Source organism: Pipistrellus hanaki (assembly GCF_964339955.1).
Source record: "Pipistrellus hanaki genome assembly, chromosome: 3".
NCBI lineage: Eukaryota > Metazoa > Chordata > Mammalia > Chiroptera > Vespertilionidae > Pipistrellus > Pipistrellus hanaki.
This window is the reverse complement of record NC_140505.1, coordinates 144,648,567-144,787,787: the sequence shown is the minus strand read 5'-3', so window position 1 is coordinate 144,787,787 and position 139,221 is coordinate 144,648,567. Positions and strand designations below refer to the sequence as shown.

At 49.4% G+C, this 139,221-nt stretch overlaps 7 protein-coding genes across 15 annotated transcripts; 2 read left to right on the top strand and 5 right to left on the bottom strand.

Annotated features, from left to right (window-relative positions):
- Positions 1–12,786: 12,786 nt before the first annotated feature.
- Positions 12,787–25,474, top strand: CACNB3 (calcium voltage-gated channel auxiliary subunit beta 3). Of its 2 annotated transcripts, none has more exons than XM_084877468.1 (13): positions 12,787–12,939; positions 20,006–20,128; positions 20,367–20,489; positions 20,956–21,071; positions 21,344–21,408; positions 21,621–21,640; positions 21,829–21,909; positions 22,090–22,148; positions 22,310–22,419; positions 22,757–22,908; positions 23,113–23,208; positions 23,310–23,459; positions 24,144–25,474. In XM_084877468.1, exons 1-13 carry the CDS (start codon positions 12,898–12,900, stop codon positions 24,456–24,458), a joined length of 1,452 nt encoding a protein of 483 aa, XP_084733594.1. In that variant the 5' UTR covers positions 12,787–12,897; the 3' UTR covers positions 24,459–25,474. The 2 variants fall into 2 exon arrangements, with proteins under 2 accessions (XP_084733594.1, XP_084733593.1); XM_084877467.1 differs by lacking the exon at positions 12,787–12,939 and adding an exon at positions 15,622–16,189.
- Positions 25,475–26,243: 769 nt separating this feature from the next.
- Positions 26,244–43,779, bottom strand: DDX23 (DEAD-box helicase 23). Its single transcript, XM_084877374.1, has 17 exons — positions 43,657–43,779; positions 38,103–38,311; positions 37,641–37,745; positions 36,138–36,231; positions 35,964–36,029; positions 35,068–35,206; positions 34,677–34,810; positions 34,439–34,551; positions 32,866–33,009; positions 32,543–32,768; positions 31,892–32,037; positions 30,757–30,934; positions 29,785–30,027; positions 29,219–29,370; positions 28,916–29,024; positions 27,717–27,891; positions 26,244–27,100 (listed from the first exon to the last, which is right to left on the bottom strand). Exons 2-17 carry the CDS (start codon positions 38,309–38,311, stop codon positions 26,877–26,879), a joined length of 2,457 nt encoding a protein of 818 aa, XP_084733500.1. The 5' UTR covers positions 43,657–43,779; the 3' UTR covers positions 26,244–26,876.
- A 3,913-nt stretch (positions 43,780–47,692) lies between these two features.
- Positions 47,693–55,019, bottom strand: RND1 (Rho family GTPase 1). The gene is made up of 5 exons (XM_084876751.1): positions 54,786–55,019; positions 53,883–53,970; positions 51,123–51,232; positions 50,164–50,298; positions 47,693–48,812 (listed from the first exon to the last, which is right to left on the bottom strand). Exons 1-5 carry the CDS (start codon positions 54,903–54,905, stop codon positions 48,567–48,569), a joined length of 699 nt encoding a protein of 232 aa, XP_084732877.1. The 5' UTR covers positions 54,906–55,019; the 3' UTR covers positions 47,693–48,566.
- A 30,596-nt stretch (positions 55,020–85,615) lies between these two features.
- On the top strand, positions 85,616–96,658 carry DRC2 (dynein regulatory complex subunit 2). 2 transcript variants are annotated; one of them, XM_084877460.1, is made up of 8 exons: positions 85,616–85,969; positions 86,513–86,680; positions 92,451–92,620; positions 93,152–93,290; positions 94,777–94,974; positions 95,181–95,399; positions 95,990–96,142; positions 96,252–96,658. In XM_084877460.1, the coding sequence occupies exons 1-8, from the start codon at positions 85,838–85,840 to the stop codon at positions 96,567–96,569; spliced, it is 1,497 nt and encodes a 498-aa protein (XP_084733586.1). In that variant the 5' UTR covers positions 85,616–85,837; the 3' UTR covers positions 96,570–96,658. The 2 variants fall into 2 exon arrangements, with proteins under 2 accessions (XP_084733586.1, XP_084733587.1); XM_084877461.1 differs by lacking the exon at positions 95,181–95,399 and having other exon boundaries at positions 85,623–85,969.
- Positions 96,659–97,008: 350 nt separating this feature from the next.
- FKBP11 (FKBP prolyl isomerase 11) lies at positions 97,009–107,028 on the bottom strand. 6 transcript variants are annotated; one of them, XM_084877528.1, is made up of 7 exons: positions 106,766–107,028; positions 99,884–100,108; positions 99,646–99,711; positions 99,163–99,250; positions 98,870–98,903; positions 98,459–98,529; positions 97,019–97,263 (listed from the first exon to the last, which is right to left on the bottom strand). In XM_084877528.1, exons 2-7 carry the CDS (start codon positions 100,016–100,018, stop codon positions 97,046–97,048), a joined length of 612 nt encoding a protein of 203 aa, XP_084733654.1. In that variant the 5' UTR covers positions 100,019–100,108; positions 106,766–107,028; the 3' UTR covers positions 97,019–97,045. The 6 variants fall into 6 exon arrangements, with proteins under 6 accessions (XP_084733658.1, XP_084733657.1, XP_084733656.1 ...); XM_084877527.1 differs by lacking the exon at positions 106,766–107,028 and having other exon boundaries at positions 99,884–103,721; XM_084877532.1 differs by lacking the exons at positions 99,163–99,250; positions 106,766–107,028 and having other exon boundaries at positions 97,009–97,263; positions 99,884–99,923.
- Positions 107,029–107,979: 951 nt separating this feature from the next.
- Positions 107,980–127,965, bottom strand: ARF3 (ARF GTPase 3). 2 transcript variants are annotated; one of them, XM_084877522.1, is made up of 5 exons: positions 127,737–127,965; positions 112,677–112,917; positions 111,732–111,842; positions 111,382–111,506; positions 107,980–110,809 (listed from the first exon to the last, which is right to left on the bottom strand). In XM_084877522.1, the coding sequence occupies exons 2-5, from the start codon at positions 112,822–112,824 to the stop codon at positions 110,648–110,650; spliced, it is 546 nt and encodes a 181-aa protein (XP_084733648.1). In that variant the 5' UTR covers positions 112,825–112,917; positions 127,737–127,965; the 3' UTR covers positions 107,980–110,647. The 2 variants fall into 2 exon arrangements, with proteins under 2 accessions (XP_084733648.1, XP_084733647.1); XM_084877521.1 differs by having other exon boundaries at positions 127,892–127,921.
- A 4,850-nt stretch (positions 127,966–132,815) lies between these two features.
- On the bottom strand, positions 132,816–138,470 carry WNT10B (Wnt family member 10B). The gene is made up of 5 exons (XM_084877493.1): positions 138,195–138,470; positions 137,130–137,249; positions 136,750–137,012; positions 134,618–134,991; positions 132,816–134,003 (listed from the first exon to the last, which is right to left on the bottom strand). The coding sequence occupies exons 2-5, from the start codon at positions 137,201–137,203 to the stop codon at positions 133,545–133,547; spliced, it is 1,170 nt and encodes a 389-aa protein (XP_084733619.1). The 5' UTR covers positions 137,204–137,249; positions 138,195–138,470; the 3' UTR covers positions 132,816–133,544.
- Positions 138,471–139,221: the final 751 nt, after the last annotated feature.

Below are 139,221 nucleotides of genomic sequence, written 5' to 3'. Positions count from 1 at the left end.
GTGGCAAAGTACTGTGGTTCTCCTAAATTTCCCACAGAGGTGAGGGTGAGGGTGTACAACAGTAGGCACACTGGGTGCTAGATGCCAGCAAAACAGGAGCACTGAAAAAATTTATTTGGAAATAATTTGGTATTTTCCCCAAAACATCAAATTTGTCATGGAAAATTTCAGAATTTTCCTTTTTTTTTTTTTTTTTTTTTTTTTTAACAGTTGAATTGTTTTTCACTGTGCAGGGATTGTCACAATCTTTTTTATACTTAAGGTGTCTAACGTCTTAAAGTGCCTCCACCCACCCACCAAGGCAAACAGGCTGGGAGCCAGCAGGCAGGGGAACCAGGAAGGCACACAAGGGGACTGCACTGTTATAAAAACCCCTTTGGAATTAGGTAGCCCAAGTCTGGGAACCCAGTGATAAAGCTAGCTGTAATGAGGATAGAAACTTTATACTTCAGTTCGTCCTCGACTGTGTTAGGGGTCATTGTTTATTTTCTTTTTGTTCTTTCTTAATATTAGGTAAAGTGTTTTGTTTGCTTAAAACATGTATGAGCCTATCTCAGATATGCCCAGAGGAACCAAGAAAAGAGGAGTATGCACCCCTCCCCCCAGCCTTGGGCAGAGTTCTAAGGGCAAAGGAAAGCCTTTCAGAGCTGCCCCTTGGCCAAGGGTGTTTCGTAGAAAAGATTTTTGCCCCCTGGCCTCCTTCTCTCTTCCTTTCACTCCTCCTGCCAATTCCTTTCTCTGCCACACCTCCCCAGCACCTTTTTTCCTTTCCAATGATGGATTGATGGGTTGATGGATAGATGTGATGAATAGACTAGAGGCCCGTTGCATGAAATTCATGCACGAGGCTGGGCGGGGGGAGGGGGGTGTTCCTTAGCCTAGTCTACACCCTCTCCAATCTGGGACCCCTCGAGGGATGTCTCACTCCCAACTGCTTGCCTGCCTGCCTTCCTGATAGCCCCTAACTGCTTCTGCCTGCCAACCTGATCACCCCCTAACCACTCCCATGCCAGCCTGATTGATGTCTAACTGCTCCCCTGCCAGCCCATTTGCCCCCAACTTCCCTCCTCTGCCAGCCTGGTCACCCCTAACTGCCCTCCCCTGCAGGGTTGATCACCTCCAATTGCCCTCCCTTGCAGGCCTGGTGCCTCCCAACTGCCCTCCCCTGCTGGCCATCTTGTGTCCACATGGGGGCAAGATCTTTGACCACATGAGGGCAGCCATATTGTGTGTTGGAGTGATGGTCAGTCTGCACATTATTCTTTTATTAGATAGGATAGAGGCCTGGTGCACAGGTGGGGGCCAGCTGATTTGCCTTGAAGGGTGTCCCAGATCAGGGTGGGGGTTCCCTTAGGGCATGGGGCGGCTTGAGCGAGGGGCCTGTGGTGGTTTGCAGGCCAGCCACGCCCCCTGGCGACCCAAGCAGATGCCCTGGTATCTGGAATTTATTTACCTTCTACACTTTGTAAATTTACCTATTTACCTTGAAATTTTGTAGCCTGAAGCAGAGTCAAGCCTTCTGCTCGCTCTGTGGCCACAGCCATTTCTATTTGGATTTGTTTACCTTCTATAATTGAAACTTTGTAGCCTTGAGTGGAGGCGTAGGCCAGCTAGAGCAGGTGGAAAGCTTGGCTTCTTCCATTGCCTGGGAAACCCAAGCCTCCCTCCTGCTCTCTGTGGCCCTAGCCATCTTGGTTGTGTTTATTTGCATACTCACTCTGATTGGCTGGTGGGCATGGCTTGTGGGGGTAGCAGAGTGATGGTTAATTTGCATATTGCTCTTTTATTAGGTAGGATTAATTTGAGCTATGAAATCCAAGAGAACTGAATTCCAATCAATTGTGACATAGACAAACCTCAAAATATGTTCTTCCTTTCAACAAATATCCATGAATGCCAAAGAGGTAAGAGGCACAATTCTAGGCACAGGGAATACAGTGGTAAGTAAAGAAGACAGACAAGGTTTCTGCCCTCATGCTACTTGCATTCTAGGCCAGCGAGGCAGGTAACAAACAAGCAGACAAGTAAGTACCACCCAGCCTGTGTGGCTCAGTTGGTTGAGTCCTCCTATGCTCAAAGAAGTCGCTGGTTTGATTTCCATCAGGACACATGCTGAGGGCTGTGGGCTCATTCCTGGATGGGGGCATGTGGGAGGCAGCCAATCAATGTTTCTCTCCCTCTCCCATCCTCTCTCTCTAAAATCAATATTTAAAAAAAAAAAAAACTATTTTAAAAAAAGTAAAGTAAATACCATGAAGATTATTGCAGAATCTAGCTACACATTGTCTGAATTCAACTATAATCCATTCTGGAAAAGGTAAAACTGGAGACAGTACAAAGATAAGTGGTTGCAAGGGATTTTGGGGAGAGAGGATGAATGAGCAGTAAAACTGTTCTGTATGCTACTACAATGACAGATATATGTCTTTATACATTTGTCAAAACCCATAGAATGGGCAATGCCAAGAGTGAATCCTACTATAAACTATGGACTTTGGATGACTATAATGCGTCAATATAGGTTTGTATTGGATTGTAACAAAAGTACCACTCTGGTAGGGGAAGTTAATAGTGGGCGAGGTTGTGCATGTAAGGGGTAAGCTGGCAAGTGGGAACTCTGTACTTTAGGCTCAACTTTGCTGTGAACTTAAAACTACTCTAAAAAAATAAAGTCTATTTTTTTTAAAGGTGTTTTGTGGGAAACTAACATGCGATAAAAAGTGACTAACAGGTCCTACTTTAGATAGGGTGGGAAAGGAAGCCCTTTCTGCGGCTGTTTTTCTCAGCTATAAAATAGAAGTAGGAGTACTTGCCTTTATATATATGTGTGTGAAAGTGCCCTTTAAATTGTTAGGTATCTTCCCATGTGATGAAGTTTACAACAGCACCTCTAATGTATTGTGAAGCAGTTCTGAAATGGCCCCCAGCCATCCTTGCCTTCAAGTCCTTGTGCCATCCCCACCTTCTGATTGTAGGTTGGACTTAGCGACTTGCTTCTAAGGAATAAAATGCAGCGAGAGTGATGAAAAGTCACTTCCAAATCCCATAATGACTGCAACCCCACCCCGCCCCCGCCAGCTCAGAAGTAAGCTGTTCTGTTGGTGTAACCCTATGTAGAAGAACCGATGTATCCAGCCAGACCAGCGAAGACCTATGGGGAGATCTTACAGAATGCAACTACCAGATGCAACGTGTGGTCCTTGACTGGTACTGATTGGGACTTATCAACTGTAAAAGACATTTTGGGGGCCTACAGGGGAGATTTGAATATTGACAGAGTTTAGAGAAAATGAAAATGAATGAAATAAAAAGGTAAAAATTGTTGACTGAGAAAAAGAAGGTTCAAAGTAGCTTGTTCATTATGTTATCATTTTGCTAAAAAGAGAAAAATCATTTGATCCAGCCAGTGTTGCTCAGTGGATGCACCTCAACCCATGAACCAGGAAGTCATGGGCTCGATTCCCAGTCAGAGCATATGCCTAGGGTTTTGGGCTCGATCCTCAATAGGGGGCATGCAGGGGAAGTTAATCAATGATTATCTTTCACCTTTGATGTCTCTATCTCTCTCTCCCTCTCCTGTATTCTTTAAAATAAGTAAAAACATAAAATATCATTTGTGTGTATGTGCATTAAAAAAAAAAAAAAATACAGCCGAAACCGGTTTGGCTCAGTGGTAGAGCATCGGTCTGCGGACTGAAAGGTCCCAGGTTCGATTCTGGTCAAGGGCATGTACCTTGGTTGTGGGCACATCCCCAGTAAGGGGCGTGCAGGAGGCAACTGGTCGATGTTTCTCTCTCATCAACGTTTCTGGCTCTCTATCTCTCTCCCGTCCTCTCTGTAAAAAATCAATAAAATATATTTTTTTAAAAATACAACCTATCCTATAGCCCAGCAATCTCATATATTTATGAGTTCCTATGTCTACCAAAAGGCACACATTTGCCCTAGCTGGTTTGGCTTACTGGATAGAGGATCAGCCTGTGGACTGAAGGGTCCCGGGTTCAATTCCAGTCAAGGGCACATGCCACATGCAGGAGGCAGCCTATCAATGATTTTCTCTCATTATTGATGTTTCCATCTCTCCCTTCCTCTCTGAAATCAATAAAAAATATACATTTTTAAAAAGGTACATGTTCAAAAATGTTTATGCCAATTCATTATAGACAAAACTGGAATCATCCTAAATGTTCATCAACAGGAGGACGGATAAATAAATTATGATTTATTCTAACAATGGAATATTACATAGCAGTAAAAATAGCAAACTGTTGATAAATGCAGCCAGGAAGATTCTCAAAAATAGACTTCTATGAGAAAGAATCCAGATATAAAGAAGCATACACAGTACAATCCTTCTTATATAAAATTCAAGAGCAAATTATTCTAATCTATGGCTATAAGAGCCTAAAGAGCTATACCATGGGAGGCTGGATACTGACCATGGAAGGGAATAAGGAGTCCTAGCCGGTCTGGCTTAGTGGATAGAGCTTTGGCCTACAAAGTGAAAGGTCCCAGATTTGATTCCCAGTCAGGGTACGTGCCCAGGGTTTCAAGCTTGATCCCTAGTAGGGGGTGTGCAGGAGGCAGCCAATCACTGATTCTCATCATTGATGTTTCTGTCCTTCCTCTTTTCCTCTCTGAAATCAATAAAAATATATATTTTTTAAACAGAAAAAGAAAGGACATGGAGAAAACTTCTCTGGTGAGGATAATGTTGTAGACCAGCAATTTTAAACCTTTTTCATTTCATGACACACGAACAATTAATAATTACTAAAAAACCTCAGCACACCAAAAAAATATATTTTTTGCCAATCTGACAAAAAATTGGCATAATTTTGATTTAAAATACTACTATTAATAATAGTAATAGTAATTACCTACTTTTTTAAAAATTGGTCTCAGAGAGTAAAGGGGAGAGGGAGAATAAGAGAGAGAGAGAGAAATATCAATGATGAATGAGAATCATTAATTGACTGCTTCCCGCACGCCCCACACTGGGGATTGAGCCTGCAACCTAGGCCTGTGCCCTCATCAGGAATCAAACTGTGACCTCCTGGCTCATAAGTTGTTGCTCAACCACTGAGCCACACCAGCCAGGCAATTACCTATCTTTTTTGCTATGAGTTTTTTAAAAAATCTGGTACCTATCTATAGATATAAAAAGCAAATATACTAATTGTCTCTCTGATCCTTGACTGGTCGCTATGATGCACACTGACCACCAGGGAGCAGACATTCAACTCAGGAGCTGCCATGACGTGCACTGGCCATTTACAAAGAAACGGCACCCTTCACCGTGGACCTGGTGCCAAAAAAGCAACACTTGGCTTCCCCCAAGTAGAACACAGGCCCACCACCACCCCAGAGGGACAGCCCACCAAATCGCAGTGAATGCTGCCCAGACCTCCATGGTGCAAAAGCAAAATGCAGCCCACAACCCAGCCCAGCCTGGAAGCCATCACTGTGGGCACCACATAATGACATCATGTAACAGCACCTGGCTTCCTCTTCCTAGCGACTAGCCTCCTTGGATTTTCTTCAGCCCAGGAACATGTCTTGCTTTATAGTCAGGTGCAAATGTTTTACACTTGAACCAAATGTCTGTGAAGCATTTTCCCATGTCTCATCTCATTTGATCCTCACAGAAGTCCTGGAGTAGGTAGATAGAAGACTCGGTGGAATCCTATTTTCTTTTCATTAGCCAGAGAATAGAGATTTAGAAAGCTTAGAAACTTGACCAAAGGGAAAAGAAGAAATGGTGAAACCTGAAAATTACTTCAGATTTTCTCTGTGCAGAATATAGTCAAACACTGCTGCAGTTAAATATTTCACCCTGTCTTCTCCCTCTGTGACCTACAATAATAATCTGCTTTGTGTTGATATTTACTGCTATTTTGCTAACAATTACCTAAAAGAGGAGTCTAGGTGCTTCACTGGGCTGGAAAAAGTTTAGCTACGTCAGAAAGCAGGTCTAATTAAGCAAGTTTATTCTATATATATAAAAGGCTACATTGACAATCATATGCACGATACATATAAAGCTCTTGCTGGAGCCAATCGCACACATGTGTTTCAGTCTGTCATTGTCAATCTTAAATTTGTTTGACACTTCTATTATAAAGGGCAAATATTGATATTAAAATATTTTTAATTAATTTCCTTTCAATGTGCATAAATCCACGCACCAGGCCACTAGTGCTTGTATATAAGGAGTTCTGTTACAAAGAATCAATGAGACACAATCCTATTATGAGACATGACCAATAAGATGCAATTATATAAGATTCTATTATATGACCTATATATTTATGGTTCAACTGAAGGCATTCACACCAGATGTCTATTGTTGCATTGGGTGTTTTCATTTATTTTATTTATTTATTTATTTATTTATTTATTTATTTATTTATTTATTCTTACCCAAGGATATGCTTTTATCAATTTGAGAGAGAAGAAGGGAAAGAGAGAAACATAAATATGAGAAACATTGATTGGTTTCCTCCCATATGCAGCTGACCTGGGAATGAACTGGCAATGTAGGTATATGCCCTGAGCAGGAATTGAAGCCAAAACCTTTTTGTGTATGAGACGACTCCAATCCCCTGAGCCACCCAGACAGGGCTGTTGTCATTTTTTTATGTGACAGTCAAAGAGAAAAGAGGTCAGTGCCCTGACTAAATAGTCAGGTATTGCATATTTTAGAATTTTTTATGGTTTGAAAATCCAGTTGAAAATCCCTGTCATAGATCTTGACTTGGATATTGTTACAGAGGTAGATATATATGCCCCCTCCAATAGAATTGTACTTTTAATATTTGTGCACTTTATGTAATTGAGTTATATCTCAAATTTTTTTTAATCTTAAGAAAAAAATCATATAGATTACACCCAAAAGGTGATAACTTCTGGATGATGGGAATATTATGTTTTGATTTGTTTTATCTTGTTGCTTATCTGTATTTTCTAATTTTCTATTTTTTTAATTGGTTTTTAGAGAGGAAAGGGAGAGATTTGTTGTTCCGCTTACTTATGCACTTATGATTCTCGTACATGCCCTGACCAGGGATCGAAACCACAAACTTGATGTATCAAGATGACACTCTAACCAACTGAGCTATCCAGCCAGGGCCTTGTATTTTTGAATTTTCTATAGTCCATAAATATGGCTTCTGTAATAAAAGGTTATTTTTTTAACTGCATTCCAAATATTGATAGTTGATACTATTATTCCTGCTGCCTCGGGGGAGAGTCAAGAATTGCACTTGCTGCATGATTCCTGAAGGAGACGGGGTGTGGCTACGAATAATAGGAAGGAATGAAGTACTAATCACTTTGGCATCCGGGTGTGGGGACTTAGGGAAGTCCCCAGGGTTGACCGTGTGGAAGGACGGTGTGGACCAGCGTCTCTGGCCTACATAGTCTAATGAAAAGAACCCAGGAGGTAGAATCTAAGGATCCTAATCCAGTTCCACCATGGACTGACTGTGGCCTTTGAAAAGTCATTTAACCTCAGAAGAGGGAGGACTAAAGGCTAGTCACAGGGCCTCTGCAGATTCTCTCCACCACTTGCTGCTTATCTGTTTACAAGGCTCTTACCACCTGTGATAACACCTAATTTTAACATAGCCATTCCTTTTCTTTTGAATGTTTAAGCCACTCCATTTTCTGAAACCCAGATGTCCCTGTGGAATTCCCAGAGATCCTCAGTTAAGCAAGCGCTGTCCTTTTCCTTCGTTAACGGTAAGAACATTCAGTAGCTGAGGTATGTGACTTTCCCACAACTAGGAAGTGACAGGAGCAGGGCTTGCCTTTTGGTTTTCAGACTCCAAATCCTTAGTCCTTTCCACCTGGCCAGATGCGCCTTCTTGGCCTGTACTTGCTCCCAGAAGCTCTCCACCGTCAGCAGGACACTGATTCTGGGGAGGGATGGAGGCCCCTGCACACAGCATCCCTGAATGTCCTCAGGCCTTATGGGGGCTGACTTCAGGTCAAAAAGGCCCTAGACTTCTCCTGGCTCTGTGTAACCCTGAAGGCATTTGGGAGTTCCAATGCTAGGGAATCACGTGGGTCAAGGGTCTTTTTTTAAAAATATATTTTTTTATTGGTTTCAGACAGGAAGGGAGAGGGAGAGATAGAAACATCAATGATGAGAGAGAATCATTGATTGGCTGCCTCCTCCATACACCCAACTGAGGATTGAGCCTAAAATCTAGGCATGTGCCCTGACCGGAAATTGAATCATGACCTCCTGGTTCATGGTCAAAGCTCAACTACTGAGCCACACCAGATGGGCAGGGTCAAGGGTCTTTCAGCCTCACTTTCCAGCCTGGCTCCAGAGTAGTTGCCAGCTCCCTCTGACTTCCTGACCCATGACAAGAATTCACCAGCCTTCTTCCCTCCTCCCTAAGAGCCTTCTTCCCTCCTCCCTAGGAGGCTTCTTGCCAAGCCCTGACCTTCCCTACCTAGGCCCTGCCTCTCCTTAACAACCCCTCCCAGGCCCCTAGGCCTCAGCCCCCTTGCGGCTGAAGGAGCAGTGCGAAGCAGAGCGAAAGGCAATGGTGGGCCCAAGGGGCAGCAGCTTGAGCAGCCAGCACTATGCTCTCTTCAATAATTCATTGCCAGCAAGGTTGAAGGCACCATGTCCTCATTCTGAGCTGGAGAAGGCTGCCACAGCTCAGATCCTTAAACTGAGAGTTTGGAGTCAGGGAAGGGCCAGAAGCTGAGTGGGAGCAAGTAGAAGAGTGCCCAGCCGCCAGCACCCTCCCTGCAAAAGCACCAGCACCTCTCTCTCTCCCCTTTGCTAGAGAGGGGCTCTGACCTGGACTGAGATCAGGGATTTGGTCACAGATAAAGGAACCCAGGAACTACAGTGAGCCAGAGGAGTAGAGAGCCCCACACAGAAACACAGAGCCTCAACCCCACTCACTCCAGCTGTACATCAGGGTCATGGGAGCCTTCTGGGGCCAGCCTCAGTCTCTTGTTGGCAGCCCCCCAGCCCCCACCTATAAAATGACCAAGTCCCTTCTGTCTCAGACTTCTGAAAACCCTGGGATGCTTCAACTGCCCCTGCTAGGGGAACGATTTCCCCAAAGAACTCCACCCCTTACATCTAAGTGAAATATCTCAGAAACTCTCACCCCCCCTGCTCCACCCCCACCTCGCCTCTTTCCAACCCTACTTCACATGTGGAAGTAAAGGAAGGATTGAAACTGACCCCTTGCTGTTATTCAGAGTCCTAAAGTGTTAAGAGTTTGTCAAGAATGAAGGGTAGAAGGCAGTCAAGTCTAGTCCAGACTTCCTTCCCCAGAATCCTACGGATCCTGCTGCTACCAGCCTTTCCTCCACCTGAGGCAGCCCTGGAGTTCTGCTCCTGCACCAGCCTCATTCCAATCCATTCTGTGCCGCTGGAATCACCCACCACACTGACCTGGAGGGGAAACGGACATCTAAGACTGAAATAAACATATATCAACCACCTACGATGTGCCAGCATTGAGACGGACTCTGGGAAGCAAGAGAATGAGAGCCAAGCACCTCAGCCCTCTCACCTTCCCCCCTTCCCAGGCACCAGAGGACCCCCAACCCACAGAGCGGTCACACTGCCTAGCCCAGAGCAGGCAAGAGTCATGTCTGGAAGCCATAGCTGAGACCCAATTCCTCCAGAGAGTCCTGGGGTGCGGGAAGGTGCAATCTTACTGGGCACAGTCAGCAAGAAGCTCTTCAGTATTTATAGCAAATGCTGTGTCAGGGGATGGAGCCTGAAAGTGCCTAGAAGCATCAAATATCGCCATGGGCCTAGAGGCGGAACCCAGAAGAAGAAGACAGAGATTACAGCAGGAGAGATTGGGGTTTGATGCTGGAGGCACTTCCCTAGAGTAATATCTGGAGTTGGCAACGGGGATTCCCTGTGGAAGCTGCTCTGAGCTTTCTCGGACGTGACGTGTGGACCTTTTTGGTCTCAGTGGAATGGATACAAAACAATGAACATGGTGATCTTTGTTCTCTGTCCTTGTGGTTCACAGTTTTCAAATGCTAAGGCCACTAAGTACCGTTGTGCAGGCTATGCCTTCCTGGGGAGGCAAATGGGAATTGATCAGTAGGGCGATCCCCTGGTGGGGAGGCCCTGCCAAAGGGGCTAGCAGAGGCCCTGCCAATTATCCTGAGATCCTGACAGCCTGGGGATCCGGGAGGTCAGAGCACAGGGTGAGCTGGCTCAGAAAGAGGAGATGAAGACTGCCTGAGAAGCCCTGGGGACTGGACGCTGGCACTGAGGACCCGGAGGGGCCAGGCGAAGGCGTGGCTCCCAGGAATCTGTCCAGTCCAGAAGCCCCTCGTAGGGTGCCAGGTACTGGGAAGTCAGAGCCAGAGGTGGGTGCCCAATGGAGCGAGTAAGAGGGCTAGTCCCGCAAGTCATCTCACGTGGAGGGGGCTGGGAGAGGACAGTCCTGGGAACCTGGACTGAGGTTCCTCCCTTCTCTCTGTTTATGGCCCAGCAGCTGGAGCGGAAATAAGAAAAAGTGACGGCTGCTAAGCTGCCCCTATACACCTCAGAGTCCCTCTGATAGGCTGAGAGAAATCATTAATATTTCTATCTTAAAGTAGGGATTGGAGAGAGGAGAGAGAGGTGTTCTAGGCTGTGGGTTCTGGGAGAGAGGAGGGAGGGAGGAGAGAGGGAAGAGCCGGAGACAATTGTTAGCCTTGGCCAGCACACTCCACCCCACCCCACCCCTTCTCCTATGGAAACTAAAGCTGCCCCAAGGCCCAGAGGAGCCAGTCCATTAGCTGTGGTCAGCGGGGGTGCACCGAGTAGGTGGGGGGGGGGAGGGGGGTAGGGGGGAGTGTCTCCCTCCAGGTCTTGTTGCCAAATGGAAGGCCAAGCTTCTGCTCCAGTAGAGCCAAAAGCAAAACAAAACAAAAAACCTCTGCACATGTTTAAAACACACACACACACACACACACACACACACACACACACACACAACCTCTTTATCTCTGCTGAATAGTTGAAGCTAAGTAACTGGTAGGTAGATGGGTGTATGTGTAAGGGAATCCTCAGACCTACTGAACTAGACCACAGAGAGGGGGGCCTGGGAGTGCCCCCCCCCAAAGCACTTTCCAGGTTAAATCCGGCCTGAGGAGGTGCTGGGAGTGGAGAGGAGAATTATCTCCCAATTTAGCTCCCTCCGGAAGGAGGGCAAGTGGAGGGTCAGTTACACAGAGAGGGAGAGAAGTCTTCCAAGATTCCCAGGGGATGGGAGGATTGAGGGGAGGGGTTCTGGGCACCCCCAGGGTAAGGGAGTTAAGAAGAAGAAGAAGAAGAAGAAGAAGAAGAAGAAGAAGAAGAAGAAGAAGAAGAAGAAGCAGCAGCTGCTCAAGGAGGACAGAGGGGCGCCCTCAGTCGGGAAGAGTTCTAGTTGGTGCGGAGGGAGAGTTGGGAGCCCCCGGTCACTCAGCTTCAGGGTGTGTCCGTGTCTCCACAGGGGGTCTGGTGCATCCTGCCAGTCCCCAAGCCGCCGTCTCTGGTGCGGAGAAGAGTCCGGTGGGGGTGATGGGGGTGAGGAGGGACCAATGAGAGGCAGATCCGCTTAGAGGGTGCAGGGAGAGAGCTGGCTGGGGCTACACCCCTGCTCCCCCCTTCCCCCGCCAGAACTTGGGCTTGTCCTCTTTGACGTGCCCGCTGAAGGGGGCGGGAGGGGTACTGACCCGAGGATCGGCCCGAGACTCTGTACTCCCTGCTGCCCAGGCCGTGCAGGTCGCTGCTGGGCTCGATGAAGTCGCCCCAGGAGACCGGGATGGAGGTAGGAGCGGTTTGGGGCTCCAGAGAGGCCAAGTACCGAAAAGGATACTTGGGGTGGGAACAGAGTGCAGCCTGGAATCCCATCCTAGGGATCTGGAGATGGGACCGCGGGTCTTGGAAAGAGAGAAGGGGGTTCGTCCTGGGCTTGGTAGGGGTCCGGCCACTCCGCTCCAGCCGGTGCAGCGCCTCCTGCTGGCAGGGCCCGGCCGCTGCCGGCAGACAGACAGGACCCCGGGGCGGGTACCGCCACCTGGAGGGCGTGCGGCTGCCGGGCGAGCGAGTCCAGGGGGCGCTGCAGCCGGTCCGGGGGCCGCCGCGCCTCCGCCTTTCGCCTTCGCGGGCCGGGTCCCAGCTCGCCGGCACCGGGGGGCGCGGTGACAGAGCCTCCCGGGCGCCGGGCAATCCCAGCCAGGCTCTCTCCAGCCGGATCCCGCAGAAGCCGCAGGGTCTGGATCCGGGACCGGGAGGCGGACGGGCTTCTCCGGGTCCCAGAGGGAGAGCCTCGGCGCAGGGAGATCCATCTTCTCTGGTCCAGCGTCCCCCGGCTGAGGCTGAGGTCGGCCGGAGCGGGCGCTGGCGCCGGGCGCGCTCCTCCCCGGACGCCGGGCGCGGGCGCACGGAGCTGGGCGCGGAGAGCAGAGCCTTCCCCGGAACTCCGGAGCTGGCGGCCCTGGCGCCGCTCCAGCCGCTCTGCCTGCGGCGGTGGGAGCTCCAGCCCCTGCTCTGTGGAGGGGTGCAGGAAGAAATGGGGGGGGGGGAAGACTAGTGGATGGAAGGACAGCGGGAGGCACCCCGATACACAGGGACCGTAGAGAGGAGACTGACATGGAGAGAAGAGGACTGAAAGGCGGCGGGAGAGGGCGAGAGTGACTAGAGAAGGAGAGGCGAGAAGGAGGGAGGGAGGGAAGAAGGAAAGGAGGGAGGAGAAAAGGGGGAGGGGACCCGGAGGGAGGGTAGGAGCTGGCGGCGGAGCCGGGCGGGCGCAGGGCGAGGCCGGGCGGGTGGGCGGGGAGCCCGAGTGCGGAGCCGCAGCCGGGCCCAGCTCCCGCCTCGGAGCCCCTGGCCCGGGGGAGGGGGAGAGGCCGCTGGCCCGGTCTATGTCTTTTTCTGACTCCAGTGCAACCTTCCTGCTGAATGAGGTAAACGCGGGGCCCCTCCCCAGGGGGTGGGAGGGAAGCCCCACTCCAGGCAAAGAAGTGGGCTCGAATTCGGGGGAATTGCAGTGACTGGGAGGGAGAGCAGAGATGAGGCTTCGGGTGGAAGAAGCCGTAAGAAAGAAGGGAGTGGCTGGAGCTGGTAGCTTCCAAGCACTTGAACAGGAATGGGAAGGGATGACTGCCTGGGGAGGCAGAAAAGGGGCTAGAAAAATAGGGGGGAACGGGGGGGCTCAGCCAAACTCCTCCGCGCCCCTCCCTGGGTCCCCTGGGGAAAGCTAGAATGCTGGGGGCTTTGGCTCGGTCCAGCTCCTAAAGACCACTGAGGAGGGAGATTCCCCTGAGGTTCTAGTGCCTGCCTCAGTTTCCCCACTCAGTGCTCAGGGGTTGGCATCTGCCGGGCTTCCTGGTGTACTTACAGAAGCGAGGTATCCTGGAGGCTCCCCAAGAACTCCAACTCCCAAACCTGGTTATTTGGATTTCCCCCTCCCCCCTGTGTCTTGCTTCTATGCCTTGGGTGCCTGCCAGCTGCCAGTCTAGCAGCTCTTTCCTTAGAAAGAGGAGGGCGGGAAGAAGCCTCTCCTGAAATGCCCTTTTTTCCCCCCCTCAACACTCTCCCCTTGTGTGCAACAACAGAAAAGAAAGGATAAGGGCTTGGGGCGACATGGACAGTGACAGGCACATGTCTGATTACAGGACAGGCATGAAGACTGGAATAAGCAGCTGTGGGTGAGGTGAGAAGGGGGGGGCGGGGACGCGACATTGAGTAGCAGCTAAGAGATAAGGGAGAGAGAGAGATGCTCTGAATCTCCTCCTACAAGACCCAGGGACTGGCCCAGGTACAGGAACTTGGATCTATCTCCTGGGGGTGGTTGGCATGGCAACTCGTGCTTCCAGAGCAGACTTAGACACCATTGTCCCAGAAGGGGGTGAAGACAGCAAGGTGCACGGGGAAGGAGTGAGGCTGATGGCAGAACAGCTGTCACCAGGACCCCCTGGTGGTAGGGAGAATCCCAAAAAGAGAGGTCTGGGGATAGACTGGGCACTGGGGGAGAAGCAGATGCTTCTTTATTGGAGTTATCTCCCAGGAGCACCTTGAGGGTCTATTCTTTCACACTTCACGCCTCCTTTCTGCCCTCTGGGAGAACAGAAAGGATTAAAAGGCAGAGAATAAGAGAGGAGGATATAGGAATTCTGAAGAACTGGAAGGCACAAAAGTGAGAAGATAAGAGTGTCTGGGAATGTCCAATACAGAAGAATTCCATATATTAACCTCCAAATCGTACTGGACGAAGGGGGGACTGTGAAAGTATACTGCATTCCCACCCCCAGTAGTGATGGATCCCCTCGGCCATATAGGACCCCACAACATCGTTGTAGCAGGAGGAAGAGGCTGGGCAGGGCTGGACGGCACCACTCGGGGCCAGACGGGCTGAAGGCAGAGGAAAGGTGATCTTAAGAGAAGGCCCCTTCTCTCTTTTTCTTGCCAAGGGAACAGAATGAGCCACAGAAGTGGGAGCCAGTGGGTCTGGGTGTCTTTCTCTTCCATGCACAGTGCTCTCTCCCACAAGTCTCCTCAAACCCTCTCAGAGTCTTGGTTTTCTAATTCCCCTGTAGCTCCGAAGGTAAAGGGACCAGCAGATTCTTGAGTCAGCTTCCTGGGGTGAGAAAAGGGGAACGGAGAAAGACTGAGCTCAGGCCCTCAGGTGTAAACCTCTGTCCCCCTCACACAAAGCTGTGGGTGGGTGCGGGTGGGAGGCAATCAAAACTCAAAGGAATGCTTTTGTCAGGAGACGGAGGAAACTCCAATGGGTGGATCTTTGGGGAAGTTTGCTCCTAATAATAAAGGCTGCTGTTCGGTTCCTAACCTCAAATCCCAGCGCTCCTTTGAAGGAGACAGGCTGGCGCAGAGTGGTACACGTGGCTCCAACCAGGACATACCAGCCACCCCACCCGCATCCTTTTGCTAAGGAGGGAATCTGGCCTTAAGCTAGTAATTCTGGGGAGACTTGCCTTCCCCCACCCCCACCCCCCAAGCCCCAGTGTGGCCAGGATCCCACCTTCTATCCCAGCCACAGTTCCCCGTCTCCACCCTCTGGTTTCTTTCCCATCGATTCAGGGCTCACCTACCACAGCCCCTCCCTGTCCCAGTTCCCACGGATACGCTGGCAAAGCCTGGCACAGTCCTTGGCAAGGAAGTGAGGGAGGGATCCCCCATCTTGGCCAGGCTCGGATGAAATCTGCCTGCGCAACAGGTGTGCGGCTGCCAGACCCGAACCCTCCCCGGAGCGCGGGATTGGCGGCCCTTTGGTGCGGGGTCCCAGAAGCGAGGGGTACGAGCACCTAAAGGGGGGGGGGGGGGACTTTCACGGCATTGACCTGGCGTCGCCAAACCCACCCCCCTCAGCACCGTGGCGGGGTTCGCTTTTGGCGTCTCTGGCACCGCCCGGGCACCTACGGCCGGCTCACCTGGGGGCCCTCCCCCTCCCGCCGCCGCCCCCGCCCCGCCCCTCCGGTCTCCCCATTTTCCCGTCTCCCCCTTCCTCCCTCGGTCCCTATCATTCCTTCCTTCCTTCCTTCCCCTCTCTCTCCGGCCTCCCGTACCCAGATCGGGCTCCCGGGTCTCAGGTCCGGCCTCCCCGCGGCGCCGCGCCCTCCCCTCCCCCGCCGCCGCCTTTGTTCCCGGCGGAGCATTTCCTGGGCCGCCGAGCGGCTCGGTCTCCGCATCCCTCCATCGCCCCGCCTCCTCCCGCCCGGACCCGCCCGCCCGCCGTCTCCACCCCTTCCTCCCCGCGGCCCCTCCGGCCCAGCGCTGCCGGGGACCCTCCTGCCCGGCTCCGGCGGCGCCCGCTCCGGCCGGGATCCGGGCCCCCCGGGAGGCCGCCGCCCGCCAGGCCCGGGAGGGGGCGGGCGCGGGCGCTATTGTTTGGGGCGCCGGTTCCGCGGCGGCGCTCGGGGTGGCACCGGCCGGGCTGGGGGGCGGGGAGGGGGGCGGTGATGTGAGCTCCGAGCAGCTGGTCCCCGCGGCGCGCTCCCTCCTTCGCGCTCCCTCGCTCCGCGCGGCCGGCCGTCCGCCCGCAGGGCTGCGGGGCGCGGAGGCATCTTCCCGGGCGCGGCCCGCGGTCCTCGCCCCGGCCTCGGGGCCGCCCCCGCCCCCGGCGCCGCTCGCTCCCCCCGCCCGGACTCCCCCATGTATGACGACTCCTACGTGCCCGGGTTTGAGGACTCGGAGGCGGTGAGTGCCCGCGGCGGGGGTGGGGGTGGGGACGTTGGGGGGCACCTCCTCTCCCTCGGACCCTTCTCCCCGCTCAGCACTTTGAAAAGGCGTCTCCGTGGCGGGGCAGGGAATGGCGGGGGGGGGGGGGGGGGGAAGGCGCTCCAGAAAAGTGGGAAGATGGGTTTTCATTATCAGGGGCTCCCCAGTCCCAGACCAAGAGACCGCGGTTGTGTGCAGGGAGGGGGTGGGGGCAGCGTGGGGGAAAGACTCGAGCAGGTGTTTCCAAAGCTCAGGAAGGAAGGCGGAGGGGAAAGGGCTGTAGGAACGGCACACACAGTGTCTGGAGTTCCCAGAGGAGGCTGTGTGGGGTCTGAACATAACCGCTACAGCAGAAGCGGGGTCTCTTGGTTCCCAGGGGGACAATCTTAGACCTGAGCCTCAGGTAAAGGACAAATGTAGGGAGCTTGGGAGAACACCAGAGAATCAGGTACCAGCCTCTTCAGACGGAAAGATCACAAAACTTGAGGATCTCCATTATCTCTTCTCCTGGCCGGCCTGAGCTTGCCTTCTCTCCTCACCCTCCCTCCTGCCCAGCTTCTCTGCCAGGCTGGGAAATGGGCACCCCGCACACGGGTGGGCCTGCGGACTGACCCCCTCCAGCCCATGCCTCCTGCTGAGGTGTCCTCAGAGCTGCGGGCATCCTGAGCTCCTGCTCAGCATGGAGGCTGGAGGTGAAGCCAGAAGGAGCTGAGGGCCTGGGGATGGAGAGGAAGCTCTTTGCTCAGAGAACCAGGCAACCGATAAATATTTAATTCTCCTCTTTGCTTTTATCTCCTGACCCACTGAGACAAATCAGCTCATTAGGCAGAGATTCCCGGAGCTCAGAGAGGAGGAAGAGTGCCTGGAAAGAGGGGGCAAGGACGGGGAGCACCCCTTCTCTCAAACAGCACAGGAGAAGGCTCCTTAGGGGAGGGCCACTGAGTGGTGGGAGTGGGTCCCTGACAGGTGTGGAAGGTAGAACACTCCAGGGTTGAAAGTGGAGTGTTGGAGTCTTCTTTCATCTCTGGCTGCCAAACCCAGGAGTTTCGGGCTCACAGTGGGCAGCCCTCAGTCCCTTTCTGAGGCTGGGCTCCTGCTGGGCCAAGCTCCCCATCGGGCCTCTAGGGCTAATTACATGGCAGCAGGAACAGATGATTTTTCAAGGCTCTGGTGGACACCTATTGATGATGGTTGAAGAGACAGTTGGCACTGCCCAGGGTGCCAAGGTGAGCTGAAGAAGAAACCTCCCTGGAGGGCTGGAGGGCCCTAGAGAGAAGGCAAGAGCTGCTGCCAGGTGAAGCCTGGCCGCGGCTGGTGCTGGGAGCACTGTGCTAACCCATCCCTTGCCCCGCCCCTCTCTGGTCCCCGGTTCGCCCTCCTCCACTTTCCTTTCTCTCGCCTGGCTCCTTGCTCTCTCTGGGGCCCCCTCTGAAGCAGTGGGAGGGAGATCAGGCTCTAAATAAATCCACCGGCTCATCTCCCTCCTCTCCTTCCCCCGTGCCAGGCAAGAGTGGAGCTGCAGCCTGCCCACACACTCACCAGGCAAGGGGGGCACCACTAGGGCACTGTGCCAGCTCCCGGCGGCTCCGAAGTGCTGAGCCTCTGGCTGTTTTGGCATAATGGGGGAGGAGAGGGAAGACCCCAGATAAGGCTTGGCAAAGGTATCCTGGCTTCCCTACGTGATACCAGGGCATGAGAGAGGTGAGCTCTGAGGACTTGGGAATAAGGAGAGGGGGTCTCATTCTGAGCCCAGCTCATTCAAAATGTAGGAAGAGATCCTACCATTGCCATCCCAGGGCACGAGGTCAGGTAATCCAGGCGCTCCAGGCAGGGATGTTATGAGGACTATTAGGCTGAGAAACTGGAGAGCAGAGACTAAAGGTTAGACTCATCTCAGCAGAGGTCCGGGCACCTAGGAGGCATCTGAAAGGTGCTCATCAACATGAGTGGTCCTCCTGCCTTGCCTCCTTCCTCCCAGCCTGTTGGGCCCTATTCCGTTCACTCGGCATCTCCCCCAGATTTGTATTCCATATCTAAGACCCCTGGAAGGAGGTACCCCTCTCTACTGACCTTCTAAAGATTCTTCCTGGGGCTCAGCCGCTCTTGAACCACCTGCCAAGCCAGCCTTATTTTATTCTCAAAGGAGATGGGAAGCAGAGGCAGACTCTGCTCCTCTGTAAAATGAAAGACTTTCCACCCTGTGCTATCTTCATGTTGTCTACCGCAACATGGACTTAGCTTAGGCCCTAGGGCCTGGCTGACATCAAGCTGACCAGCCCTCTCGCCCACGGAGGGGCTGGGGCAGAGGGCATGCCGGACAGCAGTCTGTCTTCCCCGCTGGGCGTCCGGCCTCTGCTGCCTTCTGTAGGCAGTCATGCGCTGCGGGCTTGAAGGAATGTTCCTCAGGCCGAGAATATCCTAAACCCCCTTCCGTGCTCACACACATTCCTGCACGGACTCCTTATCTAGGCTCCTACCTTCTCTCTGCCACCTGCACCTCAGAATTGATGGGAGCACCCCTGCAGGCCTCTGATCATAAGGAGGGGCAACTGGGGCAGAAAACAAAAGATCCCCTTTACCCTAAACTGAGGGGGCAAAGGGGACGTCCTGACTTCTGTCCTAAGGCCCAGGCGCTCTTGCTCATTTGTGGGTCTTCCTCACGGCCTTGAAGGTGAGCGCTGCCACCCTCCAAACGCACCCTCATGGCCCAAAGACTCACTGTGAATAATACTCAGACACTCTGCTGGCTCAAGTTACCAAGGACTCCCTCCCTCCATTCGTGGGGTCCTGCTCCTCCACTGGGTTGGCTGGCACCAACATGGCCTCCTCCTGGGCTGATATCCCCCTGGGGGTGGAGCTGGGAGCTATAAGCCAGGTGGTGGGCGTGGCTCAGCCTCAGCCTCATGGAAATAGCTTTGTGTTGCCCTTAGTCTGTGCTTCCCCTCCCTCCCCCCCCATATATTTTTGTTGATTTCAAAGAGGAAGGGAGAGAGAGAGAGAGAGAGAGAGAGAGAGAGAGAGAGAAACATTGATGAGAGAGAATCATTGATTGGCTGCCTCCTGCTTGGGGATCGAGCCCACCACCCAGGCATGTGCCCAGACTGTGACCTTCTGGTTCATAGGTCAACACTAAACCATTGAGCCACACCAGCCGGGCCAGCCTGCGTCTTGTTTACTGCCCAGTTGTCCCAGCACATGTGAGAGGAAAGTGGGGGTAGGGAGAGTGGGGAGGAAGGAACTCCCAGGAGTTGGCAGCTCTGCGTCCTCTTCACCCTGAAAGGATAGGGACTCGGGAGATGGGATCTAAGGGGTGAGTGGCTGTATCCTGACACTCAGGAACAGTGCCTTCCAACCAGCATCTCTTGGCTGTTCATCTGTCAGTCGTTTTAAAGGGGGAGCGTCTAGGTGGCTTTGCAGGCTGATGTGAACAAGAGGGCTGGGTCGCCTGGATTCAGAATTATCTTCAATATATCATCTTCAAGACATCTTCCGTCCCTCTGCCGTGGAGGAGGACGCGGTAGAGGGGAGAGGGAGGAAGGAGGGAAGTGAAAGCTCTATTCAAAGCTGCAGTATTAATAGGCTTGAGGGGAGGAGCCAGATCTCAGCACATATGGATTGGGTGGCATTCCTGCAGCCCCAGACGCACTGGGGACCTTTTCGGGGAAACTGGAGGGACTGTTGGGGCCCAGGCACCTCGCTGGACGTGGAGAGGCTGGGGTTTGTGGAGGGTTCAAGGGTGCCCCTGTCTGCTCTTTCCCCCTGAGCCCGGGGATCACAGCCTCTCCCCCTTGCCAGGGTTCAGCCGACTCCTACACCAGCCGCCCGTCCCTGGACTCGGACGTGTCCCTGGAGGAGGACCGGGAGAGTGCCCGGCGGGAGGTGGAGAGTCAGGCCCAGCAGCAGCTGGAGAGAGCCAAGGTACCTCTGCTTGTGAGCGGGGGGGGGGGGGGGGGGGGGGGGGGGGGCAGAGCAGGCCAGGCTGGGTGGAAGCTTGTACTCCGGCCTACGGCCCTAGCGGTCTGTGGGCAGGATGTACGAACGTGAGTGTGAAAGGCTGTGTGTGTGTGATGGGTGGACAACAGGCCCCCACCCTCTGCTGATGGGGCGGTGGGCCTGGAAGGTCCCCCTCATTGGCACTGATGGCCAAATTCTCTAGCACAAGCCTGTGGCATTTGCTGTGAGGACCAATGTCAGCTACTGTGGTGTACTGGACGAGGAGTGCCCAGTCCAGGGCTCTGGAGTCAACTTTGAGGCCAAAGATTTTCTGCACATTAAAGAGGTGACCACCCACACCCCCCTAATAGAAGCCATTTAATGTCCCTCCTCTTGCCCCAGTTCCAATCCTCTTAGTTTAGTCCTCAGCCCATAAACAAGTCCCCAAACTCCTCAGCTTTATCCTTAGCACACACACACACCCCTTATACCCAAACCCAGCCATCCTCAGGGTCTCCGTCCTTCTGAGATCTGGCTTGGGCTCAGTCTTCACATGTGTGAAGTGAGAAGTTAGATTAGCTGCCTTTTGGTCCCCTGCAGGTGACAGCCGTGATGCGTCACCCTAAAATCTTGGGGTGGCCCAAAACTGTCTGCCTCTCCCTCTGGCACCTTCTCCTGCCCCCTCCCACCCCCTCCCTTGTGCTGCCTTTGTCAGGCCAGCTCTGTGAATACCTCCCTGGCTCTTCAAGCTGGAGAGCCAGAACTGAGGCCCGTGACTCGCCCCCTCCCCCTTTGCTCCACCCCATGCCCAGAAGTACAGCAATGATTGGTGGATCGGCCGGCTAGTGAAAGAGGGCGGGGACATCGCCTTCATCCCCAGCCCCCAGCGCCTGGAGAGCATCCGGCTCAAGCAGGAGCAGAAGGCCAGGTGAGAGCGGGGCTGTGGCTCAGTGAACACTCCCCCCCCCTCCGTGTGGGCCCTTTACCTGAAGTCCACTTTCCTACCCGGGCACGCACATCCCACCCCGCTAAACACACACAATCCCACCTGTGCACATGGACACTGCACAGATATGCACGCAGGCACTCACAAATGCACATGCCACACCTCCCTCACTAGCTAAACCACAAGGAAATGCATGCCACTGTTAACTAATGTGTGGCACACAGGCGCACACTGACCTTCCTTTCTCCTCCCAGGAGATCCGGAAACCCTTCCAGCCTGAGTGACATTGGCAACCGACGCTCCCCTCCTCCATCTCTAGGTAGCCTCCCCACAGCCCACCTGTCTTGGGTAGGTGGGTCACTAGGACCCGGGGCAGGGAGATGTTTCCCCAGGTGAACTGTGTGGGGAGGGGTTGGGGAGGGGTCCGAAGAGCTGGCAGAAGCCCTTGTCTCCCCTGGGGAGGGGAATGCATGCCCCCAGGGCCTTTCCCCCCTTCACCAACATTAATCTTTTATTTCCTTTTCCAAAAAGCCAAGCAGAAGCAAAAACAGGTGAGTCAAGGAAGGGTCCTGGGCTTGGGGGCTCATGGCTGTAGGAGCAGGTTTCTGGGCAGCCATTGTGGAGGGGCCTCAGAATAGGGAGAGAGGGAGCCCAGAGCTTCTGAATTGGCCCCACACCGGTCAGGCAGAGGGCAGGCCACCAGGCCATGGCTTTGCTTGACCTCAGGTCAATTCTGCAGGCGGAACATGTCCCCCCATATGATGTGGTGCCCTCCATGCGGCCTGTGGTGCTGGTGGGACCCTCTCTGAAAGGTTATGAGGTGAGAGAAGGCCTTGACCCCAAAGGTCACCTCTGCCAAGCCTGCCATGGGAAGGCCCCGGGGACAGTGGGAGGGGCCTGTGTGGAGGGGATGGGCTCCAGGGCCATGCCTGCTGCCGCTGCCCTTCTCCAAGAAGGCCCTCAGCCAGTTCCATTCCGTTCCCCTCATCTCTCCCACCAGGTCACAGACATGATGCAGAAGGCTCTCTTTGACTTCCTCAAACACAGGTTTGATGGCAGGTAAGCTGCTCTGGCCTGAGGTGGCCCGAGAACCAGGGAGAACATCATTGCCTCCTAACATATGTCTATAGCAAGGTCTTTTCTAAAGGGAAAGTTAGGAATTAGGAGGGGCCTAGAGCTGGAAATTGAGAAGTGAGCTGTGATCTCCACTGCCTCCCCAGGATCTCCATCACCCGAGTCACCGCTGACCTCTCGCTGGCAAAGCGCTCTGTGCTCAACAATCCTGGCAAGAGGACCATCATTGAGCGTTCCTCAGCCCGCTCCAGCATCGGTGAGAAGCCGCAGCTCCTGCTTCTCTGCTCAAGGCCTCTTCCCGAGAACCTTCCTCCTCCCTTTTTCTTCCCCAACTCTTCCTCTGCCCGTCCCCACGATTGGCCAGACCAGTCTCCTCAGTTCCCTGTTCTTCTGCCTGCCCAGGCCTTGATGAATGCCCTCTCCCTCCATCCCCACGATTGGCAAGACCAGTCTCCTCAGTTCCCTGTTCTTCTGCCTGCCCAGGCCTTGATGAAGGCCCTCTCCCTCCATTACTGGGGAGGCCCCCAAACCCCACTGGAGGAAGTGGGGGGGAGCGGCCGGTGAACACTGTGGCTCACTTGCTCCCTCTATAGCGGAAGTACAGAGTGAGATTGAGCGCATTTTTGAGCTGGCCAAATCCCTGCAGCTGGTAGTGTTGGATGCTGACACCATCAACCACCCAGCACAGCTGGCCAAGACCTCACTGGCCCCCATCATTGTGTTTGTCAAAGTATCCTCACCGAAGGTAAGTCAGCAGCAGAGGTGGGGGAGGCCCCCAGGGCTGCCCTCCTGGAATGCCTCACAGCTTAGCTTGGCACCCGCCCCAGGGCTCCCGAGTTCCCTTTTCCTGGTGCCAGATCACAAGTGGGGGACATGCCCCGCTCCTTCTAGGCCCAGCTCTGCCCAGGGCCCCCGAGGCTCCAGGCCGCACTCTGCCCTTTCCCCTCAGGTCCTCCAGCGTCTCATCCGCTCCCGAGGGAAGTCCCAGATGAAGCACCTGACTGTGCAGATGATGGCGTATGATAAGCTGGTTCAGTGCCCACCAGTGAGTGCCCGGGCAGCTGCCCCTGTGCCCACTCTTGCTTTTCCAGGGCTGGGGCCGTGAAGGAGATGGGGTGGGGAAGCCAACATTCCCCCTTCCCCCAGGAGTCCTTCGACGTGATTTTGGATGAGAACCAGCTGGAGGATGCCTGTGAGCACCTGGCCGAGTACCTGGAAGTTTACTGGCGTGCCACCCACCACCCAGCCCCCAGCCCGGGCCTTCAGGGTCCTCCCAGTGCCATCCCTGGACTTCAGGTAATCATTTCCCTTTGGCACTGATGTGTAGGCTAAGCCAGCCAAAGCAATGCCCCCTCCCTGCCCAGAGGCTTGTCCTTGGCCTCTCCGGTTTGAGCTAGGGCAGATGGACAAAGGAACTTCCTGATGAGAGGGAATAAATCAATACGATGGGTAACAGGTTACTTCTCTAAGGCTCAAAAGAAACATACTCTCAAACTTCTCTATTTTTTATTTTATTTTTTGATCCTCACTGGAGGGTATTTTTCCATTGATCTTTAGAGGGAGTGTAAGAGAGGGAGAGAGACAGAGAAACATCGGTGTGAGAGAGACACATCAATTGGTTGCCTCCCACACCAGGGCCAAGGATTGAGCCTGCAACCAAGGTACATGCCCTTGACTGGAATCAAACCGGGGATCCTTCAGTCCATGGGCCGCCACCCTCTCCATTGAGCCAAACCGGTGAGGGCTCTCTGGTCTGTCTTGAAGGCAGAGACTGAATTTTGCTGGAGTCAGAAGCTCCAGTTTTCCATATCTGAAGAGGAAGAATAAGCCAGTATGCTTCCCTCCCTTGCACTATTTCCCGAACCCAGGCACTGAGGGTTGAGGGGGGAGAACTCCCCGTCCCAGTAGTCCTAGGAGACCTGGGAGGGAGGCCACGGTGAGGTCGTGCCGCCTCCCTCAGAGCTGGTGTGTTATCCCCAGAACCAGCAGCTGCTGGGGGAGCGTGGCGAGGAACACTCACCCCTTGAGCGGGACAGCTTGATGCCCTCGGACGAGGCCAGCGAGAGCTCCCGCCAAGCCTGGACAGGATCCTCGCAGCGTAGCTCCCGCCACCTGGAGGAGGACTATGCAGACGCCTACCAGGACCTGTACCAGCCTCACCGCCAACACACCTCTGGGCTGCCTAGTGCTAATGGGCATGACCCCCAAGACCGACTCCTCGCCCAGGACTCGGAGAGCAATCACAATGAGCGGAACTGGCAGCGCAACCGGCCCTGGCCCAAGGATAGCTACTGACCGCCTCCTGCTGTCCTACCCTGGCAGGCACAGGCACAGCTGGCTGGGGCGCCCACTCCAGGCAGGTTGGCATTAGACTGGCACTAGGCCCAGCCCCTCACAACCCCCTGCCCAGCTCCAGGGCTGCCTGTGATCCTAAGGTTCTTGGAAACGCAGGGCCCCCCTTACCTCCTGGGCAGTGACCCCCCCCTAAGTTCCCATTCCAGGTACTAGCTGTGTGTGCTGCACCCCGGGCACCTTCCTCTCCTCCTGCACAACAAGCTGCCCCACTGGGCAGTGCCCTCAGGCCAGGATCCCCTTAGCAGGGACCTTCCCACCAGACTCAGGGAAGGGATGCCCCCTCAGTGACAAGAGGGGGTGTGGGCAACATGACACAAGGAAGAAACAAGGCTCCTGAGCAGACACAGTCCTGACAGTCCGAGGACTCAAGCTCTGTGCTTTGGGGTCTGAGGACCTCCACTCACCTCACTGCCACTCGAGAAAAGAGACAATCAGAGCCCGACAGGGCGGCACTCCCCTCCGTCAGCTGGGGAGGCATCTACGGACGAGGCTGGAGTAGCAGGCTGGCTGGGCTGGGGCCAAAGGCCTCACAGCTGAGGGTCTGGAATGAAAGGGGCTCCTCACCCTGCAGGAGTCTTCCTAACATCCGACGGGCCCAGGGACAGAGCTGACCCGAGCTGAGGGTTTGGGAAGGGAGCGCATGTGTAGCAGAGACCCTATGGAACAGCTTTGGGGGCCCCCTTGCCCCCCTCATCCTTTCGCTCCTGCATCCTGTCATTTCTGTTCTTGGCCCTCGTGCCTCCTTTGGGGCATATGGGCCCCAAACTTTATTCCCTCATTCATAGCTGCTGCTTGTTACGTTCCGGTTAGGTGGAGAGAGACACAGTGGACAGCCCTCAGAGGCCCTGTCTGCCCGGCTACCCTTGCCTTATGGCTCTAGTGTGTGACCTACAGAGCATGCTCCACAAGACCCTGACCCGCCTCACTGTCATCACTAATAAACACCATGCACAGTCCTCCGGGCTCCTGTTCTGTCTGCTGGCTCAGGTGGCTGGTTCCTCACTGTGGCCCAAGCCTAGAGAAGGCAAAGAAATGTCCTGGCCTCTCCCTCAGAGGACCCACTGAGTGGAAAGGGACAAAGGAGAGCTGGGGAAGAAGTTGTATTCCCAGGCCCCCTCCTCCTCTGCCCTCAGGCCCAGTGCATCTAGGGGTTCAGCAGCACAGAAAGGTTTTGGGCGGTGGGGGAGAGGCTTACTTACAGCCTACACTGTCCCTGCCTCGGGCCCTGTAGCTACAAGTTGAATGTCATGTATTTGCCCAACAATTTTAGAGTAAGGCATAAGATGGCACTGAGGGAGGAGCCGGGCCCTGCAGCCCTCTTTCTACAACCTAACTCCTCCCTCCTTGGGGCTCTGGTACCCATCTCCACGGAGCCACAAGCAACGAGACTAAAAGCTGGGTGTGAGGCACACAGCATCGGGGGGTGAGAGTGGTCCCAAGTGTGCCTCACCTGCCAGTTTCACAACTGCTTTCCTTTCCCACCCTGTGGAAAGCTCCCCAGGTATCCAGGCCAGAGCTACATGTTCAGTGAGGCTAGAGACGGGGAGGAAAGGTGCATTAGGACACTGCTGTCATGGCTTTTCCAACCCCTTCAGTGCCTCCTGTAGACAGACTATCAGCCGAGATCCTAGGATCTGCTACAGATGTGATCTCTCATCTCCCAAGTCTGTCTTCTGTGGAACCAGGGAGCCCCTGGGAGATGGTTAGCTAGAACTAGACGCAGCCTTAATATTCACGTATTTATTCTCAGAACATACAAACTCATCTTTTCAGAGAATAGAAAACAGAAATTTTACTCAGTGACTTCAAGATGGACACAGCCGCTCACCCTGTCCCACGTCTAAAAAAATTCCCGGGTGAGGGACGCCTGGAGTGCACAGCACCCCCGGCACAGGGGCCGCGCACAGCTCTACACAAGGCGCACGCCCTGTTTTATCATCCAAAAGGGCAAATGCTATCAAAACGACAGTACGAGTCCAAGGTTCATAATCCTCAGCGCCGGGTCCCCTGGGTCATCTAGGGCAACAAGGCTGCCGGCGCTTATGCAGTCAAGTCTGTGCCGAAACCCTCCCGGCAGCCTGGGAGGCAATGCCATTGGCTGCCCCCGGAACTGGCAATCCCCGAGCCAGCTGGAGGGGCAGAGCTGGGCCCAAGCCTATGGTAATTTGTCTCCCAGTCTCCTGCGGCAGCTTCCCTCCTCTCGCAGCCCACACTCGGGCCTTCAAACCTGAGGGTCTAGCCACGCAGGCTGTGTTTTTCCTAAGCCCCCATGAGAGTGAGGACCTGGACAGGGAGACGTGAGGGTCCTGAAGAACAGGCTTCGGAGCCTGCCCTCAAACCGGTGGGAGGAGTGCTGTGTCAGGCAAAGATGGTCTCTTCCCGGCGCTTCTTGGTGAGGATGGTGCCTGGTTTGTGCTGGGCGTCTGGGTGGTTGGCCAGCTCGGGGGGGCAGGAAGACACGGGGCTCTCCAGGATGGCTTGCTTCAGCTCATAGAACACAGCAGAGTCCTCTTTGGTGAGGAAGGTGATGGCCACACCACTCTTGCCTGCTCGTCCCGTGCGGCCAATGCGGTGGATGTAGTCTGGGGAGCGGGAGAGGGAAGTTATCAGGGCACCAGGCCAGATGCCCTGGTGAGCAGTGTCCGAAGCCTCTACTTATAAAGGCATCGTCCTCCCCACATCTCCACAGGCAGGAATAGGGCTCATACTCCTGAACCTGCAGCACCCACAGAGTTCTCCCCACAACTACTACTGATGGGGTCGTCCTACCACACTGAGATCGAGAGGGGCCAGGTTCCTTTACCTTCCACACCCCGAACAGTGTGCTACCAACACACCCACATGAGACAGAGCAGGAGCTCGCCCTGACCAGTGTGGCTCAGTTGGTTGGGTGTCATTCCATTCACCCAAAGGTTGCTGGTTCCATTCCTGCTCAGGGCACATGCCCAAGTTGTGGGCTCAATTCCAGGTAGGGGGCATGCAGAAGGCAGCCAATTGATGTTTCATCTTCAATTAATGTTTCTCCCCCCAGCCCTCTTCCTCTCTACAAATCCATTTTAAAATCTTAACAAAAGAGGAGGAGCTCTTCTCCCTGGGACACCCCATTTGAGAGACAGCTGTGACAGCTGTGAGAGACGGCAGGAGCACCCCAACTCGAGGGAAGTGAGACAAGGTTGCAGCCACTGTCCTCACACTTACCTTCAATGTTTTTGGCCATATCATAGTTGACCACCATAGACACATCTTGGATGTCGATACCACGACCTGCCACATCTGTAGCCACCAGAATGTCCTTGGCCCCAGCCTTGAGGTTGGACAGTGCAAATTCTCGCTGCTCCTGGCCTTTTCCACCATGCAATGTACAAGCATTGTACTGTGGGGAGAATGGTGAGGTGAAGGAAGTGCAATGGAATCATGGAAAGATACAGAAGTTAAGGGGGTAAGGACCGAGAGGTAGGGTTTCAGAGAGCAGCAGGGTAGAGGAAAAGGGAAAGGAGGCAGGAGAAAGAACGAGTGCAATTGAAAGAAGGAGAGTACAAGTGAGCTGAAGAATGGGCGGGAGAGAACAGGATGTGGCATGGCAGAGAGTGCCAGGGCAAGGTCAATCAGGGGTGAGATATGGAGACAGATTAGAAGTAGTCAGAGAGGATGAGGGTCGAAAGCAGAGACCAAGAAATGTAAGGAAGTTTAAACATTGAGTATCAAGACATTGATCAACATCTCCCTGCTGACCACACTATCCCCGCTCCCAAACATTCATAAACACAACACACTTTGTTTTGACCCATCCTATTCCACATCCTCAGACCCTGACAGAATACATGTCTCAAAACCTCTTCCTAGCTGGGCCAGTGTGGCTCAGTGATTGAGTGCCGACCTATGAACCAGGAGGTCATAGTTTCTTTCCCAGTCAGAGTACATGCCCAGGTTGTGGGCTCCATCCCCAGTAGGGGGTGAGCAGGAGGCAGCCAATCAATGATTCTCTCACATCATTGATGTTTCTCTCCTCCCTTCCTGTCTGACATCAATAAAAATATATTTAAAAATAAATATATAAAAAAGGAGACATATGTACTATTATTTGTAATACTTAAATAATAGGTATATATATATAAAATAACAAAAAGACACAAAAGTAAATAAACAAATAAATAAACAAGTCTCCCTGGCCCAAGCCCGCCTGGAGGGAGACCAGGGGAGCTCTGGCAGGCACTACTGGAATGGACAGCCATAGTCCTCCTGTCTCCATCACACCTCCCTTTCCCCTCTGGCCCTGACTTGTTCAATACTGAAGTTCAAAAATGAGTGAAAATTGAGCGCAAGAGCCTAGGAAGGGCCCTCTAATTTCAGAAAGCAACACCAAGAGACTGGACTTTGCCCTCCCCTGCCAGACACACCCCCATCTTCTCCAGGGATTTGGCCAAAACATCACAGCCCTTCTTTTGGTTGACGAAAATGATGATGGGTGGGTCAAAGCCTTGCTCCAAGATTGCCAGCAGCTTTTTCCTGGGGAGAAGAGGAGAAAAATGAGATGCACATGACCTCCTACTTCTAGTGAAATGCCCAATCCTGATCTACAAACATCAATTCCAGGCTCTTCAATGCCCATGGCATTGAACAAGAAAACAAGGCAGAACAATTGCCCCTCAGCCACCACTCCCCTTCTCCACCCTGTTTCCCCGGCTCAGCGGTCCCCATACCTCTTCTCTGACTCTGACATGAGGAAGACCTTCTGTTCCACACGTTCATGGGGCTTGCCTGCAGAGCCAATGTACACCACAGCAGGTCGCCGGAGATAGCTCCGAGCCAGACGCTCCACGGCTGGGGGCATGGTGGCCGTGAACATGACCGTCTAGGAAAACAGGATGCTCAGCCTTGGGCCCAGGAAGACACAATCACGTGTCCTACCATCACCACAGGCGTACAGCCCAGGCTGAAGAATCTAAAATATACCACGGTGTAAACTTTCATAGCCACCACCTTAGGAAATAGTGTCCTCTGCCTTCCCACTTCTTTCCTTAGTAGCTGAACTTGGCATCTCATGATGATAAGAAGGGCTGAGAGCATTGGCTAGCATCTATAGTGGACAGTACCATGACTGTTTGGCATCATTTTTCCAGGGTTAAGCTAAATGGCTACAACTGTCAGAGGATTGCATCTAGGCAGGCCTCACCATTTTGGAAACATGTACTCTGAGCCCATGTAAGGCAAGAAGGGCCCTAGGGCAGGTTTGCCCAAATCTCCCCAACCCAGGGAAGCACCTTACTTGGCGGTACTTATGTTTTCCTGACTCAAAGTTGGCCAGCATCTTCTCAGGGTCCTCAGCCTCGTCCGTGTCCGGCTTCTGGTTGGTGACAGGCATGTGCTCCAGGATCTTCTGGACGTCTGGCTCAAAACCCATGTCAATCATCCTATCTGCCTCATCCAGAACCACGTAGGTGCAGCGGCTCAGCACCAGATAGCGGTTTTCCAGCACATCGATCAGACGTCCTGGGGTAGCAATCACAATCTAGGGGGGACAGTGGAATCATATGTAGCCCCAGCAGATACACCCTTCTTCTCTCTTCTCTGTACTATCCACTCACTTGGACAACAGAACTCCAATGCTAAGAAATTTAGACCCCAACCTCTAATTATGTTTGGCAGTGAAGGTTCCTGAGAATTGGCACAAAATTATTTGTTGCTATCTTGCATTTTTTCAAGAATGAATGGGGTCTCTGAATAAAATACAGAGGTTAGATAGAGGAGACAAACAGAAGGAATTTTTGTAGAGAGACTAAGAGATATTGTGAAGAGGATTATATAAAATAATACGCTAAGAAGTCTGCAGAAAACGCAATTCCTATATCAGACTTGTTATAAAAAGCTCTCCTTTGCCAACCTGAAAGGTGGCAACACGCAAAGTCAATGACTTGCTCTGGCAGTGATTAAGAGCACAGGATTTGGATATGAATCTTAGTTCTGCCCAATACCAGCTGTGCGACTTTGGACAAGTTATTAACCAGAGCTTCAGCTGCATCTGTAAAATGGACGTTCCCCTCTGTGCTCTCATATGGTTGTGAGAACTACTGACACGCACAGTACAATCCCTGGAGCATAAGTTCTCAACAACAGTAATACACCTATAGAAACCAGCCCTTTTCTTCATTTGATTGAATGTCTGTGGCAGAAACTAGAAGAAAAAAAACCAAAACAGCAGAGCCCAAATGGTGGGCCGGCTGCTGGCCAGTGAACAAACCTCACAGCCCATGCGCAGCCTGAAGCCCTGGTCTTCTCTGGAGATGCCGCCAATGACAGCCACAGTGCGGATGCCTAGTGGCTTCCCAAACTTGATGGTCTCTTCCTCAATCTGCTGAGCCAACTCACGGGTCGGGGCCAGGATGATAGCATAAGGGCCCTGGTCTGACTCTTCGATCCTGTGGTAAATGGGGCATCCCAGTTTCATGAGCTTTGGTTCCCATGCAGCCACAAACAGGAGCAAGACAAAGTCACACTTAAGAGCAGCTATGGAAATGGAGTGGGTGGTGGGAAGAGGATGCAATGATCTCCCTTAAAAATCAGAGACTCCTCTGCCGAAACCGGTTTGGCTCAGTGGTAGAGCGTCGGTCTGCAGACTGAAAGGTCCCAGGTTCGATTCCGGTCAAGGGCATGTACATTGGCTGCGGGCACATCCCCAGTAGGGGGTGTGCAAGAGGCAGCTGGTCGATGTTTCTCTCTCATAGACGTTTCTAGCTCTCTATCCCTCTCCCTTCCTCTCTGTAAAAGATCAATAAAATGTATTTAAAAAAAAAAAAAATCAGAGACTCCAATATGCATAACCCATGGACATAGACAATAGGGTGGTGAAGGCCTGAGGCGGGGTGAGCTATAAGTAGTCAATGGGAGAAAAAAGGAGACATATGGAATACTTTCAACAATAAAGATTAAAAAACAAAATGTTTGAAGATTAAAAAAAAAGAAAAATCAGAGACTCTAGCTCAGCCAGTGTTGCTAAGTGGTTGAACATCGACCCATGAACCAGGAGATCATGTTTCGATTCCAAGTCTGGCCACATGTCCGGAGTTGCAGGCTCGATCCCCAGTAGGGAGCATGCAGGAGGCAGCCAATCAATGAGTCTCTCTCATCATTGATGTTTCTATCTCTCCCTCTCCTTTCCTCTCTAAAATCAATAAAAACTTTTTTAAAAGAAGAAAAGGAAACCATGGGGGCAGGCTAGAGGGGATAAATGGGGCGAAAAGGGGACATATGTAATACTTTCAACAATAAAGATTCAAAAAAGAAAAAAAGAAAAGAAAAGAAAGCCAAACACTCATTTGCCACTTTCACCATCCCTACCCAGTTAAAGCACTCCAACTGTTAACAGATGACCCCACCTGTCGATTTTGGGAAGAGTGGTGATCCAGACCAGCAACGGAATAAGGAAGGCTGCTGTCTTGCCGCTGCCAGTCTCAGCCACACCAATGATGTCACGGTTCTGAAGCCCAATGGGAATGGCCTGACGCTGGATAGGTGTTGGTTCCTACAGTGACCAGAGAGAGTAATGGTACAGGCAGAATTATGCTGCCTGGGCTACTGCTGATAGAGTGGGCACATATGCTAGCACAATGGGAGGATACTGAGCCTAGTTCACAGGAATGGGGACCTGAGAAGAAACACAATCACTTAAGGCCAGTACTTCCACCAGGAAGTAATAGACAGTATCACCTTGGTGTCCACTGGCAGCGAAGGCACCCAACAGTCAAGGCACAAAGTTTGTATCCCCTACAACAGTGTTTCCCAGAGTGGTACGCATACCCCCAGGGGTACGGGAAGAGTTTGGTGGGGGTACGCGTTGCACCGGAGTTTGGTGGGGATATGCACTGCACCGTGCTTAGCTGCGCCTAATTCTACGTTCTCATGAGTACGAGGGGTACTAAGCGTTACGAAAATTACAGAAGGGGTACACATATGTAGAAAGTTTGGGAAACACTGCCCTACAACACAGGAACATGCCAGGTCTTCTGAACTTATCTGCTCCTCCTTACCTTGTAGCCACACTTATCAATGACCTCCAAGATGTGTGGGGGCAGAGAAGAGTCTTTCCATGATCGGATGGGATTAGGGATCTTGCCACCTTTGGTGGTAATGCTGTAGTCCTCACGGAAGATCCGCCAGTCCCTGTCCGTCATCTCATCTAACTTCTTCTGGGACCAATGGCGGTCATCCCAACGCTGCTTGGCTTCCTTCTTACGAAGTTTGCGGAGTCTTGCCCTGGAGTGGGATCATGAGGGATAAGTGGGATCAGTTTCCCCAACTCCTTTCTGTACACTCTGGACTGTGCCCAACCACCCCAGCCCTGACCACTCACTCCTCCTGCTCCTTTTCTTCCAGTGTCCTCCTCTTCTCCATGAGGTCTCCATAGAAACGTGACTGTTCTCGTTTCTGCTGCTTTAGGTCAATGCCTGCAATGAAGCCTCGCCCCAACAACTGCACCTGGTGCCGTTCTTTGTAGCTGGGATCGGGACAGAGGAGGGAGGAAAGGAGCTGTTACGGGGCAGGAGGGAAGGGCAGACTACCAATACGTGCGTTCGCCTTCCTAGCCGGTCTTTCCTCACCCAGAGGGCTGAGTTAACACTAGTTTACCAATTTCCCCATCCTGGCTTATCTTAATCCTGTCTCTACAGTCACAGTTTCTCTCTAGAACTGCTTGACAACCTACGAGATGGGAGAAGTTATTCATTAATAATACATTTGACAAGAGGTTAATATCTAAAATATATAAAGAACTCAGGCTCTCTGCCATGTGAAGATTCATGTACAAATCAAGAATACCGTTCTCCCTAAACATTAGATACCCTGAATCCCTGATGCTAGATTTCTCAGCTTTCAGATTTGCAAGAAATGTTTGTGGTTGAAAAATAAATAAATAAAATATGTAAAGAACTCATACAACTTAGCACCAAAAAGACAAACCATCTGAGTAAAAATATGGGCTGAGGACCTGAATAGACATTTCTCCAAAGAGAATATGCAGACGACCAATAGACACATGAAAAGATGCTCAACATCATTTATCATCAGGGAATGCAAATCAAAACCAGTATCATCTCACATTTGTCAGAATGCCTCTTATAAAAAAAATAACAAGTATTGGGGAGAGTGTAGACAAAAGGGAACCCTTGTAGACTGTTGGTGGGATTGCAAATTGATGTAGCCACTATGGAGAAAGAGTATGGCAGTCCTCAATTAAAAACAAAATTAACATATGACCCAGCAATCCTACTTCTGAGTATTTATCCAAAGACTTCCAAAACACTAAGTGGAAAAGATATATGCACCCCTATATTCACTGCAGCATTATTTACAACAGCCAATATATGGAATCAACCAACCTAAGTGTCCATCAATAGACAATTAGACAAAGAAAATGTGGTACATAAACAATAGAATATTACTCAGCCATTAAAAAAAAAAAATCTTACCATCTGCAAAACATGGATGGACCTAGAGGGTATTGTGTTAGGTGAAATAAGTCAGATAGAGAAAGACAACTACCATGTGATTTCACTTATATGTGGAATCTAAAAACAAAATAAACACACCAACAAAACAGAAACAGACTCATAATAGAGAGAATTGATGGGACAGATGGAAGGGGGTTTGGGAACATGAGTGAAAAAGGTGAAAGAACTAAGAAGTACAAATTGGCAGTTACAGAATAGTCCTGGGATGTAAAGTAGCACATAAAAAATATAGTCAATACTATTGTAATAACTGTATGGTCTCAGGTGGGTACGAGACTTATGGGGGGGATCACTTTGAAAGTTACATAAATGTCCAACCACTATGCCATATACCTGAAACTAACAGAATACTGAATGTCAATTATAATTAAAAAAAAAAAAAAAAAAGAGATCTAGTTTAGGCCGGAAGCCACTCACAGTGGGTTGTAGTCGATTGATGTGTCCTCGGATGCATCCCACTCAAAGACAAACTTGCGGTCATTGAGATGCCTCGTTCGGCGCCGCTTCTTAATGCCGCCCAGGTAACGCTCCTGCCCAGACAACAAGAGCCCATCAGCTTCAGGCCAAAGCGCGCATGCAGAGATCAGAATGGCTAAATAATTAAAGCTCCTTTGTGTGTGGGGAGGGGGGATGAAAACAGAACCACAGCCTGCACCTTAATGGCATGCAGCTCCTTGCTCTTATCCTTCTCCTCCCGGATCTTCTGCCGCCCTTCCTCGTCCTCGTTCCCATTGGTCTCCCGTTCCATCCTCTCCCTGCGCTCCCGGCGCTCTCGTTCTTGAGGGTCTTCTGCAGACAAAGCAAGCACAGCTGCAGAAGAGCTCAGTGGAAATAAAAAAGAGCATGGCAGGGCCCCGACAATGGACACCACATGCGGAAAAAGGGAGATTTATGAGGCAAGGGAAATGGGAGATACAATAGATACTTTTCTTATAAACTTCCCCCATGCTTTCCTCTTCCAAACTACAGAACAAGTTTTTAGCTCTTCCTACCCCATCCCACCTGTTTCTATCCCATCCAAGGGCTAGAGGGGTGGGAAAACGAACCCAACATCTTCCTGCCCAAGTCTTGAAACTGTTTCCTTTTCTTCCTCTCTTCTTCAAGCATCTTCTGCCGCTCTTCCACCTCCTGCTGCCGTCGCTTCAGGGCTTCAGCCTCTCGTTCTGCTTTGGACAGAAACTTGGGCTACAAAATAGATTGGAACTGTAAACAAAGGATCTAGAACACCACTGGTGTCTGGGAGATGGCAGGAAGCTCACAAATATTTGCTCAGGCATTAAACCCGTTAAAAAAACACACAAACAGGCTTAGGGTCCTGTTATGGGCTGAATTTTGTCCCCTCAAGATGCATGTATGGAAGCCATCACCCCGAGCACCTCAAACTGTGACTGTATTTGGAGACAGGGTCTTTAAAGAAGCATCGAGGTAAAACGAGGCCGTTAGGGTAAGTCCTGATTCAATCTGACTAGTGTCCTTGTAAGAAAAAAAAGTTTGCCCCAGCTGGTGTGGCTCAGTTGGCTGAGCATCACTCCATGCACCAGGAAGTCACTGGTTCGATTCCCAGTAAGAGCACATGCCCAGGATGATGTGTACAGAAGGCAGACGATTGATATTTCTCTCTCATCGATGTTTCTGTCTTTCTCTCCCTCTCCCTTCCTCTCTGAAATCAATAAAAATCTATTTTAAAAATATGTATTTCTAAAAATTTTGGATATATATACACCAGGAATATGCATGCACAGAGGGAAGACCATGTGAAGATGAAGACATTTATCCACAAACCAAGGAGAGAGGCTTCAGAAGAAAACAGGCCTGCTGCCACCTTGATTTCAGACAACTAGCCTCCAGAATGGTCAGCAAATAACTTCTGTTGTTTAAGTCACCCATGTGGTGTTTTCTCATGGCAGCCCTGGCCAACTAATACAGACGCTCAAGTTCTTACCTTGGCCTCAGCTTCTTCCTCAGCCTTTTTCTTGGCCAGAAGTTCCTCTAGGGATAATGGCTGGGCCTGAAGATAAAAGACAGGGCTTCAGTCCATAAAAGCTCTCTCCCTTTGGAGATCACAAAATGGGGCTTGAATTCAAGAGGAAAATGAGAAACCCTTCCTCTTGCTTGCCTTAGGCTTCTTATCACCATGTTCATCGTCGTCATCCTTCTTCGAGTCTCTGTCTCTCCGAGATTTAAAATCTTTTCCTCGTCCAGGAGATAAACTTTAAGAAAAAGGAACAGAAAAGGTCTATTGCTGTCTTACCCCAGCCCCTGAATGAGGTTCAGGCTGACCCCAAAGAGAGGATGGGAGTTTTCCCATGACTCAGCGAGACCGGCCCAGGGTCCCGCACAAGACCGGACACTCCCTTTGCAGGCACGGTCACTCCGCCTGCTCTGAAACATAACGGTGGCCCTGTCTTGTCCCAATCTACCTGAATCTCCTTTTCTGAAACTAATTTCTTCTGGCAAGTGGGTCTTCACTTCAAAGTATTTCCAAGTATTTTGACGTCAAAAATATGTTATCCGCCGAAACCGGTTTGGCTCAGTGGATAGAGCGTCGGTCTGCGGACTGAAGGGTCCCGGGTTCGATTACGGTCAAGGGCATGTACATTGGTTGCGGGCACATCCCCAGTGGGGGATGTGCAGGAGGCAGCTGATCGATGATTCTCTCTCATCGATGTTTCTAGCTATCTATCCCTTTCCTTTCCTCTCTGTGAAAAATCAATAAAATATATTAAAAAATATATATATATGTTATCCAAATAGCAGTTGCACAATGAAAGGAAAAAACTCCTGCTTTATAATACACAGTGAATTTAGTTACACAGACACCCATATACACCCCTCCAAGACACTGCTATATATGTCCCCACCTCATTTTCCTTACTATCAGTCACAGCAATCCTTTCCTCACATCTGCTATAAGTTTAATCTTCAAGAGTTCTCAAACAACTTTGTTATAAGAATTCTGTCCTTTGCCCTGAATTCTAAGCAATATTAGGGGCCAAACAAAAACTCTGCATAAAAAGAAGAAAGCTATCAAGATACTATGGCATTAAGCTATTCCCAAAAACACATGCTGTATATCCTGGGTAGAAAACTGAATGGTTCAGTGGAGCTAAAGGAGTGCTTTGTAGGCTGGTAACCTTTTCAAACTCATTTCTAAATTCTAAGACAAGCTGACCCTCAAGAGCTGTGACTTCACTGTTATATGTTCTAAAGACACATGACTTCTAAAAAAAAGACAGCTCTGCCCAGCAGGTGTGTCTCAATGGTTGAACATCAACCTATGAACTAGGAGATCATGGTTCAATTTCCAGTGAGGACCCATACCGGGCTGTGGGCTTGATCCCCAGTGTGGGGCATGAAGGAGGCAGCCAATCAATGATTCTCTCTCATCATTGGTTTCTCTCTCTCTCTCTCTCTCTCCTCTCTTTCTCTCTCTTATTTCTTCTCTGAAATCAATAAAAATATATTTTCAAATAAAAAATAAAAATAAAAAAGGCAGCTCCTCAGTAACTGACAACAGGACCCACTAAGGGAAATTTACCTTCTTACAAGGCTGACCAAACTCAGATGCAGAGAGGAGATGGGAGCATTCACTAAAGTGCCCTCTCATTCCCTCAGGTACCTGGATCGTTTCCGGTCCTTGTCCCGTCTGTGTCCATCCTTATCCCGATCTCGGTCCTTCTTATTCCGATCCCGCTCCTTATCCCGTTCTCTGTGCCGTCGGTCTCTGAAGACAACAAAGTTAAGAAATCACTGGATATTTCCAGAGTATCAGGCTTCACTGCAGCCCAAAGAAGGTCCATGATCTTTTCTCCCCAGTAACATTTCACAAATTGAGAAATACGTTTCTTGGGGGAGTTATGAGGGGTTCTAAGACATTATACCGCAGGGTTGTTCTGCGAAGCATTAATGGCAATGATAGGACATGGACTATATGAACAGATAACTTACCTCTGGACCTTTTGTGCTAATGAGTCTCTAGGTACAGATACCTCCTAATCTGGAGGTATCAGAGGAAGCAGGGATGAAGAAGTCTGAAATGTACTCTCCCATCCCACATCGCAGACATACAAAGTTACTCTACCTTTCCGTAGACTTGGACCGGGAACGGGAGCGAGACCGGCTGCCCCCTCGACGCCTGTCCCTTGACCGATGCCGCTTTCTGTCTTTAGAAGGGGAAGACTTCCGGTCCCGGTCTCTGTCCCGTTCCCTGTCAGGTGACCGAGATCGCTTCCTTTCCTCCTTGGAAGGTGACACATCGCGGTCCTTCTTGTCAGCCAACTCTCCTGCCATCTGTCAAGAGTAAGAGGAGTACTTGTTATGTTCTGGGTACTGCTCTAAACTGTTCATATATAAGTACTTAATCTCAAAACAACCCTATGAAGTAGATATATCAGTATGTCTATTTTATAGATGAGGAAACTGAAGCTCAAGTATATAAAGTAACTTGCCTAAGGACACACAGGTGGTAAATGACAGAGTTCCAGGCAGTGTGGCTCCAGACAACCACTTTTACTCATTATACTATTAGAGGCCCGGTGCATGAAATTCATGCATGGGGGTGGGGAGTGTCCCTCTGCCCAGCCTGCACCCTCTCCAATTTTGGACCCCTTGGGATTGGGCCTAAACCAGCAGTCAGACATCCCTCTCACAATCTGGGACTTCTGGCTCCTAACCACTCACCTGCCTGCCTGCCTACCTGCCTGATTGCCCCTAACCACTCTGGCTACCAGCCTGATAGCCCCCTAACTGCTCCCCTGACAGCCTGATTGATGCCTAACTGCTCCCCTGCCAACCTGATTGATGCCTAACTGCTCCCCTGCCGGCATGATCGTCCCCAACTGCCCTCCCCTGCTGGCCCGATCACCCCCAACTGCCCTCCCCTGCTGGCCCGATCACCCCCAACTGCCTTGCCCTGCCGGGCTGAGGGGCCTGGGGGACTCCAGTTGAATGAGGTGAGGCTAAAGGAACTGGGGGACTCCAGCTTGGTGAGGCGGGGCTAAGGGGACTGGGGGACTCTGGCTGGATGAGACAGGGCTAAGGGGACTGGGGGACTCTGGCTGGATGAGACAGGGCTAAGGGGACTGGGGGACTCTGGCTGGATGAGGCAGGGCTAAGGGGACTGGGGGACTGAGGCTTGATGAGGCAGGGCTGAGGGGACTGGGGGACTGAGGCTGGGTGAGAAAGGGCTGAGGGAACTGGGCGCCACCATCTTATGGCCATGGGCACCACCATCTTGTGAGGGTGTGGTGGTCAATTAGCATATTCCCTCTTTATTATATAGGATACTAGTGGCCTAGTGCACAAAATTTATGCAGGGGGGCAGGGGGGTTTCCATCAGCCCAGCCTGCACCCTCTCCAATTGGGGACCCCTTGAGGGATGTCCGACCTCAATCTGGGACTGCTGGCTCCTAACCGCTCACTTGCCTGCCTGCCTGATTGCCCCTAACCCCTCTGCTTGCCTGCCTGATTTCCCCTAACCACTCTGCCTGCCTGATCACCCATAACTGCCCTCCCCTGCAGACCTAATTACCCCTAATGGCCTCTGCCTTGGCCCCCACCACCATGGTTTTGTCTAGAAGGAAGTCGGATGTCCGAAAGATGGCTGGTTGACCCAGTCTAATTAGCATATTACTCTTTTAGTAGTATAGATTATATAGGATTGCTTAAATGGGGGGGAAAGCCTTTTTCATCAGGAGGGGATGCTCTTGGTAGACGAAAATACATAATCCCTATATCTGGACTGATATGATAGCCAGCCATATTCACTATACTGCCAAACTGGTCATTAAAAAATTGAACCGCTTTCTTACACCTTACACCAAACAGCTGTTGCCCTTAAAACCCTTTCTCAGTCTCCATCTTAGGTTCTGCCTTTGCAGTTCACCCAGATTTGGTTTTGATTGGTCGGTTTCTATGCCAGTCAGGGTCTCCAGGCCTGATCAGCGAGACAGAGCTTATCAGCAGCCCAGCAGAGGCCCAAGAGAAAGAAAGGTGCTGCTGCTGGCCAGGCCCCGAGAGAAACAGACAGGCAGGTCTGATCAACAGCTGCTAGGAGGCTACTGATCAGACCCTGATTTCCCTCCAGGCCTCTCTTCGGGCCTGATCCACAGCCCCCTCGGCAGTCAATGCTGGGTTGCTGCGCGCAGCCAGCAGTCAGTGCTGGGTTGCCATTCAGGTCGGTCAAGCCTTCAGTCATTTTGGATGTTACAGACCCTGGGTTTTTATATATTAGGATTGCCTTTCTGTGGTTAGTTTTTTTATATATTTGTTTTTAAAAGTATATAATTAAAATACCTTATTTTTAAATTTAGACTGCAAGAGTATTAAAAGAGATGTTAGTGAATGAATAGTGTACTCTACCTCTAGAAACATCCTGTATTGCTTATCCTAGGAGTCTACTATACCTGCTAGCCCACCAGAATCAGTCAATACACAAACATTGAAGGGGATATGTTCTCTTAAGCTCATAAGGGGGGAGGGCCATTTAACTTTGAGATTTGGCATTATAGTCACATTTCAAGGAAAAACTAAATTTAACTGGAGAAACAGAAATGTACTTCTAGTTATTGAATGGGAAAAGCTTGAAGGATACAGAGGCCCTCCATGAACTTTTTTCCTTTTTTTTGCAACTTCCTATAAACTTATAATTATTTCAGAAAAAAAGAAGGTAGATACCAAAACTACAGTTCGTAGACATTCTGACTGGCATTCCCTCTCAGATCTTCAGTCTTGATCATTACCCAGTCCCATGAATGGTCTGTACAGGAATCAAGTCCCGTTTCCTTTTGCCTGGGAAACACTGAGCACTGCCACACTGCCAACTGTCTCTCAGACCACAGAATCTACTTCACTTCACTTGCTAAAATAACAGCAAGTCTGAATCTGCCTCTACCCCATCATCATCATCATCATCATCACCGTATCATCATCATCACCATCACAACCATAACCATCCCTAACTTGGGATAAATTTCTCAGAACTTATTTTAGCCCCAAATGGTTCAGCTAGACTATCAGTCCCCTAAGCTTTAGTTTACAACCCCCATTTCCCACGTCATACCCTGCCATATATCTTTAAAAAGGGAGAACTTATAAAGAAAAATGAACAAGTAGCACTTTCAAAAGGTGGAGAAACATCCCATTTTCTCTCACGACTGCCTGAGAAATGACTGAAAGTTCTGTATTAGCACATCAAATTACAATGATGTCTCTACCACGTACAGCCCTAAAAAAAAACACCCAAAAGAAAGGCTATTTTCTCTAGGAAACATCCTAGACATCATTAATTCTTTCAATAAATATTAATGGAGCACCTGATAGGTGCCAGAAACTGTTCTATGTACCAGAGATATACCTATAAACAAAACGAAGTCTCAGATCTCTAACACTTAAATTCCAGTAAAACAGACAACAGTTAAACAGTCAGAAGAACTAACGAAGAGAATAAAACATATAATGGGGAGAGGTATGAACAAGAGACAAGAAAGTGCAGGAAAGAATTTTTTACATGGCCTGGAAGCTGAGATTTGAATGATGGGAAAGAGAGAGCCTACAAAAAAAACAGGTAAAAGAACTTACTGGATACAAGCAAATGACTTGCTAAAATAACAGCAAGTCTGAATCTGCCTCTACCCCATCATCATCATCATCATCACCATCACAACCATAACCATCCCTAACTTGGGATAAATTTCTCAGAACTTATTTTAGCCCCAAATGGTTCAGCTAGAATATCAGTCCCCTAAGCTTTAGTTTACAACCCCCATTTCCCACGTCATTATTAAGGGACTGGGCAGGAATTAGCTTAGCGTGTTTGCCAATTAAAAACAGACTTGTGTGAGTCTGGCCGGTGTGGCTCAGTGGCTGAGCATTGACTTATGTACTAGGAGGCTAGATTCCTAGTCAGGGCACAGGCCTAGATTTCAGGCTCCATCCCCAGTGGGGGGTGTGCAGGAGGCAGTCCATCAATGATTCTCTTATCATTGTTTCCGTCTCTCTCCCTCCTTCTCCCTTCCTCTCTAGAATCAATAAAAATATATACATATTTTAAAAAGAGTGGAAACAGAACCATTGAGAATGCCATTATAGTAGCCTAGACCAGAGATGACAGTGGCTTGCCCTAGGAAAGTGGCATGAAGGTGAAAAGACGTAGACAGCTTCAGGACATACTTTGGAGGCAGAGCTGACAGGACTTACTAATAATGAAGGGAGAAAGGGGAAAGGGACACAATGACGGCTCCTAAACTTATGGTTTGAGCAGCCTAGTGGTCCGTGGTGCCATTCGTGCCTGGGAAAGACTGGGGAAGAGGGAGTGAGGAGACTTAGGAGGAAATAACGTTTCATTTTGGTCATGTCAGTAAGAAAGCCAAATGGAGATTGCAGGAAGGCAGTTGAAAATGCAATTCTGGAATTCAGAACAGAGACCGTGGAGACAAAGATTTAAGTCACTGATACATAGATAGTTTTTAAAGCTATGGGACACTAAGTTATACTACTTCAGTAGGCAGCATGGTTAAAGAAGAAAACAAACAAGAGAATGCTGGGCTGAGTTCTGGAACACTATAACATTTGGAGGAAAAGCTGGAAAAAAGCTAACGTCACTAAGAAAGGAGTGGGGGAAGGTAAAGTGAAAGGAGGAGACGAGGGCCTTCCATGATCTGGAAATCACAGGAGCCAAAGCACATTTCAAGGAGGGAGCAGTTAGCTTTGTCAAGTGGAGAAAGACTAGGAGATAAAGGAGTGGTGACTCTTGAATTTCGAAAAATGGAGGTGGTTGGTAACCTTGACAAGAGCTATTCTGATGGCACCGGGGTAGAAGCCTGAGTGGAGTGAGTTTAGAAGGGAATGAGAAGTGAGAAGACAGTAAACATAGGCAACTTCTATTATGAGTTCTCCTTATTTATCGCGGGCACAGCCTAGCCATTGCTTTCAGCAGCCTTCCTTACAAATCTCCAGATCTTTGAGTTCCTCGGTTCTTGTAGGGCAGGGGCACATTCTTTTTGTTGTTTGTGTTGTTGAAGTTTTTGTCACACATCCACTATATGCAAGGCACTGTGCTAGTGCTGTGAGAGCTACAAAACGAAGTCAGGAAGTTTGTTCTGGAGAACAATACAGGTTAGGAGACACACACCAAGATGAAGGCTCAGATGAAGTATCTATTGCATGAGTTCAAAGAAGTTTCCTTTCATTTGTAACATCTGCAGAGGAAGTGGCTTTTAGCATTTAAGTATAGGTAGAATTTAAAGATGTGTAATTGAGGGTGCGGAAAATAAGTCATTCCGGGAAAAAAGGCAATAATATAGAAGGCGCAGAGGCGGGAAAGCATGACTGGTTCTGGGAGAAAAGCCAGAGTCCTAGTTTGGCTGGAGCAAGGGCTACTCAAAACAAGGAGGAGGAAGGTCAGCCGGGGGGCATCACCGATGCTGTGCCCTGGGACCTGGCCTGCGCCCCCAGAACCAGCACTACCCTCTGGGGCCCGCGCCCCTGCGCTCTGGCCGGCTAGAGCTTTCCGGGCTCATGCCCTTCCTCCGAGGCGTTCTTCCCCGCCTGGTCCCCGAGGCAGTGGCCACCGCCGCGCCTCCACTCGCACCCTCTGTGCAAGCTCGTGGGAACCGCCACCATCGCCCGGGACTCACCACTCAGACTCTGAACCGCCCAACGCGGCCTCAACGTCGCCGAGCAGTCGCCATCTTTCCCTTTTCCGGGTCGCCGAGATGCACCCCACGACCGCGCGGCAAGCTGGGAAGGCGAGTTCCTAATACTGGGCTGCACCTGCCCCACGAGAGCCCCAGAACTACCAATCCCAGAATGCACGACGTCGGCGTCAACCCCGGGGCGCGGGGTCTGCTGGGCAATGTAGTTCGCCAAACATCTGATTCGGCCAGCGGAAGAGTTTTCTGTGGGTAGGATTCCCGCAAAAGGCTCTGTCCCGGCGCCGTCTTCTTGGAATATGCTGGTCTTACTAGAAACTACAGTCAACGACTACCATAGCTTGTGGCTTACTTCCCTTTGTGGGAAGCGTTTTTACAAAAAAATCTGTGAGATAGATTATTAGTCCCACTTTATAGGTGGATAAATAAAAGTTAGGTTACAGGCTGAGTATTTCACAATGAAGGTGGAACTGTTCATTGTTTGGGACTATCCCAGGTTTAGGAGAACGTTTTAGCAATCCACGATAATAACGCCTTTATTGTGACACCTCAAAATGAGGCCACACAACAGATTCCAAAGTTCTGGGCAGTGACACCTGTTTTCTCAACACCCCAGATAGGACCCTGGCTTCTTTCTTCTTCATATTCCACCCCCTCTCCTACTTCAGTCCTCCACTGAGTCCCTCCCCACCCCCCAAACTGTATGTTCATTTTGTTTTTCTTTGGTCTTATCATTCATAGTTCCTTGCAACTTCTAGAATGGGCTTAAATAGATACCAGGAAGTATCTAATGCCTCCTTCCTTCCCATTTTCCCATCATCAGCTTTTTAAAAATCCTCACCCGAGGATATATTTGATTTTAGAGAGAGAGGAAACCAGAGAGGGAGAGAGAGAAAGAAACATAGAAACATAATATGTGTCCTGATCAGGGACTGAGCCTGCAACATTTTGGCGTACAAGATGCCACATGAACCAAGCCACCCAGCCAGGCAGCTTTTTGTTTCGATCCCATATAGCTGTAGGGGCTGGCTTTTCTCTCTGAATATATGCTCAGTTCTCCTGAAGCAGAGCCTCAGAATAGACGCAAATACTTCTAAAGCCCTGAGCATCATGCACAATGGCCCCGGTTCTCCTGGGAGAGGTACTCTTCTGCTCTGAGTTCTGCCGCCATTGACTTGCCACTTTTACCCCAGGGACAGAACTGAAGGGAAAGTAGCCTATCTATTATGTGCAATTCTCCCAGTGGACGCTGGAGGGCTCTCCACTCACAGAATGCAAACCCAACTAATCACCAGATCAAAGCTGTAGATGAATCTTGAACAGCTGCAGCTATTGTTTACTGAAAATCTAAGTGCCCAACTCTGTGCTGGAAAATAACTTACCTTATTTTCCTCAGTTCTAATAACAGTAGGGGATGGATATTACTTCTATTTTACTGATAAAATAGATAAGATCGTGGCCCAGAAAAATTAATTGTATGCCTTCAAAGGCCACATAGTTAAAAGAATGGATCCAAAATTCAACTTCAGAATCCATGCTCTTTTCCCATTTCCAGATTACCTTTCCTCAGCTTTAAAAATGGATAGCCCTTGTCGGGGCCGGTTTTGCTCAGTGGATAGAGCGTCGGCCTGCAGGCTGAAGGGTCCTAGGTTCGATTCCAGTCAAGGGCATGTACCTTGGCTGCGGGCACATCCCTGGTGGGGGTGTGCAGGAGGCGGCTGGTGGATATTTCTAGCTCTCTATCCTTCTCCTTTCATCTCTGTAAAAGATCTGTAAAATATATATATATATATTTTTTAAGTGGATAGCCCTAGTGGTTTGGCTCAGTGGATTGAGCGACCGCCTGTGGACTGAAGGTTCAATTCCAATCAAGGGCACATGCCAGGGTTGTGAGCTTGATCCCCAGTAGGGGGTGTGCTTAAGGTAGCCTATCAATGATTCTCTCTCATCATTGATGTTTCAATCTCTCTTTCCCTCTTTTCCTCTCTGAAATCAATAAAAATTTATTTTAGTCAAAACCGGTTTGGCTCAGGGATAGAGCGTCAGCCTGCAGACTAAAAGATCCCAGGTTTGATTCCGGTCAAGGGCATATATCTTGGTTGTGGACACATCCCTGGTAGGGGGTAGGCAGGAGGCAGCTGATCAGTGTTTCTCATCGATGTTTCTCTCCCTTCCTCTATGTAAAAAATCAATAAAAGATATTTAAAATATATATATATAAAATATATATTTTTAAATGGATAAATTATATATTTTTAAATGGATAAATTAAATATAAATTATATTTTTTAAATGGATAAATTAAAACCTAGAAAAGTGATGAAGTTTGTCCAAGTTCATAATAGTTCTAGTAGTTCTAGCACATCTCTCTCATGAATGAGACATATAAAATATTGAGCTTAAAAGGTATTTATTTGATCCCTGGCTTGTGTGGTCCGGTAGTTAGAAGGGTCTCAGGTTTGATTTCTGGTCAAGGGCACATACCTGGGTTGCAGGTTTGATACCTGGCCCCAGGTGGGGCACGTGTGGGAGGCAGCCAGTCAATGCACATAGCTGTTTCTCTCTCCCCCTCCCTCCCTCCATTTCACTCTCTTTATAAATCAATGGAAACAATATCCTTGAGTGAGGACCAAAAATAACAAAAAAGATACTTGTTTGTTTTAACCTGTTAGTTCTTTCATAAGCATGCATCTTTGGAGATGGAGACGAAGAGACCATGTTCTAGTGAGAAGCACAGGCAGAGTCTCCTTTTTAGGGACAACATGGCTAGTAATAATGGGCCAATGGGATTACAGTTAGCATTGAGACTTGGTTTGAATCTTGTTTCCTCTACCTACAAGCAGCATAACCTCGTGCAAGTTCTGTGGCATCTCTGGCTTTCCTGTTTCCTCATTTATAAAGTAGGAACAATAATATAACTTGCCTCAGAGTAGGGCTTGCCTCAGAGGAGTGAGAAGTGCATGTTCTGGAGCCAGGTTACCTGGATTTGCATCCAGCTTCTACCACTTTCTGGCTGTGTGACCTTGGGCACATTAACTAATATCTCTGAACCTGTTTCCCTGTCGGTAAAATGAAGTAGATGGTACTCCATAGGAATAAATAATATATAAAGAACTCCAAAGCATCTCTGACCCACAGTAAACATTTAGCAAATGTTAGCTATTATCATCTGTCAGGTTACATGTGATGTTGGTAAAGCTACCAGCACGGTACTGAGCACACTCAATACCTACCCTGCTTCCCAGAAAATAAGACAGTGTCTTATATTAATTTTTTTCTCCCAAAGTTGCGCTAGGTCTTATTTTCAGGGGATATCTTATCTTTCCATGCACTAGGTCTTATTTTCTGAGGATGTCTTATTTTCAGGGAAACACGGTAGTAGCTCTCTCTTTCCAACACACTGTGAAACTTGGGAAAAAATAACTGTAAGTCACTGAAGAGAAGGGAAGCTAAGGCCCCTGAGCTGCCCTCAACAGGCAATAGAATTGGAAGGTCAAGAAGGCAGAGATGATCTCTCTCTGAACTCAGATGAGACCAGAACTCCTGCGTGCTGGGATCTCAGCAGCCTGGACCCTTGGGCTTCACCAAACCCCTGTTTTTTTTCTAGTCACTGGGGCAATGGTTCTCAACCGGGAGTGAGTTTGCCCCAGGGAACACGTAGCAATATCTGGAAACATTTCTGGTGGTAGACAACCGGGGAGGGGACTGCTACTGGTATCCAACAGGGAGAGAGGCCAGGGATGCTAGGCCTCCTCCAGTGCACAGGACACCCTCACAGCAATCCCTCTCTGGTCTGAAATGTCTTTAGTTCCGAGGCTGAGAAGCCCTGCCCTCGAGCTGGGATCCTCAGTGGCTTAGTAGGACTGGATGGGGTTGGGGTGAGGAGGGGTGGGAGGAGAGGGAGCAGAGCCTCATTGGAAGTTCGGGGGGAACCTGAGGCAGCCGCTGGGCAGCCCACAGAAAGGGCCCCGGGGCAGCTTTTCCCTCATTATCGGTGATCAAAGGAAACAGAGAGAAACTAAGAAAACAGAGCCACCTTCTTTATATGTGTTATATTTTTTTCATTAATAAATAGGTTTTCTTCTTTAAACACAGAACATGTAACAGATTGAAACACTCCCCCCTCCCCCCGTTCCAAAGACAAGAGTCTATAAAACCAATGCCAGCTGCCCCGCCCTAGGGGCAGACAGAGCCTGGTGACCCCCCACCCAGCCCTGCCCCTGCAGCACCACCACCCCACACTGCAAGAGAAGGGGGCCCAGGGCTTCTCCCTCGGGCCCTGGGGACTCAGGTGAGAAGCGTGTGAATGTATGATGTCACCTCTCCAGAGGCGTGGGCTATGCGAAGAGGAGGTTTCCTTCCCATCGGCTCTGACCAGCTCCTGTCCTTCCGATGTCAGGTCCGAAGCACCTGGGCTCAGCTCCCAAGGGGGCTGCCTCCTGGCTTCCCCGCTCTCCACTCCTCTGTGGCCTCCTCGGAGGGGAGGGGAAGGGCTCGGGGACCCCTGCCCGCCCCTGGCCTGCATGGGAACGCTGGGTGGGAGAGGCGTGATGCTGAAGGTGAGGCTCTTGTAAGACCCCTGAGCCCATGAGGCCAGCATGCCCCCCACACTCCCACACCATTCCTTCCTCTGGAGGGGGGCGGGGGGCACGGGGCAGCCACCCCCTCCACCACCTGGCGCCTGGCTTGGGGTGTGATGGTTCTTTCTTAGCGTCAGGTCCTCACGCCGGGCCTGGCTCTCTCCTGGTCCCATTCTCGTCTCCTTCCAAGCCCTCACCGCGGCAGTCTGAAAAACTCGTTGTCCGGTGTCCTACATTGTCTCATCCTCCCTCTCCCCGGGCCTCCGCAACCCGAGGGAGGGGGCGGGAGGCGGTCTCCCCTCTCTGACCCCCGCTTCACATAATGGAGCAGCTCTTGGCCTTTTCCTTCTTGAAGGTGGAGGAGATGAGTTCAGAGCGGCTGGGGAGGTGGAGCAGGCGCTTGGAGAAGCTCCGGGCGGGGCTCTTCGGGGGCGTGGGGCTGGGCTTGTTCAGACACACCATGGACGCCGTCCGGAAGATGCTGTGGATGCTCTTCTCGGAGGTGAAAGCGGAGCCTTCCAGGTAGATTTCCGCACCCAGCTGCTTGGCTATTGCACAGCCCTGCGGGGGCGGGGGGGGAGGGGGAGGTCACTGACCCAGCGGTCCCAATGGCTCTGAAACACTGCCTCCCGTGGTCAGTGGTTCTGGGGGCTACCCCAGAGGAGGCCGGACTGCCAGTCTCCCACCATCACCCTCTGCTAGTTATTTTCTGAAGGTGAAGCCTGACAGCAACTTAGCATCACCTGGGACACTTTTAAATCCATATTGAGCCCGAGCTGGTTTGGCTCAGCGGATAGAGCGTCTGCCTGTGGACTGAAGGGTCCCAGGTTCGATTCCAGCTAAGGGCACATGCCTGGGTTGTGGGCTTGGTCCCCAGTAGGGGGCATGCAGAAGGCAGCCAATCAATGATTCTCTCTCATCATTGATGTTTCTATCTCTCTCTCCCTCACCCTTCCTCTCTGAAATCAATAAAAACATGTTAAATAAAAAAACAACATATTGATACCAAAGGGCTTGTATGCATGCATATTAGCATAACCAATGGACACAGACACTGGGACAGTGGGGGCTGGGGCAGTGAGTGCTTGCCCAGGGTGGGAATGGCTTGGGGAGGGGGTTGAACCGGCGGGGGGGGGGGGGGGGGAAGACTTATGTAAAACTTTAGGCAATAAATAAATTTTAAAAAATAAAACAAACAACCCCACATGGATGCCAGAACAAGTAAATCAGAATTTTGGGGGGGAGGACCTAGGCATTAGTATTTTTAATATATATTTTATTGATTTTTTACAGAGAGGAAGGGAGAGAGATAGAGAGCTAGAAACGTCGATGAGAGAGAAACATCGACCAGCTGCCTCCTGCACATCCCCCACCGGGGATGTGCCCGCAGCCAACGTACATGCCCTTGATGGGAATCGAAACCGGGACCTTTCAGTCCGCAGACCAACGCTCTACCACTAAGCCAAACCAGTTTCGGCGGCATTCGTATTTTTAAGAGCTCCCCAGACAAGTCTAATATGAAACATTGGTTTTGAAAAAAAACAAATCTTGACTCCCATGTGCGTAAGAAATTATCCAGGATTTCATTAAAAATGTAATTTCATATCTTTGTCCCAAAGTGACTCTCTCCGTATGGAGTCAGGAATTCTAATAAGCACCTCGAGTATTCTGGTGCAGGTGGTGCACAAAAACAACCTGAGAAACACAGAGGAATGCTCACCTGCCCACCTGGAGCATAAATCTGGGTGAGTACCACCTCCATCCAGGGGATGAGCTGCTGATGATAGATGGCCCCCAAATACCAATGCTCCCTTGCTGTAGTGAGAGCCTGAACAAGGGCTACATTTCAAATCCTTTGCATACAGCATTCTCCACACCCACCCCCCTCTAACACACAATGGCGCGCACGCACCTGCTCGTAGGAGATGGGCGCCTGCTTCTGGTGGGACAGCTCCATCAGGGTGCTCAGGTCTGTTCGCAGATCTGTCTTGCAGCCAACAAGCAAAACACGGGTGCTGGGGCAATAATCTAGGATTTCCGTCCTCCACTGAAGAGCCAGGCAGAAAAGGACAGTCAGTGGCTGACGTACCCAGAGGAGCCCAGCTGGCAACATCACACCCCGTAGAGCTTATCACCGGCCCAGCCATCCCTCTGAGTCACAGCATCGCCACTGCACAATGACATCATCTTCCAGCCCATGGGGACTTGGGGCCACAGGAATGCTGACCCAAGAGCCTGTCCCCTCTTCCAACAGCCCAGTCACTAGAGAAAGAACCAGAGCAAATCTCTTCCCTCTCTCTGCCAAGCAGTGGGCCTGGATCTGCTCCCTCCATCCAGTCAGAGGGCTCCACAGATTCAGAAAGTCTCTTCCCAAGGGAAGGTGATAGTCCCAGAGACTTCTGGGAAACTAGGCTAGTTCCACAAGGTATCCTGGGACTCCTCCATATGACCAGATTTTGCCGCCCAGACCTAGGCATGTCCTACCGGCAGCTCTGCTCTGCTTGGGCCTGCCTGGCCTGCCCAGTTCTGGTGGGCCTGGGATCAAGGTCTACAGAAGCTGCCTCCAGAAGACCTCATCCCTCAACTCAAACCATATCACCAGGAGGTTCTCTGACGCTCAATCCTCCGTTCTCTGAGGCTTCAATCCCACCCTCCCTTGCTGGTCCTCTGGCAGAGCAGCATGGGGCAGGGGCAGGGCAGGAGAGCTGGGTTCTAGTCCCAGCACGTGGCTAATGGTGTGGCCTGGGGCAGATTTCTCCCGCCCCTGGCCTCAGTGTCTTTCTGTTACACAAGAGGGGATGAGATGACAAGGCCCTCAATGTTCCTTTTTGTTCTCGACCTGAGCTAGAGATGGTCGAGTTTCAGACTCACCTTCTTGAGTGCACTATCCACTGTCTCCGGACGGCTGATGTCAAAGCACAGTAACACTGCGTCCGAGTCGCTGTAGCAGAGCGGACGGACATTGTCATAGTAGGGGGATCCTGTTATAGGGGAGAGAGAGCTGATGATGGGCCGTGGCACTTTCCCTCCCCTACAGGCCTAACCCCAACGAGCCTGGGAAGACCATTCTTGGTCCCCGAGGTTAGCTGGCCCCTCCCATCTCTCAGGGGAACCTGCTGCCCAAGGAAGCTGGGGACCTGACCACCTGCCAGAAGCATGAAAAAAAAAAAAAAAAAAAAAAAAGGGAAAAGGGCAAAATGTAAGGCCGAGTGGAACATGATTCTCCCTGCCAGGGTTGCCTGCTCTGGGCTTTATTTAAGGTGCCGGTTCTGAGTCCCCGAGGAGGGTGCTCCCGCCCCTGCAGAGACCAGGCCTTGTTAGGGTCTCCTCTCTCCAGAGTCTGTCTGCTGAGCCACCTCTGCCCCCCTTTTCCGCTCCGAAGTTCTCCCCGAGGAAGACACAAACCTGCCTGTTACATAACAGCTGCCCTGCTTGTCTGCCATGGGTCAGACTCTAAGCGGCGGGAGGGATTCAGTGCCCTGCTCCTCCTCTACCCAAACTGGCTCACCCTGAAAAGGGCCAAAAGAAGGCTGCAGCCCCCCCCCCCCCCATCTCAGGGAGACAGTCTCAGAGACAGTGGCTCCAGGAGCTGGGGGTGTACAGTGAGGGTCCTTCCCCGGGAGGGCAGTGGGCAGTGCAGACGCAGGTGGTCTCACATGACGGCTGGGAGCTGAGCCTGCCCCCCTCCACCCTGGGAAGGAACAGTAGCAGATTTGGAACCCAGACAATCCGTGCTCAGAATAGCAAGCAGCCCCTCTCCCTGCACCACAATCACCATGGAAACTGGGGGGAATCCAAGTGGGGAGGGGGTTGGTTGTTAAAAAAAAAAAAAAAAAAGAGCAAAGGGGAGTTGGGATGGCTGCCTGCTCCTCCAGCCATCTGCCCCGTCCCCTCCCTGAGGTGGGGTCGCCTCGCCCGCCTCACCCCCAGCACTGAGCAGGGGGAGCACTGCAGCGCTGGGGAGGGGGAGGGGAGGAGGCCTCCATCTGGCTCCAAGCAATCCCCCTCCCCTGAGACTGAATAATGGGACCAGGTTCCACCCAGGCCCCAATGCTGGGAAGCCCCATTCCTCCTTCCTTCCGAGCCTCTGATTGAAAGAGGGAGTTTGAGGATGACGGACAGCCAGCATCCTTTCGGAAATAGGGGGTGTAGGTATGGGGTGGGGATTTGATGTAGGAAACAGAGACCACCTCGCTGGTTTTCCATTATCTGGATTGAAATTCCAAGGCTGCATTCCGACTGCGGGAGGAGGGGGAGGCCGGGAGGAGGGGGAGGCGGAGGGGAGTGGCGCGTTGGGGCGGTGGTGGTGGAAAGAGAGGAGCTGCGGTAAGATTCTGGGAGGATGGAAAGGTGGACAGGAGACGGCAGATGCAAACGCATACATCACGCAGCCAGCTGCGCTCCGGCCGGCTCCAGCCAGCCCGGCCCGGCCCAGTCCGGTCCTGTCCGGTCTGGTCCGGGGGTCTGGGAGAGCCGGCACCCTGCCTCCTCCCAACCCCTGGAACTGCAGCTCAGGAAGCAGAGCAGGTTGAGGAATTTTTGTTTTGCTTTGTTTCGTTTTAGGAGAAGGGGGTGGGAGGGCAGGGGAAGTCTCAATTTCTGTATACCCTCCCCTCCCCTACCCCAACCCTCTCAGACCTCAGCATTGGATCCTGGGAACAAGGCCCTTTGGAGGAACAGGGCTGCATATTTATTATATGGAACAGGAAGCCCCGAGTGATTTATAGTTCCTCCTTAAACTCAGCCTGAATATGCATTTTTAGAGAGGAGCAGATTTCATTTTCTTTCTCCTGCTCCTGGCCCTTCGTCCTTAATTACGACGCTGAACCCAGTCTGTTTAAAAAGGGCTGGGGTAGAGAGATAACGGGAGGGAGGGGGCAGAATCAATGCAAGGGGTAGCCTGGCACGGAGGGTTTAGGGTGGAGAGGCTGGGAAAATACTGCTTCCTACATCCCAGAGAGACGGGCACAGCTACCCCGGCCCCCTCCCACCACTGCCCACAGGGTGACTGCCCCACATCGGCTGTCTCCCCACCCTCCCCATCCAGAGCCTGGATGATGCATCACAGCCCTGAGCCGCAGCGCTATGACGAGCAGGGCTGAGCTGCGGCAGCGGCAGACAGCGGTGGCCAGAGCCGGAATGCAGGAGAGGGGACTGAGGCAGGAAAGGAACGCTGTTCCCCCAAAGCAGGCTTGTTTCCTTGCCTCCACCGCCACTGCCTCCAGCAGCACTGCCTTCGGCCTCATTTGGCTTTGCTCTGGGGCAGTAGAGGCTGTGTGTGTGTGTGTGTGTGGTAGCAGGGTGTGAACATGGAGAAGCCCGTCTGGCTGACTGCCCCCAAGAAGTATTCAGGGGTCCCTTCCCCTCCCCCTCCAGCCCTCTGAAGGATGACGCTAGACCCAGAGGAATGAGTGGTGGCTTCTGGGGTTCTTACATTCTGCACCCCTGAACCAGCCAACTGAGCTGACCAAGGCCCTCTCCCTACACCCAACAGAGGAATCTTCAGGTCCCCTTCGTTCAGTTTTCTGGCAAGCACCCTCCCCCTCCCCATCGAAGAGGAAAGCAATGTCTGACACACAGAGCTGCACCGCCCAGCAGCGGTGGGCAGGGGCACGGGGCCGGCGGTCCTACCTGAGGTGTCCCAGAGACTGAGCTCCACTCTCTGCTCCTCCGTCTCCAGGCAGGCTGTGTAATTCTCAAACACGGTGGGCACGTACGTCTGAGGAGAGAGGAAAATTCACACCCGGGCCCCTGCCCGCTGGCTGCACAAGAAGCCACTCTCCCTAATGAGGTGCTAACGCGGCCAGAGGAGGGGTGCTTGTGGCAGGGGGGACCACATGGGACAGGAGGCAGGAGCGGGTAGAGGCACAGGCAGATTTGCTCCATCAGATTAAGAAATGGGACGTGCCCCCATATTTTAGACGGTTGGGGACACACACACACACACACACTCACTCCTCATCCCCAGATTTGTCTGTCTCCCGATGTCAGAGTCACAAGCCAATGCTAATGCTTTACTTCTCTCCACAAGCCCCCTGGACCCACAGAACAGCAGAAAGGGGCGGCAGGAGATGGCCTGGATCCAGGCTCGCAGAAGCTTAGAGGTTGGGGTGAAGGGGCAGGCATGTATTGCGTCAAGAAACCCCAGATTCTCGCATGCCCCCCGGTCCCCTCTCCAGAGACCAGGCTCCCAGATACGGAGGTGGGAGGGGATCGGATGGGGCCTATGGGTGAGGAGGTGAGGAGGAGCCGGCACCGGCGCGGCGGCGGCAGAAGTGGAACAGGTCTCAGGGGGGAGCTGAGGCAGGGCAGTCCTCCAGCCAGAACGCACAGAGGGTGGGGAGGGGAGGGGAGGGGAGGGTGGGAAGAGGAGGGGAGGGTGGGGAGGGGAGGGGAGGAGAGGGGAGGGTGGGGTGGGGTAGGGTGGGTGGGGTGGGGACAGGACAGAGCTCTCCTGGGCAGGTGGGGATCCACCCGGGAAGCGGGCCGGCGGGCGGGGAGAAAGGCTGGCCGGGGGGCGGGCAGACGGCTCACCTCGGGGTAGCAGTCCTTCGCTAACACCTGTAACATCGCCGTCTTCCCACACTGCACGTCCCCCACCAAAACCAGTTTACATCTGGCCACGACTGGCTGGGGGGCCCGTCTCTCCTTCATGCCTGTAGCCTCCGTGGGACTGGCGCTCCGGTTCCGAGAGGGAAGGACTGCGACAGGGAAGGACTGCGACAGGTGCGTCTCGGCGCGAGAACCGGCTGAATTCCCTGCCTCGCTCCAACTGAGGAGAAGGCAGGCACGGCCCCCTTTATATCTGCCTGGGCGAGCCAATCACAAGAGGAGGCGGGCGCTGTCAGAGCCAATCCCTGAGGTGGGATCCCCTCCAGCAGCCAATGGTAGGAGGATCTGAGTCAGCGCCCTCGTCCTCCCTTCCCTTTCTCTTAAAGCTGCACCTTCCCCGGAAAGGGGATTCCCACGTTTTGCATTTGTATCAGGGAAGAGGGAAGGGATTTGAAGCCAAATTTAATGGGTCTTGAGTGTCCACCCAAGTGTCAAAAACCAGCCACGGACGTACAAAGTGAGATCAAGCTAGAGTTGTTGTCCCAGAAGAGCAGGACCTGCCTGAACTATAGACAGGTGGCACCACACACACACACACACACACACACACACACACACACACGCACACACGCACACACGCGCACACACACGCACACGCACACACAGGCGCACACACACGGGGTGTGGGCAGAGACCTCTGACCTCTTTGTTCCCTCTAATCCCCATCCAAACCAGTTCCCACTCCTGGCTTCCCCTCCCAGAAGCTTCTGCTCTGTGCCTTGATCAGTTCCTGCTATTCCCCTTCCAATTCCTGCGTCTCTCCCTCAGGAATCCCCTTCACCAAAAATAAATAAACAAGAAAGCCTTCTCGCATCATCTGGAAAAACCCCACACAGGCCCTGACCCAGAGATGGGCAGAGAGAAAGGAATGAGAGTGGGGTTGGGAGAAAAGATGACAACAAACCAAACAAAGTCTCCGTCTGTTTGGCCAGACAACCTCTCACCCCGTGCCTGGCAGGAGCTCCTGGGGTGTTTGTTCTGCTGCCCAGGTCCGGCTCCCGGGATGAATCAGGCACAGGTCCAGTTCCAGGTGACACCTGCTGATACCAATATGTGTCACCTGGTTAAAGTCCAGGCTGGACTGGGATGAGAAAACTGAAGGGCAGCTTAACGCTGAGATGAGCTACATAACCGCCTACATAACCTGCCCCTCCGAGCCCTTGCAACGTAAGGTGCCAATCCACTCGACAGAACCATGGGATGTACACAGCTCGGATGACTCACTGCTTCTTCGCAACCACCAGAGCTCAAACAAGGCCTTCTGGTTATTGGGCTACAGTAAGACTGACGGTGAGCAAAAGTGAAAGCACTCCAGACTTCATCGTTAGGTCCCTTCACCTTGGCGAGCCCAGCACCTCCTGAGCAGCTCTGGGTCTTACTCCATCTGAGCTTACCCTCAGTTCACCATCACGGCTGACCCACCAAGGGATATTTCCCCTGTGATAAAGGATGCTTAGAAGCCTTCCCCAGACCCAAAAGGACAGGTCTCTAGGGGTGAGATTCCCAATGCTCACTATAGACCCGATGCCCATTATAGACAGGAGAATGGATGACATGGTGAGAATATGACCTAGCCAAGGTTTCCCCTGTCAAATCCGGAGGCATCCAAGTCCACAGTCCATGTTTGTCTGAGAGATCTGAGGCCAAGGCCTTTACTGTCCTCTACCCATCTCCTCAGGTCCCCCTGCCAGGGACCAGGATTCAGGTAAGGGAGCCTCCGAGGTAGAAAGAGAAGTTATCCAGCCCTAGCTGGTCTGACCAAGTGCATAGAGCATCAGCCAGCGGACGGAGGGGTCCTGGGTTTTACTCCACTCAATGGCATGTATCTGGTACCTCAGTTGGTTGTGGGCTTGAGCTTCCCCGGCCCTAGTCTGGAGGCAACCAATCAGAGTGTGTGTGTGTGTGTATGTGTGTGTGTGTGTGTGTGTGTGTGTGTGTCTGTGTCTCCCCCTCCCTTCTACTTTTTCTAGGAATCAATGGAAAAATATTCTCAACTGAGGATTAACAAAAACAAAGGGAGGGAAGAAAGAGAGATAGGGAGGGAAGGAGGGAGGGAGGGAGGGAATGAAGAAGGGAGGGAAGGAGAAAGGGAAGGAATGAGGAAGGGAGGGAGGGAAAGAAAGTTATCCAGGTGCTGCCATCCTCTTCCAGGCTCTCTGGAAGTTTCTCCTCCCTACGTTTCCCCAGGTCTCAGATAATGTTCCATCTATAGAATTTGTCCTCCTCTTGCCCTTTTCGGCAGCCTCTCTGAGCTGCCCATAAGTATGGTTTGGGAGAGTTCCAGGAACAGCTGTAAGATCATAGGCTGTCTCGACCTGGAGTCCTTCCCCTCAGCCTGACCTTTTCCTCCTGTTCCCACCCTCTGTCTCTTCTGGACTCAGAGCACCAGTGGGTTCCCAAACATCCTGTTCACCCTTAGCTGGGTTACCTCCAATGGCAGCCCCAAAGGTTTTAGCTCCTGCTGCCCCATGTTCTCTACCAGCCTCCCCTACACATGCCCTCCATCAGCCACTCAAAAAAAAAAAAAAAATCAATGCAAGTAAAAACTGTTCCTGCTATGCAAACAGCTTCTCTGGCTTCTGGCTTCTAACCAGATTGCCATGCCTGAGCTCCTCTGAGACGGAAATTCTGGAGCTGGTGTTATCTCAGGGTAGGGCAGCCGGAAGCTGCAGGGAGACAGAGCAGCCCCCATCATGGCTGACTCTCAAGATGTGTCTCTGAAGATATTTTGTGGGTCACAGGTTTATGAGCTGTTGTGGGAAAAGTGATATGGGTTTGTGTTAGGTCAGAAGTTAATGTGACATGAAAAGAGGGTGGCACCAGTGACCAGCAGTTCTAGCTGTTGGGCCCACAAGCTGTGTGTATTTGGGTACATCACTGCCTTCTCTGGGCCCGTTTCCTTAAATGTAATTGCAAGGGATTTGAACTAGAGAAGGGGTTTTAGCCATTCTTTTTTTAGCAGTAAGACTCCCCCGCCCCGCCCCAAGTCTATTTAAACCTCTTTTAAGTGTCTTTATTTTAAAGTCTATAGCCAGAGAAATACATTTACAAGATGTCTCTTTCTGATCAAGACCAGAAGAGTTTAAAACAAGGTTATACTGCCCTGGCTGGTATTGCTCAGTGGTTAGAGTGTTGTCCTGCACACCTGAAGGGTCTCGGGTTTGATTCCTAGTCAAGGGCATGTACCTGGGTTGCAAGTTCGATCCATCACCCCTTTCCGCATGGGGGTGTGTGCAGGAGACAACCGATCATTGTGTCTTACTTTGATGTTCCCCTCTCTCTCTCTGCCCCCCCCTTCCATTTTCTCTGGGGAAAACAAATCAGTGGAATATGGGTAATATCCTCTGGTGAGAATTAACAAAAAACAAACAAATGAAAAACAAGTTATTATACTTGCTCCATCCAGGTAGCTCAGTTGGCTAGAGCATCTTCCCAATACACCAAGGTTTCAGGCTAGATCCCTGAGCAGGGCACATGCAAGAGTCAACCAATGAATGCATAAATAAGTGGCACAACAATAGATCAATCTCTCTGTCTCTCTCTGTCCCTTCCTCATTCGCTCTCAAATCAATAATAAAAAATAAAGTAAGGTTATAAGTGAAAACTTTATCCTAAGATAAAGGAAGCCAGTCACAAAAGATCATACATTAGGATTACATTTGTATGAAATGTCTAGAGTAGCCAAATCCAAAGAAAAATAGATTAGAGGATGCCTAGGGCTGTAGGGTTGAGGGGAATGGAGAGTGATAAAATGGGTATAGGGTTTATTTTTGGGGTGATGAAAATCTAAATTTGATTATGATGGTGGTTGTAAAATTATGTGAATATACTAAAATCACTAGATTATACAGTGTAAAGTAGTGAATAGCTTTTTTTTTTTTTTTTGGAAGGGGGTGGAAATGTGAAAGCATTTTAAAAGGTAGAAAAAATAGCCAAGCAGGTGTGGCACAGTGGTTGAGCATTGACCCATGAATCAAGAGGTCCCTGGATTGATTCTCAGTCAGGGAACATGCCTGTGATGTGGGCTTGATCCCCAGTGTTTCTCTCTCATTAGTATTTCCACCTCTCTAAAAATTCAATTTAAAAAACATACTTTAACAAAAATAATATAAATAAAAGTAAAAGGAATAATACAACGAAGCCCTATGTATCCATCATCCATCTTCAACAATTAACATAATCTTACTTCAGCTATATCCCAACCTACTTCTCCCTACTACCCCTCCTGTCCTGGATGATTTTAAAACAAACGTTGGACATTATATCATTGAATTCTTAGATATTTCAGTAGTCATCTCTAAAAGAAAAAGACTCTTTGTTTACACAACCACAATACCATGATTACAACTAAAAATAAATAAATAAATAACTCAATGTCACCAAATCCAGTCAATCTTAAAATTCCCTTAATTGTTAATATACAATATCAGTTTATTCAAATCAGAATCTAAACAAGGTCCACACACTGAATTTGGTTGCTATGGCTTGTAAGTTTCTTTTCTTTCATAGGTTCCACTAGCCCCTTCCCTTTTTTCTTGTAATTTATTTGTTGAACAAATGAGGTTGTTTATTCTACGGTGTATTGCATATTCTGAATTTTGCTGATGGTATTTCCATGGTGTTGTTTACACGTAGTAAATTCCTTTACAACTTAAATCCTATGCAGAATCTCAACACACACACAAAGCGACGCAAAACGAAATTGCTCTGGTTGAATCAGAATGAGAAATCTGGAGGGGGCTCATACCCCACCCCCTCCTAAAACAAACCCTAGGGAACACAGTTTACAAACCACTAGCCTACTGAGCATGAGAGAGGAGAGAGAGAGAGAGAGAGAGAGAGAGAGAGAGAGAGAGAGAGAGAGAGAGAGAGAAAGGACCACATGTTCAGAGCTCAGGGCTGCCCTATCTCTTTCTGACTCTGATTACTCTGATAAAGTCCTAATCTGGGACAGTGACATAGCACACAAAGGTGTTCAGGGTGGATACAAACTCAAATTCGCTCTGAGTCTTACCAGGGGGTACACAAGCCCAGTACTTTCTGTGCCCTGGTGATCCTTACAAAGAGCTCCAGGCACCCTGCCATCCGTGTCCCCCAGGAGTCGGCAGGGCCAAGCCCATTTTCCCTGTCCCTGTCCCTTAATGTGACTCAGGTGCTCCACTCCTGGTCCTAAGCCATACGCTTCTCATGATCTCGGGATCTGTGGCCTCTGGCACTTGGGAACACTGGACCTTTTAACTGGGCATTTTTAGCTGGAGCAGCTACTAGAGTCATAACCAAGTTTTTAAGACTCAGTCTCTGTCTTCAAGGAGTTTTCAGCTATGAGGGGAGATTAAGCAAGAGCCTTGTGGGTAAAGAAAACCAGACAAATGCAGCAGGAGTGCTGAGGAGGGAGGGGTCAGATCTGGTTAGGGAATTGTGGAAGGCTTAGTACGTAGTATAGAAGAGAGTGGTTTCACCTGGGTAAAATCCTGACAAGCTTAGGTAAGGAAGAATGTGGATACAGGAAAATGCTAGACCCAAAGACTACAAAATCAATCCAATCCTCTGAAACAGACATGGGGATTGGGAGAAGGCAATTTGCTTGAGAACATATTTAGGAAAGAAAATTCGATGCTAAAATAGTATAAAATGCAAAATTCCAAACTACCGTATAAGAAAACCACAGGCCCAAAATGGTATTACTCATGCTAAAAGCCCATGATACCAAACCTAATATCTACAGTTTCTGGTCAAAAGCAAGAAAGCGCTGAAACCGGTTTGGCTCAGTGGATAGAGCCTCTGTCTGAGGACTGAAAGTTTCCAGGTTCGATTCCGGTCAAGGGCATGTACCTTGGTTGCAGGCACATCCCCAGTAGGGGGTGTGCAAGAGGCAGCTGATCAGTGATTTTCTCTCATCAATTAACTCTCTATCTCTCTCCCTTCCTCTCTGTAAAAAAATCAATAAAACATATTATATATATATATATATATATATATATATATATATATATATATATTTATTTATTTGTTTGTTTATTTATTTATTATTGTAGTTGAACAAGGGGAACACCCACCATGGCAGAACAGTGGGCCACCCAGTGGGTGTTGGAACGGATTCAGGGTTTGGAGTTACATTGTGGATTTGGGGAAAGGTCAAGGAAGACGAGCTTTGCTCCGGGTTGGATGCTACCAGGAAGCCCGGGAATTCTGCAATTGGGCCCCTTAGTTAACTTTATCTAGACGCTGGGAGGAATGAAGCAGGAAGAAAGCGGTGATACATAAAGCAGCAGTAGCCACAAGAATTAGCTAGGAGAAGGGGGTGTTTGGTCATTTTTGTGGCTTGGACACTGTTCTTATTTTTGTCTGATGTGACTACAGAGAGTCCTTGTTCTTTTTTTTAAATATATATTTTATTGATTTTTTACAGAGAGGAAGGGAGAGAGATAGAGAGCTAGAAATGTCGATGAGAGAGAAACATGGACCAGCTGCCTCTTGCACACCCCCTACCGGGGATGTGCCCGCAACCCATGTACATGCCCTTGCCCGGAATTGAACCTGGGACCTTTCAGTCGCAGGCTGACCCTCTACCACTGAGCCAAACCGGCTTTGATGAGAGGCCTTGTTCCTGATCTCTCATTATCATGGCCACAGAGTGGCCTTGCGTGGTGGTGGTATTCCGTGAAATTGTTTACGTTCCGCAGGAGAAAACCAAAGCTTAGCGGTGAGTGCCAGGAGGTTCCTGGCTTTGTTGTTTCTGGTGCTTTTCTGCTGTCCCTTATCCTGGGAGCTGGATGCTGTTCCCTGAGTCTACTGAGAAATTGGAAAGAGAAACGAAGGCAAAGAGGAGGATTTTCCAGGCAAACTTCCTGGAAAAGGAAGCACTGAGCTATGATTAAAAAAAAACAAAACAAGAATAGGATGCCAAGAGGTGGGCCAGGGCATAGGGATTGGTCTAGCAGTGTACCCCAAACTTTTGACATACGTGTACCCCTTCTATAATTTCCATAACGCTGAGTATCCCTCGTACTCATGAGAACGTAGAATTAGGCGCAGCTAAGCACGGTGCAGTGCATATCCCCACCAAACTCCGGTGCAACGCGTACCCCCACCAAACTCTTCCCGTACCCCTGGGAGTACGCGTACCACACTTTGGGAAACACTGGTCTAGGGGAATGGGATGGTGTGGAAGCAAGAGATGGAGGCCTGGAAAGAGAACCTGGATTTTTGTATGTGAGTAAAAAGTGTTTGTAGGATCCTGGACGGTTTGGCTCAGTGGATAGAGCGTCGACCTGTGGGTTGAAGGGTTCCAGGTTCAATTTCCAGTCAAGGGCACATGCCCCGATATGGGCTCCATTCCCAGTAGGGGGCGTACAGAAGGTGGCTGATCAAGCTCTCCCTTCCTCTCTGAAATCACTAAATTATTTTTTTAAGTGTTTGTAGGAAGAGAAAAGACCCCCTCACCCCACCTCCAATAAAGCTACCTGAGCTAGACTTAAGAATTAGGAAGAAGGTATGGAGATGGCTGAGGATGGGCAGAAGAGGAACAGAGGGAGGCAGGAGTAAAGATGCTGGTCCCAAAGAAGCAAGCCTGTGTTTGGCTGAGTTGGGGGGTGGGAGTGGGGGAACAGAGGAGCAGAACATAGCCAAAGCCATGTGTGAAGCCGGCACTTGGATATGGGAGACTGGCGAGATCAAGCAGATGGGCCTTCCTGTCTTCTCTTGCCAGCACCCAGGGTTTGTCAAGACCAAGGTAGCTACTTGCTGAGTGAGTGGTAGGGAGTCCTCATGCTAGGGGGAATTCTAAGGGAGGAAAGGACCTCAGGGACAGAGGAGTCTGCTGGGAAATGACATGGATGCGGAGCCAGACTTATTTCCTCTTCAGTTTCCAAGTCCAGACACTTCCTCATCCTCCCATGTAGTAACTCCACACCCTTTTCCCTCTCTGCTCTCTGTCCCCCTCCGTTCACCCTTCAATACAGCCTCCCTGGGGGTCTTTGTGTTTCTGCTCTCCTGGGCCCTCCAGGAAGCCCTTCTTCATCTGGCACAGCTCAAGATATAAATATAACTCTCCCCTGTCTGCCCCAAATTTCTTGCCAGCAAAAGTGAAGCAAACCTATTACGGTAGGAAAATGATGGTAAGGAGATTAGTTTCTCTGTTTCTAATGGCTATACTAAAAACAAAGATAAGAGCCTGAATGGCTTGGCTCGGTGGTTGAGCATCAATCTATGAATCAGGAGCTCACGGTTTGATTCCCAGTCAGGGAACATGCCCAGGTTGCTGGCTAGATCTCTGATGTGGGGCATGCAGGAGGCAGCCAATCAATGATTCTCTCTCATCATTGATGTTTCTATCTCTCCCTCCTTCTTGCTTCCTTTCTGAAATAAAAAAATGTATTTAAAAAAAAAAAAAAGATAAACTGTGAAGATTATGTCTATCCTCTGCTTAAGTCTTTCTATGGGGTCAGGTATACTTTGAATAAAGTCCAATGGGTGCTTGGCCAGTATGGCTTAATGGTTGAGCATCAACCCATGAACTAAGAGGTCACCAGTTTGATTCCTGGCCAGGACACATGCCCAGGTTGAGGGCTCAATGCCCAGAGGAGGTGTGTGTCGGAGGCAGCCAGTCAATGTTTCTAAACTCTCATTGATGTTCTTATCTCTCTATTCCTCTCCTTTCCTCTCTTCCTAAAATCAATAAAAACATATTTTTAAAGCCCTAGCCAGTTTGGCTCAGTAGATAGAACTGTCGACCAGCAGACAGAAGGGTCCTGGGTTAGAGTCCAGTCAAGGGCACATATCTGAGTTGCAGGTTCCCAGCCCTGGTTGGGGGCATGCAGGAGGCAAACAATTGATATGTCTCTCTCACATCAGTGTTTCTCTCTGTCTCTCCCTCTCCCTTTCACTCTCTCTAAAAATCAATGGAAAAATATTCTTGGGTGAGGATTATAAACACACACACACATCTTATTTAAAAATCCAGCTGGTAATCCTGGCTGATAGAGCCATCCATGACCTGCCATTGCCCCTGGCTGACTAGTCTCCTGCTTTCTCCCACTTTCCCACTGTGCTTCAGTCATATTGAACTGGATTCCTCCAATGAAGACTTTCATTTTTTAAAAATTTATTTTTATTTTTTTAAAACATTATTTTCATTTTTTTAAAAGTATACTATTATGTATTTCTTTATTTCAGAGAGGAACGGAGAGGGAGAGAAAGATAGAAACATCAATGATGAGAGAGAATGATTGATTGGTTGCCTCCTGCATGCCCCTTAGTGGGGATCGAGCCCGCAATCCCGGCATGTGCCTTTGGCAGGAATCGAACCCGAGACTCTTCAGTCTGCAGGCCGATCCTCTATACATTGACCCAAACCAACTAGGACTCCAACAAAGGCTTTCAAACCTTTCTGTCCTCAAGTCACAGTCAGAAATATATGTTATATCACAACCCAAAACACACATACACTCACACTTTATATACATATACACATTTGTGTTAGTACATATACATACATATATACAATATATATACACACATATATTTATATGTTAAATGAAGTTAAAGTTTTTTATGCCTACCTGGGATGGCTCTGGTTGAGCACCAACCTATGAACCAAGAGGCCACGGCACATGCCTGGGTTGTGGGCTTGATTCCCAGCAGGGGGCGTGCAGGAGGCAGTCAATCAGTGTTTCTCATCGATGTTTCTATATTTCTATTCCTCTCTTTTTTCCCTCTCTCTAAAATCAATAAAAACATATATTTTAAAATATATTTTATTGATTTATTACAGAGAGGAAGAGGGAGGAATAGAGAATTAGAAACATTGATGAGAGAGAAATATTGATCAGCTGCTTCCTGCACAGCTCCTATTGGGGATGTGCCCACAACCAAGGTACATGCCCTTGATTGGAATCGAACCTAGGACCTTTCTGTCTGCGGGCCAATGCTCTATCCACTGAACCAAACCGATTAGGGCAATAAAACATATATATTTTTTAAAAGTTTCCCAAAACATTTAACTTTACTGGATACAGTGTCCTCTGATTATACTCAGGGGCTGTTCACTGCTCTACCTTGGCCAGGAATGCCCTTCTCCTTGGTTGTCCCAATGGGAGCCTTTTGGTCCCTGAGATCTCAGGTGAAGTGTCACTTGCCCAGAGAGGTCACCTAAACCAACGTAGCCACCTGATCATTCTCTGTCATGTTCTCTGCCATTTGCACTACGATATTCTTCTGGGTTATGTTTTGTGTTTACCTACTTCTTTGCTGATTGTGCTCCTCCACTCTGAACTTGTTGGGGGTGGGGCCTTATTGCGCCCTGCTTACAGCCAGTGCCTGGAGCACAGCAGGTGCTCAGTGTCCGTAGGCTGAAGGAATGACCCTAATCAAGATCCTCCTCTCTTTGGGCCTCAGCATTCTCATTTACAAAATTCAAGATCAGCTGAAACCAGTTTGGCTCAGTGTATATAGAGCATCGGCCTGAGGACTGAAAGGTCCCAGGTTCGATTCCTGTCAAGGGCATGTACCTTGGTTGCGGGCACATCCCCAGTGGGGGTTGTGCAAGAGGCAGATGATCAATAATTCTCTCTCATAGATGTTTTTAACTCTCTATCCTTCTCTCTTCCTCTCTGTAAAAAAAAATCAATAAAATATAAAATAAAATAAAAAAATTCAAGGTCAGACTCCATCTCTGAGAACCCTTCCAGTTTGACCTATTCCAGGACACTCCAGACAACCAAAGTCTAGCAGTGAGGGGAACAGAGAGGGTCAGACAGTCACCTGTTTACCTGCCATGCTGTGTACAGACTGAGGACAGTCACCTGTTTACCTGCCATGCTGTGTACAGACTGAGGACAGATATTGAGGAAGGGCCTTGCTCCCAGTCCGGTGGACGCCCGCGGTATAAATCCAGGCACAGAGCGGGTAATGGAGGGACAGAGCTGGAGCAGCCAGACATCAGGACTACAGCCTCGGTGCTGTGCCTCCTGTGTGCGGTGCTCTGCCTGCGTCGTCTCTCCGGCTCAGTGTTCTGAGGGTGGAAGAGCAGGTACAGAACACATTAGCATTCTGGCTCGGGAGTCGCCTGGACCAGATACAAAACCCGACACTTGCAGAAGCAGCACAGGTGGAGAGGACAGTCTGGAGCCTCGTGGCCGGTCTGATCTTGGCCCTGTCTGTTAGCAGTTGCGTAACCCTGGGAAAATTACTCAACCTGTCACTGAGCTCTCTTACGTCTCAAACGGGGATGGCATGAATTACATTGCCTCATGTTTTTCCTCGCACTTCCTGGGGACTGGGACTCTTAAACAAACTAGGAGTCTCCACTGGGGCTGCCATCCCTCCTGACTGACCCCTTGGGGCGTCTGACCACGAGGCTCCCGCCTGCAGGCACAGCACAGCTGGCTTCAGGAAAGCCTTGGCTCTGCAGTCAGCAGGCTGAGAGAGGGGCCCAGAGCCCAGCACTTACTAATCCGTGACCTTAGACAAGCCACAGCCTTTGTGAGTCCTAGTTTCCTCAGCAGGGACTTTGGACACCCTGAGCCAGGGTTTCATCCTCTCCTGGGTCCGTCTTCCACAGCGATGGCCAGACGCAGTCCCTGCAGCCCCAACGCTTCCTCTCCCCGAGGGAGAGAAACCAGAATTGACACAGAGAGTCCTGAACTCTGGCATTCTTTAGTCTTTCCTCCCTCTTCCAGTTTTCTCCAGATTAAAGAATCCAAATCCCTTTCTTGCCCTCACAGATCTAGTTCTCAGCCCTTTCCCTATTTCTCCTTTCCGCCTCCCCCAATCACCTTCTTCTGACACCGAGAGCTCCAAGTCCAGCTCCCCAATCCTGGCTGGGGTTCCTGGCTGGGTGAGTGAGGGCTGTGCTAAAGAGGCGGAGGCAGGACCCCCAGCTCCAGAGAGTGTCCACTGCTCCCTGCTCCGAGGCCTTCGCCGGCTGCGGGGCCCTGTGCTCAGTGCCCTCCTGCCCTCGCTCACATACTCTCACTGCTCTGTCAGCTCAATTCTAGCTCACTGACAGTGAAGCCTAAACATAGAGGCGGGGTCCCTCTGGCTCCCCAGCTCTCCCTTGGAATCGGGGAGGGGGGCGGGCATCAAAGTGGGACAAGCTATTAACCGCAAATAGACCTGCCTCTTCCGAAGGAAGGGAAAACGCCACAGTGGGGGATGTTCCAGAAAGGAAACAAAATATAAAAAGGACAAAAGGCCCAGAGACAGTGCAGTTCAGAATGGTGTTACAATCTTCACTTAGCAGCAGTGAGGTGAGTGGGAGAGGCAGAGGGATGAGCGATGGGAGGGGTAAAACTGGGAATTTTCAACAGAAGTTAGGATATGGGGGGCTGGGTGAGGAAAGAAATGTCCCCAAACACTAGGGGCGGGGGAGGGGGGGGCTGGGGGAGGGGGAGAATAGGGAAGGCCGGGGGAAGGTCAATGGGGAAAAAATGAGACATAGGTACTACTATTTGTAATACTTTAAACAATAAAAAAAAAAGTTCACAATTGAAAGGTTAAAAAAAATGTTAAACAAACAAACAAAAAAAGTCCCCACCCATGCCATGGAAAACCAAAAGATCTGAAAGGTGTTAGTGTGTGACCTGTGTGTATTTTTTCCAAAGTCTAAAAATACCGTGAAAAGGAAACACACACACACACAAACTAACCTAACCAGAAACGGGAAAAGTGGTCATGGCAACAGCTGAGAAATCGGAGGCAGGAGTTTCAGGAACTGGGATAACTCAGTGACGACGGGGCTTGGAAATTCCACCCCATGACGAGGCTCTTGAAAGGTGCCAGCTTCCGATCAAAGTCTGGAGCACTTTCCAGCAGCAGCAGCGAGGGAGGGAGGGAGCAGGGAGGAACTAAATTCTCCCACTGAGAGGCAGGCCTGTGCCCTTGGGAGTGTGGGGTGAGGAATGGGCAGCTGAGGGGTCCTCCATTTAGCCCCCTCTCACAGCAATCATAACTGTAACAACAACCCCTTCCTGTGATACTAGGAATCTTTTTTTTTTAATTGATTTTTTACAGAGAGGAAGGGAGAGGGATAGAGAGTTAGAAACATCAATGAGAGAGAAGCATAGATCAGCTGCCTTCTGCACAACCCTACTGGAGATGTGTCCCCAACCAAGGTACATGCCCTTGACCAGAATCAAACTTGGGACCCTTCAGTCCGCAGGCTGACGCTCTATCCACTGAGCCAACCCGGTTAGAGCCCGATACCAGGCATCTTGTGAACTATTATTAGCCTCAGCTTACAGGTGAGGACTCAGAGGCGGGAGAGGCTGAGTAACTTGCCGAAGGTCTCACAGCTGGCAAGTGGCCGAGCTAGGGACCTTCAGATCACAGATCCCTTTTGTGGATCTGATGAGAGCTATGTACCCATTCCCGGAAAGACTGAGAATGAATTTATACACAACACGTTATATTCCAGTTCAGGGGGTTCAAAGAGCCCCTAATCCCATTCCATGGTAAAGCCATTGGATAGTAGGGCCGGCGTGATCTCCCGCCCCATCTCCAGCCTGACAAACACTCCAGCGAACACAGCAACCGTGCATGTGAGGGTGGCTTATAGCGATTGCCTGCCACCCCTCCAAACCCCTGCTACCCCTCAGAACCCCTGCCGCCCCTCAGAACCCCTGCCACCCCTCCAAACCCCTGCCGCTCCTCCAAACCCCTGCCACCCCTCCAAACCCCTGCCGCCCCTCAGAACCCCTGCCGCCCCTCCAAACCCCTGCCGCTCCTCCAAACCCCTGCCGCCCCTCCGAACCCCTGCCGCCCCTCAGAACCCCTGCCACCCCTCCAAACCCCTGCCACCCCTCCAAACGCCTGCCACCCCTCCAAACCCCTGCCGCCCCTCAGAACCCCTGCCGCCCCTCAGAACCCCTGCCGCCCCTCAAAACCCCTGCCACCCCTCAGAACCCCTGCCACCCCTCAAAACCCCTGCCACCCCTCAAAACCCCTGCACCCCTCAAAACCCCTGCCACCCCTCAAAACCCCTGCACCCCTCCAAACCCCTGCCGCCCCTCAAAACCCCTGCTACCCTGGGACCCCGGATTTGGCCTAGTTGATTTGAGAAGTCTTCCCAGACTGCTCTGGTGTAAGGTGGGGACAGGGGTGGCGGTGGGAGGGGCAGGGCGGTCACATTATAATGGGCTCTGTGGAGAAGCCGGAATGCCGCTGTATTAGAGGACAATGCTTTCCTCTCACCCCCTCAGGGTATCCTTTTCGGGTAGAGATTGGAACTGCCCCGACCAGAAGAGATGAAGGCTTCCTCCCTTAATTAAATGCCCAGGGGTTGCTATGGAAACCAGAGCTTCCAAATCCCGGCCAGACAATGGGGAGAGGAGCTGCCTCCAGCCTAGACAAGTGAAGCTTCAGGGGCCTCGTTGGGGACAGGAATGGAAGCTGGAGGGTGAAAAAAAAAGGGGGTGCCAACCAAGGATCTCAGCCTCCCCTCTCCCTGGAGCTGTGGGAAGGGGCCTCTCAGAATCAAGGGGTCTGCCTGAGACAGGATAGGGGTGAGACTCGGGGCGGGGCGGGGGGGGGGGGGGCGCGGGTAGTGGTGGTGAGAGACACACTCTTGAAAAGGGAAAGGGAAAGGGAGTGGGGGTGGGGGGTGGGGTAGCTGGAGTCAGGCGCGGCCCAGAACTGAACACCTCCTTTGTTCCCGGAGGAGAAAGCCAGCCAAGTTGGTAAACAAAGGGAAGAGGCCAGAGGGCAGACGGCAGCCAGGCGATAAGGCCTGGGCCCAAAAGAGCTGAGTAGTGAAGCCTGAGAGAGGGAGGGGCGTCTCCCCCAGAATCCCACTGACAGACAGGCTGACCGTTGGCTTATATTGTCACATGAACACACACCGTCCCCAGAACCAACGGGACCCACACAGACACACCTCTACAGGAACAGCGAGCTGACGCACCTGTCGCTGGGACCCGGCCCCCTGAGCAGCCCAGCCTTTGGAATGCCTCCGGCGGGAAGGCAGAGGGCAGCTCTGGAACCAGCTGAGCCGAATGTGGCGCTTCAGTAGTCATGGAGCCTGTCACCTCATGTCAAGGAGAAAAGACCCGATTTTGAAAGCATGGTACCTGCCATTCGTCACCACTTAGGGCCAGGCACTATGTTGAAGGCAACACAAACAGTCCCTCTCTCTCTCTCTCTCTCTCTCTCTCTCTTAAGTATATTTTATTGATTTTACAGAGAGGAAGAGAGAGGGATAGAGAGTTAGAAACATCGATGAGCTGAAACCGGTTTGGCTCAGTGGATACAGCGTCAGCCTGCGGACTGAAAGGTCCCGGGTTCGATTCCAGTCAAGGGCATGTACCTTGGTTGCAGGCACATCTTCAGTAGGGGGTGTGCAAGAGGCAGCTGATTGATGATTCTCTCCCATTCACGTTTCTAACTCTATCCCTCTCTCTTTCTCTCTCTGTAAAAAAATCAATAAAATATATTTTAAAAAAGAAAAGAAAAGAAAAGAAACATAGATAAAAGAGAAACATCAACCCGCTGCCTCCTGCACACCCCCTACTGGGGATGTGCCTGAAACAAGGTACATGCCCTTGACTGGAATTGAACCTGGGCAGTCTGCAGGCCCACGCTCTTATCCACTGAGCCAAACCGGTTTCGGCCAAACAATCTCTTTCATGCCCCCTCCGACTCTGTGAGTAACAGTGGTTATCTTCGCCTACCAGAGAGGGGACTCTGAGGGGAAGTGAGGTGAAGCCAGCAGCCCTCACAGCCAGCAGCACTGACTGGGAGCTGACCCCGGGTCCGTCTGTCTCCGGTGCCTGTGTGTGTGCCTTATCACTCTCCCCGTCTTTGCTACTAAAACCTCTTGGAAACTTTTCTCAGAAAGCCCACTCTGTTCTCATCCCTCCACTCTCCCACTCGGTGTTACCTAAATACTTCTGTAGAAGCAGTTCCCAATTTGTAAGCTGGTTATCTAAAGGGTTTATATATAACTTGGTGGTTTGAAACCCGAACACATTTTTCCCAGAGAAAAGCTATTAAATGGGTCCAAAAAGGCCACTTGACCCAGAACGCAGCTGACAGTGGTACATCTCGTTCGGGACTAGCCTCGGGCCCCAGCCATCATTAATAATATCATTTCCTGGAGAAATACACTCTCCAGTTACTTTGGAGAAAAAGAAACAGCTTTCCTTCCTTACTTTCTCCTCCCTCTCTCCCTCACCCTGCTGGACCTATACTCCTGTTTGTGGAGTGGCGGGGGGGGGGGGGGGGGGGCGGTGATCGTAAATCATAATTCAAGGCTGCATGCTGGGCGCTGATAAAAAGGCATGTTTCTGGAGGGGACCGGGGTGGAGAACGGCTCAGGAACCCAGACTTCCAAAGCAGGGAGAAGGCAGGGGGCAGCGGGGGCAAGCATGATGGCTTTCTGCAACTCTGTGAGGGCTCTCTGATTGCACGGAGCTCCAGAGGACCGAACGAGGACCAGGAAAAAACAGGCCGTCAGCGTTCTTTTTGGTGAGGAAGAACTTTCCTACTATTAAATCTCTGCAAAAGTGGGATGGGCCTCTCGGTGAGGTAATGAGTTCTCTGCCACTGGGAGCATTCAAGGAGGGGCTATGTGACCTCCTCCTGAGCATATGGGAGAGGGACAGAAGCATCGGATAAGTGGCCCTCTGAGATCCCTCCAAATTCATAAGCTCATTTAGCAAAATGCATGGAGGATCTCTATGTGCCCAGCCTTATACCCAGGAGCAAGGTTCACCGGGGAGAATAAGATGGGGTCCTTGCCCTCAGGAATATGCAGTCCAGGCTCTAGTGGGAACGTCAGGCATTAAATAGATAAATACAATGGAATATGTAATTTCAAAAGATGATATCATCATAAAGGAAAATAATAGGGTGCTAATGTGAGAATAACAGGAATCTAATTGAGATTGGGTTCAAGAAGGCCTCTCTGAAGAACCCACAGTCAGACTGAGGTTTAAAGGATGAGTAGGGGTCAGCCTGGGAAAAGGTGTGCGTGTGTGTTCGCGTGTGCGTGTGTGTGTACACACACATGCAAAGGCAACATGAAGACATGAAGACCCTGGGGGAGGAAAGAACAGTGGGACCAGAAAATGGTGGGTGAAGAATGGCAATATATGACACTGACCAGAGAGGAAGGGGTGGGTCACAGACCCTGACCTTACTCTTAGCTGGCTGCCTCTCCCCAGTCCAGGACCCCTCCTAGGCCTTGGTCTCTGGAGCTCCCCCAGGTACAAGCCCTCATCCTTCCTGTGGCTCCTCCCACTGCCCTGGGACCTCCCACATCATGGTGTTTCTTTTATCCACTTCCCAGGGGGTGGATGGTAGACTTCGGCATCTGCCTGGTGTGGCAGGCCCCGGCCTAATTCTTTACCTTTGTCTTGGCTCTCGGGAGGTAGCATCTTTTAGTGGTGGAGCCCAGCCTCTGGAGCCAGCCCGCCTGGGTTCAGACGGCGGCTTTTTTATTTTGCCGAGTTCCTTCACTGCTGTGGGCCGCGTTTGCTCCCTGTGTAGGAGGCGGATGACCGTACCTTGCTCCGAGGAGTGCTGTGGATTAATGTTTGTTAAGTATTTAGGACAGTGCCTGCCATGTAACTCACTGGCAACAAATCATTGCAGTATCTGCTTCCCTGTCTCATTTCGCGCTCTCCCAGTTCCACCCCGGCCCACAGCGGGGAGCCAGGGACCAAGCCACTTTTCCTCCCCCGCTTTTCTAGCCAATGCTACCTCTGGCCACAGCTCTTTAAAAAAAATTTTTAATGTATTATTATTATTATTTTTAATATATTTTATTGATTTTTTGCAGAGAGCTAGAAACATTGATGACAGAGAAACATCAGCTGCCCCCTGCACACCCCCCACCGGGGATGTGCCCGCAACCAATGTACATGCCCTTGACCAGAATCGAACCTGGGACCTTTCAGTCCGCAGGCTGATGCTCCATCGACTAAGCCAAACCGGTTTTGGTGTGGCCACAGCTCTTAAAAAGTAGGTAGAACTGCCCAGCCAGTATGGCGCAGTGGTGGAGAATCCACCCATGAACCAGGGGATCTTGGTTCAATTCTCGGTCAGGGCAAATGCCTACGTTGTGGGCTGTGTCCAGTAGGGGGCAGCCAAGCAATGAGTCTCTCTCACTATTGATGTTTCTATCTCTTCCTCTCTCTTTAAAAAAAAAAAGAAAGAAAGAAAAGAAAGGAGGCAGAGCTGAGCTCACTGCTGGGCAGCCCTCCTCACCTCCGGAGTAAAAGATGCTCCTAATGGGAGGTGCATGGAAATCACGGTGCACTGGTGGTTCCTCCCCCCTTCTGAGTGGTTTCGGAGGTTCAGGGTATTCTGAATTCACTGAATGTATCAATGAGACTCATTCCCTGGGTCCGGGGCCCGATCCCCAAGACTGAGTTTAAAGCTCCTCCCACATGCTCCATTCCACCCTATGCTCATTTCCAATGTCTAGCTTACACTTCTCCTGCATGTTAGGGTCGCAGAAGGAGGCCAAAAGGGATGCATAATTATGAATTTATTAGGTCAGAAAGACGCCAGCACTCAAAGATGGGGAGTCAGGCGGGCTCTTTCTGGGCAGAGAATTCTCTGTGCAGGTCTGGGTTCTGGGAAACTCCCGAGGGGAGAGATAATGGGGAGAGATAATAGCGGGTGGAATGTGGTCTAAGCAAGTGGAATGCCCACTGTGAAGTGGCCTAAAGGTCAGTGTCCAGGGGAGGGGGTACCGATTCAGTTATTTGATCAGACCTGACACTGCATAACCGCTGGCTTTCTTGTCCGAGTCCTTGAGGACAGCAGCTGCCTCCCGGTTCTCGTTGCCTCCCAGGGCCTGCAGATGGCACTCAGCTTTCCCCTCTCCTCTCAGCAGTCCTCCTCCTGGTATCTCTGCGCGGCCACACTGGCCTGCTGTCAGCTGCTCCGGTTCGCTGTTCTCTCTCCTCAGGGCCTTAGCTTGTGCTTTTCTCACCGTCAGTGTTCTTCCTCAGGCCATTGCCTGGCAAGCTCCTCTTCCTTCTTCAGCTTCCCCGTCACTTATTCTAGGAAGCCTTCATAGGCCCTGATCAGGACAGGCACGTCCGCCAGCACCTGGATTTCTCCACTGTTTTAAGCGTCTCCCCTTCCCCTGTCCAGCTCAGTCAGGTTGATCTTATTTACTATTGTGTCCTCAGGGCCCAGCATTGGGCCCACAACAGACTGGGAGTTTATGCCCTGGAGCCTTTGGATGAGCTACATCCAGGGGTTCATTAGGCTCCCAAAATCTTATGAAAATGTTTATAGCCCTGGCCAGTTTTCTAAGTGGTTAGAGCATCAACCTGAGGACTGAAGGGTCTTGGGTTCAATTCCTGGTTAAGGGCACGTTCCTTGGTTATGGGGTTGGTCCCTAGTGTGTGCAGGGAGGCAACCAATAGATGTGTCTCTCTCGTGTCTCTCTCTCTCTCTCTCTCTCTCTCTCTCTCTCTCTCTCTCTCTCTCTCTCTCTCTCCTCTCTCCTCTCTCCTCTTTCCTCTCTCTCTCCTTCCTCCCTTCCTTCTACTCCCTAATCCTCGGATGAGGATAAAAGAAGAAAGAAAATGTTTGGAGGTGTTCCAGGGTGGTCAGCTGATCTTCACCTCTTCTTGCCTTTGCAGAGCCTCAGACTGACACCCAGCATTATGGAGACACCTTCTGGGAGAACCTCAGTCAAAGTCCCAGCTCCACCTGGATGGAAGAACAGTACATCCCATCCCTGCTGAGAGCCACTGGTTGTTCCCAGCATGGAGTGTCCCCCTGAGGGGCTGTCTCTCCCCTCACACACTCACACACACCCAGAAGCTTTTCAGAAGAGAAGATCATATTTGGCAGGAATGCAGGGACCTGGGGGCATCGCAGCCTGAGTAAAGGCTGTCACTTACCCAAGGAGGCGACAGAGAATCCTCAGTGAGCTAAAGAAGGCCAAGGGGAGCAGCTTTGGGCCACAGCTGAGCCCCTGGTGCGTGGCGAAGTGAGCGGTGGGTTCGCCAGCACCAGTGAACACCCTGACCTGGGAAAGGAGGGGGCAACCTATCCACCGGGAGAAGACCCTTTCTCCTCCGGGCAGGGCCAGCTGCTTCGGTCTCCCTGAGTCCCCTGGTCCAGGCAGCTGAGCTCTCCAATCCCCTACAGCACTGTTACAGCCAGGAGGAACCCCCTTTTCAATACCTGGGGGATGGAGCTGCCTGAGGAATGAGGAACAAGGAAGAACCCTTATAAAGGCTCCACAGACTAAAGAAGGCCCATCCAAGCCTACCCAACTGCTAGCGCTGACTCAGGGACCCGCCCCCAAAGGCATTTCCTGTCCTTAGCCTCTCCCAGCGTCCTCTCCGGTCTCCGCACTGGGCTCTAACAGCCCCTGGACCTCCCTTCTCAGCCCTCTCCTCTCCGGAACTCCCCAAGGCTGGGGCCACCCAGCCTTGTTCCCTGCACTGTTCTTTTTCCTATCCTATCACTGAAAGGGAAACAAGTTTTTAAAAAGACCATGTTTGTAGATTTGTAGTGCATTCATTTTGAAAGAGAGTGGTTTTTTATCACAACCTCAAAGGGTATGTAACATCCCTTCCCTCAAAAAGGACTATTTAAAAAAAATTATATATATATATATATATATATATATATATATATATATATATATATATATTATTCATTTTTTACAGAAAGGAAGGGAGAGAGATAGAGAGTTAGAAACTTTGATGAGAGAGAAACATCTATCTTCCACCTCCTGCACACTCCCCGCTGGGGATGTGCCTGCAACCAATGTACATGCCCTTGACCGGAATCGAACCTGAGACCCTTCAGTCTGCAGGCTGACGCTCTATCCACTGAGCCAAACCAGTTTCAGCAAAAGGACTAAAAAGGTTAAGAACCATTGCCTGGCTGGTGTGGTTCAGTGGTTGAGCATCAACCTATGAACAAGGAGGTCATGGTTCAATTCCTGATCAGGGCATATGCTGGGGTTTCGGACTCAATCCCTGATGTGGGGCGTGCAGGAGGCAGCCGATCAATGATTCTCTCATCATTGATGTTTCTATCTCTCTCTCTTCCTCTCCTTTCCTCTCTGAAATCAATAAAAATTATATATATATTTTAAAAAGAATCATTAAGAAATGTGTAGACATTTTGTAAACACTAGTTTTTTATTGGATGCATCCACCTATAAATAATAATCATCAATATTCAATAAACAGTTATTGAATGGATGACTAAGCCTCCTTGGGGTTAGGGTGCTTTAATGTCCCCAACATATCAGGGGGGAAAAAAAAACTCAGAAGAAACCTTTGCCGGGAAAAGTTAAAGCCCCTTGCTTCAGCCCCTCAGTCTGTGGCCCTAAATATCACCCCACTGGGGCCCATCACGCGTCATCAGACCAAAGGTTCAGAGACTCACAGCCTCTGCCAGAACCCAGATCCTGTCCTGAAATCCACCTACTGCGCCTTTGCAGCCTGTCAGCTGAAAATAATCCTGGTGAAAGCAGGGGTGGCAGGAGCTGAGGAAGGAATCTGCAGAAGCTTTGAGTGAGGGAAACTCTGCCCCCTGCCGGCTTCCCTGCTCCCCTCCAGCGCCCTGGCCAAGAGCCAGGTGGCCAAAGAATGAGGTCAGAGCAGGGGAGAGAAGGAGGCAAGGCAGGGGGCTGGGAGGGGGGCAGCCCCCCACGGGGCAGTCTTTCCTGTCAAGATGAGGCTTTGTCTTTAAACAAGCCAGGGGCAGTAGCTTCTGCTTTGGAGCCCTCACCCTCCAAGGCTCCTTCCTATCTTCTACTCCCAAATTAGGAGTTTGGGGAGGGGAGGGGGCGTGGTGGGGGTGGACATTTTCCTGGAGCTTGAGGGAAGTCCAGTCAGACTCGGCTTTCTCATCTGTCTCTTTTCCTGGAGCCTGGCCACTGCCGACACCTTTGGATGCTTCGCCAATTCTTTGCATCGCCTACACTTGGTGTGTGGTGCATCAGCCTCTCCTCATCACCATGGAAACAAGAGCCTCTGCATCCATCCCAGAGCTGATTTGTGAAGCTATGAGAGGAATCTGGATTTCAGGGTGGGGTGCATAAGGAAGGGCAAAGGAGAAAACCTTTCCCGAAATTAGGAAGAAATAAAGAGGGAGAGAGGTATGTCAGGGTCGGGGAAGGGTTGCTTTATAAGCATTATTGGAATAGCTTGTACCCTGTGAGGATGGGCAGCTTCCTTGGAAGGTCAAAAATGCAGTCCTCTCCTGGGCCACTGGTCGGTCTAAACTAATAACCCCTCCCCGTCAACTGTCCCTCAGCAGCTGTATAATCTTGAGTGAGTTATTAACTCCTACAAGCATCACTTCCCATCTGTAAAATAAAAATAATAACAGCACTTTGCAGTGTTATTATAAGAATCCAATGAGCCCTGTGCACCAAAAGGTTACCAATTCGATTCCCCATCAGGGCACATGCCTGGATTGTGGGCTGGATCCCAGGTAGGATAGGAAAAGACTTCTTAAACAGTATACAACAAAGAAACAGTAAGCCTAAAGAAAAATGCTCATACATGTGACTACACTAAATGTCTAAATATCCTGTTGGTTAAAAACAAGCAAAACATAATTTAAAAGTAAAAAGGGAAGGCATAAATGTTATGGTATGTAGATTAATTTTTTTAAAAGATTTTTAATTGATTTTTATAGAGAGAGAGGAAGAAAAGGGTTAGAGAGAGAAATATTGATGTGAGAGTGAAACTTGGGCTTGGCTAGCGTGACTCAGTGATTGAGCATCGACCAATGAACCAGGAGGTCATGGTTTGATTCACAGTCAGGACACATGCCTGGTTAGGGTTGTGGGCTCAATATCCAGTTTGAGGCAAGCAGGAGACAGCCAATCAATGATTATCTCTCCTCATTTATGTTTTTATCTCTCTCCCCTTCTCCTTTCCTCACTGAAATAAATAAAATTATATTTTTGTAAATAAAGAAGTTCTATGGAGGGTAATCTCATAGGATAATCTTATCATAAATTTCCAACTGAGCAGGTCATTGTGGTTACATTGTAGGCGGTGTGAACAGCACCAGGTGTTAGGCCTGAGGGGCCAGATGGACCTTAATTCAGCAATCTCAGTACTTGAGTTGTGAGTAGGAAAGAATTCAGAGGCAAGACTCAAACTATAAGAGGACATTTATTTATGAAATCACAGGGGTAGAAGAAGTAATTTGTAGAAGAAATGGGCTGAGGAGACAAGTTATAGAGGCAAAGGAAGTGCTCTAGCAGCTTGGGAGTGAGGAAGGTAATGGTAACATGCCTATAGGGAGATGGAGAAGGAGAGTGGGAAGGGAAAGGCAGGGCCTGCTCCAGGAGGGAGATCAGAGCTGGGTCCTCAGTTCTAAGGGTCTTAAGGGTGGAGATTTTAGGGGAGGCCCCAGGGGAAATCTTAACACAATATTCACCAGCTTTCCAGGTGTGTCCTTTCGGGGTGGGGTCTCCATTAATCGATTGTTCCAGGGCAGGGGGTCATTATTCCATGCAGCTGGTCCTCAGATCAGCTGTGGCTGGTTTTGTTGCTCTTCTGGGCCTGGAGCTGAAATACAACTGAGGCCTAGATGTTATCTCTAGGGAGGAAAGGTCAGGGGGTCAGAACCAACCACCTGACTAGCTATATGATAGGGGAGAAAAGGTAACCCTGGGGGCAAGGTCCCACCCTACAATTGTCCTTCGCTAGGCACCTGGGCTTTTCACCCTGGTGACCTTCTGTACCTGGCCCATCATCCTTGCTCTGCTCACATCTGTTTACCTGCCTACTACAGGTAGTCATGCCTCAAACATATAACTTTTTAAAATATTATATTTTTTAATTGATTTCAGAGAGGAAGGGAGAGGAAGAGAGAGATAGAAACATCAATGATGAGAAAGAATCATTGATTGGCTATCTCCTGCACACCCCATACCAGGGATCCAGCCCCTAACCCAGGCATGGGCCCTGTCCAGTAATCGAACCATGATCTTGTAGTTCACAGGGCAACGGTCAACCACTGAGCCATGACGGCTGGGCAAGCAAATAACTTCCTCCGTTAAAGGCTTGTCTTTGCCCCGTGCAAGCCCTATTCATTGTCTCTGTGCATCTAGGTTAACACAGCTTTTTTTTTTTTTTTTTTTAATATAAATTAACACAGCTTTAAAATGCCTCTTTTCAGACCCCTTCTTCTAAAGCATGACCACCTTCAAGAGAACATAGAATCTTTTTAACTCCTGTCTTGCTTTCTCTCACTTTCATGTAATCTTCCTAAGGTCCCTCCTTAATTTCAAATGCACAAAAGAAAGCTGCAAACTGTCATTTCTTGGAAGTATTTTCCTCAATCTGTTGAGATCTTACTTCCAGGTGTATCTTCTATTTAGCTCAAATAAGTTCTTACAAAAATTTAAGGGTTTAAACATTTAAATATATATATATATATATTTTTAATTAATTTCAGAGAGGAAGGGAGAGAGAGATAGAAACATCAGTGATGAGAGAGAAGAGAGAATCTTTCATTGGTGCCTCCTGCAGGCTCCCTACTGGGGATCGAGCCCACAGCCCAGGCATGTGCCCTTGACTGGAAGGGAACCCAGGACCCTTCAGTCCATAGGTTGATACTCTATTGAGCCAAACCAGCTATGGCAGTTTGGACATTCTTTCATTCATTTTTTTTAAAATATATTTTATTGATTTTTTACAGAGAGGAAGGGAGAGGGATAGATAGTTAGAAAGATCGATGAGAGAGAATCATTGATCAACTGCCTTTTGCACACCCTCTACTGGGAATGTGCCCGCAACCAAGGTATATGCCCTTGACCGGAATCGAACCCAGGACCTTTTGGTCCACAGGCCGATGCTCTATCCACTGAGCCAAACCGGTTTCGGCAGTTTGGACATTCTTAATCAACATTATCTACTTGAGTTCTTTAACTGATATATACAGGAATCCAGAGAATATCTGTGGGAATAGACAGTAAGAAAGAATATGGGATAATGGTGGAAGGAACATAAAATTGGATCTGTCCAAATTTATTGATATAAGCTCATTAAGCAGAGATTCTGCATTTAACGTGGTAGCTCAAGGAGTTAGAAAGGGTTCTAATTGGTTGGTTGACTGAAACATGGACCAAAAGGTGGCCCACAGTGAGCAAGCTGGAAATGCAAGAACTGCCTCGGTTTAATGTAGAGGAAGGGATTCAAAGGCTTAAGGAGACTGAAATGTTCAAATGGGTTTTCCATTTAAGATCTACTCACACACACCGGGAGGTCCAGAGACATACCTTTTTCCGTGGCTGAGAAATACATTTGTAAGGAGAGCCTCAGTATCCATGAAGAGCCCTGTGGTCACTCTTCTCTGTTCACCAGTCCTTACAGTGGGAACTGTAGTCACTACATTTGGAAACCAACTGGGAGTAATTGGACCTCAGAGTGCAGGGCTCAACCACCAGAAGCCAGGTGGGTATAGCTCCCACAATGCACAGGAGAGTCAAAGCATAGATTGGAATCCTCTGATTTACAAAGGACCTATGGTATTGGCTAGCTGACCATGGTACTTCTAGAAGTAAAATAGAAAGCCTACTAAATTCTTACTTGATCTGAGTAAACAGAAAAGTTCTAGGTCAGGTGAACAAAATTCTAACCTGTAATATTTTAACAGTAAAGATTTTAAAATAAATAAATACATACATAAATAAATAAAATAAGATTTTGGTAGATATAATTAAAGGTCTTAAGATGAATCATAAAAACAGAGAGTTATATCCACTCAATCAATTCCCAGACTGAGCCACCTTATAGACCTAGAACCTTTTGAATGAAAAGGAAATGGGTCCTCTGGAGGAAGGATCCTCAGTACACTACCAAATAAATAAATAAATAAATGTATACTATTACCTGGAGGCCTGGTGCACAAAATGCATGCACAGGTACAGTCCGTAGGCCTGGCCTGTGATCAGGGCTATCTTCCCCAGCTGCTGGCAGCTGGCCCCACCCCCTGCCGCCACCCAACCCTGGTTCCCTGTTCACCATCAAGGGATCAGAGACTGCCAGCCGGGGGGAGGGACCGAGAGGTGGTCAGTGCACCTCATAGCGACTGGTTGAGCAGTTATTCTGGTCATTCTGCCATTTGGTCAATTTGCATATTACTTTTTATATACTAGTTATTATATAGATCGCTCTCTAGCGTTCTTTAAAATGAACTATGGCCTTCTACCAGGATAACTGCATTAGAGGAAAGGAAAGAATCATATTTTTAGGAGCTACTGGACACTAGTTATGAACTGACATTAATTCTAGAAGACCCAAAATGTCACTGTGGTCCACCAGTCAGAGTAGGGGCTTATGGATATGGAATGATCAAGGTCTGTCTTACAGTGGATCAGTGGGTCCCTGAACCCATCCTGAGGTTATTTCCCCAGGTAAGAAATACATAAATGAAATAGACATTCTCAGTAACTGGCAAAATCCCCACTATGGTGAGGAAGGCTAAGTGGAAGCCACTAGAACTGTTTCTCCCTAAGAAAATAGTAAACCAAAAGCAATACCACATTCCTGCAGGTTCTGCATAAATTAGTGCCATCATCCAGGACCTGGGAGATGCAGGTGCTGTAATTCCCACCACATCTCTGTGAGAGGGGAGTAAGCCAGGACAAGTATAATAGGGAAACAGAGACAGATAGATAGCAGAGACCCAATTAGGGTCTTCTGTGCCAACCACACCCAAGGGTGGATGAAGTCAGGAGAATACATCTCATTTTGGTTCATCAGCATAAAGCTGATGAATATTCAATTGAGACCCTCCTCTAAGACCAGCTTGTCCTGGGCTTACCCCTCAAGATGGAGACCTAGCCCTGGCTCTCTCTGGAGCACACCCACACCTTTCTTCCCTGTCAGGGGTGCATCTTTACTTTTCTCTCCTAAACTCTAAGGGTCCCCTCAAGACTTGCAGCCAAGGGAGCAGGAGGCAGTGGCAGCTTGTCCTGGGCTTACCCCCTGAACCTGCCTCCAAGGCCCCCTTTTCTCTGACTTTGCAATGAGCTAATAGCAGCCCCCCTGTGGCTCACTTCTTTCCTCTAATGTTCCTGAGAGCCAAAGCAAAGCACCACCTAGGCTCTCTCCTGTTGCTTCTTCTACCCTAAACCCTTTCTTTGTTTCACTGTCCCCAACTTTATTTTATTCTTTTTCACTGTCCCCAACTTTAATAAATGTACTTTCAAAATCACCTGGATTCGTATTGTGAAATCTATCCTGCACGAAGTCAAGAACCCACACACTATCTGCTGGCCCAGTCCTTTTCCCACAGACCTGTGATGGGTCCGGTCCGTTCCCAGTGACACCCATTCAACTCACCTGTGTGGCCTGGACAGAAGACAGATGGATCTTAGAGAATGATCGTGGGTTATTGTAAACTTAACCAGGAGGTGACTCTAATTGCAGCTGCTATGCTAGATATTGTATCATTACTTGAGCAGATTCACAAGTCCTTTCGTACATGGCATGCAGCTGTTGATCTGGCAAATGCCTTTTTCTCCATCCCTGATAAGAACCATCAGAAGTAGTTTGCTTTCAGCTGGCAAGGACAGCAATACACTTTCACTCGCCTATCTCGGGTGTATCAACTACGTAGCCCTCTGTCATAATTTAGCTCACAGGGATCTTGGATCACCTGTTGGAAAACTTGTGTTGGAAAAGGCAGGCTAATGTCCAGTCGTTCACTCCTGCTCAGCCATGTAAGACTGGACGTTGAGCCCGGAACACTTTCTTACCAAGAGATAAAGAGCCCACACATTCTGTGCTGAGCTTATTACCTTGTGTGGGAATACCTTTCTCTGCTTCTTGCTCAATGTGTACACTTTTGTTCTGCGAAAGTATGGGCCCAGTAGCCCTCAGGCATGCCCCCAACTATTTCAGACTCCATGGGGGATTGGGAGGGGTGGCACCAGAGGGGTGCATATAGGCCAATTGCCATGCATTGGATTCCAGGAGAGACACTCTGGCTATGGGGGGGACAACATCCCCCTTGAAGCTGATCTAGTCAAATTTTATGGCTAGGAACCAGTGTTGTGGGAGCATGTTAAGATATTCCTTCTAGCCCTAACTGGTTTGGCTCAGTGGATAGAGTGTCAGCCTGAGGACTGAAAGATTCCAGTCAAGGACATGTACCTTGGTTGCGGGCACATCCCCAGTAGGAGGTGTGCAGGAGGCAGCTGATCAATGTCTCTCTCATTGACGTTTCTTACTCTCTATTCCTTTCCCTTCCTCTCTGTAAAAAATCAATAAAACATATTAAAAAAAAAAAAAAGATATTCCTGCCGAAACCAATTTGGCTCAGTGGATAGAGTGTCGATCTGCAGACTGAAAGGTCCCAGGTTTGATTCCAGTCAAGGGCATGTACATTGGTTGCGGGCACATCCCCAGTAGAGGGTGTACAAGAGGCAGCTGGTCAATGTTTCTCTCTCATCAATGTTTCTAGCTCTCTATCCCTCTCCCTTCCTCTCAGTAAAAAATAAAATAAAATAAAATAAAAAAATATTCCTTCTAAAGTGAAGGATAAGTTGTTGCATCTGGCTCCTTCTTCAACCAAAAAAGAGACATAACACCTTACTGGGTCTCTTTGAATTTTGGAGGGAACATATTCCTCATATGGGTATGCTACTTTGTCCTTTTTACCAAGTGCCCTGGAAAGCTGCTAGCTTAGGGTAGGTCCCAGAACAAGAGAAGGCTCTGCAACAGGTCAGGCCGCTGTGCAAGTTGCCTTGCTGCTTGGGATGCATGATCCAGAAGATTCAATGGTGCTTGAAATGGCCGTCGCAGATTGAGGTGGTATTTGGAGCCTTCGGCGGGACCCTATCAGTGAATCACAGTCCAAGCCCTTAGAACTTTGGAGCAAAGCCCCCTACCATCCTTTGCAGATGACTACAAAACACTTATTTTGAGAAACACCTCTCGGCCTACTCCTGGGTCTTCGTAGGGACTGAATGCTTAACCATAGGCCACCTTGGAGAGCTCAGGTCACCAAGTTCTATGTGATCTGAGTTCTCCATCATGACCTGAGTGTTATTTGACCCATTGAGCCATAAAGCTGGGCACGCACAGCAGCACTTCGTCATCAAATGTATGTGGTTTATACAAGATGGGGCCAAGGAGGCCCTGAAGGCACAATAAAATTACATAAAGAAGTATCCCAAACGCCTAGGACCCCTCTATTCCAACATACCATACACCCATAGCCTCAGGAGTATTCCCTGTGATGGAAGACAGAGGGAGAGGAGAAGCAGGTCTATAAATGGTTCTTCACGATATTCAGGCACCACCCAAAAGTGAACAGCCTCAGGACTGTAACCCTTTTCTGGAACATCCCTGAAGGTTGTTGTGAAGGGAAGTCTTCCCAGTGGGCAGAACTTTCAGCAGTGACCCTGGTTGTTCACTTTGTTTAGAAGGAGAAATAGCCAGATGTGCAACCATATATATCAACTCATGGCTGTGGCAATGGTTTGACTGAATTCAGGGACTTGGAAGGAACATGTTAGAAAACTGGTGACAAGGAAATTTGGAGAAGAGGTATGTGGATAGACCCGACTGAGTAGGCAAAAAAAAAAAAATAATAATAATAATAAAGGTATTTGTGTCCCATGTAATGCACATGAAGAGTGACCTCAGCAGAGGAGGATTTAATAAGTGATAGGATGAACTCATCTGTGGATATCAGTTTCTTTTCCCAGCCACCCTGTCATTGCCTAATGGATTTAGAAACAAAGCAGCCATCGTGGCAGGGGTGGAGGTTTTGCATGGACTCAGACACATGGACTTTCACTCACCAAGGCCAGCCTGACTCTGGGAATCATTGAGCGCCTGATCTGCCAGCAGAAGAGACCAACACTAGGTCCCCCTACATGGTGCCACTCCCCTGGGTGAACAGGTTGACGACACTGGACTGCTTTCATCATGGAAGGGCAGTGTTTTGTTCTTACTGAAATAGACATTTACTCTGGGTACATATTTGCCTTCTCTGACACAATGCTTCTGCTTTTCTGGATATTTCATATAAAGTTCCCTGCCAATATGTGGTCTCTTGTGTCTGGCTTCTTTCAATGAGCATGTGTTTGAGATTAATTCATGTTGTAGCATGCATCTGTAGTTAGGTATCTTAGACTGATATCTAAAAGTAAAATAGCTATATAACTATATTGCATGGTAAATTTATGTTTAAAATTTTAAGAAACTGCTAGAGCAACATTCTGTTTACTAGATGGGATGCTGCCTGATTCATAAATTGTTCAGTAAAACCAATTGGAAGGGAAGAAGGAAGGAAGGAAGGAAGGAAGGAAGGAAGGAAGGAAGGAAGGAAGGAAGGAAGGAAGGAAGGAAAGAAGGAAAGAAGGAAGGAAGGAAGGAAGGAAGGAAGGAAGGAAGGAAGGAAAGAAGGAAGGAAGGAAAGAAAAGTGGGAGAATAGGAGGGAGGGAGAGAGGGAGGAAGGATGGAAGGGAGAGAAGAAAGAGAAAAGAAACTGCCAAAAACTGTTGTCCAAAGTGGTTGCAACATTTTACAATCCCATCAGCAATGCACGAGGGTTCCCGGTTCTCCATATTATCTCCAAAATTTGTTATCTGTATTTTAAAAGATTGCCATACCATGAAAAACAAAAACAAAAAAATATTTTAAAAGGTTCAGTTAGGAGCCTAGCGATTTTGAGGATAAAACTATCCTTTCTCAAAACAAACAAAACCCTCACTGCGGTCCTCCGGGCGGCAGAGGGCGCTCTAAGGCAGGGCCTCTCTTCCGCGCCTCACAGCGCCATTTTAGCTAGGTCCCGTTGCTAGGAGACGGAGATGCGTCTTTCGGCTTGAGAGCCCGGCCTCCCCGGCTGTCCCAGGCTGTGTCTTACCTCAGGACTAAGGTCTGCGGTCTCACTGCCGTCCAGGGGCAATTCCAGAAGGCCTCCTTCTGGGGGCATTTTCCTTCTACCCGCACTAACGCTGGCCGCAGCGGGCCCCGCCTCCTCACCCAGGTCCAGTCCTTAGCCTGCCATGGCTAAGAAAGGGAAAAAGTCCAAGGTGCCCCTGACGGATGAGGAGCAGCTGCTGCTGTTCCAGCAGAGGTTGCTGGCCGAGGAGGAGCTGTCCAGGAAGAAGGAGCGGCTCCTGAGCCAGTTCTTGAAGGTGATGCTTCCTCATTATCCCTGCCCAGCCCACCCGCTCCCTGCGCTGACCCTGCTGCTTTAACCCTGCCATGGTGGCAGCGTCATGTTTATGCAGGCCTCCCTCCTCCGGGAATCTGGAGACCTAAATATACTCAGACTTCAGGCAACAGTGTTTGGAAGGAGGGGCGGTGGTATAGAGCGTGGCAGTCACAACTGAGTCCCAGAACTGGGTCAGTAGGTGCTCTCAGCCATCCCAACTGTTGGAAACCCTGATAGTCTCCCTGGAGATGGGTCGTTACACAGGGCCCTGCTCTGATGCCTCCATCCTAAAGGAAGTTCACCCTTCCCCTCCTTAAAATGCCACATGGCTGTTCCTGTCTTACTTGAGATGCTCCCCAAACACGAACAGGAATTACCTGAGTGATAGCCATTAGGAGCTTGGGTCCCTGGAAAAGACAAAGGGCAAAAGTGACCGTTGACAGACTAAGTGCAATCTTGTTGGCTGCGCTGCCTTAGGGCTTTGACCCTGACCTTCTTCAGGTGTGTTTACTCCTTCACACAGGACAAGCTGGCCAAGGAGGAGCACAACAGTGCTCTGAACCTTAATAAGATTAACACACAGTGGAGAGCTGTTCTCCGAGAAGTCAAGACCAAAGAGCTTCTTAAGGACATTGAGATCCTCAGCCAAACATTTGAACGAGTGGTGGACTGCAAGGACAGTGTCATCAAGGTAGGTGTTCTTCCCAAGGAAATACTTGAATATGGCTGCCTTGATTTCTTCTCTTAATAGAATGGGCCTAGAAAGTTAATTAATTATTCAATCTTAATGCCCTCATAAGCAGCAGGCTGTGATGAAACTAGGCCAGTGGTCGGCAAACTCATTAGTCAACAGAGCCAAATATCAACAGTACAAGGATTGAGATTTCTTTTGAGGGCCAAATTTTTTAAACTTAAACTTCTTCTAATGCCACTTTTTCAAAATACCGTAGACTCGCCCAGGCTGTGGTATTTTGTGGAAGAACCACACTCAAGGGACCAAAGAACCGCATGTGGCTTGTGAGCCTGTTTGCTGACCACAGAACTAGGCTATTGGTAATAACAACTTTCACTGAAACAAAGAGTAGACTATTGGGTGGTCATCCCTCTCCCTCACTTAGAGGAGCCATTGCTTTTAGTCATCTACTGCCCCAAACCAGTACTATACAATATTAGAGTTACGAGGCACAGTAGACATCACCCCAGGACTTGAACTTAGTCCTACATCTTCATTTCAATGTAAGACTACTCAGTTCCAGAGGGAGGAAATGACTACTCAGTTCCAGAGGGAGGAAATGGCTCATCCAAGGTCACACAGCTAGTCAACGAGAGAGCTGGGACTACAGCACTGGTTTCTTGATTCCTATTCTTTTTTCAACCAAATTCTGTTTAGCCTCTGATTCAACTTCAGTAGCCCTGGGTAAGGCTAAGAAGATCTCAGTGGGTAAGAGCAGTTCTGGATCTCTTAAGCAATTCAATCAGTCATCCTTATGCTATTGGGAGATTCTTGTATCCATACCATCTTTTAAAAAGAAAGTTTTTATTGATTTGTGAGAGAGAAGAAGGGAGAGGGAGAAAGAAACATCGATGAGAGAGAGACATTGATTGGCTGCCTCCTGAACTCCTCCCCCCTTACCTCCTCCCCCCCGCAAACCCAGTGTGTGCCCTGACTGGGAATCAAATCAGTGATCTCTCAGGTACATGGGACAACACTCAACCAACTGAGCCACACCGGGCAATACCATCTTTTTTGCTAAGGAATTTTGCTGTATCGTTTTTCATTCTATTCTTAATCTCTGTTCACTGGTTCCTTTCCTTTAGGCTTTTCTATCTTAAAATCCTATATAATAAAGATGTAATATGCAAATTGACCATCATGCCCTCACACAATATGGCCGTCCCCATGTGGTCACAAAATGGCCACCACATGATGGCCAGCAGGGGAGGGCAGTTGGGGGAAACCAGGCTGAAAGGGAAGGGCAGTTGGGGGGGACCAGGTCTGCAGGAGAGGAGAGTTAGGGGTGACCTGGCTGGCAGGGGAGGGCAGTTGGGGGGACCAGGCCTTCAGGGGAGGGCAGTTGGGGGCAATCAGGCCAGCAGGGAAGCAGTTAGGCATCAATCAGTCCAGCAGGGGTGTGGTTAGGGGGTGGTCAGGCTGGCAGACAGAAGTGGTTAGGGGCAATCAGGCAGACAGGCAGGCGAGCGGCTATGAGCCAGCAGTCCTGGATTGTGAGAGGGATGTCCCAGATTGGAGAGGTGCGGGCTGAGCTGGGGGACACCCCCCCACAGTGCACAAATTTTGTGCACCGGGCCTCTAGTGTATATATATAATTTATTTCAGAGAAGAAGGGCAAGGGAGAGAAGATATTGTAGAAAGAAAAGAGAATCATTGATCAGCTGCTTCCTGTACGCCCCACACTGGGGATCGAGCCTGCATCCAGGCATGTGCCCTGACTGGGAATCGAACTGAACCCCATTGGCTGGGCTTAGGGGCATGCAGGAAGCAGCTGATTAATGATTCTCATCATTGATGTTTCTATCTCTCTCTCCTTCTCCCTTCCTCTCTGAAATAGATGAAAAATATATTATTTAAAGATTCTCTCTTTGTCTTTAACCTTTGGAATTTAATTATGATGTGTCTTAGTGTAGGCCTCTTATTTGGGATTCTCTGGGCTTCCTGGTCTTGTATGTCTATTTCTTTTACCAGGTTAGGGAAGTTTTCCATCATTATTTTTTCACATAGGTTTCCATTCCTTGTTCTCTCTCTTCTCCTTTTGGCACTCCCATGATGCAAATTTTTGTATGCTTAAAATTGTCCCAGAGGCTCCTTATATTATTCTCGTTTTTACGGATTTTTTTTTCTTTTTGTTGTTTTGATTGGATGTTTTCAGCTTCCTTGTCTTCCAAATCTCTAATTTGACCCTCTGCTTCGCTTCCTTCACTGTTGATTCCCTGTAATGTATTCTTCACTTCAGTTAGTGTATTCTTTATTTCTGACTGGTTCTTTTTCATGTTTTCTATCTCTGTTTTTATGTTTCCTTTCTCTTTTTTGAAGTTCTCACTAAGTTCATATATTCTTTCCCTACGTTTATTTTGCATTTTTATATAAACAGTGGTTTGAACTCTGCATGTAGATTGCTTGTCTCCATTTTATTTAGTTCTTTTTCTGGGGTTTTTTCCTGTTATTTCATTTGGGACATGTTTCTTTGTCTCATTTTGGTTGCCTCCTTGTGTTTGTCTCTATGTATTAGGTAGAGCTGCTACATCTTCCTGTCTTGGTGGAGCAGTAGGTGTGCTGTAGGGTCCAGTGTCACAGCCTCCCCAATCATCTGAGCTGGTCACTCCAGGTGCATCCCCCACAGGGGCTATGTATACCCTCCTGTTGTAGTTGAGCCTTGATTGCTGTTGGCACCTCAATGGGAGGGATTTACCCCCAGGCTGATAGGCTGTGAGGACTAATTGCTACTACCATGGAGGATCAGCTATGCAGGGGCTGACCCCACAGAGCAGGATTTACTTCAACAGGGTTCTAGTGACTGCTGAGTCCACCCTTTGAATGTATCCCTTATGGAGGAGGTTGGTTGGCACTTCGACTTGGTCTGAAGCTGTCCACCAAATGCACTGACTCTGGAGCCTCCTGGGAGGTGCAGATCAAAGCCAGCAGCCACCTGTGTCCTGCCCGGGGCCACCCTTCATGAGCTACAAAGTAATATGTAGGTGGCTGCTATTTGTGGTGGAATTGGATTTGCCCAGCAGAGGCCAAGCTGTGAACCAAGGCTGGCTGCCACTAGTGCCAGCCCTGGGGCCACTTAGTGAGAGGCATGTGGCATGCTGAGGCCAGAGGCTGCTTGTTTGTTTTTGTTTTTAAATAGCCAATCATTGTTTCTTCAGTGTTCTGGGTTTTTTTTTGTTTGTTTGTTTTGTCTTTTTAAAAATATATATATTCTTCTTGATTTCAGAGAGGAAGGGAAAGAGAATAGAAACATCAATGATGAGAGAAAATCATTGGTTGGCTGCCTCCTGCACAACCCTCACTAGGAATTGAGCCCCCAACCTGGGCATGTGCTGTTGGCCAGAATTGAACCTGGGACCCCTCAGTCTGCAGGCTGACACTATCCACTGAGTCAAACTGGCTAGGGCCAGATGCTGCTTGTTTGAGAAATTTTAGGAAAGTCCGAAGCATTTACCAACATAGGTCGTTTGTATGGAAAAACCACAGGAAATGGCTTGGACTGGACCCACAAGATGAATGGGGTAGGGTCTCAGAGAATCGGCAGAGCAGGGCCAGCAGTGTTAGCCAGGTTAATGGAGATTCAGATATGGCACCGGCCTGCAGGGTCTGTGGGGCAAGAGCCCAGGAAAAGAACAATGGCCTCTGCCAACACTTCTGTCTGGGAAAAAGCTGCTCCTCCAGCTCTTGCCTCGATGTCAGACAACTCAGTTCCCCCCTGTATGTCCCTGGTGCCTCAGCACTGGAGCTTAGAGCAAGTGAGTCCTAGTAAGTCTGGGGGCAGGACCTTGAAGAGGAACTGCCTGGGACTCCAGAAGTCCTGGTCTCACTCATCCATAATCCCCACTGGTTTTTATAATCACAGTTATGGGGACTTCTCTTCCTGGCACTGGAACCCTGGTTTGGGGAACTTAGTGTGGGACTGGGACCCCTCATGCCTCAGGGGGGACCTCTGCATTCAAGATATCTCTCTCCGTGTGGATGTGAGATCAGCCCATTCAGCAGCTCTTCACCTCATAGGACTTCTGTTCAGCTAGATTTCAGGTGATTCTTAATGATAGTTGTTCTGTAAGTTTAGTTGTAATTTTGATGTGGTTATGGGAGGAGGATTTAAGTATTGCTTTTACCTATGCCACCATCTTGACCTGAACATCCAGATAATCTTTCTAAAACAAAATCTGATCCTGTTATTCCACTGCTTAAGTCTCCTAAGTGGCTTCCCACTTCTACAGGGAAGGAAAAAAAAAATCCATACTGCATGGCAAGAATAGCAATGCCCTTCATGATTTACCCTCTACCTGTATCTTTCACAGCCAGCCTTGTTTCTTACCTGTGCCTTTGTACATACTATTTCCTCTACCTGGAATTTTATTTTCCCCATCTCCTCAGTTTTTCTGGCAGACTCCCACTTCTCTTCAAGAACGATACAAATGACATCTCTTCTGTGAAGCCTTCCCCAGTATTCTTAGTTAGATGTAGGCACTCAGTTCTTTATATCCCACTGTCAATGGTAAATCATTAATTTCATATCACTTAGCATGTTAAACTGTAATGTTCTGTTTATATAACTCTTTTCCTACTTCAAGACTGCAAGCTCCTTTGAGGGCAGTGAGGATGTCTTCCAATCTCGGAGTCCTCAGTATCCAGCATAGTGCTGGATAAATATTTGTTGAGTGAGTGAACAGTCATCCAATATCAGAACCTATTTCATAAGATCCCTTGTCATGTAAACATAAGGTGAAAGCTAGTGCTGCATAGAGGTTGTGGTAGTTCACAGTGGGACTCAAGGTGCTTGGATCATATGGGAACTCAGTAAATGCTTCTTTGTTCTACTTACTTTAATTTTATTTTGCTTTCTTTTCTTTTTTTTTTTTTTTAGGACACAAAGTTTTCTTTAATTATTTTTTTGGGGGGAAGGGACACCAGATTTCTACTCAATGCCCAACCAACTGAACCACACCGGGCAGGGCTCACTTGACTTCTTTGAATGGTTACATTTCCATTGTCCAAAATTAAAAAGATAAAAAGTTACATAGTGAAAATTCCTTCCAGCTGCCCAATGCCCATTAGTTGCATGAATAAATATTATTTTATACAAATGGTAGTATCACATACTGTTCTTCTCATTGCCTTTTTCACTTAACAATATGTCCTGGGTGCCTGGCCGGTGTGGTTCAGTGCTTAAGCATCCACCTATGAACCAGGAGGTCAGTGTTCAATACTGGGTCAGGGCATATGTCTGGATTTTGAGCTTGATCCCAATTTGAGCTTGACATGCAGGAGGTAGCTGATCAATTATTTTCATTATTGATGTTTCTCTCTCTCCCTTTCTGAAATTATATATATATATATATATATATATATATATATATATATATATATATATATATATAATTTTAAAGGCAGGACAAATTCTTGATTCCTTCTTTTCCCTGACAAAATACCCTAGGTCCAACTTGTTTATTTTTGCCTCAGATTTCGAAGCAGCCATTTCTCTACGAATCCCTGATTCCTTTTAGTGGTGGCCCCATCACTGTAAATGTTTGTTGTCCCTAGGACACTGGCTGGCTATAATGGGGTTCTCTGATGTCACTCTGACTTTAAGTTCGATATTGAGAGAACCAGCACGCTTAGGTTCAAAGAAAAGTCATCCAGTTAACCAGCTGAATACATCTTTAATTTTCTCACACAGAAGTCATCCAGCCAAAATGGTAACTCTGTGTTTCCTACCCAGTCTTTAGCGAAGGACCTGTCAGAAGCAGAGGAGCAGTATGCCCATGCCCTGCGCAGCCACTTGCACAACATTGACCGTCTGTTGGCCTTGCAGAGGTGCCGACTCAACCTCCTGGAGGAAAATTACAACATGGAGCTGGAGACCCTCACCAAGGAGTTTGAGACAGAAAGGTATGGGGGTCTGAGTCCCCAAGGAGCACAGAGAGCCTGTGTAAGGAGCTGTCTGTAAGCAGGTGGCCAGCACTCTCAAGCATCCCACCTGGATAAAAGACCCTGACTTCCTTCTAAACTGATGTGGGCTTAGCTTGTGGCCGTAGCCTTCCTTTGCCCATGCCAGGTCCCTGTTTGTAATGTGTCATCACCACTGTCAGCTCTCAAAATCCTCCCCATCTGGCAGGGGACAGGAATGGGAAGGAGACTTCTCACTGTAACCTTTGCACTCTTTAATTTTTATATCACATGAATATATTAACCTATTCAAAAATAAAAATAATCTTATTCATTCTTTTTGGCCCTAAAGGAAATAGATCCCTCCCTTCAAGGGAAGGTGAAAACTTGGATTTTTATGTGAAACCTCCCATAAAAATTAGTACCTAAGAGTTTGTACCATTCGTAGAGTTTTATCACATACTGCTTTGAGTTGTCATTATTGGCCCATTTGCTGTATTCCTCAGAGCAGGGACAATGTCTTATCTTCCCTAGGAAGACTATTATTGACCAACATGAAAAAGAGATTCACTACCTACAAGATGTCTTCATGGCCATGGAGCAGAACTACATAGACTCTGAGTATGAAAGCAAGCTGGAGTTCCAGAGCATGTGGGATGATCTCAAAAACAAGGTACAGAGGGGAGGTAATGGGCAAGAGCTGGGAGAGAGTGAGAGGAAAATGCTCCAGGCGAGCAGCTCAGAGAGAGATTCCTTTAACCAAGATAATCAATGAAATGCCTGTTGCCACTGTAGGAACACCTATTGCCTTTTGTACCTTTGTGAAGATTGGTTGGGAGGGAGGATCATTCTGAGATGTCAAGGCTATGCGTCTTAAAGCTAATAAGCAACAAGCAGATAATCTGGCTTCACCTGGGAAAGATATGCTTTGATTTCTGGCCCCAGTCTTTTTACCTGTCTCACTGAAGACCCTGTTATTCAAGTGTTTCTTCTAATCAACTCTGTTCTTCCGGGATTCCATAATTATTTTGAAAGGTGAGATCGTGGTAGACCGCCATGAGATTTGTAGATGAAGAAATGAAGGCCCTGTAAAATACAATGACCCGCCGAAGTCCTGCTGCTGGCCTGTGGCAGAGCCAGGGGGAGAATCCAGCTTCTGGCTCCTGGGCCAAAGTGCTTTCCACCATCCTGTAGGCTGCAAGTTTTAGCTAGCCTGCAGACCTGGGTTTGAGTATGAAATTCTTTGTTTTTATTTTTCCCTGAAGAGGTTTTTGTGTGTGTGTGTGTGTGTGTGTGTGTGTGTGTGTGTTTAATATATTTTATTGATTTTTTACAGAGAGGAAGGGAGAGGGATAGAGAGTTAGAAATATCGATGAGAGAGAATCGTCGATCAGCTGCCTCCTGCACATCTCCCACTGGGGATGTGCCTGCAACCAAGGTACATGCCCTTGACTGGAATCGAACCCAGTACCCTTGAGTCCGCTATCCATTGAGCCAAACCGGTTTCAGTGCCCTGTAGTATTTTGTAAAACATTTTAATAATGTTCCAAAATTTTAAAAATGGGAGGTTTCACATAAAAATCCAAGTTTTTACCTTCCCTTGAAAAATGTAAAGATCTAGCCGAAACCGGTTTGGCTCAGTGGTAGAGCGTCAGTCTGCGGACTGACAGGTCCCAGGTTCGATTCCGGCAAGGGCATGTACCTTGGTTGCGGGTACATCCCCGGTAGGGGGTGTGCAAGAGGCAACTGGTCGATGTTTCTCTCTCATCGGCGTTTCTAGCTCTCTATCTCTCTCCCTCCTCTCTGTAAAAAATCAATAAAATATATTTTTTTAAAAAAGAAAAAAAAAGAAAAATGTGAAGATCTGGTAACACCGGGTCAGTGTTTCCAAATGGAGACACTCACGTGGAGCTGAGCAGCTGTGCCTTCCCCACCCCCCCACCCCCCTCTGCTAAAGAGCATTTCCTCTCTGGTTCACCACAGGCCCCATCTAGCCCACAGCACTTATTTATATCTGCCTGGTCTTTGTAGGCATTTTCATTGGCGACCCTGCACTCTCCTATGCTATAAACGGGGCAAGAGTGTGAGGTTACTGGTGGCAGTGAAAGGGCACTAAAAGGGTAATTCCAAGCATTGGCTATTTTGGGGCCACTTCCTAGAATATAGAAGAGAAGCACTTTCTAAGACTGCAACTAGAGAGTGTAGTAGAAGATCTGTGGAGAAGGTTCCAGGATGCACTTAAGAATTACACTGATGCCACAGAGGATCGAAAGATTGCCTTTGAGGCTTTGAAATTGAAGGACGAGAAGAGCTCCAAAGACATTGAAACACAGATGAAAAGAATACAGAGACTGCAGGTGAGTGCACCCAATCAGAAATACTCACTGCTTTACCTTCTTTATCCCCTCCCTGTTCATCTCCCCGCCCCTCCCCCCATTCCCATGGGGCCTCATCACTAGTTGGGGAAAGAGATGCTTTGATTTCCGTCCCCAGTCTTTTTACCTGTCTCACTGAAGACCCTCAGCCAGTCAAGGGTTTCTTCTAATCTACTCTATTATTCCAGGATTCCATACTTATTTTGAAAGGCAAGATCATGGTGCATAGCCGTGAGAGCGAAGAACAGAACCAGTACATTCGTGATGACAAGGAGTTGGTCCTTATCCAACTACGAAAACTTAAGGCCCAAAGGACTCATATCTGGGAAATAGCCCAGGAGAATTTAGTCAAACTCACTCTGGAAAGTAACACCGCCCTCAAAACCCTGACAGCGATTGTTGATAAGGTGACGGGGGAGAGGGTGGCCCAAACCCTGTGACGTGAAAAGGGTTTGAGAATGGTAGAGGATGCTTCCTCCTGCTTCCTGCCTGAGGGGGCACTGGGAATACCTTTTCTTAATTTCATGTCCCCTTCCCACTCACATTTTAAGTTAAATGCATTAATAATGAATGGGGTTTTTTTTTTGTTTTTTTTTTTTTTTTTAATATATTTTATTGATTTTGTACAGAGAGGAAGGGAGAGAGATAGAGAGTTAGAAACATCGATGAGAGAGTCATCGATCAGCTGCCTCTTGCACACCCCCTACTGGGGATATGCCCGCAACCAAGGTACATGCCCTTGACCGGAATCGAACCCGGGTCCCTTCAGTCCCCAAGCCGATGCTCTATCCATTGAGCTAAACCGATCCCGGCATGAATGGGTTTTGTAAGAACGTAAAATACTTGCCATGCCATGCAGTAAGCACTCTGTGTGAGATGTGCATATTACTCGTCTCCCACTTAAATTAACAGCTTCCCTGGTTCAAGCAGGGAACCAGCTCCAATACTCCCCTTCCCGTGTCTTTCCTAATAAAAGGTGTCTTCCTGCTTTCAATAGGGCGAAAAGGTCCTTAGACTTGCTGAAATATGTAGGAAACTTGAAACAGAGGAAGAAAAAGTGCTGCCCTTTTATTCATCAACATTGACTCCGGAGGAGCTGGAGGAGATAGAGGAAATTACGCCAGAGGAGCTTACCGAGGAGCTGGCAAAGGTAAAGCTCCCAGGGCCCAGAGGCCTTGGCTTAAAGTTGGGGATGACGGATCCCGGGCTGTGTTCACTAATGGGCCCCACCACACACCTCCCTTTAAATCCACTCCCAGGTGATAGCGGATTACATAGGGATGGATAATTTCTGGAAACGGTACAACAAAGTGAAACTAGAACAACTGAGCCTCCAACGAAGACGTAGCCAGTTGTTAGACATCAATGGGAAGCTGCGGGAGATGCTCAAGCGGTACCTGGATGGCATCTCGGTGAGCGACGAAGTGCTGAGCCAGCTCAACCCACTCTTCATCGTCAACTACCGGAGCAACTTACCCCAGCCCTTGTCCAAACCTACCACCCAGCCAGGGGACAAGAAAAGTCAACCCACTTACAACGTCATTGAGGCAGCCCACGTGGTCTCCCATATCCTGTGATACAAGGAGAAAATCTCTTTTCAACCTCCAGAGAATTTTTTTGAGAGACCTGAGGACTTTGCTATTAAAAATTCCCATAGAGCTCATGAGCCCCTTTTATCTTTGCCTCATTGGACAGAGAGTCTATGTTTACAACACCAGGAAGTAAGCAGCCCTAGGGCACGGAGAGGATAGCTAGGCAACTACTAGGAGGCTTGTTTCTCAATGAAGCATTACTCCCGGAGTCAGGTCACCACGGGGAGCCAAAACCTATACCTCCCGGACCTAAAAATCCTAAAAATCCAGTGGGAATTCAAGCACAAGCCCCAGGAGTCAGTCAGGACAGGAAGAGGAGGCCGGGGGGAGAGGTGATTCAGAGCCTCTAACCACCCCCACGACAGACAAGATCCAGCCCCTTCACCTCATCCCCACTTCCAAAAGTAGCCTCAGAAAGGATCAGTTGACAAACGCAAAGAAGTTTTTTAAATTACTATTTATTATTTCTTTTTGCTCTTGTTTCGTTTCTCTTCCTTGAGCTTTTTTTTGGAGACTTTAGGACTGCTGGCCTTTTTGTACAGGTGATACCCAATGAGGCTCAGGAGGGCCGGCACCATTGCCATGCCCACCAGAGGCAAAACGCTCTTCATCAGCTTTTGCCAGTAGTTGGCTCGGATCAGTGCAATCAGCTCCACGTCAAACTGCAGCACTGCATCCGCTGGAGGCAGAGAAGAGGCGAGGGTTAGGGTCTCTGTGCAGTTCATCTAGGACTCTTGAATGAATGAAAACAGGGAAGGCAGGCCACACCAGAGCAACAACTATGAAGCTGGAAAGATTTAAATGTGGGGTTGAGTTCCCTTAGACAAGGCAGCGATGGGTTATGAGCAGAGTCTAGTGATAATCGTGTTTCCCCCGAATATACAAATGTGGCTTGGTATCCATGATGGGTCTTTGACAGCACGGGGAGAGTTTCTGTGGATCAGAAACGTGCACACTGTTCTCCATTTATGAGTGAGAGAAGCCTCTATACTAACTGTACTCCATTTCCAAACAACCGCAAGGATATCATCTTTGCAGGGCTGAAATTAATTAGATTTAAACTAGACTTTTAAATTCTACCAACCAGTGAGCATATTCAATGAAATTATTAGAGAAGATAGGTGTTCTAATGTAAGAGCTTCAGAGAAGAAGGATGTGTCTTAAGAAAGAAGGTATGGGGGAATGAGTGAGAAGTGAGAAAGACATGTAAATAGAAGCAGCATCAGAAAGCAGAAGGTACTAGGGCTTTGAGTAAGAGTTCATTTCTCTTTAGTCACCCTATCCTCTCTCCAGGTCTCCCTCTAAGCTGGAACTGGGATAAGAACTTTTACCCTGATACTCTGAGGTATAACACATTTTAGCTAATAGAACATGTGTTATAACCAAAAGCAAGAGACATACATCTAGTGAAATCTGTCCAATCCCAGGCCTTTAAGAGTAAGAATCAACAGTGACTTGAGAGGGCTTTTAAAGTTATGGGGTGGGCTTGGCTTTTAAAAGTTGTTCTTGTGTTTCATTTTGTTTTCAATTACTTGACTGTGATCCTTTTTCCTGGTGAAGACTGAGAGGAAGGGTGGAGATGCAGCGAGAAGCCATGCCAACTGCACAAATGACTCCATTTGTAATTGCAGGAAAAGACAGGAAAGTAGTCCAGAGTTCTGGGAAGCAGGCCCATGTGGCACAAGCAGGTGTCTCCTTTCTGTAAAGCTGCCAGAGGACAAGCCAGGTGACATTAGCAGGCTCTCTGGTCCCTGGAGAGGGCCCCAGCCACCGCTGTCCCTTTTCGCAAACTGATTTAGACCTTCTCAAGCTCCAAATTATATAGCTCTGAGAGACGGGTATTTTGATTTGAAAGAGAGCTCTGGTCCGGTTACCTGGGATAGATGGTGGAAATCCCCGTTTTCCATAGGCCAAGTGAGAAGGAATGATTGCCCTTCGCTTCTCTCTGAGGGAAAGAATGTAAGTCACAGCCAGAGGTGGGACCAGGTAGGCCAGCAGCCTCAGTCCATCTGAAGCCCCACCAGCATAGCCCTCTAGGTATTCGTGTCCAAAAGATGGACTTTCCCACCTTATACCAAACAGGTTGACCAGCAAAGGTATATACACATCCAGCCCCCCTCCCCCAACAAAACCCACAGCCAGAGAGGCACAGGGTCCCGATGACTGATGCAAAGCCAGGGGCCTCTGTCCCATGCTTTCCTGCCTCCTCTAGAAGCAGAGGCAGCAGCCAACACTTCCAGCCGTGCAAAGGGAGGACCCCAGCCCATCTCTGCCCAGATACTCACCCCACACACATGTCTAGAAGGCTCTGCTCCAGACCTTGAGGAAGAAGACATAACTGAACAGGAAGCTACCTACAGTCCCAAAATCCCAGGAGAGGAGATCAGTGGTTCCCCCTGCACCCTTAGCTGAGCTCCCCGCTTCTTAGATCTCGGGCTTCCTTCCCTAGGGTGTGGGGCAAGAGGAGTATTGGGAGTGGGGTCTGAACCTCAGGAGGGCCATTTCTAAGGTAGCTCAGGGATTGAAGGGGTTAAGAAAGCACTTAGGTTGGCATGAGTGGGAGGCACAGGTCACATACCTGGGATCACCTGCTTTTGGCCAAGTTCTATAACCAGAGGGTCTCTGGTCAGGGAAGTATCAATAACGCGTCCATCTACCAAGCTGCCCTGAGGGGAGAGAGCATCCAAAGCTCACACCTAGTAACACTCCCTCCCATACACACCTGGGCAGCGGGCGGGGCAGCCCCCAGCAGCTGCAGCCTAGCACTCCCCTCCGGGCAGAAAGGAGCAGGAAGCCCTGAAGGACTGGCACTTATCGGAGATCTCTCCTCCCTTCACTTCTCAGTGCTCGGGAGGAACTGGGGGGAGTGGGGGATCAGAGAGGGGGAATGGGCTGGAAGAGGAACGTCCTCGCCCCACCCCCCTCCACCCGCCACGTGCTCCAAGACCCCAGAGCCCAGTCACTCCCCTAACCACTCGCCACGTGTCCAAGCCAGAGCTGACGTGTTGCACCGGGGCGCCGCCCCCTCCCAGGCTCCGCCCGCGCCCCCCGCACCCCTCACCGTGTAGTGTATGTGCAGCGTGTCTCCCAAGGCAGCGGGCTCCGCGCACGGCTCGGGGGGCTCCACCTATGACCGGACTGCAGGAGTCACGGAGGATCCTCCAAAGATCCCATTCTTGTCCCAAACCCGACACCCCCAGCTCAGTCCCCGTGCTTCTCCTCCCGGCTCGCACGTTCACTGAGACCTGGATTCGCGCTCCAGACCTGCCCCGCGGACCGGACAGGGGCAATCTCCTCACCAGGGTCTCCACTTGGAGGGTCCGGACAGGACTTTCGGTTTCGAACCCAGGCTCATCCTGGCTCGCCGCCCCACCGAGCAGCAGCAGCACCAGCGGCAGCAGGCGGAGCGGGAGCAGCGGCGGGCGCAGGGTCATGGTCGGACTCGGTGCAGCGCGCTGGACACCAGGACCGGCTGCCTGGGTGGCGGTGGCTAGAACAGCGGTTCGCTCAGCGCCCAGGCTAGACTGGACAGGACGGGGCGGGTTGGACACACCAGCTCCTCCTCCTGCAGCCCATCCTCCACCTTGTCCCCACCTCCTGGAGGGCGGAGGCCCCAGGAGCCCTCCCTACCCTCTAAGATCCGAGGCTGTGGATTCTGGTCGGTCAGTTAGCGTCCTGTCTGTCCCACAGCGAGGGCCCGGGACACATACCACCGCCCACTATTAACCTATGTGGCAGGCCCTTGTCTGCAATCCTCAAAACCACCCTGAAAAGTAGCCGTAATTGTTCCCATTTTACAGATGAGTAACTGGGTGCTCGGGTTAATTTACCCAAGGTCATCCAGCTAAGTGGTGACAGAGACAAAGTTCAAACCCAAGACTGCCTGAATCCAGCTTGTTTGCTTTCTGCTTTTGTCCAAGACACCCGGCTCCTCACGCCTATCCGGGCAGTGTGGCGGTGTCTGGCTGGCCCATCCCACCCCAGCAGCTGTCAAAGGCAGCATCTCTCTCCCACCTCCCCCCTTTCAGTGTGAATTTTTGGAGGTCTGACATCAGGTGATTCTGCATCACGTGTTTTCATCTCTGCAAACGCTCATGCTATGCTCTTCCTTCACCTGTCAAGCTCACTTTAGACCAGTAGTTCCCAACATGGGGTATATGCTCCACAGGGGGGCAATTTGATTTTTTAAGGGGGGCAATTCGAGAATGAAGTATTAACATGATTTTCTGCATTTCTTATGGTTCTAGGAGCCTCGTATACAGTATATAAATGACATATTTATGCATTTCAGTTCTCTATTATGTTTTGAAACTTTATTTGCTATTTTTCATATCACTTCACATTATTATTTTAAACAATTTCTTAGTGATTTCTTCCTCAGTATTTCAACTACACTTCCGTTCTTTTATTTTTCTCTTTCATGGATGCCATGTTCTTTGGACGCTTGTTTAGACCAAGTTAATGGCCTTTCAGACTTCTTCCATGTGAATAGTTCACTTTTTGAATAACTATTATGTCACAGGAGAGCATCAGGATTTTAGGGATGCTTAGGTGGGGCATGGCCAAAACAAAAAAAGGTTGGGAACCACTGCTTTAGACCAAGCTCAAATATCAGATTCCAAGCTAGAAGTAGCTTATTTCTTAACTTCAGGCATACACTCAGGACATTATTTTTCCTTATGTTGTGGTTATTTGTGTACTAGAGGCCTGGGGCATGAAATTTATACACTTGGGGGACGGGGTCCTTCAGCCCAGCCTGTGCCCTTTTGCAGTTCAGGAGCCCTCGGAGGACGTCTGACTGTCCCGGAGAGGCTAGGCTCCTGCCACCACGGCTGTGCTCACCAGCTCCCAGCCTGGCTCTGCCTGAGCAGCACTCTCCTTGTGGGAGCGCACTGACCACCAGAGGGTCTGCCCCCGGTAGTCAGCCCACATCATAGTGACCGGTTGTTCAGCTGTCCAGTTGATTTGCATATTAGTCTTTTATTATATAGGAAGGATGCCTCCCTCCCCTAAAGAATCAGCACTCTGATGGCAGGAACAAGATTATAATCATGTCTGGAGTCCCTTATGTACTAGCTGAACAATACCCTCCATATAACAGACCCTACACAAATGTTTTATTTTGATTAACTATAGCATACAATACTAAAAAGAAAAAGAAAAAACACCAAAAACAAAGACCTAACTATACTAGTATAGAAAATCCCAGACAACTGTATACATTAAGTTAAAAGCAAGAGTAATGGATGTGATGAGCCCCTTTATATTTTCACCTTTCTCCAAATATGTATAGTATATTTAAAAAAGGAACTATAAAGATGTCCCCTTTGGGATGGGAGAAAAATAGAGGGAAACAGGTTTCACATGTTGCACTATACATTTATATATTGCTTGGATGTCTTACAATAAAAATTACTGTTATAAAATTTTTAAATTAAATATTAAATGAATTAATAATATATGGTCTTGTATTACATAATGATGTTTCAGTCAACAACAGACTGCATATTCAATGGTGGTCCTGTAAGATTTTAATTTCTATAGCCTAGTGATGTCATAGATATGGTAGCTGTCCTAATGTCATAGTCCAGTACATTACTTGTATTTGCGGTGATGCTGATGTAAACAAACCATCTATACCCCTACACGTATAAAAGTAGAGCACAGACAACTATGTACGGTACATACTTGATAATGATAATGTTACTAGTTTATGTATTTACTACACTATACTTTTTACCAATATTTTATCTTTATTTTTCAAATATATTCTTACTGATTTCAGAGAGGGCGAGGGAAAGACAGAAACATCAATGATGAGAATCATTGTTTGGCTGCCTCCTGCACACCACATAATGGGGATCGAGCCCACAACCAGGCATGTCCCCTTGACCAGAATTGAACCCAGGATCCTTCAGTCTGCAGGCCAATGCTGTATCCACTGACCCAAACCATCTAGGGCTACCATTAGAGTGTGCTTTTTCTATGTATAATAAAAGCTTGTGTAAAACAGTATGCTGTTACACCAATAGCAGCCTCATACATCTCTGGGTTACCGTGTTTTTTGGTTCCATTACTTTCTCTTGTACTTGATTTAGTTTTGTATTGTTCTGCACAGCAACATACTGTACATGTTTGTAGCCACACCATATACCCTATCAAGCGGCACATGACTACACAGCAATAGAAGGGGATGTGTGGGAGGTGTTGAATGAGCTGTGCTCACAAAGCTAAAGGAGCCAGACCAGGGGGAGGGGAAAGTCCTTGTGATTAGATCATAGGCAGCTCTGAAGACTTTAAAAGTGGTATCTTTAAACGAGAGAGAAAGGATAAAGGTAGAGGGCCAGATATTTGAGGGAAATGAATGGACCAGTTTGGCTAGAATATGGGGTTTAGCCAGGAGAGAAGAGGAAGTAGGAGAGGGAAGTACAAGCTGGTTGTGGAGAGCCTTGAATGTCAGACGGAGGCAGCGGAACCCACTGAAAGTTTCTGAGCTAAGGGGTAACAGTGCAGACTGTACTGATGTGTATCAGCTGAATGGAATGGTGTCATGAAGGAGGCAGACTATTATCCAGGTCTGAGGCTTTGTTTGGGATCCAAAGAGGAAAGGGAAGTGGGGGTGAAGTGAAGAGAGTGGTAGTGGGAAAGGACAAAAACGAAGACAACAAAATCACCAAAAGAGGGCAGCACAAGAAGGCACTTTCTTGTTGGATCAAATTGGGAGGAACCTGAAGGACAGAAAGGTGAGATGGTTCTGGCCCAGCCCTGACTGGATGCACAGCTTAATCAGAGAACCACTCCTGGAAAGGTCTCCACTCTTAAAAGTGTCTCTCCTGGCAAATGAAAGAAATTCTACCACAGCCCCCTGCTTCCCAAAATTCATGGGGTACCCACTGTGCCCAGCTTGATTAAGGGCAATGATATTTATTCATTCATCAAAGATGAGTGCTATGCCCAGCTGGTGTGGCTCAGTGGTTGATGTCAACCCATGAATCAGGAGGTCACTGTTCAATTCCCTGCTTGGGTTGCAGGCTCCATCCCCAGTAGGGTGCATGCAGGAGGCAGCTGATCAATGATTTTCTCCCATCATTTATGTCTCTGTCTCTCTGTCTCTGTCTCTCTGTCTCTCTCTCCCCTCCTCTCTTCCTCTCTGAAATCAATGAAAACATATTTAAAAAAAAAAAAAAATATATATATATATATATATATATATATATATATATATATATATATATATATATATGCCACTATGTGCCAAATAGTAAGCAGGGCACTGCTTTTAAAAGAAAGTTTTATTGACTGATTTGAGAGACTGATTTGTTGTTCCACTCACTCACGTATTCATTGGTTGCCCTGACCCGGGGGTCGAACCTGCAACCTTGGCATGTGGGGATGACGCTCTATCAACTTCACTGCTCAGCCAGGGCAAAAGAACTGCTTTTTAAATGTTTCTTATTAAACAGATTGTTAATAAATAAAAAGTCTGTGAGTCAGCATATGCAAATCTGGGTTCAAAATCTTAATGTCATATTTTAATATATATATTTTATTGATTTTACAGAGAGAAAGATAGTTAGAAACATCGATCAGCTGCCTCCTGCACGCCTTCTACAGGGTATTGAGTCCACAACCAAGGTACATGCCCTTGACCAGAATTGAACCTGGGCCCTTCAGTCCGGGCAGGGGGTGGGGTGGGGCGGGTGGGGAGGTGGGGGCTGGGATGGGGGGAATGCTCTATTCACTGAGCCAAACCGGCTAGGGCTCTCATGCCATATTTTCAAGGGCATGCGTACCCTGGCTCACTAGGTTTTTTTTAATCCTCACTCAATGATACGTTTTATTAATTTTAGAGAGGGAGAAATAGGGGAGGGAGAGAGAAAGAAACATGAATGTGAGAGGAAAAGATCTGCCTCCTGTATGACAGCACAGTTCTGGAAACAGAAGTTACTAAATGAATGTGGGGATCACACCTGCAACCTTTATTTGTATGAGGCGATGCTCCACCAGCTAAGCCACCTGGCCAGGGAACTAGATATTTTCTTTTTAGGTATTGCTATGCATGCATTCATCCAAGAATGATGTGTTACCTCCCTCTCCATTCTCCCGTATGGTTGTTTTAGCCAGGGAGGTATCATCCCATCAATGCAAGATCTGGTATAGGCAAAAAAAAAAAAAAAAAAAAAAAGATGCCCCATAGCTTATCTATTACCTAAAGCCAAAAGTTAGCAACCAAATTCCTGTGGTTCAGAGCCTCAAGTTAAACCCCACAACCCCCAATCCTTGTCCTAGGATGGCTCTTACCGATGTGTGGGATGGAAGGGTAGATAGAGGTGGGAGGTGGGTGCTAGGTAGACAAGTTCATTCTGAAACATCCAGCCTGGCCTATACTGACTGGCCAAACTCTTCAGAGATCACTCTCAACCCCCGGTTTGGGGGAAGGGTGCATGGAGAGAGCTATCCAGTTCTGGGCTCAGAGAGCCAGAGCTCTGGCTGGAGTGTCTGCTCTACCCCACCACATCCAGTTCTGAAGCCAGATTTTGCTACTAGAGACCAGATCCTCTCTTCTGTGGCCCATGGCTAAAGTGACACACAAGCAGACACTCACCTCTTCATGGTGAACAGTCCTGATCCAAGTTCCTCACTTCCTGACTTCCACCCACTGCTGGCAGTGGCAGTGCTCCCTTTACGGTACTCAAGGTTCAGATTTCCTGAGAACTAACCTTTTCTCAGGAACTCGGGGTCATACTTACCTCCCTCCCAGCAAACAAAGCCAGGAAACTCATTAAGAATGAAAGAACTACAGAGGAAGGAAGTCATCTAGACCCTATCACTCCCCTGTAACCAGCATCCCTCCAATCACCAGGTTAGAAAGCAGAGAAGTGGACTTTGGCCCTCCTACCTCGACATCCTTCAGAACTGGAAAAGTCTGTTCTTAGTACTATTACCGCCTGCCCAGAGGCATCCCTCCCCGCACCAAGCAGGAGCAAAAAAAGGGTACCTCCCCTGCCCTAACCAGTTTGACTCAGTGGGTAGAGTGTCGGCCTGCAGAATGAAGGGTTTCAGGTTCGATTCCGGTCAAGGGCATGTACCTTGGTTACAGGCACATCTCCAGAAGGGGGCATGCAGGAGACAGCTGAAGGATGTTTCTCTCTACCCTCTCTTCCTCTCTGTAAAAAAAAATCAATAAAATGTGTGTGTGTGTGTGTGTGTGTGTATAAAGGCTACCCCCTACATAGTGATTCCCAACTGTCACTACCCCAGGTAGTACACTATGGATATCCCAAAGGATTCCAGAGCATCCCGTAAGTGGCGTATCAGGCCTCTCCCTAAGTACATGGTTTGACTCCATTCTTAGCACAGGTCTGGAGAAAGAAGGTACTCAGTGAATACCTGTCAGTTTTCTGCTCTGACTAATCCGGAGACTCGGACTGGAAGTAATGCAGTGAATACCCAGAGCCTTCAGGCCTTACTCCTCCGAAGAACTCACACATACCCACACTCATTCTCCCAACCACTGCCCCCATACTCTGGAATGGAGGGAACAGTACTGTCCTCCATCCACCTGGACCCATAAAGCCTTTCATGGTTTTCTCCAGGCTCATTTTGGGAAGTTCCCTGGCCCGGATAATCCTGAAATGGACCCTGGGCTCAAGTCCCCTGACAAGGCATGAATGAATAGCTATTCATATTCTGAAAAGATAGGATTGCTGTTTGTCCTAAGATCTGGGTGGTAAGCATTTACTTTGCAAGCACAACCATTGTTCCCCCAAATCCACCCCCAGAAGCTGGGTTTAAGCTTTCCCTCCACCTCCTTTCTAGCATCCTAAACTGAGTGCTAAAGCTCCAAAGGGACTAAGCCATCCTCTTTCCCAAGTTTGTTCAGGGGTCAAAAGATCCCCACTGGCCTGCCACCCAGCTGAAGTCGACTCCATGATCATTATGGAGTTAAATATCTACTATACAAATGAAACACTTGGAAAGGAGCTCCTAACATATCAATAACCTCAGTCACCAAGCAGGACTTCTGAGAAGACTGGAAGGAAAGTGTTATCCGATTTGAGGAATAAGTGTATAATGTTTAAAGTTTATGGGGTTGAACCTTAGCTGGTTTGGCTCAGTGGATAGATCGATGGCCTGCAAACCAAAGGGTCCTGGGTTCGATTCTGGTCAAGGACACCTACCTTAGTTGCAGGATCTTCCCCGGCCCAGGCTCTGGTCGGGCTTATGTAAGAGGCAACCAATCGATGTGTTACATCTATGTTTCTATCTGTCTTTCCCTTTCTCTTCCACTCTCCCTAAAAAAAAAAAAATTAATGAATAAATAGCCTCAGGTGAGGATTAACAATAACCAAAAAAATAATAAAGTTTATGGATTGGTAAGGGGATGTCTTATTGGAATAGTTTAAGGGTTTCATAAGGGCAAAAGCACTGGTCCTTGAGATGGTAGCTTATTTTAATAACAGGAGAGGGACTGAAAAGGAAAACTGGAAAGGGGTCAGGGAGGTAGCTGAATACAAATAATACAGTTCACACTAATATTTGGGACTCTCAAACTTATTATAAGCCTAAATCCTGTCCCTTCCCCATGGCATCAAGGTGGGAAGACCACTGTCCCCAAACTTTAAGGAGGTGGCAAGAATGGGGTATGCCTGCCTGGCACACCTAGACCTGACCCCCTCTCCCCCCAAGGGCAGCACCATTCTTTTCTTTGCCTAGAGCCAGACAATATAACAGGAGAAGAAAAGAGTAGTGGTGGGAGTAGAAGGATGAGGTTTTATGAAAAATTTGTTCCCTGCAAATGTTTGTGGAATCTCTGGATGAAGCTGGAACCCTGACAATGGGGAACCCCATGCCTGAAACTGAGGGGATGCAGGACCATCAGCTGTAAGGAGGATCAAGCTGACTACACTTCCAGATCTTTATCTTTTGTGCTTCTTCACTGCCAAAGTCCAGACTACTAGTAAATGGGTGAGGGACTCCTAGCCATAGATTTCTATCTATCCCTGTTTCAACTAGAAACACCTAATGCACAGGGCTGGGAAATGTGAGAATGGAGGTAATGGAGCACTCAAAAGTTCAGAGCCCTCTGCCAGTGAAGTCCCTAAAGCCTACCAACAGGTGATAAAGATGGTGAAGTTCACGTTAAACTCTTTAGAACTAGAGTGACAAAGTCATGATGCCCTCACACTCTGATGTCCAATTCATTTAGGACCCCCTTCCTGGATATGATGTGAAAATGAACCTAAATTCCTCCATAATCTCACTCTCCCTGGTCAGTGCCCTTGACTCCCCTGCTGAAGGAGCAGTCTGGAGACAGGGACCAGAGACAGAACTTCCCTCAGCATTAAACCACTGTCCCAGGCTGCTGCACAAGGATGAAGATCTGCTCCAATGCTGCATAAAACATGTTTAATTTCCAACCATGGTCACAGTCATTTCGTATCCCACATTTGAGCAAGGAGAGAGAAGGTGCGTTATTAAACACGTATAGTCTACATTCCAGAGGAGGGGAAAAAGAAGAGAAAACCAGTTCAGAACTGCAGTTACCACTATAATACCACAAACAAACTTTGGGGGAGAAATGGGGAAGCCCCAGGGAGAAGAAAGGCCAGAACAAAAAAAAAGCATACAATGAAACTGACCAGAGGAGAGGCAGGGAGGGAGTGGGCAAAAATGGAATGAAACACCCAGCCCCAAAAGACCTTTTAGGTGAATGGGAATGTAGAAAGGTCCACCCTACCATCCCTAGCAGTAGCCCTAGCAGTCAGGGATACTACCAAGATCACTTACTGCCCCCTGCTGGACAGATCTCAAGCAGCACCAAGGCAACCACCAAGGCTGCATCTTAACACCCTTAACCCCATTGGTCCATGGAGCCCTCCAAAATGAGGTGGGGGTGGGCCTGAAATGAGGAAAACCTATTTGGGACTAGTATCTAACTAAGGAAGGCCAGAGAGAGAGTTAGGTGGGAAAAGAGGCAAAGTCCTCACCAACCACAAAGATAGAGAGAGGGGAAGCCTAAGTAGGAAAGAAACAAGGAAAGGGGAGAGAGACAGGCAACAGCACTGAATGAGTTAGGAGGCAAAGGCAAGAGCTCAGGGAGAGAGGTGGCAGGAGCAAAAAAAAAGAAAAATTTGAGGTGGGGGGGAGTGTGGAGGGAAGCATCTGTGGGTCAGGGAATGAGTATGTTAAAATGAAATACAAGCTCCAGCACCCCACTTCCCCCACCACCAAACACACACATATACACACACGAAGGCCTAGAGAGCGAGAGACCTGTACACACCTTCTGCATCCTGGATAAATGAAGCATCACTAAGGATCTGGCACTGAGGAGGACATCTCTGGAACCTCTTTCACAGTTCAATCTGGGGTGGGGGTGAGGGGCATTAATCTGCCTGCTGTAGACAAAAGTCGAAGGAAGCCTGGCCCCATAGGGTGGGGCTTGGGACAGCCCTTCTGGGAAGGGGTCCCTCGTCATGCTGTGGGGATACCCTGGGCCCTGAGCTGAGCAGAAAGGTATGGGGGCCATCTTGGAGCTCAGGGCGCAGCCAGCACACACAGGAGCCCACAGAAAAGCCACGGCTTCACACACACTGCAGGTCTGGACCTCAGGGAGGAGTGCCCCCTGCAGTCAGGGAGACACAGTAGCAGCAGCTTCTGAACAACTCCATAGTAATGGGGGGGTTGGGGAGGGACCCTGAAGACCACTGCATTACACCAGCACCAGCAACCACTTCAGGGTTCTAGTGCCTACACTCCAACCCACAGATCTGTTCATGGGAGTGCAGAGGGCGGGGAAACCTGCTGGGAGGGAGGTGGCAGGGACAGCAGAATGGAAACAGAATAGAAAATTTCCATCCCTCCACACATTCTGGACTAGAAAAAAAAAACCCTGGACACAGGGACCGATATTGAGGTCTGCTGTGCCACCCCACTCCCCAATGAACCAGCCAGCCAGCCTGGGACCACTAGAGTGAGAAAACTTCTGACAAAGGACAGATGAACCACCGGTCCACAAATTCAGAAGACTGAGGAGGGGGGTAAGGAGGAGGGGAAGGCAGGGATAGGACCGAACCATGCATCTCACTTTCTCATAAAAACAGGATGAAGATGGAAAACCTGAGGCCCTCCCCAGCTACCCTGGGTCTCAAACAAACAACATGTTTTGTATCTCCCCACTCCCCCTTTCAAGCTCGAGAGGAACAGATCTCAGGATGAGGAGGGAGGATCAGTTGAACACTCTTGAGTGATAAGAGTGAGTGGGTTCCTCTCTCCTTCCCACTAACAAGGCAGGGCAGAATGGCATCTCCTTGGGAACAGTCACCTTCTGCCCTGAGCAGGGAGAAGAGAGGGGTAATAGGAAGATGGTGGTGGAAAATCCATCATCTGTCCTATCATCCAGGAAAACCTACCTGCAGAGAAGAGAGGAACCAGTGTAAGGTTGGGGCAGCCTTCCCTCGACCTTACTCCCTTTATTCACCAGCACGGGAGGGGCAGGTGATAGGCTAGGGTGGGCTGCAAGCCCTGAGCTGCCGTCCACCTGCTCTACCCTTCTCCCTGGCCCCTACCTATGTATCTCTTTATACATGTATATACACGCGCACACATGCACGCACACAGAGAGGCCCGTGCAATTTCCACGTAGAACTGGGAGAGGGTTGTGAAGGGAAAAAATGGTAGGAGAGGGGCCTGCAGGGAGAGGGAAGGGACTCAGATGCCAAGAGCACAGCAACCAGAGCCAAACGAAGCAAACAGAGAAACTACCCCACCCCACTTCCCGAACCTCAGAGGACGGGGGAGGCACCCCATGAAACCATAACAACCTTGTTTTTGTTTTAAATCTGATAAATTGGAATGATTCATCATAAGGACAGCATTTGGGGACTGATTGTGGACAAGGGAAAGAAGGGGAGGCAGGAGAGACAAGGCTCTTATCGGGCATGCGGACATGATACCCAGGGCCCTGGCCACACTGGCAACGGGAAGTTGGGGAGGGCTGGGCAGGGAGACAGTAGGTATGTTAGGGGTGGTGGGGGTGGTCGGAGAGAGCTGCCTGGCTCTCACTTCTTGTTTTTGAGCTGATTGGCCAGCCAGTCCAGGCCTTCGTACAGCCCGTCCCCACTGGTGGCACAGGTGGCCTGAATATACCAGTTGCGATGACGCAGGGAATGCAGGCCCAACTTGTCTGTGATCTCAGCAGCATTCATAGCATTAGGCAAATCCTGGAGCACGAGGGAGACACAAAGAAAGGAGCCTCAGAATCTTTCAAAGGCTTTTAGAGCACCCATTACCAAAGAGAATTTTACCAGTACCCTCTCCTCCTCCTCCTCCTCCTCCTCCTCCTCCTCCACTTTAGGGACTCAGAACAAGATCCTAAGAAGCTGCTTTGCACTTAGGCATCCCAGAACCCCAGATCCAAGATATCAGAGGTCATTCCATTGGATTGGTGGAAACCAATACGGCAATGGTAGGGAAGTGGAGAGGTGATTGAGATTGGGCCAAGAAACCAGGTCTGTTTGACCTAGGAGTGAGGGCAGTTCCACTGAAGTAGATGATAGGGAAGAAGTAAGAGGAATTGAGGTGATGCATCTACCACACCAATCCCTGAGGATACAATGTTGCTAATTAAAGCAAGGATGAGGGACAAGAAGTGCATAAAAACCCAACTTATCCTATTTCCCACACGTCTAAATTGAGAGCATAGTCATGGGGTTTCCTATACATTGAACTCCAAGGCCCTTGATTTCTGAAGCCAGGCTGCCTTCTCAAATCCAGAGGTGGGGAGACATCTCACCTGTTTATTTGCAAAGACAAGGAGCACAGCATCCCGAAGCTCATCCTCTGCCAGCATCCTCATCAGCTCCTCCCGGGCTTCATTTACTCGCTCCCGATCATTGCTGTCGACCACAAATATCAACCCTAGGGAGGCAGAGCATGGGCTGCACAGAGACGACAGATGAATTCCCCTCCCCACCACCAAAAGACAACACCCTCCTTATATCTTCCAATATTTACTCTTCTCCTCCCACCCACAGGAGCTACAGCAGGGCCAGGGTTCACTACCCATAACCAAGAGTGACAGCCACACTCTTTGCTCGCACCCAACCAACCCATGCCAGTCCCTGGACAAGTCAAATGCCATACCTTGGGTATTCTGGAAGTAGTGTCTCCAAAGAGGCCGAATCTTGTCCTGGCCACCCACATCCCAAACTGTGAAGCTGATGTTCTTGTACTCCACCGTCTCCACATTGAACCCTTTGGGGGGAAAAACAGGTGATGGCCAGTTGGCCGCAAACACCAGGTCTGCAAGCGATGCCTTATTGGGTTCATTTGTTTTCCCAGCCTTGGCCATGATCCCAGTAAGGAAACAAAAGCTAAGGCTTCCTCAGAACTGGTGTTCCTTGGCATTTTAGCCTAAAGGCCAAAAAGAAAAACTAAGGGAAGAAGTGGAAGAGGATGAGGAGGGCCCATCAGGGGTTCATGCTCGCACGGGTAAGGTGAGCCAACCTTCCCCACTCATTCTCAGGGTTCGGCTCTCCCACCTACAAAGAAATGACTCAGCTCCATTCTGGGACACTGGCCACCAGAGTATTTCTCGGCTAAGAACTGGGGCCTGTGAGGCAAAGTGAAGGAAAAAAAGAAGTGATCTGTAGTCCTGGAGCCCCAAATGCAGAACCACCTACGGATGATTACTGGAGCTCCATCCATAAGCCAAATGTTCTCCCTCCTACAGGCAGTTCTTAACCAGGATCAGGGCCACTGAGGATCTAAACTGAAGCAATTCCAGGCCTCTGGCAAGAACATCAAAGTCCTTCACCTGCTTTCTAAACAACACAGAAAACAAACCAGCTCAGTACCTGAGGGCAACTTCTGAGTGCCAGGCTGCAGAAGTTCCTGCATCAGAGAAGGCCAGGGTAGGTGGGCAAATAGCAGCCCAGCATCAGCTAGTAAGCTAAAGAACCACCCTTCCCGCAAACCCACAAGTTGCATGGACTTGCCTGCTGGCCAGGTAGAGGAATCTAGGGATAGGCCCCCAGCCTAGCTGCTCAGCGGCTGGCATGAAAGCTTACATCCAAGCTGTGTCCTTACCAATGGTGGGGATGGTTGTGACAATCTCCCCCAGTTTCAGCTTGTATAGGATTGTGGTCTTTCCTGCAGCATCCAGGCCCACCATCAGGATGCGCATCTCCTTCTTCCCAATCAGGCTCTTGAGAAGGTTTCCAAAGATATTACCCATGATCACAGCAGCTGCTTTCTCAAGACAGGAGGGCCCAAGTAGGGGCAGTGGCAGTCTGGTTTTGACCTGCTGCCTGGTATGGAGGACTTGATCCTAGGCAAAGAAATGTAAACTCATTACCACCATCTGCTCATCAGAATTTCATGTAAATGGAAATTGTCAAAGTCAAAGCTGGAGTCCATTCATGACAAGCTGAGAGCCTGAGGGGACTATGAAGATTAGGGCCCAATGAGATATACCTTGAGCCTTTGGGAGCAGAGACAGAGAGCAGTGAACACCCATGACCACTGCTCTGCCACTAATCTACATGTGACTTTGGATGAGTTACTTCACCTGTAAATGGGTGTTGGAACAGATGATTTTTAAAATCCCTTCCAAGTCTGGCCAGTGTGGCTCAGTTGGTTGGGTGCTATCCTGTGCATCAAAAGGTTGTTGGTTCAATTCCCAGTCAGAGCACGTGCCCAGGTTGCGAGCTTGATCTCTGGTAGGGGGCAGCAGCCAATCATGTTCTGCTCTCATATAAATTATTCTCTCTTTCCCTCTCCCTTCCTCTCTCTCAAAATCAATTTTTAAAAAATCTTATAAAGTCCCTTCCGTTCTGACCATCTATACTATACCCCAAGGTGTTGCAAGATCATCAATGCCCCTCCCTCCAACATTACCCTGACACTTCTGGAAAGGGTGGGAGAGCAGGGAGTGGAATTAGGAGTGGCTCTTGATGACTCCTGACAAGGTTCAGGCTTGCCAGGTTCCCAAGGTTCATGTCTCTGTTCTAATCAAGAGACTGCTTCTGTCTTCCGCAATCGCACCTTCCTTCTACACATCCAAATTAAGGAGGAAAAAATAAGAAAACGGCACACCTAAAAGCGTCTAATCCTTTTCACTCTGTGAAATGCTGGCTGTGAAAGCGGTGCCCTGTTCATACGACAGTCCACTCTGAGTTGGGAAGTGGGGTGTGAAGAGACTAGCTCTTGTCCTCAGCCAGGTAAATCCTAGGCTTGCATGGCCCATCCAAGGTCAGCTGCTCCACATGGTCACAAGGCAACGACGCTTTCTTCCTTAACCCCCTTCCGTCTACTTTATTTTTTTTTAATTATTTTTTAAAATATATTTTATTGATTTTTTCAGAGAGGAAGAGAGAGGGATAGAGAGCTAGAAACATCGATGAGAAACATCGACCAGCTGCCTCCTGCACATCCTCCACTAGGGATGTGCCCACAGCCAAGGTACATGCCCTTGAACGGAATCGAACCTGGGACCTTTCAGTCTGCAGACCGACGCTCTATCCACTGAGCCAAACCGGTTTCGGCCCCTTCTGTCTATTTTAAAACCAAAATCAGGTCATGTTGCTTCTCTGTTCGAAACCCTTTCTTGGCTTCATATCTCCCTTTCAGTAAAACCGAAAGCCATAGCATGGCCTACAAGGTCCTGCATGACCTGCATCCCCCTGCGTCTCTCATCAGATCCACTACTCTTCCCACTGCTTACTCACTCCAATTCCCCAACACTTTCCTGCCGCAAAGCTTTGTGATTGCCATCCACTCTGCCTGACACGCTTCCTCTCCTGGACAACTCCATGGAGCACTCTCCCTTCCAGCAGGTGTCTCTTCAGATGTCACCTCAGCGAAGAGGCTTTCTATAATCACCTATAACTCCCCCCCCCCCACTCCACCCCATTATCCCACTTTTCTTCACAGCATTTATCACCATCTTACACATCTCACATTTGTCTCTTGTTCTACTGTTTTTCTCCTACAATAATGTCAGCTCCTTATCTATTTTGTTCACTGCTGTTTTCCTGGTACCTTGAATAGCATCTGGCACATAGCATATGAATAACTGAATTAACTCCCAGGGTCTCTTCTGATCTCACTAGCAGCTTACGAAGATCAGATGCTTATATCTGGTACATAGTAGGCTCTTAACAAACACGTGCTAAAAAAAGGAAGAACCATTATAAAGGGACAAAATGCCCACTCCAATCACTGCCCCCGACAGATCATACATAGTCATTTATTCTCTCTCGTCCTCCCTCCCTTCTCTGTGACACAGGACAGCCACAGAAATGCAGCTTTAAAACAATGAAATGGGGGTTCAGAATCGTGCCCGCCAGCCAGTTCTCTGTGCCTGAGGGAGATTCGCGTCAGCATCAGCTTATTCAGCTATCACCATATGCTAGCTGCTGCTAGTCTGGGAACCAGAAGCATACACACACACACACACACACACCCAGCAGGCAAAGGAACAGGTCAAGACAGAGTGCACCAAACCCAAGAATGTGAAAAGTGGATGGGGAGGAATCCTATTTACAAGCTAAAGTCTGGAGGTTTGATGGCAGTTTAGTTGTTTTTTTCAAAAACTATTTCAGGTTTGCTTTTTGTTTTTGTTTTTCCTATTTCCCTCAGTTTGTAGCAAATTCCAGAACACACAAAGGGGCCACATCAATAGCCCCTGGAGACCGAAGTACCAGTTTATCCAAACACAGAAACAAAGCGTGCTTACGGAATGTTTCATCTTCAAAGGCCCCCCCAGATATCCACTAATGAGCAGGCGTGGCGCTCCCGGTAGGTTCCCCAGATGACCCTGCCCTTGACCCAGAGGCTCACAACCCAGGGAGAGGACCTGGCTCAACTTTCGGGCTCAACTTCGGCCAAGTCACCCACTGGCCACCCTCGCTGCCCATCCTGCCTCAACCCACCCAGGCTGACCAGATTCCCAAGGATCCCTGAGGCAGATGGGAACACCTGCCTAGCTTAATATGATCAGATTCCATTTTTGGCAATCGGTAGTAGACTGTTGTTCTGCTACCATCACTTCCAGAAATTTAAACCTTCCCCAAGCCTTCCTAGTTTTCATCTTGTCTCCTGTTCAGGTAGCCTTTCCTTCAGCTCCAAATGATTTCTTGCTTTAAAGGTTAGGTAATAGGGTTTGGCTCAATTTCTGAAGTGAATTTATACCATACATTTACCTTGCTGTCCTTCATGACTGGAACTGCTGATTAAATGATTATCAACCATCAGAACAGCAATGGCTGAAAAATGTTGCCTCAGGACAAGCATCCACTGTCCTTTGGTTTCTTTGCTAAGCTAACGTCTTGGCTCAAAAGCTGACCCCAATGTTACACTTATTTCTGTGTCCTGCCACACAAAGGCCCCTGAATTTCTGAACCATTCATGTGGCACTTACCACCTTGTGGAGCTTTTTACTTCCTTTGCAAGTCCGTACACTGACTGTCTCCCCAATTTAATTGTGTGCTCTCCATAGGCAAGGACTATACATTTTATTTATTCTGTATCTGTTCCCATTCCCAGTGCCAAATCCTCTATAAGAGTTCCATCAAATGCACACTGCCTAATGTGAGGATGTCCTTACATAATTTCTTCTATTCGAGCAGTACTTGGTATCTCTAGGTAATACACAGATGGTTGCTTAAGATATACTGTCAAGCCGAAACCATTTTGGCTCCGTGGATAGAGCGTCGGCCTGCGGACCAAGAGGTCCCGGGTTCGATTCTGGTCAAGGGCATGTACCTTGGTTGTGGGCACATCCCCAGTGGGAGGTGTGCAGGAGGGGGCTGATCGATGTCTCTCTCTCATCAATGTTTCTGACTCTCTATCCCTCTCTCTTCCTCTCTGTAAAAAAATCTATAAAATATATTTATTTTTTTTAAAAAAGATATACTGTCTATTCTTGGTCATTTTTCACACTTACCTAACGGGGGACTGGTTTGGAAACACCAGAGAGGACCAGAAGACTAAAATTGGTGGACTTTTCTTTTGCCATTTAATATGCAATTGTGCTGATGGATAACTGATAAAATATCCAAGCAGCTACCATGTATTCCCTGGGGCAGACCAGGGCCTTGAAATTAATGGATAGTATGACTCCTCTTTAATATAATTAGGAGCTTGATTCAGACCAACATTCCAAAGTGGGTGTTGGCTCTTTTGTCTTGGTTTTCTCTGTCTCTGCTTATTACCAGCAAGAAAGCATGTTACTCCTACCAGCAGGATGGCAGTAACTTCCAGCTTTGTGCTATGAACACGAATATTGGCTCTAACGCCAATTCTCACTTTCACCATAAAGCATTTCTAGAAACAGCTTTGGGAAGCAGAATGGCTAAAACAAAACCAAAGACCCCACAGCACACAGGATTGTTTCCCTGCATGCTGGATAGCCTGTGGTTCCTCTCTTTTATCACAGATGGTACTCCTGTGTGGGCAGGGCAAAATGCCAGCGTTCCGTGCTAGTGCCAACCGGAAATCAGCAGTAAAAACTGAAGGTGAGTGGCTTAAGATGAAAAACGGAATACAGTAATACTTCTATTAACAACATCTATTTCATAGTCACAAACTTTGTTATCAGTGGTAAGAGGAACAATAGCTCTAAAAACATGTTCCAGTACAATCCGTGTGGGACACTGCAGGAGTTGAGTCAAGTACATTGCTGATTTAAGCTTCATCTGAGGATGTCCTCACTGAGGACCAACCACTGTCCTCAATTCCAAGCCCCTCCCCCACCAGGAGAGGCAGGTTGCTGCTGTAACTGGCTGCTGCTCATCACACTGACCTACGTGTGTTGCAGGAACATGCCTGCCTCTCTCTCCAGGTGATTGTGAAAGCCACATGCACTCCCCCCTGCCTGACTCCAGTACCTGGCTCAGGCATGTATTGTGAGACACCTCTGAGAAGATTCCTGATCTGGCACCACTTCTTCTTCAGGCTGCATAAGTTCAGGGAAAGGAATACTAGTCTCTCCCAAGCCCTCTGCTGCCAGGCAGGGTACACTAGAAGCAGCTTTGTTCCCAGATAATTTTCAAATTGAGATATCACTAAAAGAGATGCTATTTTTAGTACAGTCAATGGAGCAGATCATTAAATTTCAGTAAATAAAAGCAGGGTCTGCCTGTATCTAGTTTCCTTAGGCTTGTGACTGACCTCTGTAAACTTTCCAAGTTTTTGTCTCAAGAGCACTATAATCAGCAAATAAGAACCCTTAGATTAGAATCTAAATGACTTCTACTGGACTCAGAGAGTTCCCAAAGCCAAGGAAGAGCTCCTGATGTCAGCTTCCATTCACTCATTAAACATTTATTGAGTATACTGAACTAGGGATACAGAGATGAGGACAGTTTCTGCCTTCACGAAACTCGGTCTTTGGGGGTGAAAAACTAGTGGAAAAAGGGTTACAGAACAGTGTGAGAATAAATATAAGCTCACAGTATTATGGGGAAAGGTGGAGCAGTTAATCAAGACTGGGGGCGGCGGGGTGGGGGTGGGGGTGGAGGAAATAGGCCCTGGTTGACTGGGCTCACTGAATAGTGTTGGCCTGCGGACTGAAGGGTCCTGGATTTGATTCTGGTCAAGGACACATGCCCAGATTGTGGGTTCGATTCCCAGTAGGAGGCATGCAGGAGGCAGCTGATCGATCAATGATTCTCTTTTATCAGATGTTTTTCTCTCTCTCTTCTCTCGCTCTTCCTCCTTTCTTCCCTCCCTCCCCCCTTCCCCTCTGAAATCAATAAAAAAATATTTTGTTAAAAAAGAAAGAAAAAAGACTGGGAGGTAGCCTTAGCCGGAGGTGTTCAGAGGTTAGAGCGTCAGCCAGCACGCAAAGGGTCACGGTTCTTTTCACAATCCAGGGCACATACAAGTGTTGCAGGTCGATCCCTGGACAGGGTGCATGCGGGAGGCAACCAATCGATGTATCTCTTTCACACTGATGTTTCTCTCTCTCTCTCTCTCTCTCTCTCTGTCCTCCCTTCCCTCTCCCTTCCTCCCTTTCAGGCTCTCTAAAGATCAATGAGGAAAATATCCCCAGGTGAGGATGAATAAAAACACACAAACAAAAGACTGGGGAGTAAAGGACAATTCATAGATGTGATACTCAGGGCACACCTGAACTGACTCCTGAAGGAAAAGTATGAAGTAATCAGACAGTAGAGAGGAGGGAATGGGGGCGAAGAAATAGCCATTTGCAAAGGCATAAAGACCTGAGTTAGGCCCTGGCCAGTGTGGCTCAGTTGACAGGGCATCCATCAAAAAGGTTGCTGGGCCGAAACCGGTTTGGCTCAGTGGATAGAGGGTTGGCCTGCAGACTGAAAGGTCCCAGGTTCGATTCCGGTCAAGGGCATGTACCTTAGTTGTGGGCACATCCTCGGGGTGTGTGTGTGTGTGTGTGTGTGTGTGCGCAAGAGGCAGCTGATCGATGTTTCTAACTCTCCCTTCCACTCTGTAAAAAAAAAAAAAATATATATATATATATATATATATATATATATTTTTTTTTTTTTTTTTTTTAAAGGTTGCTGGTTGCTGAAACCGGTTTGGCTCAGTGGATAGAGCGTCAGCCTGCGGACTGAAGGATCCTGGGTTCTATTCCGGCCAAGGGCATATACATTGGTTGTGGGCACATCCCCGGTAGGGGGTGTACAGGAGGCAGCTGATCGATGTTATAACTCTCTCTCTCCCTTCCTCTCTGTGAAAAATCAATAAAATATATTTAAAAATAAAAAAAAAAGGTTGCTGGTTTCATTCCAGGTAAGGGTACATGCTAGATTGTGGGCTCAATCCTCGGATAGGAGGTGTCTAGAAGGCAGCTGATGGATGTTCTACTCTCACATCAGTGTTTCTCTCTCCCTCTCCCTTCTTGTTTCTCTAGAAATAAATTCTTTAAATCTTTAAAAAATATATTTTAAAAAAAAGGCATATTAAAGAGAGCATAGCTGAAACCGGTTTGGCTCAGTGGATAGAGTGTCCGTCTGCAGACTGAAAGGTCCCAGGTTGGATTCCGGTCAAGGGCATGTACATTGGTTGCGGGCACATCCCCAGTAAGGGGGTGTGCAGGAAGCAGCTGATCGATGTTTCTCTCTCATTGACATTTCTAGCTCTCTACCCCTCTCCCTTCCTCTCTGTAAAAAATCAATAAAATATATATTTTTTTAAAAAAGAAAAAGATAGTTTTTATTAGCAAAAGCCAGGTACAAATGGGAGGTAGTTCATTTGGATGCAGCATGGTGAGTAAAGTGATGAGGATGGAGAGATAAGCAAGGGCTAGATCATAAAGGGTTTTAAAGACAATACAGAGTAAATGATCAGATGTGTTCTTTAGAAACAAACATCATTCTGGCACCAGTTTAGGGAATAAATTGAAAAGGGAAAGACTAGCAGGGGTCTTCAAACTACGGCCCGCAGGCCACATGCAGCCCCCAGGGGAGTCTGATCCTGCCCGCCAGGTTTTTTGGGCAATGAGCGCAGCCGAGGTGTTACAGTAGGGATTAGTAGTTCATATAGTCCGGCCCTCCAGCTCTCTGAGGGACCGTGATCTGGCCCCCACTTTAAAAAGTTTGAGGACCCCTGGTAGAGGCAGAGAGCACACTGGGGAAGTACAATAATATAGAGGAGAAATCAAAAGTTCTTACCGAGAGGACAGATTGGAAGCATCAAAACAGGGGAACCCACAGATTTAATGACTGATTAAACATAGGAAGGAAGAGAAGAAAAGTCAAAGATGATTCTCAGGTTTCTGGCCTGGGTGATTCAGTGGCATTTCTTTAGACAGGAAGCAACAAGAGGAACAGAACTCAGAGTAAAAATACTTATTTTTGGATTAAATGTTGATTTTGAGGTGCTACTGTGTGAAGCGCAACAGAAAAGTCTGAGCTGGGTATTTAGGAATCACCTGCACTGATGGTAGATTAAGCCAGAGAGGAACCAAGGTGATCAATGATCCAGAAAGCTGCCCACCCAAAAGCCATCCTGAACCTTCTTTTTTCTAACAGAACCCCTCATTTGTTTAGGTGCTGGTGCGGGGAGTATGGGGCATGAGATACCGTTCCCTAGCCCTAGGGTATGAAAACTGATCGGCCTAAGGCAGTGGTCGGCAAACCTCGGCTCACGAGCCAAATGCAGCTCTTTGGTCCCTTGGGTGTAGGTAGCTCTTCCACAAAATACCATGTGCAGGCGCACACGTACAAAGCAACTGAAACTTTGTGGCCCATGCGCAGAAGTCGGTTTTTGGCCTGGGTGAGTCTATTTTGAAGAAGTGGCATTAAAACATTCAAGGGGTCAAAGAGCGGCATGTGGCTCGAGAGCCGCAGTTTGCCGACCACTGGCGCCCTAAGGGATGTGGGCATTCTCTTCCTTTGCCAGTGAATAAATCATGAATGGTCCTGACATTCTATCTACATTAAACCATTTTTTAAAAATATATATATATTTTTATTGATTTTTCACAGAGAGGAAGGGAAAGGGACAGAGAGCCAGAAACATCGATGAGAGAGTCACATCGACCAGCTGCCTCCTGCACATCCCCCACCGGGGATGTGCCCACAACCAATGTACATGCCCCTGACTGGAATCGAACCCGGGACCTTTCAGTCTGCAGACCGACGCTCTATCCACTGAGCCAAACCGGTTCTCTACATTAAACCATTTTTAAATGCACAATTCAGTGACATTAAGTACATTTGTGGTTAAAAAAAATATATACATATATATATATATATATATATATATATATATATATTTTCCCTGTCAGAAATAAAATTAAAAATTAATAATAATAATAATAATAATAATAATAATAATAAATAAAATAAAGAAAGGAAGGAAGGTCAAATGCTTTAGAAAGGTCAAATTAAGCTTGGCTGGCTTGGCTCAGTGGTTGAGCAACAACCTATGAACCAGGAGGTCAAGGTTCAATTCTGGTCAGGGCATGTGCCCAAGGTTGTGGGCTTGATCTCCAGTGTGGGGCATACAGGAGGCAGCCAATCAATGATTCTCTCTCATCACTGATGTTTCTATTTCTCTCTCCCTCTCCCTTCCTCTCTGAAATCAATAAAAAACATGTTAAAAAAAAAAAAAAAAGGAAAAGAGTGGTCAAATTAAGATAAGGCCCGAAACATACCTATTGAATTTAGCTACTAGACAATCAAGGATGACCTTGTTATAAATTAAAACATATCTAGCTTTTTAGGTTCCACTTGGTTCAATTAGCAGTGTTTAGGTTCAGGGCATTCATTCACCTTTTACTCAATGAAAACAACCCCAGTAAGTATAGGATAACCTGAAGAAGACCACACTACAAGCAAAAAAGGATCCTAAATCACCATGCCTGATAGAGACCTTAGGAAGGCTCTGGATTTTCCCATGGACAATACTCAGCAAGTGAATCAAAACAGAGAATCACGCCTACCCAAATAAAACAGTGACCTTATTAAAAAACAAAAAAATGATACTCATTTGTTTCTTTGGAACATTCTGTGGTACTGCTCTCTAACCAAACCTTTCAGTTTGCCCTATTCTTAAAATCTAATGAGCTTACAACTACTCCATTTGCTGACATTCTATGGCTGCTCCAATGCCCACATCGACAGTTTTGAATATTGAGAACGCTATACTTTCCTAATTACAAAATCACAGAATTCCACAAGTAATCAGCCTAAAGTCCCAATAAATCTGTGCCCCAATCTGGTCCCAAAGCACAGGTCAAAATGGAGCTGCCAGCAAACAGATGAAACAGGAAGACAGGATCTGGAGAAGGCCAACGCAGGGGTCTTCAAACTACGGCCCGCGGGCCACATGCGGCCCGCAGAGGAGTCTGATCCGGCCCGCCAGGTTTTTTGGGCAGTGAGCGCAGCCGAGGTGTTACAGTAGGAATTAGTAGTTCATATAGTCCGGCCCTCCAGCTCTCTGAGGGACCGTGATCTGGCCCCCACTTTAAAAAGTTTGAGGACCCCTGCATTAGAGCACCATAAGGATACGGAAGACAGGGAACGGACTGACCTTGGGGAATAAAAGCTGTTCGTGATCCCTTATCACCAAACACACTTCCACTCTAGGACTTACCACAGTGTGTTTTATTCACATTTTTGTCTGTCTTAGTCTTCAGAGCTGAAACTTCCCAGATATTATGTCTTTACAGGGCAGCTGGAGATACTGATCCCACAGTACTATATGGCTAGGCAGGGCTTCAAGCGGCTAGAGCCCTTGGGCTGGCCATCTCAGGTTGCAAGCTGCTATGTCTGTCTCACCATTACCATCTTCTGTGTATGCCATGATGGAAAAAAGTTTGGGACGCACTTCAGTAGACTATGAGCCTCTTGCCAGCAGGGACCATACCTTACTCATGTTTCATCTCCCCAGCACCCAGCACTACAATCTGTAGCTAGTGATTGACATGCTTGTTGTTGAAAGGCACAGTACTACTGATGGTGGCAAAACATCTGTGAGGTTGAGGAAGATATTATTTAGGTAATCCCAATCCTTTTCATGTATCTGGCAAAGTGAAGAAGTGGTTTCTTTCTTCTCAGAGCCCTAGGATTCCATGGATGGAATTCAGAGGCTGCCTGGAGGGAGAAACCATATAAGAGGCTCTAATTATGCTTCTAACTCTCCACCACCACCAGAGCAGCGCCAATTTTACCCATGTTGTTATGTATTAGACTTCAAGTAAGATTTTATATAAGGTAACCTTCGATTGCTTTGGAAAAAAATGTGGGGGAGGAGGGGCTGGTTTGGCTCAGTGGTTGAGTCTCGACTTAAAAACCAGGTGGTCACAGTTCAATTCCCAATCAGGGCACATGCCTGGGCAGCAGGCTCAGTCCCTGGTGGAGGGTGTGCAAGAGGCAGCCAATCAATGATTCTCTTTCATCATTGATATTTCTATCTCTCCCTTCCTCTCTGAAATCAATAAAAAAAAATATTTTTTTTAAAGAAGCTTTATTGGCACTCTACCTATATTTGTGACAAATGTTGGAAATAGTATAGTAGATGGAATTACACAGATATCATAACTCTGGACCTTAATACAGTACATTCTAAAACATATGGAGAGGTAGACATTTAAAGGAGATAAGACTAGCCGAGACCGGTTTGGCTCAATGGATAGAGCGTCGGCTTGGGGACTGGAGGGTCCCGGGTTCGATTCCGGTCAAGGGCATGTACCTTGGTTGCGGACATATCCCCAGTAGGGGGTGTGCAAGAGGCAGCTGATCGATGACTCTCTCTCATCGATGTTTCTAACTCTCTGTCTCTCTCCCTTCCTCTCTGTACAAAATCAATAAAATATATTTTTTTTAAAAAAAAAAGTATAGTTTAAAAAAATAAAAAAAAAAATAAAGGAGATAAGACTAGCCCTAGCCAGTTTGGAGGATAGGGCCTGAGGACTGAAGGGTCTGGGGTTCGATTCTGGTCAAGAGCATATACCCAGGTTTCCGGCTCAATCCCCAGAATCCCCAGAGGAGTGTGCAAGAGGCCACCAATCAATGGTTCTCTCTCATCATTGATATTTCTATCTCTTTCCCTCTCCTTTCCTCTCTGAAACCAATAAAAATATTTTTAAATTAAAAAATAAAGGAGATAGGACTAAATGAAAAGTGGTCCAGAAAATGGATGATGCTGAAATGCTTATCGAGACCTAAAACAATGGGATCCAGGAATCTAAATCCTGACCTAAGTCAATCAAGGTGCACCTTATGGAAGAGTCAACCCTTATCCCAGAGTCATGATGACTTTTTAAACATACACACTGTTCTTTTTTGTTGTTGTTTATCCTCACGCAAGGATATTCTTCCATTGATTTTCAGAGAGTGGAAGGGAGCAGGAGAGACAGAGAAAGAAACATGGATGTGAAAGAGAGACATTGACTGCCTCCCACACACCCTGACAGGGCTGGAGGATCATGATAGAGCCTAAAACCACAGCCTACAACTGGCAACCAAGGTAGGAGTCCTAGACCAGAATCAAACCCTTGACTAGAATCAAATCCAGGACCCTTCAGTCTGAGGGCCAATGCTCTATCCACTAGCCAAACCGGCTACGGCATAAACACTATTCTTGAGCCCCCACATCCTCACACAAGCTGATGGCTCAGGGACCTGCCTTGCTCCAGCTTCACCTCCCACTCAGGCAGCAGGAGCTGCCTCTGTGAAGCTGATGCTGAAAAAAGATTTCACTGCTCATAAACCTACAACCAGCACAGAGAGTCATGGTAACAATCATCCCCTCTACAGGCACCTCAGGCGGTAAGTTATTCTTATGTAAACCTTTAAGGCAGCCTAAGTGCTCATATTATTATTACCATTGTGTGGTGATGATTACTGATAGCAGTTAACATTTACTTGGGGCTTACTATGTGCTTTGCACAATACTAATAATATACATAAGTGCTTTATGTGTATTATCTCATTTAATTCTCCTACAATTCTACGAAGTAGGTACTATCGTCATACTCTTTACAGATGAGGAAAATGAAAATAAAAGAGGGCAAATAATTTCACAAAAATCATACAACTGGTAATAGTAGAGGCAAGATTTGAACCCAGTTTTGTCTGATTCCAAATTCCACACCCTTAATTACTGTACTATTTTGCTTCTAAATTCATCTGCAACAGAAATGATTAGGAAAGCCAAACTTTACTCTTTGAGTCTCAGGCCTCTTGGCATCCGTTTCTAAAGGTATATAGAGAAGCAGATTCCACAATTTCCCTGTTATTTACTCAGCTTTAAAAAACCTGGTTTTAAAGAAGTTCCTCTTCCAACCAGTAAATCCCGCCCACTATCCTGAGTCCATTTCCTCTTATGACTCCAGTGGAAGAGAGTAGCAGAAATGAACACACACAACATCATCCTTTGTGCACTTAAGACTTCACTTCCAGTCTTTCCAGCCTGCTGTCCGCCTGCCTTTTATATATGCATTCAGTTTCATAATAGCAGCTACGATTCGCTGGCACCAATTCTGTGCCAGGCACCACATACATCCATTGGTTCCCTCCTCCATGATCTCCAGGACCCCAATTTGCAGACAATACTCTGAAGGACTTAGAGCTAATGGAGAGAATCCTATGCCCAAAAGGGGGGAGCAAAGATCTGGGATTTCAGATAAATGATTCTGTGCTCTAGTAAAAAATTTTTTTTTGGAGGGTGAGGATCTTACTTTCCATTATCCATGCCGCTTTTGTGCTTCTCAGGAGAGTGGGGAGATCAAGATTTTTAAGCTACCTCCAGGCACTTTCCCTGACAGACAAGCCATCTCTTTCTTCTTAAACTGTAGGAAAGTTTGTTGAGTTCTATCCATTCGCACCCTCTATTCATCATGAGTGCCCACTGTGTGCAAAGACCTTGTGGGAGACACAAGATGAGTGCCAATTCCTACATTCACAAAGATTAGTCTCTTTAGAAAAGCAAGACTTGCCGAAGCTGGTTTGGCTCAGTGGTAGAGCGTCGGTCTGCGGACTGAAAGGTCCCAGGTTCGATTCCCATCAAGGGCATGTACATTGGTTGCGGGCACATCCCCGGTAGGGGGTGTGCAAGAGGCAGCTGGTCGATGTTTCTCTCTCATCGATGTTTCTATTATAGCTCTCTATCTCTCTCCCTTCCTCCTCTCTGTGAAATATCAATAAAATATATTTTAAAAAAAAGAAAAAAAAGAAAGAAAAGCAAGACTTGCACATAAAAATGTTGACTGTGCAAAGTAATAATTCTACACTGGAAGACAGGAAGCATATGAATGTGATACATAGGGCCCCTTCCCAGATGAATCCAAGGTTATGATTCGTTTTATAAAAAGGTGAACCCAATGGACCAGCTTCTTTATTAGAACGAGCTTTTACAGGCATGTTATTCAAACTCAAGTCTAATGTGCAATGACCAAGTCTAATGACCAACTCACTGCCCCACCCCAGTCATAGCAAGTGGGGACACCCCAATAAGCTCAAGATAAAACGGCAGCAAATTAGGGACTAGGAAGGAAGTATGTGGGGACTAGATTCTGTTCTGTAGCCCTGACCAAAGCAATCAGACTCCTGCAGCAGATCGCCAACCAATAAAACTTTCATGCCATAGACCAGGGGTGACCCAATCCAACAGCAGTAGAGAGACAGGTTTTAAGTTTCACTTCTCTGCACCCGGATGACCTCACTATTTCTTCTCACTCCTGACCACACACACACCACACTCCTCCGGGCCTGGCCAGAGCCAGTCTGGCAGTAATACAACCCAGAAAGAAGGGAATTCCCCCAAAAGATGAGCCACCACTTTGCTAATCAAGAGGCCTGTTCTAACCGGGAACTCCACCTCCCCCTCCTTTTCTCAAACATAGGTGTAAGCAATGCCTCCATTTTCTGTTCCGGGAATCCTGGTACTTCCGAAAGAGAGAAAAGCGGATTGGAAGACTTACACTCAGAGCCAGCTACCAGACGTTCCTTCCTCCAGTGACACCGCCCCCGCTTCGCCTGGGGGAGGAAGGCACCACCGCTCCCTCGGAGCAAGAACAGATCCCCTCCCCCTCTGCCCACTCTCCTCCCGTCCTCACCAGCTGCCCTCTCCCAACGTGCAGGTCCCGAGACCCCAAAGCGCAACCTCCACCAGAACAGGGGTGATCCTTTAGCCTCTCCTGCTGGCTACTCCCTACAGCCCTTATGCACCCCTACCCCACAAGGAGAGGGGTGTCACCACAGCAATGCTTCTCTACGGTCTCCTATGACTAAGGTAGAGGGGAAGAGGGGGTGGGGGGGGGAAAGCAGCAATCCCTAGCCCTTTAACAGGAAAGGATACAAAACAGCCATCACCACCCCCGCATCACCTCTCCCTGGACTGCTTTCCTCCTCCTCCATCCCGACTTCTCCGAAGCCCACCTTCTGTAGGCGAGGGGGACCTAATGGCAGTCCAGGTCGCCCCCTTGTGCGAGGCGGAGGACGAATCCGTCAGTGCCCCCCACCCCCACCCCAGCTCCGCGTCCTTCAAATGCTGGAGCAGGCGTGAGGGTGGCCCAGCGTCCCCTTTCCGAGCTCCCGGGTGGGGAGGACCACACTGCCCCAAGCCAGGCAGTGCCCGGCAGGGGGCCCTATGGCCTCAGCCCCCACCCCAAGCCTCTCCGCGGCCGGGACCCGCCTTCCCTCCCCAGCCCCTCACCGGTTCCTGCTCCCAAGCTCCGCCGCTGCGGCCGCCGCCTCCGCCCCCGCAGGTTCCGCTCGGATCTCGCTCGGCTCCCTCCGGCTCCCCCAGCCGATTTCAACGCCGCCGCTGCCCTGGCCCCGCTCCCGGGTTCCCTCCTTCCTTCCCTCTACCTGGCACCGGAAGCCGCGACAGCGACAAGGGCTGTGCGGCGCACCCCCACCCCCAGACCGGGATACTTCCCACCTCCCCGATCGCGCGAGAACTGCGTGGCGGCAGCGAGCGGCAGTTCTCGCGAGAGCCATCACCATGGCAGCGGCTGCTGCGGAGGCATCCGGGTGTTAGAGACGAAGCCCGGGCGGGGGCGATGTGGGGGCTGGAGGCTGTGGGCAGTGGAAGCAGGAGCCAGGGGAGGAGGGTGAAGCAGTGAGGACTGTGAGGACAATACACAGCTCCAGGGCCATACCTGAAGTTTAAGGACTGGGGCCGCGTGCTGGCCACCCTGGAGACGGGTGGAGCTGAGAGCCTGGGGCACCTTGGGCAAAGCCAGGAGCAGGGTATGAGTGAATAGGCCTTGCTGTGGCCGCCTAACTCCTCCAGACCTCATCTTTATTAACCAGGGCTAGTAGCATCCCCCTGAGAGCTCTCCTACACCGTTGTTACTGCTCACCACTAGGTTATCCAGGGGTCTGAATCAAGATGTCTTTTCCCATAGGGAAGAGAAGGGAGAGTGATGAATTTAAGAGACTGAAGGAAACATCTGAACTCTGGGGCTACAAGGAAGTTGGAATATTGCAGGCTGAGATGTGATTTGAGGAAGTGTATCTAGGTGATTATGAATTTTAGTACCCCAAGGAAAGTGAGAGACTCTGCTTCCATGTTCCTCTCTTCCTGCCCATCCCCTCTTCCCTCCCCACACTCATTTCTGCACCTGGTCTAGACCTGCAAAGTTGTGTTGGAACTCTCAAGACTGTCATCAAAGAAAGGCGCTAAAAATGCTAAAAATAAAAGAAGGTTCTCTAAGTGCCCTCGCTCTACATTTACAGCAATATAAGAGAACACATGGCTCTTCCCTAAGCCCTGAGCCAAAACTTGCTTTTCTGTATTTTGGGCCTTGTTTCTTGAATCTTGCCAAGGAGTAGGCTGGTAGATAGCCACACTATGTCTACCTCTTACCCCATCAATCCCTGGTGCATGCATTCACCAGTCTCTTCCTCTTATCCCAGTCTGTTTTCTTCCATATTTTAACCTAGAGAAAAACATGACCCTAGAATGTGAAGACAAGATGGTGAGGGATGAGATGGCTAACAAGGAGCATGTTTATAACAAAGAGAGTTGTATCTGTCCTGAGCTGTTGCCCGTCAGGGCTTTTACCCTGCTAAGTTTTATATTTTAAGTGGCAGAAGACTCCTCCAGTGTTATTACGGATTCCGAAAGTGGGCCCTGTGATACATCCACATAATTATCTTTTCCATTTCTTTTCCTAGAATTTTCTAGAAACACCCCACCAGGTTATGCCTCCCACGCTGATCACAAAAAAAATACATTAAAAACCCTTTCTCGCCGAAACCGGTTTGGCTCAGTGGATAGAGCGTCGGCCTGCAGACTGGAAAGTCCCAGGTTCGATTCTGGTCAAAGGCATGTACCTTAGTTGCGGGCATATCCCCAGTGGGGGGTGTGCAGGAGGCAGCTGATCCATGTTTCTCTCTCATCATCAATGTTTCTAACTTTCTTTTTTTTATTATAATTATTAAATTATTATCTGTGTACATATCTTACCATTCCCCCCCTCCCATTCATACCTTCCCTCCCCAGAGTTTTGTGTCCATTGGTTGTACTTATATGCATGTATACAAGTCCTTCGGTTTGTTTCTAACTTTCTATCCCTCTCCCTTCCTCTCTGTAAAAAAATCAATAAAATATATTAAAAACAAAAAACAAAACAAAACAAAAACCTTTCTCTAGTACCCAATGACACTAACATGGCTTGTGGCTTTCTTATAGGAGATGAAACCTATCAGTGTTACTGCCCAAGACTTCAGATCCTCTCAGGTGTGACAGAAGGATGGAAAGGGTGTGACCTAATATGGTAAGCAGCAAGGTATTTGAGTCAGAACTGATTAATGGGACTAGAGAATCTCCCATTTCTTCTGTCCTTCACTCCTTTGGAGTCTTGAGAAGAAAATGTCCTTTGCAGCATCACTGGGTGCTTCCCATGGAGCAAACAAATGCAAAGATAGGAGGGGTGCTGCCCAGCTGGCAGTTAGTCAATCACTGCTACTCTCCAGCTTCCCAACCACTTGAAAGGCTAAGGGAGAAGAGCTCATCTAGAGCTGAAGGAGGCAGAGACCTGGCTTACAGTTCATCAGTCTTTCTCCCACCCTCTGACTTCCACTGGAGCTAAGTAAAAGCTGAAATTGTAGCCACCCGCTCTGTGGGTTGCATACTCCCACTCCTGCCACTGACCCAGGCCTGGGCCTGAGCCCAGCTCGTGTGCCTGGAGCAGGGGTGTGGAAGGCAGGAGGGGCGGTGTTGGCCTTGCTGACAAAATCCATTTGGAATTTCTCAAGGTTGTGGTTTGGGGCTTAAGTTTGCCACAGAGTATGTGTGACGAAAGATGAGAGCTAGAAAGGGAGAAGGAGTCTAAAGAAATACAGAGGAAGAAAACCAGAAAAAGCTAAAATATTCCTGCTGTGACTCCATTGGAGATTCTCCTTGCTCTTACTGAGTGTGCAAAATTCCCATCTGGACATTCCTTATCATTATTTTCTCTCATAGTCTATGTCCATTCTAGCAACATCCCACTATCCCCATATGCTCACCAGATATAGTCAGTGCCTAAGTAAGGATGAGATATCTTCCTGCCTCCATCAAATTTTGAAACCCAGAATTCTCAATGCTCAAATGGAAATTTAGGACATAAAATTTTGCCATAAGGTACTGCCCTAACCCAACACTCCTCAAAATGGTCTTACTACCCTGGTGTTACCATCATTTCACCTGACTTTGAGAGTAATTTGGGCAGCAGATATATCTATTGCCTAGAGCAATAGATTTTCTGCCTTTTTCATTTCATTGCACACATAAACTAATTACTAAAATTCTGTGGCACACCAAAAAATATATTCTTTGCCCATCTGACAAAAAAATAGGTAGAATTTTGATTCATTCATCCTGGACAGTTATTGTGTTAGCTATTATAGTTTTTGTTTTGTTTTGTTTTGTTTTGTTTTCTTTTAGACAATTGAAGGAAAAAGAGATCAGTGCCCCTGACTAAATAGTCAAGTATTGCATTTTTGCATGTTTAAAAAAATTCTTGAGCCTCTGGCCAGATAGCTCAGTTGATTGGAGCATCATCGAATTCCTTACACCAAAGGCCTTGGATTCAATTCCCATTAAGGGCACATACCTAGGTTGCAGGTTCGATACCCAGTCTGGGCGTGTATGGGAGGCAACTGATCTATCTATCTCCCTCCCTACCCCACACCCACCCCCATCCTCTCTCTCTTAAAAAAATCAATTTTAAAAATTATTGTGGCTAAAACCAGTTTGGCTCAGTGGATAGAGCATCAGCCTTCGGACTGGAAGGTCCCAGGTTCAATTCTGGTCAAGGGCATGTGCCTTGGTTGCGGACACATCCCCAGTGGGGGTGTGTAGGAGGCAGTTGATCGATGTTTCTCTCTCGATATTTCTAGCTCTCTCTCTCCCTTCCTCTCTGTAAAAAATCAATAAAATATATATATTTTAAAAATTATTGTGGCACACCAGTTGAAAATTATTGGCCTAGAATGTAGAATGTACTCTGCATTCTAGTCGTACATTCCTTGGCCAAGGAGATGACCTGTTACAGTCAGCTTCTTGCAACTCCATAAGCAGTTACTTATAAAGTTCTGAATGTGTGAGGCATGTCCTTTTTCCAATGAAAGATAATGGTTTGTTTTAAAAAATATCAGGCTAGGAATAGAAGGACTGGAATAAAAGACATTCTCTTTTCTCTAGTTATGGTTTCTTCTAAAAGATAAAGGAATTATTTCACTAAGATTAAAATTAAATGCAGAAGAGCTCTGAATAAGGAAGGACAAAATACATATGCAAATAATTCAGTAGGAGGGCATGCTGGTTTTTCTGGTTTCCAGAGCAAAAAATATTTCCCTTCTGAGCACAGGAATCCCTTTTATATGTTTCCCATTAGTATTGTATCTTCCTCCAAAGTTCTCTGATTTGGAGCCAGAGAAAAAAGCACCTGCTCTTTTGGGTGCAGGTTCAACGATGAGATACCTTCAGCACTTGAAAACCCCAAAACATGCCCTAGCTGGTTTGGCTCAATGGATATAGCATCAGCCTGCGATTGAAAGGGTCTCAGGCTTGATTTCGGGCAAAGGGTACATGCTATTGGGTTGCGGGCTCGATGATGTGGGCCATGCAAGAGGCAGCCAATCAATGATTTTTTCTCATCATTGATGTTTCTTTCCATCTCTCTGAAATCAATAAAAATATATTTATCGATATATATAAAAAAAGAAAACCCCAACACAGAGGTGACCTCAAAGTGTGGGGCGGGGGTCAACAAACTACAGCCAGAGGACCAAATCTGGTCCTGCAGTCTGTTTGTGTGAACTAAATTGTATTGGACAACTTTTTGTTTATGTATGGTCTATGGCTGCTTTTCATCTACAACAGCAGAGTTGAGTAATTATTGCAGGGTTGAATAGTTGTGACAAAACCCACAAACCTAATATATTTACTATCAAAACCTATTGTTGTTGTTGTTGTTGTTGTTTTGGGGGGGGGCAGTGATTGTTCTAGGGCAGTGATTGAGGCAATCCCTGGAGTTGAGGCACATAGAGAGTAAATAAAGCCTGTATTCGGATCTCTAGCCCCTCACACCTACAAGTCCCCTAGTTTTTCACACTAAGAGTTGCCAACTAAGTCACTGAGGCCCATTTCAAATCCTCTGTGGGACCAGCAGGCTACACATAAAGTCACTGAGTGTAGTAGGGTAGGAGAATTCACCTGGAAAAGAAGCCATGGACTGGGATCCCAAGTGTGGTCAGAAATATCACCATCTGCACCCACCAGTCCAGTAACTTAATTTATTTTAGTTATAAACAGGAACCAAGAACAAATCTCAGTACAATAAATTATCCATCCCCACCCCTCCTGCTAAAGAAAGAAAGAGAGGCTCAGAAAGTTGTGGGTAAAACTCTTCTCTGGAGGGTCCCCTTTAACATCTGAGTGGGGGGAGGAGACAGACAGCTTCCCGAGGGCCTGGGCGATGACCCTAAGGGGAGAGCACTCCCCCCTCAGCACTCTGTTCCATCCTAAGAAAACCCCTCTACCACTGTCTCCCATTACCCCACCAGAGGGGCTCAGGCTGCAGTGGAGGAGTTCCTGAACAGCAAAGAGAGTGAGTGGTTTCTTTCTGGATATAGGTCTCCCGGCTCTACACAACGCCTGGGGCTAGCCCGCAAAGGAGAAGAGTGGTCAAACCACAGGGACTCCCCGGTTGAAAGGAGTATGAATCAGAGTTAAAGGCCCAGCGTTGGGGAGAGGGCAGGGGCAATACAGTGCATTTCATCTTAGCCCATCCAGGTGTTTAAGGAGTAGAAGAGGGGTGACATCTTCCCCCCGCCCCCACAAGGCCCTTTAACTGTGGGGGAGAAGGCCATACATGACAGATTCCACCTGACTCTACCCCCCCCCCCCAAAGGTGTTTCCAGGTAGATACTTTGAACTTCCAGGGGCCAAGATTGACCTTGGACAGAAATGAGAGCAAAAGGCTGAAAAGGCGCCCTCCCCTTCCCCAGCCTCCTGTGAGGCCGGCCCTCACTTACACACGTTGACCCACTCTGTGACCTTGCACTCATCACACAGCACATAGCAGCACCAGTGGAACCGGCAGTGACAGCGCTCCACTCTCGTCTGCCGGAGCACGTTGTGCCCACGGCCACAGCACAGGCTGCCGCAGCCGTCCAGCAGGCGGCTGGTCTTGTTGCAGGCCCGGCCCCGCGTGCCCGGGGAGCCCACGCTGGGGTCTCGCTCACAGAAATCAGGAGACTTCTCAAAGTAAACCAGCTCTCCCGAGAGGCGGCGGGGACGCAGGCGGGGCTGGAAGGCTCCGGAGTTGCGGTTGTGGGTATCAATGAAGATGGCCCTGCCCAGTCGCTCCTTTAATGCTGCCCCCACTGCCCGGAACTCTGGGGCCGCCCTCCAGCAGGTCTTGAACTGGCAGCTGCCTGAAGTGCCGTGACACTTGCATTTCCGCTTTAGGTTTTCAGTTACCACCTGGAGTATCAGAGGGGGAAGAGGTGAAGGAAAGGGCAATAAGTGGGTAGAGCACAGAGACACAGAAGAGGGGAAGGACCAGGGAGGCAAAAGGAGGGACAAATAGAGGCAAGAATGAACAAATGATTGTGGAATATCGGGGGGGGGGGGAGAAGAAGCTGGTGGATAGTCCAACTGCCTCATTTTATAGTTGGAGAACTGAAGCCAGAGCAGAGGGATTTGCCTATCGGATTTGCCTATCTTCAGTCCCCAGCTGGATAACTCCAGTTGTTCTTTCCAGAGTAAGTGCTGCTAAAATGGGGAGTTTGGGCCCAGAGCACTCCTAACTTCCATTGGGAAGAAAGCTGTAATAATAATAGCTATCATGTAATAAGCACCTGTCAAGGACGAGGGACTCTGCTGGGGAGCTCTGTTTACTAGCTCTCTCTAATGACACTGTAAGGTAGGTACCCTTAGACTATTTTTACGTATCCAAAACTGAGGTCAAGTCACTTGCTCAGGGCTAGCAGATGGTGACAATCACCCATCATATCCCATCCTCTTCCTCTGCCGTGCCTCTCAAACTGGAGCCAGGCCAGAAAGCTAGAGAGACCCAGGATGATTTGCACACGTACCTGTCGCCCCACCCTGTTGTTGTGGATTCGCATTCGTGCCTGGATGTCCCGGGGAGCTTCCCTGGAATCCAAGAAATCCCGAGAGAACTTCTCTCCAAAGTCCATGTCATGGTTACAGCCACCCCATTCCCATGTGTCCTGGGGGCTGGGGCTGGGGCCTGAGCCAGGACCCGGGCTAGGCAGGGAGTGGGGGAAGCTTTTGCCCCGGGACAGGGCCTGCAGCTGCAGCAGTTTGGCCCTCAGCCGGTCCTGCTCACCACTACCCTTCCAGCCACAGCCGCAGCTCACCAGCTTGCCCAGGCTGCAGGCTGTGGCCACCGCATGCATGACGCCAGCAGCCAGCATGGAGAAGGAAAAGGCACTCTCACGGAAACCTGGGGATGAAAGGGTGCGATGGTGAGGGTGAGGTTGACAGGCCGCTGAGCGCAGGGAGGCAGAGGGAAATAAACAGCCATCCTCCAATTCCAGAAATTCCTAACTCAATCCCGACCCTGCCATTACTAGCTAAGTACTTTGGGAGAAAGTCGTGGAAGAAAAAGGGGAACTGAAAGTGCAGAGCCTCAGTTTCCTCATCTATACATTGAGGGGCTGATGGGTGGAGATGGTCTCTGAGGCCCGTTCTCGCTCTGTCAGTCTGGGATTTTCAGGTGTGGATGAAAGAGCTAGCCTAGAGGGAAAGACCCTGGGGTTGGGAGAGGACTAAAAGGGAGTCCCTGTGGTCTTTGAAGATGTATTCACTGAGTTCTACATCTGAAAGCCTTAGAAATTCCCCAGCCCTGCAGGGAGCTTGGGTGGGGTGGAAGCAGAGGCAATAGGATTTTGTTTTGTTTTTTCCTTCTTCTTCTTCTTCTTCTTCTTCATCATCGGGGTTATTTTAATCAGCATTTTAACCAATCTAACCTCCACCCCCCCCCCCCAAACCTCCATTGTAGCTGTGGAGCTGTCCTTCACCTTTCCAGTTTCTAGTTTTATATTTGTCCTTAGGCTGCTCTTTAAGTTTATCCTAACCTGCTATTACTCTATATAAAATGCTGGGAAGGGGAGATAGGTGGGGTGATTTTCCCTAAGGCCCTCTTAAAATGTTGGCTCCGTTGTTTTGTTTTTGGGGTCACAGAGGCTCAGCATGACAAGCCTTTCCCAGCCTCAGGTAGATATGCTTCTCATCTGGGCATCAAAGCCTTCCCCCTACAGCGTGCCCCGTGAAGAAAGAGGGGATCCCTCACTTCCTTTTAGGGAGGGGCTCCGGGAGCCCAGAGAGGCTGAGAGGCAGCAGCTCCTTGGGGCCAGGCCTTGCCCACCTCAGATGCAGGGCTCCTGGCTCAACCTCCTGATTCCCCCCAACCCCAACCCTCCAGGGGTGAAGCTGTTCGCACACGCCTTGGGAATTCCCCTGCAGATGGCAGCTGCCTTATTAACCCTGTAGTCCCTGAAGTATTGCCCCCACCCTTAAGCTGAGCCCAGGATGGATCTTTCCTCTTCCCAGGAGTGAGCTCAGGCATGGCCTGGCAAGAGGCAGTGATGCTTCCCCCAGACCATGCCTCCAGACCAGGCCAGCAGTGACCTGTCCTCCACCCCTCCAGCCAGTTCCTCGCCTGCTCAGGTGAGAGCCACCTGGGCCCCCACCGCGCAGAGGAGGGGGGCTGCTCCCCTGCTTCAAAGCCATCAGGGTCTTTGTTCCCAGTCTCAGCTCCTGGGAACCCCAGCAATTAGGAGAGTAGGTTTAACCCTTAAACGGTTGGGGGTGGCACCCCTCCTCCACTGAGGTTCTGGGGACACCAGCCTGGGCTTGTCCCTCTGCGAGGGAGGAGGGTGAAATTGGGGGAATGGATGGGGTGGCGTTTGAAGCTTCCAGGGCTGGGGGCATCTCTCTCACAGGTGCAACCCAGATCCAGCTGGGTGTAAGCAGGAAAGGGGAGGCGGGGTAGAGTAGGGGAGCAGGGCCAGCTGCCTTGCCGACAGCGAGCAGGTGGAAGTCAGAAGCGCAGGGGCCCAGACGGGTGGCCAAACCCAGCTCCTCCAGGCTGTCGGGGGAATTCCCGGAGAGGCCCCTCCCGGAGTCGTGAACCGGTCCCTTCCCGCCTCCTCGCGCCTCGGCCTGCCCCCTAGCCTAGCCCCAGCCCCGCCGGGCTCACCGCGCTTGAGGATGGCGCTGTGGTGCGGCAGGCGGCCGCCGCCCTCGAGCGCCGAGCAGTTCCAGCGCTGGTCGCGCAGCTGGTGCTGACACTCGTGCACGGCGATGTGCAGGCCCTGCAGCGCGGACGCCGTCACGTCGGGGCTGCGCAGGCACAGGCCCAGCTGTCGCTTGCTCAGGCCCGACAGCGTCAGGCACACGGTGTTGGCGGTCAGCGGCGGCTCGCCGGGCAGCTTCAGGCCCAGGATCTCATTGCTCAGGGCCCTGGGGACCGAGAAGGAGGTGCTGGGTCTGTGGTCCAGGCCTCGCGCCCCCTTCGGGCCCTCCCATTGCTTCTCCCCGGCCGAGGGGGGTGGGGCTGGGTGACGGGGGGCTGCTCACCGACTGCACAGCGCCAGGACCAGGAGAGCCGCGAGGCCCCAGGGCGGAGGCCGCGGCCCGGGCTGCTCCCGCATGTCGAAGCCCGGGCCCGAAGGCCCCGGTGGGCAGACCGGTCAGGGCCTGCGGGACAGGGGAGCTCTAGGAGGGTCTGGAGGAGGGTGGCTCGCCTGCCCCCCCCCCGGAGGATGCCCAACTTCAAGCTCTCAACTCACCAGGGTCACCCCACTGACCCTTCTCGTCTCTCTCCAAACGGCACAGTAAGAATCACCCCCTTGGTCCCCAGGCTCTGGGCCCCGGGGGGAAGAGTCGAGGCTTCGCAGCGGGGATTGAGCTGAGCGCCCCAGGAGCGGACCCTCTGCCACACAAAGCCAGGCACACAGACACACACCCTCCAACCCAGACGTACGCACCCACAGACACCGCTCCGCACCTCGCCCACCGCTCCCGCTCCCTCTGCAGGGGCCCCACGACTCGCCTCTCCCGCCCAGCGCAGCCTCACGCCCTCAGCGCGGGGAGGCGGGATCGGGAGGGGGTTCCCCGCCACCTACAGCAGGGGGTGAGGGTGGGGGTGGGGAGCGTGTGGCCTCCAGGTGCCGTCGAGGGCAGGCAGCTCCGTGAGAAGGTGGGGGGGACGGGCTCCGCTGGCGGGGAAGGAAGGGGGACCCCAGGTGCGGCCAGGACGTGGAGGGGACCTGCTCCGGCCGAAAGGGACCGCGCGGTGCAGGCTGAGTCCCCTTCCCCGTCCGCCACAACTGCTCGTTCCTGCTCCGAGCGTCGCCCCTCGGGTCCCCACAGGTCCCAGCCTCAGTCCCCACCCCTGCGCTATCGCGTGCACATCTGCGGGCACTCCTTTCACCGCCGGGTCTTTATCTCTGGCGATCTCCCTGGCGCTCTCTCTCTCTCTCTCTCTCTCTCTCTCTCTCTCTCTCTCTCTCTCTCTCTCTCTCTCTCTCTCTCTCTCTGCATCTCCGTGCCCTTGTGGGAGGATGCGTGTCTGACTCCCCGCGCGCCCGTCTGGTCCCCGCGCGCGCGCCCCTGCCCTCCCCGCCCGGCCGGCCCGGTCACCTCCAGCTGCTCCGGCGCGGGGTCCACCCCGGCGGGGTCCGGGCGCCTGGGCGCGGGCCGCTCAGACCGCGGGGAAACTGCGCCGGGCTCTGCCCCCTCGGCGGAGCCGCATTCTTCCAGGGCAGGGCCACTCCTCTCCGCCGCTTTCCCAGCGCCGCCGCGGCCGCCGGGAGGGAAGAAGGGAGGGAGGAAGGGAGGGAGCGATCGAGAAAGCCTGCGGAGAGAGCGAGCGAGGAGCTGGGGACTCTGGCTCTCCCTGCGCGGAGCTCCCGGGCGGCTCTGCCACGGCTGACGGAGCTGCGGCCCCTCCCCGAGCCTGGGGCATCCCCACCCGCTCCTGGCACCCCCGCCTTGACCCGGGGAGCGCAGCCGCTCCCCCTCCTCCCAGCCTACACACTCACACACACACACCCTCTCCCCCGACGCCCGGGCTCAGGCTTGGCCCCACGGAAGGGGGAGGTGGCCAGAGTTCCTCGCTCACCTGCTCTGGAGTCGCCAAAGCTGCAAGGAGGGTGCGCTCATCCAGACCAGGGAGCCAGGACCCAGGTTCCAAGTGGTCGTTTTTTTTTGCCTCTGTTTCCCCCACCGAGCCCTGGGTGGCTGGAAGGTGTCTTGGACAAGACAAAGACAGAACTGAGAGCTAACTTCTCTTGTTGGACAGTTTCCTGAAGAGCCCTCAGCAGGAGCACACCACAGGGCGCTGGGAGCCAGCCGGCGGGAGAAACTCCCTTCTGGGCGGCTGGGCTTCCACCCACCTCTGAGCTCTGTGCCTGCCCCTTGGAGGGGTCAGCTTTGGGCTCGGAGTTTGGTCCTAGCAGAGGCTCCTGTAGCCCCAAAGATCTTCAGCCTGCCCCATGCTCCCCTCATCTTGCAGGCATCCTTGTCCAGAGGTCTCCTGCCTCCCCCGGATCCCAGGTCTGCACTCTGGGTGGCCCGTATTCCTGCTCCAGGCTCATAGACTCGCTTCCCATGAAACGAGGAGGACCCGAGGAGGATCCCAATCTTAGCCCAGCCTTAGGGCAGCCAG

Bases quoted from the DNA above. Each gene is read 5' to 3' on its own strand.
- CACNB3 (XM_084877467.1), top strand. From the start codon at position 16,145: ATGTATGACGACTCCTACGTGCCCGGGTTTGAGGACTCGGAGGCG. The intron at 16,190-20,005 runs GTGAGTGCCCGC...CCCCCTTGCCAG, and splicing joins GGTTTGAGGACTCGGAGGCG to GGTTCAGCCGACTCCTACAC. The intron at 20,490-20,955 runs GTGACCACCCAC...CCCCATGCCCAG, and splicing joins ATTTTCTGCACATTAAAGAG to AAGTACAGCAATGATTGGTG.
- DDX23 (XM_084877374.1), bottom strand. From the start codon at position 38,311: ATGGCAGGAGAGTTGGCTGACAAGAAGGACCGCGATGTGTCACCTTCC. The intron at 34,811-35,067 runs GTTCGTTTTCCC...CTTTGTCTGCAG, and splicing joins CTTGGGCAGGAAGATGTTGG to AAGACCCTCAAGAACGAGAG. The intron at 30,028-30,756 runs GTTTGTTCACTG...TGTCCCCCCTAG, and splicing joins GGCTGCGCATGGGCTGTGAG to ATTGTGATTGCTACCCCAGG.
- RND1 (XM_084876751.1), bottom strand. From the start codon at position 54,905: ATGAAGGAGAGACGGGCCCCCCAGCCAGTCGTGGCCAGATGTAAACTG. The intron at 51,233-53,882 runs GTAGGACCGCCG...CCCCTATAACAG, and splicing joins CAGTCTCTGGGACACCTCAG to GATCCCCCTACTATGACAAT. The intron at 50,299-51,122 runs GTGAGTCTGAAA...CTGGCTCTTCAG, and splicing joins TGGATAGTGCACTCAAGAAG to TGGAGGACGGAAATCCTAGA.
- DRC2 (XM_084877460.1), top strand. From the start codon at position 85,838: ATGGCTAAGAAAGGGAAAAAGTCCAAGGTGCCCCTGACGGATGAGGAG. The intron at 92,621-93,151 runs GTATGGGGGTCT...TATCTTCCCTAG, and splicing joins AAGGAGTTTGAGACAGAAAG to GAAGACTATTATTGACCAAC. The intron at 95,400-95,989 runs GTGACGGGGGAG...TGCTTTCAATAG, and splicing joins TGACAGCGATTGTTGATAAG to GGCGAAAAGGTCCTTAGACT.
- FKBP11 (XM_084877528.1), bottom strand. From the start codon at position 100,018: ATGACCCTGCGCCCGCCGCTGCTCCCGCTCCGCCTGCTGCCGCTGGTG. The intron at 99,712-99,883 runs GTGAGGAGATTG...GTCCGGTCATAG, and splicing joins CCCTCCAAGTGGAGACCCTG to GTGGAGCCCCCCGAGCCGTG. The intron at 98,530-98,869 runs GTGAGTATCTGG...TCTTTCCCTCAG, and splicing joins CTTCTAGACATGTGTGTGGG to AGAGAAGCGAAGGGCAATCA.
- ARF3 (XM_084877522.1), bottom strand. From the start codon at position 112,824: ATGGGTAATATCTTTGGAAACCTTCTCAAGAGCCTGATTGGGAAGAAG. The intron at 111,507-111,731 runs GTATGGCATTTG...CTGCCTCCCTAG, and splicing joins CTACTTCCAGAATACCCAAG to GGTTGATATTTGTGGTCGAC. The intron at 110,810-111,381 runs GTGAGATGTCTC...CTCGTGCTCCAG, and splicing joins TTGTCTTTGCAAATAAACAG to GATTTGCCTAATGCTATGAA.
- WNT10B (XM_084877493.1), bottom strand. From the start codon at position 137,203: ATGCGGGAGCAGCCCGGGCCGCGGCCTCCGCCCTGGGGCCTCGCGGCT. The intron at 137,013-137,129 runs GTGAGCAGCCCC...CTCGGTCCCCAG, and splicing joins GTCCTGGCGCTGTGCAGTCG to GGCCCTGAGCAATGAGATCC. The intron at 134,992-136,749 runs GTGAGCCCGGCG...TTTCATCCCCAG, and splicing joins CAGCGCCATCCTCAAGCGCG to GTTTCCGTGAGAGTGCCTTT.